At 43.5% G+C, this 143,470-nt stretch overlaps 5 protein-coding genes and 1 long non-coding RNA gene across 7 annotated transcripts in view; 4 read left to right on the top strand and 2 right to left on the bottom strand.

Annotated features, from left to right (window-relative positions):
• Window positions 1-17,660, top strand: part of TEX15 (testis expressed 15, meiosis and synapsis associated) — a 31,872-nt gene extending 14,212 nt beyond the window's left edge. The window contains exons 6-9 of one of the 2 annotated variants that reach the window (XM_083419170.1): window positions 2,934-3,096; window positions 4,610-10,233; window positions 12,063-12,127; window positions 16,131-17,660. In XM_083419170.1, coding sequence (XP_083275296.1) covers window positions 2,934-3,096; window positions 4,610-10,233; window positions 12,063-12,127; window positions 16,131-17,247 — 6,969 coding nt within the window. In that variant the 3' untranslated portion in view covers window positions 17,248-17,660. Of the gene's footprint in view, window positions 1-2,933; window positions 3,097-4,609; window positions 10,234-12,062; window positions 14,345-15,113 lie in introns of both variants that reach the window. The other variant, XM_083419171.1, reaches the window with a different exon arrangement.
• A 2,411-nt stretch (window positions 17,661-20,071) lies between these two features.
• On the top strand, window positions 20,072-30,483 carry PPP2CB (protein phosphatase 2 catalytic subunit beta). The gene is made up of 7 exons (XM_083420572.1): window positions 20,072-20,501; window positions 22,891-23,100; window positions 23,250-23,423; window positions 24,708-24,797; window positions 27,385-27,546; window positions 28,593-28,711; window positions 29,824-30,483. The coding sequence occupies exons 1-7, from the start codon at window positions 20,400-20,402 to the stop codon at window positions 29,894-29,896; spliced, it is 930 nt and encodes a 309-aa protein (XP_083276698.1). The 5' UTR covers window positions 20,072-20,399; the 3' UTR covers window positions 29,897-30,483.
• A 550-nt stretch (window positions 30,484-31,033) lies between these two features.
• GSR (glutathione-disulfide reductase) lies at window positions 31,034-51,175 on the bottom strand. Its single transcript, XM_083420227.1, has 13 exons — window positions 50,774-51,175; window positions 48,268-48,294; window positions 45,756-45,844; window positions 45,147-45,216; window positions 44,159-44,306; window positions 42,085-42,139; window positions 39,900-39,999; window positions 36,880-36,966; window positions 35,140-35,301; window positions 34,446-34,557; window positions 32,760-32,891; window positions 31,625-31,758; window positions 31,034-31,367 (listed from the first exon to the last, which is right to left on the bottom strand). Exons 1-13 carry the CDS (start codon window positions 51,005-51,007, stop codon window positions 31,218-31,220), a joined length of 1,500 nt encoding a protein of 499 aa, XP_083276353.1. The 5' UTR covers window positions 51,008-51,175; the 3' UTR covers window positions 31,034-31,217.
• A 2,015-nt stretch (window positions 51,176-53,190) lies between these two features.
• Window positions 53,191-60,323, bottom strand: LOC310667816 (cystatin-F-like). Its single transcript, XM_083420777.1, has 4 exons — window positions 59,701-60,323; window positions 55,412-55,584; window positions 54,538-54,660; window positions 53,191-53,355 (listed from the first exon to the last, which is right to left on the bottom strand). Exons 1-4 carry the CDS (start codon window positions 59,888-59,890, stop codon window positions 53,278-53,280), a joined length of 564 nt encoding a protein of 187 aa, XP_083276903.1. The 5' UTR covers window positions 59,891-60,323; the 3' UTR covers window positions 53,191-53,277.
• A 4,630-nt stretch (window positions 60,324-64,953) lies between these two features.
• On the top strand, window positions 64,954-65,585 carry LOC310667293. Its single transcript, XR_014506253.1, has 2 exons — window positions 64,954-65,162; window positions 65,378-65,585. It is a non-coding gene; the product is annotated as an uncharacterized lncRNA (long non-coding RNA).
• Window positions 65,586-77,024: 11,439 nt separating this feature from the next.
• B4GALT1 (beta-1,4-galactosyltransferase 1) lies at window positions 77,025-127,616 on the top strand. The gene is made up of 6 exons (XM_083420522.1): window positions 77,025-77,599; window positions 99,985-100,220; window positions 115,243-115,430; window positions 116,890-117,012; window positions 120,697-120,801; window positions 122,406-127,616. The coding sequence occupies exons 1-6, from the start codon at window positions 77,362-77,364 to the stop codon at window positions 122,539-122,541; spliced, it is 1,026 nt and encodes a 341-aa protein (XP_083276648.1). The 5' UTR covers window positions 77,025-77,361; the 3' UTR covers window positions 122,542-127,616.
• Window positions 127,617-143,470: the final 15,854 nt, after the last annotated feature.

The following is a 143,470-nucleotide window of genomic DNA, read 5'->3' as shown; positions in this document are numbered from 1 at the left end:
ACATAATTAAAAAGAACATTCTGGCCAGACTGGTATATGTGCTTAGGGGCCTCCCACTTACCCCCCCCCCCCCCGCACTGGAAATACTTCATTCCAACTGATGTATTTAAAAAATTGTGAGCTGCAAACAGACCTCATCTGGCATATACCAAACTACAGCTCCCAATGATAGACTTATAAGTATTATCTAATTGCACAAGTTCCATAATGGCAACAGGAAGCAGATTGTGAAATCCCACAGTAGGCAGATAGAACTAGATTTAGTCAGCTAAACAGCTGGGCAGCACTAGACTCTAAGCAACTGGGAAACTCTGCAACATAAACTCCCATCATAGCTGCTATCGCACAAGCCTGGCTGGCAATGGCAAACCAAATGCACTTTGGCCCATTTGCCCACCTTGCCATCAGACGCAGTCCACATATAACAGCCAAAAATCTTGACTTAAGAAAAGCATGGGCAGAGTGAGTATCTCTCACAGAACATACATAATTTTTTTTGTATGGCGTCTTTTCACAGTTCAAGTCCATGCTCCAGGCAATGGGGGACTCTAACTCAAAACCCTGAGATTTAGTGTCTCATACTCTACCAATTGAGCTAACATCAGAAAATGCACAAGTAAGTGGAACAACTTCCACATAAATCACAAGATCTAAAGTAAAGAGAATATAATAAAGATAATAAAATATATGAGCAAAATTTGGCCCAGATGTCCTGAGTGCAGCAGACACACCAGATCTCTTTCAAACACCACATACCATCACCTCAGGAAAACTCAGTAAGTCCCTATACACATTAGTATGTAATACACTAAGGCCAATTAGACATAACTGCACAGTGGGGAAAAGACCTGTGTTGTATCAAATCAGGTACCCATGACAATAGACTTAGAAAATATTCTCCAGGCTTACAGGACATCAACACATCTTGGATGCATGGACCTAACATCCACAGATCATTGCTGTTGATGTAAATCATGGGTAGGCAAACTAAGGCCCGGATCCGGCCCAATCACCTTCTAAATCTGGCCCACAGATGGTCCACATGAGTAGAATGTGTCCTTTTATTTCAAATGCATCTCTGCCCTGTAATCAGACCCTTTGGGGCAGAAGTACAGACTAGAATTAACTTGGTTCCGGACAAATCCCTGTTACACCAACATAATAATTGGCTACATACCTGCCAGGAAGGCAGGTTTCATTGAGCCATGCTCACAGCAAAATGAATAACCCCCCCAACATTGAAAGCCCAAGTCGCACCAGGCACAGAGAACTGGATACAAGACCTACACAAGAGAAAATTCTCTTCTAAGAGATTTGGAGGACCATTTGAGAACTTTTCACCAAGTAGTACCTATAGCCAGAAGAAGTGGGAGACATAACAAAGAAATGGAAACTTGTCCAGTTCAACAGTTCATAATCTGGGACTCAGAGCATTGACACCCGTTTATCGCCACCTTTATCTGAGCAAAAGAGCCTGAACAGTGAATAACTTACCAAACACCAGAAATTAAAAAGTCGTAAAAAGAATAACGAAGGGGTGTGTGTGTGTTTGTAACTGAAATCCAATGTGCAAATACCAGAATGGAAGGGGATGAGTTTGGGCCGGGCCATCATCTCTCACGGGATGTGGATGTCTGCATATGGCTAAAGAGTTTTGTGTGATGATTGTAACAGCTTGGGGGTTGATTTCATTCTAACCAGCTTGCTCTTACAATAGCTTTTCATGATTTTGGTAGCAATTGCTTTATATCAGGGATGTCCAACCAGCAGATTGCGGGATCCTTATCGTGTACAAAAAGTTACAAGGGGGGAAAGCTCAACAACTCTGGGCAATCCACCCACCCCACACACGCTCCTCCCTCCAATGACAGTGGGTAGATCACTGCCAGTTTTTTTTATATACTGGGAGTAGATTGCAGTCTCTTGGGAGTTGGACATGCCTGCTTTATAGTTTTGAATTTATACAGACAGGGATAACGCTTCTGTAATTGATTTAGTCAGACTCCTTTGTGGTGCTAGGTGCACACAGCCCTCTTGCTTCTGGCAGGACTGACAACTGGGATGGGGGCAGTTCAGGAAACTGCTGCGGGAAGCAGTATGACTTACTATTTTGATTACTATAATGCATTGTATGTGGGACTGCCTTTGAAGGTGGTTCAGAAGTTTCAGTTGCTGCAGAATATGTTCCTTTTAGTATTTGAGCATTACAAGCATTACAGTACTGTTCTCATCTTTACTGGCTACTAGTCTGTTTCATTTACCCATTCAAAGTGCTGGTTATGACCATTTAAGCCTGTCAAGGCTTGAGAACTTGGTATCTGAAGAATCAGCTCTTCACCTATGTGCTAACTAAAGGCTCTGGTGCTGAGTGCATTGCAAGCCCTACCTTTATAACCCCAGAGCGGACCTGACTGGGCCAAACCTTCACTCAGGTCAACTTGGGAGCCTGGGAGCCCAGTTTTATTGCTGATAGGCTCCCGAGTTCTTGCGGGAATTTTGGCACAGGAAGACAGAGTTATGTCTTCTGTGTAGAGGCTGGAAATGTTGGCTGTGCAGCTGAGCTGCAAAGACTGCTCTCAGTAAGATAGGGAACAGGTATATATAAATTTTAAAAAAAATTCTACCCTTTTCAGAGTTTAAGGCAGCTTATATTGAAATTGCAATAAAATAACTAGTAATTCAAGCTCTTCCATTAAATATTTGAATGTTTCCATAATAACTATAGTGTTCGATTTTAGATTTTTTTTCTTTTCTTTTAGTTTTGTATTATGTTATAAATGGAAGGAGAGAGATTTTTTTAAGTAGTGGATGTTTTACAAGTCAATTTTGCTGAAATATGACCAAAACCTAAAGTTATTTTAGCAGACTTTGTCTAGGATGCAATTTTACTAATCCTGCAAGTGATATTCTTGTGATATTTTTCATATTTGCAGATATATTTTTATGAATACAATGAACATTCAAAACCAGTGGACAAGCCTAGGCAGTGCCTTCCATATGCAGTAATAGAAGTAAAACGCATTAATCAGAAAAATGCAACTGTCTCTGCTTCAACACCTTTGCAGTGCAGACCTCAAAAATTGCCTAAGCATGTGGGTAAGCTGATTTTATAAATGTGTATTTCATATTCTTAAATTAATACACATGCCTGTTTCCGCCCCCTCCCATTTTGTATGACCCTAACGCTAACCATGCTTTGTTCAGCCACTCTAGATGCTTCCCTATGCTACAGTGGCACTGGGCTTTGCTCACCTGTCAAACATCTCTTGTTTGTTTGTTTGTTATTGCCCTAAGGTCCCTGGGCAGCTTACAGCATTAAAATACAATATTGAAAACAATTCAAAACAGCTTATAGCCATAAAAATAAGATGGGCCCTGAAAACATACATATTTCGAGTGTCAAAAGCAAGGGTCTTCCGAATTCTCCGAAACCAGATGCACCTCCGTGGGGAGGGAGTTCCACAGCTTAGGGCCCACTACAGATAATGCCCTCTACCGGCCTACCCCGACCCCGAGTCTTTGACAAACCATGGGTTAATGTGAATGCAGCTGTTTCCTCAAGTCTTTGTCTATTTAGATTGCCTTTTTTTTCTTGTGTCCTTCAGCTATTCTATTTCTCTACCAATTCCCCCTGCCTGCCTAGCACTGTACCCTTGTCTGTCGTCTCGCCTCTCTTTCTGGCAACAAGGTTTAGCTTTTTCTGTCCTTAGACAGAATAAAATTAAAAATCCCCTTTTATTGCTTTCACCTGTCTTCTCTTGCAATTCTTTCCTTTAGGCAGGAATCCTAAGTACACTTATTTGGGAGGAATCCCTATTGAAGCCATTGGAACTTACTTCTGAGTAAACACACACACACACACACACACCTTGTTTTTGCCTCCTGGTATTCCTCCCTGTTTATGAGCCTGCTGCCTATTCCAGCCGAGGGAAACTTCTGGCATAATTAGGCTTGTCAGGCCTCCCCAGTTGGCTTGCAACACGGCTTTGGACAGGCCACACCCACCCGTCGCTAAACTGATGTTGCCACGCATGGCACTGGTAAAGCCACGGCAGCAAGTGCTCCCTGTTGTGCCTTTGCAACCACAGCTTGGATTTGATGTTGTATAAATCTCTGGTGAAAGCAGCATGACTTGCATATGGTGCCAAATTAAAAAGGCAGAATGCAGGCCATGGCTGCAGATGAATCATTGTGAGTGCACTCTTAAGTCATTCACTCCAGTTGTTCCTTTCCCATGCCTGATCTCAGATGCTCTCTAGCTTTTCTCCCCTTCTTCTCTTCCCGTCTACTCTCCTTGTCCGTATAGCTGTTCCTTAAAGTCGATCTACGCAAAGTTATTTTCCATCCAGACTGACCTTTATCCTCACAGAATGTTGTGAATGTTCAGTTTGTTCTTTTTAAAAAGATGATTAATGGCTTGTTGAAGTGTTAGGCACATCAATTTGTCAAGTTTCAGTTGCTCAGTAGCCAATACTTCGCAACTGTTCTTTGATGTCATAGGAAGCATCACTCCCAGAACTGCCACATTTTAACCTGAAGATACTGCACATAGTTTGGTCAAAAATACCTTCACAACCCTATACTTTAATCTGTTTCCTTGTATTTACAGGAAGAGGAAGAAGACTACCACTGGAAAACTGTACACGAGTGACAAGGATAGGCAAAAGCCAACTCATCTATGAACATTTCAGAAAGCCCACGACAGGCTGTGCAGTAAACTCGGAAAATAATGCATCTCCTTCATTTTCTGGAGGCCTACAGCACTGGAACAGCTCTATAGCTGAAACCCAAATGAAGCCCAAATCTACTGGAAGGTGGGATTCCCCACATATAGAAACAAAGGAAATTAATCTTCATTGTTCCCCTGATCTGGATGTCAGCAGAAATGTTAGAAGTGCCCATATTAAAAACTCTTCTTTGAAAACTCATCCTGAAGTTTCTCCTGCCTGTGATACCGGCTCAAGTACTGTAATTACTTCAAAACTGATTAAGGATCCAAGGTTAAAAAAAAGGGAACAAGTCCTAGAGAAGCAAAATGGAGAAGCAATCTTGGAGAAGCAATCTTCACAATGTGAGAATGAGCTGGACTATAACTTGGAAATGAAAGTATCTGCTACTCCAAGCATGCCATATCCTGTAACAGAGAATTTTCTTAACTCCAAGAATGCAGTTGGTCAGAAGCAATATATGGAGAAAACACATTGGGAAGAAAATTTGGAAGGGACTATATTGCCATCTGTGTTAAACAGAAATAAAGATTCCCCAGTGAATGGTGAGCAAGGGTTAAGTAATGTCAACAAAAACATTTTGGGTTCTCAGAATACTGATACAGATCACTGTTTGAAAACCTATGTAGGTGATAGTTCTTTAAAATCAAAGGTCTTCGAAACTGATAATTCAGACAGAACCCTTATGGAAGATGTAAGAGGAGAAAAAGGAACAAGACATTCAAAATTGCCCTCTTTTCACCTAAATTCTTCTAAAAAATTGATTAATGAATGGAAATTTCCAGACCAAAATCCAGAAAGTGCAGCATTTGGCAATTATAAGATGGATAATAGAGGAGAAATGGAGAGCCAATTACAAGAAGATGATGCTTACATTTCTGAAATGCATTGCTCAACCAATTTGGATACAAAACGTGCTCAAAACAATTTTACTTCATCAGAGGAAGAACAGAATGATAGTGCTAACAGTTGTAGTCTCCAAGATTACACATTACAGTCTGAAGTTTGTAAAAAACTGCATATTTCTGAAAATGTTATGGGAGAAGTCTGGGATGAAGATCTCAGTGAGCAGTCTATAGAGAATCAAATGGATGCAGAGAATTTTGAACAAAATGGGTGCCATGCAGTGATAGAATTTGACAAATTCAATAAGATTGAAGCACCTGTAATCATTAATAAACCAATATATACAGCATGTGAAGTAGCAAACAGCTCAGTAGGTGAAAAAGACTACTGTACTATAGAGAAAGTAAAAGATAATTCTATCGGAGAGAGAATCGTGCAGCAATCCCCAGCTTCCTGTGGAAGTGACACAGTAATGAGAAATTTTAATGGAAATAGTGAGTCAGTTTCATTGGATAAAAATATTTTTAGAGATAGTAAAGAATGTCTTCTTTCCTCGGGAATATTTGTTGATGAACAAAGGAACTGTAAAACAAACACCACAGCAAATACCAGTGATTTTGATCAAATTTACACAAGCGAGTTGGAAGAAAAAGGTAAAAGAGATACCCCTACAATGCAGATCCCTTCCTCATCAGAAAGTTCAGCAGAGGAAACATCAGAAAAAGAAGATTCTGTCGAGGAGGACTGGATAAGTGATATGAAATGCTGCATGGAGACTTCAGTGACGCCTGAAATTTTGGATTCAGAAAGCTCAGGTTCTGACTTTAACTTCAGTGGTCAAGGTAGAGGCTCAACAACAGAAGCAAAGCTGATAAACAATAGCAAAGAAAAATGTGAAGACCTGCATAACCAAGCATTTCTAACTAAAGGTACGGACATGGTGACTTATCAAGAAAAACATTGCACTGCCTCTGTGATAAGTACCTCTGTTCCTGTACCTTTGGAGAATATAAAGGATATAGAATTTAAAAAACTTCAATCTCAGTCTGAGATTTCAGGTCTTTCAAGTGCAAATTTTGAAGAGTTGAGCAGTAATTCCTCTTGTGAAGATGATAGTCTAGAAGTATTTGAACAGGATTTAGAGGTAAAATGCAATGACCAGAACCCAAACATTGTTAGTGACTTTGAAAATACATTAGGAGAGTGTAAAAAATGTATCTCTACATCACAGAAGCCATGTAAAAATGGAAACTGTTGGGAGAAAAAGGATGTGTATCATTATTTACGAGAGCGTATGGATTGGGATAGTGTCTTAGAAAAACCTAGTCGGAGTACAAAGGTTTCTGGAAAGCCCTCTGTGGAAGAGAATAAAAATGATTCGGAAGAAAAACCTGAATTGTTTGTATGTCCTGACCTGCAGATTACAATCACCAACATAATTCAGCCAAAACTGAATTCCCCTCATAGCTCTTTCAGAATGAAGACAGATATGGGAAAATGTTCAGGACATAAAAAGGATATGAAATGGTTGCAGGAGAAAAATACCAAACATCAGAGAAGGAAAGAACAGAACAATTCAGAAGAGAAGTATATATTTTCTTCATCGTCCAAGGGACAAGTTGAAACATTTGTGCAGTCTGAAGAGTATATTAAGAGTGTTTTGAATACTCTTAACACTCAAGCATTGTTATGTAAAAACAAACATCTTTCTCAAAAAATAGATGGAGCAATGTTTCACTTGAGAAAAGCACATCGAAGGGTTCAGAAATCTTTAAAAATATTAGCAAAAGCTGGAAGGAAAAAATCAAGTGAATCATCAAAATCATGTGAAGTCCTACAATGTGGATCCTCATCTAGCTGCGTTTCAGATATGCCTTGTAGCTGTGGTAACATGAGAAATGCAAAACTAACTAAACTTCAAACAGCCTCCGAGAAATCTATCTTAGATACCATGGAATTGAAAAGTACAAAGCCAAGCAGTGACAAACACATTATTAGCAATGAGCAGAAGATTCATTTAAATGTCATCTCTGGATATAATATCCAAGAAAATGTAAGTGCCAGCATGGTAAGCACAGAGCACGACATCAGCTCTGAAGTTAATAGATGTACAAGCAAAGATAGTGCAAAACATTTGAATGCAGCTGTTGAGAAAAAGGAGTCATGTGTCAATCGAGAAGACAAAAGAAAAGATGAAAGGACTTGTGACTCTGATATCAAGGCAAGTGCAATTAAACCTGCCATGCCAGTTCAAGCGGCATTAGAATCTTCTGCAAAAGTGAACATTTTAAAACCAGATAATATTTCCGTAAGGCTGGAAAATGTTTTTTCTGATGAAAATGAAGCTCTGGAAATAGCCCCAGCACCGCAAATAAAGATAGGTTTGAGTTCCAAAGCTTCATCCAATGATTACGAACTGTCTCCTGTGTCCTTGGAAAACAACTGTTTTTCAAATGAACCTTTTAATAACTGCAGAGACCTCCGTCATGACATCAAACATCCAGAAGTAGGAGTTGAACAAAAATCCCTTAATTTTATCATTAAAATATCAGAGATCTTGAGAAAGGCAGATGAAACCACATCTTTGAATGTATTACTTGAACAACTTATATTTTGCAGAAGCGTTCTTCCCTCCTTTGTTAGAGCTTTTGAAAAAAAGCAGGAATGCTCTTCTGAACATGTCTTGGTTTCGAGGGAGATACTTGAGAGTACTGAAAGAAAGATGCAGGCTATTAATAAATTGAAACCTTCTGCTATAGAATCCCTGATTGAACTACAGATTATAATGGAAACCATTGAATTCATTGAAAATAAGAAGAGACTTATAGAAGGTGTACCAACCTTCCGAAGCTTGCTTTGGTATGATGATTCACTGTGTAGTGAGTTGTTTGGTGGGCAGTCAGGTTACCAACAACAATCAAATTTCTATCCTGCTTTTCAGAGAAGACTAGAATACAATGCTCTTAATGAGTTACAAACCCATCACAAACAATTAGTGGATGCCTTTAATAACACAAGACGGGAACATAATTCTTACTATTCCTTCTTGAAGTTGAGGCGAGAAGTAGAGGAATGTGAACAAGCAATGAAAAGCAATTACAATTTCTCTGATTTTTTCCTTTCTGTCCCATATGTTTGTGGAGCTAACTTTGGAGATACTCTTGATGACTTAGAACATGCAAGAAAAAGTACAGTAGATTTAATAAGCAAATCTAAAACTCCTGGCATTAATCTGAGGGCAGAAAAGGAAGAGCATCTTTGGGTCATAATGGATATTATTGCTACAAAGGTAGAATTCATAAAAACCTGTGAAGATGTGAATATAAAAGCATCACTGTTTGGACTTGAGCACATATTTTTTGATGCTGCTAAAAGGCTTGCTTGGACAGAAAAAGTGAAGTTTATAAATGGAGATTTTAAAGGTAAGGAAAGACAAGCAATCAAAATAAATGAAGCTGACCTATCTAAGCTCTATGAGACTTATCAGCTTATGATAGAGGAGTTTGGAAGAAGAAACCTCAACGGTGCTGTTGAAGAACAGACTTTCAAGAAATCTTCAGTGGACTCTAGTAATTGTGAAATGGCAAGCAAGCAACAAGAGGCAAATTATTGTATTACAAAGTCCCTCATTGTACGCCAGGATATTGGTTGTATTGGTGAAATATTAGGTGAAGTGCAGTCTTCAGATACTGAGAGATTACAACAACTCTTGTGCAGATGTACAGAGCATATGGAAATGTTGAAACAGTATTTTCAGATTTTACAGGAAGAGAGTGACAGTGTTTTGATCACAAAAGAAAATGTGCTGGGATTCTTGAAAAATGGTGGCATAAATCCTGTCATTTTGAAACCAGAAGCTGTTGAGGTGTATGCTGAAATGACAATGGTATATGAAACAGTTCTTTTTCTCCAAAACTCAATAGCAAGAAGAGTAGATAAACCAAGATTTCGAAGTTTATTATGGTTTGATACATCACTTACACCTGAACTTTTAAGATGTCAAGAAAAAATGGCTTCCTTCTCTTACCGGAAAGGCAACCTTATAGAAATTATAGACTCTTCCATCTCTGAACTTCAGAATGAGTGGAAAGCTATTCATGGCTTTTCAAAAAATTTGAATTGCTCGTATGCACTTCATCTTTTCTCAAGGGAGCTTAAAGAACTTTCAGAAACTAAAAAAATGCTACAAACATCGAAGTCCTTCAGTTCTATGTGCGTCAACTTGGTACCATATACTATAAGTTTAAACTATGGAAGTACTGTGTCTGAACTAGAATACAACTACAATCAGTTTTCTTCACTTCTTGACAAATTGATGGTGTGTGAAAGGAAGGATTTAGGAAAAATGGCCCACATTATGAAAATAATGAAGACTATTGAGCATATGAAGTTTATCTGTTCTAAAAAGGAAAAATCACCTTTGCCGCTGGTTATATATCAAATGGTTAAAAACTGGAGAAAATCTTGCGAGTTGAAAAGACAAGGTATGGATACCACTGAGGAACATAGCACCAAACACAGTATGTGCATCAGTGGCCCACCAGGTTCCCAGGCCTCAGATTCCCAGTCTCAACACAAAAGACCTGCCAGTATTGCTTCAGAAGATGGTTCCAGTTCATCTGATGAGATGAGTGATCCCTCGCGTACAAAAAAGATAAAGGTAAAACCACTTGGCCCAACGCTTTTGTTTTTAAAGAACGATATAGTGACAATGATACATACTTTTATTTTGTTCTAAATATATTTAATGCATTCTTTTTGTTCACAAATGTGGTGATAGAATTCTTCAAAAATACTGCAAGCATTACACATGGCTACTAGTCACAATGTATGTATATTGCCCAGCATTTGCAATATTGCTTAGAAACACTGCCTCTAATATTGGAAATTGTATTGTGGCGACTAGTGACCGCTTATGTCTTATTAAGTTTTTTATGGGAAGATGGGTAGTATTAGTGGCATTCCAGGAACGTTAAGGGCACATTAAATTACTGACTATTTCAAATAGGGATGTTGCAAATATTCAAACTGAGCTTGCCAAAAATGTAGGATTGATGGGAGCAGGTCTGCCCCAGCCTTCCCCACTGCCCAACACCAAAACTCCTTGTTGGGGCATGGAAAGGATGTAGAAAGTGGCAAACAATCCTCAGGTCCTGCAGGATTATCTTTTCCCACAAAGGACTGGGACTACTGCAGTCTCATTCCTCATGAGAAAAGATGTTATGCTAAGGTATCAAAAGTGCCCTCTGCTGCCTGCCTGCTTTCCATGTTCAGCCCAACCCAAGGTATATTATTAGACACCTGGAATGATGCAAATCATCCTTTGTATCTTTCTGAGTACATTCCAGGTCTTTGTGAGGATTTAAATAGAACAGTCAAAAAGAGGTCAAGCCTTTGGAAACATGTAGTCTGAATCTGTCTAAAAGTAATCCATAAACATCATCATCATCATCATAGGTCATGGCATCATTCAGAAAAATAACAAAAAGGAAAAACAGCAATAACCATAAAAAGAAAAAGTAATCACATAGTGAATGAGTTTTGGTCTAGGCTCACCTGGATAGTAGAAGTGTGCATGGACATGAAAGCTCATACCAGTAACAAACTTGGTCACTAAGGTGCTACATGAAGGATCTTTTTTATCTGGATAGTAGAGCATTGGATCAATGTTGTGTAAGGAACATTATTACGGTTTTGTAAAACCAAATAAGAAAATCTGGTGTTACAAACTAGCCCACATACTATTGCAGTTATGGAGGTTTGAAGAGGTTTCCCCCCAATAATAATCATCCTGCCTTTAATTGTATGATTAATATACAATTAAACGCTTGTATCTGAAGATTCTATTAAGAAGGGAAATGTTTTTCCTCCCCCTTTTATTAAAGATTTTCTTGGGTTATAAAAGTACATGCATCTCTATTTTCAGATCATAAAGTCCCTTTTCGGATCAGTTATATTCGATGTGAGAAATTGATGTTGTATATAGTATAAGGTGGGGGGAGGAGGGGGTTAGTAAACTTACTTCTTTTAGATAGTGTATGTGCAAGGCTAAGAAGGGAAATATATGCACAACTGGAATTAGCAAGGAAATTTACATCAGTGGTATCATTACTTCTAATTAAGAAGTTTTGTTTTGCAGAACTGAAATGGAGAATATAATAATTTCTTTGTTTGTTTCATAAAAATAATACACCACTTGTAGAAAGAAGAAAACAACCCTCAAAGTGATTTGTAAAATCAATAACTGTGTTTCCCAGACTTGGGTCTCCAGCTGTTTTTGGACTACAAATCCCATCATCCCTATCTAGCAGGGCCAGTGGTAAGGAATGATGGGAACAGAGTCTCATGATCCAATCTGAAGTCTTGTCTAACAGCACAAAACGCTTTCCCATTGTTTTTACAATTTTATAGAACTTACAGAAAAGTGTTAAAAGAATTAATGTGCATAATACACTTACATCGGTTTGTTTTCCTATTTTAATTTATTAGATTGCTGATTCACTGATGACAGCCACAGAAAAGATAAACGAAGATGAAAATAGCAGGAATTTAAGGTATAAATAGTAAAACAGTAACAAAATACCAGTGCCTAGTGGACCTATTTGAAACGTGTTACTTCCATAACTTTTCATACAAATTTTGTGGATCAGGCCCTTCTTAGTGTTAGAACTTTATTTAGAGGATTTCTGTCGCACTGTTCAACCAAAAAGGCTCCCAGGCCTTTCATGCTATCAGATGGAACTATATCGCGTATGTTTGTAATCACCACTTGCAACGACAGCTTTCTAAGCCATCAATCAATATATGGAACTCTGGAAATTATCCTTTATATTATATTGTTAGATTGTTTAATTCCATCTGTCTACCTTATTTCTATGAGTTATACTTTTTATGTTTAGATTATTTTATTTTTTTATTCTGTTTTGGTTTGTACTTGTATTTTGAAAACCCAATAAAAAATTACTTATTTATTGAATTTATAAACCGCCCTATATCCGAAGGTCTCAGGGCACTTCACAGAACAAAACCAGAATATAAAACCACAAAATATATAATCAAAATAAAAGCAACAACCCAATAAGCGCCCCCCAAACCTCACCTTTTAAAACGGCATAGGATTTTAAAATGATTTTAAAAAACAAAATGCCACCGGAAAGGCAACCAGAGTGGCTTTCATAGAAACAATTAAATTAAGACAGTTATTGTCCCCAGGCTTAAAATCTAAAAGACCAACCACAAAAGGAAAATGGGATAGGTAGGATGAGGGGGTGAAGGGAAGCAAACTCAGGTACTGCACCTTAAAGTTAAATAGTACTTTTTAAAAAATAAAAAGCAGCTGGGATGGAAACAGTTCAGGGACAGGTCTTTCAGAGGTGAGGGAAAATCCCTGTTTCTCATCTCCCCTGCTGTGTCAGGGTACTGTAATGGCTGATTCTAGAAGACAGTATTTGGCATATAATGTGCACATATCTAAAAAGACTTCTAATTAATGTTATTTGATACACATTTAGAACAGAATGTAAGCAGAGAGGTGGACATGAAATGCAGATTATAGACAGTGGTAATTAAATTATTAACAGTGGCAATTCACAAAAATAGTTGTGTTGCTGATATGACAGCCTGGCATTGGAAAGCCAATTAATGCATGCCTTACAGACAGTACATGTACGTACTGTCTCCCCACATGAACCCTGTGCCATCACAGATTTGTTTCAAAGGGTTGAGGGAAATGCCAGAACAGATTTAGGGGGTACACACTGAGAGAAAAGAAAGTTCCTTTGCACAGTAAAAAGTCTTGCATTGATAGAACAAATGGGTTGATTTCTCCCTGCATTTTTGATGTGCCATATTTTTTTTAACCAGCTGCCGAAGTAGCCTTTCACGTGAAATTCCTTGTGGACCTTGGTTAAAATAAACTCCATTATCCACCTTTATACAGCCAAGTTGTTCATTTGAATATCGTCAGATAGATCTGGTCAAGAAACAGCCTCCCTTGTTCTTTAAAAGTCATCTCTTCATAAAACGTAACCTGAGAAAACATTATTTATCTCTGAGGATTCATGTGTTTTTCTTGAAAGAAATTTCGCTCTTGAACAATCAGATAGATAACTTGAATTTTAAGCAAAATATTCACATTTTTGTTTCTGTTCTCCTATTACATGATTTGTGTGCTCTTGTATGGAAGAAACTTGTGTTGTCTGTGGGAAGGTCTGCTGAACAGTATTAGATCCTCACGAAATCTAAAGTTGATGAAACATACTTTTAAGAGGTCTTTAGCCTGTCTTGTTTTTGCTTTTTACTTCTATAAATTCCATCTATTAAATGCCTTTTAAAACGTTTCCCTTATTTGGAGGTAGACATTCCCTACACCCTTTGAGGGATTAAGATTGCTCATTTGGGCAGTGGACATAACATTTGAATATTCTGCGCACGTAGGCCAATAAGTTTCTCTCACGTACACCTTGAGTAAATTGTTCAGGGTCATTAAAAAGAGATTGTGAAGAGCTCCAAAAAGCCCCCTCCAAACTGAGTGAAAGATCAGTAAAATTGCAAGTGCAATTGAATGTAAACAATTGTAAAGCGATAGATGTTGGGGGGGGGGTGACCCTTTATTTCACATTTACACTGGCAGTGACAAATCAGGAACAAGAACTTGAGGTTGACACAGTATGTAGCAGCAGCAAAAAAGTTAAATTCTATGATAGGGATCATTAAGAAAGGAATTAAAACTGCAGATAATGTGATATGATATATGATGTGATGTGATTACCGTATTTTTCGCTCTATAGGACGCACTTTTTCCCCTCCAAAAATTAAGGGGAAATGTGTGTGCGTCCTATAGAGCGAATGCAGGCTGCGCCGCTAAGCCGAAAGGCAGAACAGGGAGACGGAGCCTGCGGAGGGCTCCGTCTCGCTGTTCTGGCTTGGGGACGGCTGCGCACAAACCTCTCCAGGACAGCGGGGTGCGTTCACCCCGCTCTCCTGCAGAGGCTAGCAAGGCTGTCCCCAAGCCAGAACAGCGAGACAGAGCCCTCCGTCTTGCTGCTCTGGCTTGGGACGGCTGCGCGCAAACCTCTCCAGGACAGCGGGGTGCGTTCACCCTGCTCTCCTGCAGAGGCTAGCAAGGCTGTTCCCAAGCCAGAACAGCGAGACGGAGGGCTCCTTCTCGCTGCTCTGGCTTGGGGACAGCTGCGCGCAAACCTCTCCAGGAAAGTGGGGTGCCTTCACCCCGCTCTCCTGCAGAGTCTAGAGAGGCTGTCCCCAAGCCAGAACAGCGAGACGGAGAGCACCGTCTCGCTCTTCTAGCTTGGGGACGGCTGCGTCCAAAGCCTCTGCAGGGCAGCAGGGCGCTGCGCTCCAAAGGCTTCAGGGATCTTTGAGGCTGGGGGTGGGGGGAAGCAGCGCTTCCCCCCACCGCCAGCTCCACACGCTCGGGTGAATGCACCTTGTTTTACAGGGGGAGAACAAGGAAAAAATATTTTTCCCCTGTTCTCCCCCTCCTATGGTCCGGTGCGTCCTATGGTCCGGTGCGTCCAATAGTGCGAAAAATACGGTATACAAATCCGGTGTGACCACTTTTGGAGTACTGTGTACTGTTCTGTTCTGGTCACCTCACCTCACCTCAAAAAGCATATTGTAGAGTTGGGGAAGGTTCAGAAAAGTGCAACCCAAATCACCAAAGGGATGGAGCAAGTCCCCTATGAAGAAAAGCCGCAGTATTTGGGGCTTTTTAGTTTGAGAAAAGGGGAGTAAGAGGTTATACGATGGAAATTTTTAAAATTATGGCATGGAGAAATTGGATAGAGAAAAGTTTTTCTGTCTTGTACACAACACGAGAATTCATGGATATCTAATGAAGCTCTGTGTTTGAAAATTCAGGACAGATCAAAGACATTTATTCTCTATGTAGTATGTTCACTCCCACAAGGGGCAGTGATGGCTACTAGATTGTTTGGTTTTAAAAGGGAATCAGACAAATTCATGGAGAAGAGGGCTATGAAAGGCTACTAGCCATGATAGCTTTGCCTCCACAGTTGGAGGCAGCAATCCTTCTGAATACCAGTTGCTGGGAACCACAGGAGGGGAGAGTGCTTTTATGCTCAAATCTTACTTGCTGGTTTCCCACAGACTTCTAATTGGCCACTGTGTGCGTAGGATGCTGGACTAGATTGGTCATTGGTTTGCGCCAGCTGGCTTTTCCATGTTTTTATCAAGCTAACACACGTTTTTATTTGATTATGATAACCCATGCCCAGATCATTTGATGACTCTAGTAACCCACGAGATTAGCTACCCACACCTTTTCTTTTCCATTATTCACACTTAAGACAACTGGAGAATAGTGATGCTGTGTTTCCACCTTGAAATGTTAGTTTTGAAACAAAATATCTTACAAGATTATACAAATAGGGACCAAGCAAATGTTTAGAAATAAATACATAAACAATATATGTTTTTGTGCATGGAATAAATTCAGATCAGGTCCGAATTCTAATAGAACATTGATATTCTTGTTTTTCAAAAATCACACAAAAAAGTTTGATTTTTGTTTTGCAGAGTGAGTGGAAAATATAATTTCCCCAAAGAGAAAGAACTACAGTTAAGCATTTCAACAGACAATATGTGGAATAAAAAACCTGGCAATTTGAGAGAGACAGCACCAATCTCACCTGCACAGTTAAAAGATTTGAAAGTTGCTTATCCCTGTGAAAGCATTCAATCTTCACCAAATGACTCAGAACCAAAGTTCATTTGTTCAAACACATTAGCTGGTCAGCAGAATCTAGCAGATCTAAAAGATTTCAACAAGAGCGGCTGGAATGCAAAAGACCATGACCAAGAATATATTGCATCCCACAATGAGGGAGGTGAAAGTCTTTCTTTACCTTCAGTGACAGTTGAGTTATTACAACCATCTCCTGAAAACTCTCCTACTAGAGATGATGCTAATTCTGTGTTGGGTACGCTAAATGAGCACCATAACTTAAAATCAGATGTCCTGAGAGATGCTTCACATTTAATGCCTGAATGTAGCACAGCTTTGAGTTCACCTCTAAAATCTGATCGAAACGAAGGGGAATGTGGACAGGAAAAAAATGTGACCCCCAACTGCACAACCCCATATAATTTAGATTCCACAGTGATGACAGAACTAAATAAAGCCATGGAATTGGAGCATTTGCAGATGGAACCATCGTACAGTGAAAATAACAAAAGTAAATTTTCACCTTTAAATCAAAATGAACATATTGAGGAAACCTCTCAGTTGCAGAGTTCTCCTGTGCATATTTATGGTGCAGTTTATCCTTACTACTCTTGGTACTTATATCAAAATCATTGCAATACTCACTCAGTAACTCAGACATATCAGGAATTAAATTCCTGTGAAATGAATCCCCTGACACATGGCATGTCCACAACTACAAGCATAGTGTATAACACAGAGTCTAGTATGTTTTGTTCACAGACTTTTAGTCATTTCAGTGTTGGAGAATCACAAAGGTTTAACTTAGCCCAAACCTATCCAATGTATGGTTATTTCAGTTCTGCCATGGCCTTTCCATATAGCAATTGGCAACAGCCATCATGGTATACAGAAAATCAGCCTTGGACCCAAGTTGCTTTTCCGTATCCTTCCAATAACGGCTCAGAAGATTATGTAGGAGCTACATAATAGGAACTACATACATACAGTAGGAACTAAAGCAATTTTTAAAATGAGCGTGTGTGTTTTTTTAAAGTGGTATTTAGTTGCCCATTAATATGTGTGTAGTAAAAATCTAGTAAGATCAACATGATACATTTGACATGAGTCAGATGCTTAAAATACCTTTTTGTGAATCAACAACCATGTCCAGCAAGTAATATGGAGCCAGTGCAATGCATGCATGGTTCTGGGGGGCATTTGCCATGTGAACCAGCCCTTGGAGGCATGTTGAACACCATAGCTGTTATTTTATAGTATTCTTTTAGCTTTCATTCCTTTAAAAGCAGTCCTGAACTAGACCTTGGGCTAATGTATCCTAGGAGAGTGGTTTAAGAATTTTTTTAAAGCCCTGAAGGAAATAAACTTTATTTGAAAGTTAACAGACTGGTCCTGTACTGGTTCATCATTTATAATTCAGGCAGAAACTTGTGCCATTATAGTAAGCATAGCATCCAGAAATGAAACACCCATAGATGCCCCACATGCTATTTCTTGCCAGTATTGTGAAGGCATAACTGCTGAATCTGCCCTTTGGATGTTATGCAAGTAATTATAGATGTCGCTGCACTTTACAGCAGAGCAAAAGATTGTGATGTTACATATGGAACAAAGGCCAATACAGTGGTACCTCAGGTTACATACGCTTCAGGTTACATACTCAGCTAACCCAGAAATAGTGCTTCAGGTTAAGAACTTTGCTTCAGGTTGAGAACAGAAATCATTCTCCAGTGGCGCAGCCACAGCAGGAGGCCCCATTAGCTAAAGTGGTGCTTCAGGTTAAGAACAGTTTCAGGTTAAGTATGGACCTCCAGAACGAATTACGTACTTAACCCGAGGTACCACTGTACATTCATTATAATGGTTAAAGGTATAAATCCAGTTTTTCTTTATTTTCAGCTGCCTGACAGTAGTCCTCTTTCTATTCTTGGTTGAATCATGAATCATTTGCATAGAAATTTTTTGTCCCTTCTTTTTTTACTTGATTAAAATACTTATTTAAATTTGATATTAATAACTTAAAGGCTGTTGCCTTGTCTTTTCAACCAAAATTTAAACTTAAGAAAAAGCCAAATCTGAATCTTTATAACTTAATACTGGGCAGTTTATTTGGAACACAATTCTGCACAGTTTTACACAATCTGAATCGGGGTACAGGTGAAATTAGTAAAGCATAATAAAAATACTTAGGCTCAAGTCACATTTTATTTCAGTGGGATATTTCATTTGTGATTCTGTTCCTGTGAAGCATCTCGCAAGTGATTTCACAATGCACTCTTATACACACACTGAACTTTGACGGTGACACAATCCTTGTGTGAAAACAGCAGGTAAAATGGGTGAGCAGAGGTGTAATTTCTCTAGAGTAGTTGCTTACTGTAGTAGGCATGTTTTTTGGTGAGCATGGACGTTGATGAACAGCTGTATCATATGTAGCTGTGTCATAACATTAACCCAGATAAGATTGGGACTGGTAGCTACACTGGACTTGCTGCAGTTCCTCTGCAGTACTACCACTTTTTGGAAGAGACATGGGTTCACCTCTGCATTCCTCAAGAAAAATGTTCAGCCATATCTGTGTGGAAAAGAGAGGTTAACTGCACTCAGCACTGTAACAGAAAGCCAGACTAAGGCTGTTAAAATCTCTTCCTGAGACTTGTGCTAATTCCACAGAAAGTATTTTTTAAAATCCAGAAGACTGCAGCCTATATTCATGATTTGGGGCATGACATTAGATAGCTGTTGACACTGGGGGACCTGATGTTTAATTCTGCGAACCGCCCTGAGATCTTTTGATGAAGGGTGGTATATAAATTAAACAACAAAACAAAACAAAACAGTCTTTTGCAGTGATTGCACCTTTTCTGGGATATGTACTGACTTGCATTTGCATGGGCCTAACTTTGGTGCAGACCCCACAGCCAGCACAATTGCTCCGAAGCTGTATACCTCATTCAGTGCTGAAGGGGCTCCTAAAACAATTAAAAGCAGTGCTTAAAAAAAAAAAAAGCACACATTAAAATCATAGAATGTTATTAGAAACCGTAGCACTACAACTTAAAATTTCAGGACATTTAAAAGGCCGGAGTAAGTAATAAATTCACTGAATGTTCCTGAGAGTTGGTTTCAGGGAAGTCTTGGGACACGGGAAGAAGGATTTCAAATATGAGGCACCACCATAAAAATAAAAAGTCCAACTTGTTAAAAATCAAGCTTAACATTGTTTGTCAGTTCCTTGGACGATGAAAGAAAAAGTGCTTGTAGTGGGCTCCTTCCCCAAACTGCACCCTTCAGGCTGTGGCGGACCAACAATTTTGGGGCCCCAAAGCCTGAATGGCCATGGGGGGGCATCTTCAATGGGGTTCTTCCATGTCAGATCACCACAGTTAAAAAATACATTTCAGATTTTGCTTCAAATTGCCGTACTGCCACACACCACCATCACAACATCTGTGCTCCTGGCTCAAACTTCAGGGTTGTTGAAATTCAACAACAAAACCCCATTTGAGTTGTGTGACTCAAATTGGGTCTACCAGACACCCCCCCCCCCAAAAAAAAAAAGTGCACTAAAGCCGCTTCTGGGGGCCCTCGGGGATTAGAGGCCGTGAAGCTTAAGCTTCCTTCGTTTCGTAGTAGATCCGCCCCTGCCTTCAGGTTTCGATCCCTTTTCCCCTCTCAACTCGCGAACGGAGCAGCGGCGAGGTAAGAGGGCACGTTCTGCCCTCCGGGCGATAGGTGGCGCTGCGGCCGGCCCGTTTCGCCGGAAGCGCCTCGACGTGAGGCGGAAATGCGCAGCGCCGCCGCCATTACACGGTGCCGGAGGGAGAGAGGGGGTGAGGGACTTGAGGGTGAGGCTTGGGCCTGTGTCGCGCGCGCGCTCTTCTAGGCGGGCCGTTGGGCTTGTGACCGTTGGTCCGGGCCTCCCCCTCCCCTCCCCCCTCTCTCTCTCTCTGCCCCCCCTCAGTACCGTTGGCTTGTCTTTTATTCCCCCTTTCCCCCCTTCCTTCCTTTTTTCTTCTTCTTTCCCTCCCTTTGGGCCGGTCCAGCCTGGACCACACCGCCCTGGCCACGCCGCCCGGCGCTGCTCCCTTCTCCCACAACTGAGCGGGCGGCTGGCCAGAATGGAGGACAAGAGCTTCACCAAGGAGCTGGACCAATGGATCGAGCAGCTCAACGAGTGCAAGCAGCTGAGCGAGAGCCAAGTGCGGAGCCTCTGCGAGAAGGTGCGTGGCCGGGGGGGGGGGGGCGGCCCGGATCCTACCGAAATAAAACCCGTATGTTGATCTGAGAGGATCACCAGAGAGAGGAAGGAGGGGGGGGAAAGCTGAAAATGACTCGGGCAAAAGGTTTGGACTTCTCCCTTTGCCAGTAAAACGGGTCCTGGGAAACCAAGGAGACAGTTTGAGAAGGCTAAAGGGGGAGAGAGTTCTCTGGAAAGGGCTGTCAAGGCTGTGTAAAAGTACCCCCCCACCACCACCACACACAAAAAGACATTTGCATATAGCAATTAGATTAAAAGCGAAGCTGACAGTAATGAAGCCAGTGGAGTATATCAATGTCATACTTTAAACCCAGGCTTTGCCTTTCTTGGACTGTGGCTGTCTCTGCTCCCTGCGAATTTTTCTCCATCCTCATCATTCTTAGCACTGTTAAGATCTTGGTGCCTGGGGCCTGGTTTGAAACCTTGCTGTGTTCCTGGCAAAGGGCACTGTGGAATTGCAGGGAAAGTTACAATTCGCTCTCCTCCTCTGTTGCAATTCACTCTTCCCCGCGAGCTCGTGGGGAGATGGAAGTGTTGCGAAGGGTGGGGGCCACAGACAGATGACAGCAACTGTATTGTTGTTTTTTCCCAACAACAACAAAACAAAAACCCACGATGCTCTCAGCACCGGATTTCCTGCAGTAAGAGGTTGCTTTTGCCACTCTTACGCATACTGACCCACAGAGTATGCGTCCACAGCAGCGGGTTCTGTTATAATCCAGGTATGAGCCACATTACTGTATCATCCCAAGTACTCAGTGGATGATGCAGTGCTTATGTGGCCACTACATTTTGAATGTATGTATCAGACATTTTTTAGAGCATTGTGCAAAATAGCACCGCTTTGTTAAAGTGCTTTGTCACTTTGAAGAGGAAAAAATGGCTTTATGACACAGTTCTGTATATTCCTTTACCTCCATAGCTGTCAACGTTTCCCTTTTTTTTTAAGGGAAATTCCCTTATTCCGAATAGGATTCCTCGCAAGAAAAGGGGAAAGTTGACAGCTATGCTTTACCTCCAATGATGGCGTTATCCTCACTGTTTTGCACACCCTGATCCAGAAAATTTTGGAACATTCTAGTTTCTTTATCCGAACTAGGTTACTTGCTTTTCCTTCCCCATACAAGGTTGAATACAAAGAAGCCTGATTGAATTTGACTTCTTTCAGAAGTTTTGGACAGCTTCCCTCGCAGAAGGCTTCTTTCATGGCTCTAGCTAGCCTATGAGAATATAGAGTTAACAGTGTGATCCTATACTTACCTGCTCAATGGGAATTACTCCCAGGTAGGTGTGTATAGGATTGCAGCCTAAACAGTACAAATAATGTTTACATTTTTCTTTTCGTTAGGAAAACAGCTATACGTGCTTTCCACATATTTCAATAATGTAAATTCTTGCAGTGCTTTGTATAATTGGATACAGAACTACCCCCACTTTTCAACTCCATTACACTTAGCATCTATGAACGTAGTTGCCCAGCCACCAGAAGTGTGACTTTGAAAGCTATGTAGTTACAGCCAAGAGGGAGCCAAAGGAATCCCATAGTTTTGTGCTTATTTCTTGAGTTTTATCATATCTTAGTTTATTGGTATGTCTTCTGAAATCAGAATTTTTAAAAATGCAGGGCTGAATATGTTTATGTAATCAGAAATATGCATAAATTAGTGCAAAAACATTGAAGCAATGGCTTCCAGAAGACCACATTTCTAGCACTTTTACCATTAAAATGTATACATAAATGAAGGATTTCCATGATTTATGGAACTGAAATGAGATTATTATTTAATCCACAGTAGATCATATATCTTAACTTCTTAATAATGTTTGCTGCTGGTAGTAATGATAAGTCTGGAAGTGGAGTGCACCTAGGATAATAGTTTTAAGAATACTGTATTGATTTTGCTTATCAATACAATTTTTCCTGGAGTTGATAAACACATCCTGAAGTGTCAAGCAAGTGCTTTTTGAACATTGTAGGGCCTTGCATTTGTTGAAATAGGGGTAGGGGTTTGGTTGGTGATACTTGTAAACGAGAGATAATAGGTAGTTCCTGAACACCTGGAAAATTCCGAAACGTTATGCCAGTTGTGACTGGTGCCCATTGGGACTCGCAGGGCAGACTTCAGGGAGGCAAACAATAGGGTGGCGCCATAGCCAGTTATAGGCAGAGCCAGTTGATTCTGATTTTGCCCCCATCCTCTTTCCTGTTGAGTTCAACAAGGAACTCAGTTCAAGACTGAGATTAAGGACAGTCACTAGATCTTCTGTTGCAGCAGTTTTTCTTTACATTTGCATAAAAAACTGAATAGATTTTGGTTTCAAATCTGATTGGTTGTTTTTTCTCATATTAGGCTAAAGAGATACTTACAAAAGAATCAAACGTTCAGGAAGTACGTTGTCCTGTTACAGTTTGTGGAGATGTCCATGGTCAATTTCATGACCTTATGGAGCTCTTTAGAATTGGCGGGAAATCACCAGACACAAACTATCTCTTCATGGGAGATTATGTTGACAGAGGCTACTACTCAGTGGAAACTGTGACTCTTCTTGTGGCATTAAAGGTAAGGTTTGTAGGTTCTTACTCCTGTGGTTTTAGATTAAAATATGCTTAGTAAACATTTTGCAATGAGATAAGCTCCAGGCCACCTGGAGTATAATGGTGATACCAGCTGATGAATCATTACAACATGTGTTTGTTCTTTATGGCTAGGTGCGCTACCCAGAACGCATTACAATTCTGAGAGGCAATCATGAAAGCAGGCAAATTACACAAGTATATGGCTTCTATGATGAATGTCTACGGAAATACGGAAATGCCAATGTTTGGAAGTATTTCACAGATCTGTTTGACTATCTTCCACTTACAGCTCTAGTTGATGGACAGGTATGATACTATTATTTTAGTGACACTCATAAAAAAGCTTGGCTTCAGTAAACCTGGAAACCATTACCAAGAATGATGCAGATTTGTGGAGGGGAAAGGGAACTCCTGACAGCCCAGCATTCCATCCCATATGTGGTTTTGCCTTCATATTTGGTGGTAATAGTACTGCCCTGTACTAATGACTTAAATTTCATGTCCTTAATTTGAATTGTTAGGTGTAAAATACATATTGTATTTTACAGATAACGCTGTGAAGTGTGAAACATACTTGTGTATGGAGTTCAGAAACTCTAGTTTAAGAAATGTTGGTGCTTTTTGTTGATGTAGCTGGAAAAAAAAGATTAGCCATTAAGTAAGCTACAGAACTTTTCACTGTGCAAAAAATTGATCGCTTTCTGGTGCTATTTGAATTGGAATTTAAAATGGGTTTGGCTTGAGTATAAAAGTGCTTATGTAACAAAAGTTTTATTGGTTGAAGTGACCCTTCACTCTAGAACAAAGAAACAATTTAAAAAAGCCCTAGGATTTTGATACCCTTTCTTTCCCTCCTCTAGATGATGCAGATAGAAGGGGATGGTTGAAATGCTATGATATCAACTATATTCACAGAGGAGGCGGAAATTGTTATTGTTACTCTTTGCGCTGTATTATGCGGGCTTAGATGTGAATGCATTTTGCCACATTTTTAGCATTGTGCTACTAAATTGATTGCTTTTGTGAAACTTGTTCGGGTTTACTGACAAACTATGGTTAATGGAGATCATGTGGCTGCTGATATATTATGATTATTATTAACCATAGTTAATTGAATCAAGGCAGCTTCATAAACTGGCTTTTTGTTGACTTGTTTCAACAAACCACTGTTAAGATTAATTATAGGTTGTCCAGATTTAATACAAGCTGCGTTTAGAGCAGAAGCAAAACTTCTAAACTCCTGGTAGCTGAAGAGGGTGGGGGAGGGGGAACCTTAAGTTTGAGGCTCACTGCAGCTTATTATTGTAACCCTAAACAATGGTTTTAGTGTTGCATCTAAAGTGGCCCAATGAAAAACCTGTTTCAGGTGATCACACAAGCTGGTGATTTTAATCTTCGGTAGAAATTTCTGTTCTCCCCTTGTGCAAAAACTGAGAAAGAAAGCAACACACAAGGCTCATTGTCAAGTGCATGTTGCGACAGTAGCATAAGAATTGGTTCTTGGTATCAACAAATACCTCAAGCGAATGAAGAATACAACCTCTTGGCAGTGCAAATAATACATTTATTCTGGTTCTTATTCGTCTTCAGATATTTTGTCTCCATGGAGGTCTTTCCCCATCTATAGATACACTGGATCATATTAGAGCTCTTGATCGTCTGCAGGAAGTTCCACATGAGGTAATATCAATGAAAATGCATTGTGACTCAGAGTATACATTGAATGGCAAATATATGCATTAAATATAGAATAGGGTTTGGTATCATATCTTTGAACTGAATCAGGCAACTATAATAGCTAGACAAAAGGGTTGCAATGTGCAGTTGATCAGTTAATTGATTAAAAAACGTGTTGGTTGCCTTAATTAGTTTGCAGATCTTTAACCTTTAAAATTATTTTTCATTCTAGTATTTATAAAAATGGGATGCAGTCCTAGTTATGCACCTGAGTAAGTTCTGTTGACCTTTGTGGGCCTTACTTCTGAGTAGACACGTATAAAATTGTACAGTATGAGGCATTCCCTGCTGCATGTGTGTGTGGAAATGCCTTTTAAAATTTTGCAAGCTCTGGTCAGTCTTAAAAACCAAGAGTTTTTTTTCTTCTACAGTACTATTTCTTATGTATGAATTTAATTGGATGGCTAAAAAATGAACAGACCAGAACTACTACTTTATAGTTTACCATAATAGGGTCTGTAAGAACAAAATGTCTGCACAGCTTGGGTGTCATATCAAGCCCTGAATTGGTGGTATAGATACTTTGTTCCAATACTATTTTTTCAGCTCTCCCTAAATTCAAAGATCTCAGGGTGGGTGACAATATTTAAAATGATAATAACACATCTAGTTACTTAAATGAAAGCAGGTAAAAATGGGGAATTACATTTCACAGTGTGAAATGTAGCAGTGGGCTAATATTCATAAATGCCCAGCCTAGTGTTAGAATGTCAAAAGCATTGGGGCTTGATTTATTTGCAGGAGGAAGGCATTTCATAGTCAGAGCCACCACAGAGAAGGCCATGGACCACATATCTGCAGTACTTCTTAACACAGATGTTTCTCAAATGGTTTATTATGTGCACTCATGGCAGTGATACATGACTCATTCATTTGCACTGGATTTTAGTCAACACAGAATGCGCTTGGATAACAACAGTTCTGTAGCAACTGGAGTTGCTCTCCTGTAACTTTACAAAGTGGCTAGTACATTGCTACAGCTGAAATATGTTTTAAAAGAGCAAGACTAGCTTTTTGCGGAGGTTGAGAATTTGTAAATCTTCTCTAGCAGTTTATGCAGTTGGCATCCCCTTTCCTAAAAGCACTTTGCATCAGGATTTAGCATCTGCATTCCAACATACGTAGGAAGCACAAGGATATGTGGACTGGTCCAGTCCCCAGCATCTCAGGCACACCTGGCTTTTCCAAGTTAAGCGGGGAAATCTCAATGAGAATTCTAAACGTGCTTGAATAAGTGAGGATAGAAGCTCATTCAGACCTTAGTGGGGGTGGGTGGAGTAGACAGAGTCATGCAGGGACCTTGGTAGACATGATGCCTGAATAGGGCTATTGTCTTGTATAAATAGAATTATTCTGAGCATTTGTAAATAATAATTGGGATGTCCATACATGAGTTGAAAATTGTGGTGTTAATTACTTTAGAAAGTTGAGTTATGCCTGTAACCTGGCTTTGAAAGTTTACCACCTGCCGGTGCACACACTTGGTTTAGAATGCTTTACTATAATCAGTGCATAAAATTTCTGTAGCTCTGTTTTGTTTGAGCTGCAAGGTAGATCATGGCTCCTTTCTTCTGTTTGCACCACAATGACTATGTAGTTTAAGAGAGACATAGACGTGCATCTACAGTGCTGTATAGTTAGAAGGTACATTTTAAACTGATGCTGATGTCATGCAAAGTTTGCTAGATGAGTCAGTTCTGAGATTATGCACAGCTTTCACATTGGAAGGGTGTAGACCCTTTAATTAAAACATTTTGTTTGTGTGCTTGAAGCTGGAATTATGCCTAGGTACTTTGCATGCAAGAGCTGATCTTGCAGGAACCTGGCATCCCTCAGCTGTTCTTTTGGATTTTCCTTCTTTGTTTAGCTGTCATCTGGTTTCCGTTCTTTCTTTTGGGAATTGCATTAGTTTTTCTCAGTGCCTTTACTGCCTCTGGTCCTTTCAACCTAGTTTTCATTTCAACTGAAATTACACTTTTTCTTTACCAATTTTCTCTCTAAACAGCACTGTGGCTTTTCTGTTCAACTTGATCTTTTGCCAGATACACACACAATAGTTCACATACTGGTGATGTTCATTTATATTTTCCTGTTTTTTCCTAGTATCCTTTTTTCTATTTATGATTTTTTCATCCTGCTTTTAGTTCTTCTGCTCCATCTTTGTTTGTTTCTGGTATTATTTTCTTTTTGGCTTGGAATGTATGTATTTTGTTTTGATGCTTTTACTTCATACACCTCTTTGTTTGCCAAATTCATCTGCTAAGTTTCTCATCACTTTTACAGGGGGGTTGGGTGATTTTTTTTCTATTGATGCTGTTCACTTCTCTGATTTTCACACTTGTTTTCTCTAGATAGGTTTCATTTTCAAATTCCTGAAGACCGTAGCAAACAACTTTTCCTATTTGTAAAATGTTTTTATTAAATAGAATATGCAATATACTTAAGAGATCCAGGAGCTTAACACTTTTTAGATTACCTTTTGCAATATTTTCCTCTTTATGTAACATATTGTACCATTTTCTTTGAACAGGGCCCAATGTGTGATCTGTTATGGTCAGATCCAGATGATCGTGGTGGCTGGGGGATTTCTCCACGTGGTGCTGGCTATACATTTGGTCAAGATATCTCTGAAACATTTAACCATGCCAATGGGCTTACATTGGTGTCCCGTGCTCACCAACTTGTAATGGAGGTATAATTACTCTGTTGCACCTAGCCACCTAAAGCTTAAAAATGAAAGTCTGACTTTTTTGGAAAGAAGGTTGTATAGTCTCAGCATCTTGAATTTTTATACCATGTAGTAGGCACCAAAAATGTTCAGTATCTTAGAGGTGTAAATTAGTATAGTATTCATCAAGAATTATTAGAACAATATTCAGAGTAAATAAAAAAGGTTAACATGTATCACAAATATATGGTTCAGTTAACTTTATTTGCCAATGTGCCAGTTAATCCTGTAATATTAATGTCTCTGTGACTGATTTTAGTTTATACTAAATTAATTTTAAGGGGACATTTCAAGTGAGCATCTTACATTTTCCAATTTGCTAGTGGCTAGGGTTTGATAATTCGCCACGAGTTAGAGAGAATGTTTAAAGATTTAAAATTGGTGTTTGCATTTGAACATAATTAGTATTCATTGAGATAGTGCAAAACATGTTTGCTCTGACTCTGAAATAGTTTGTTTTGTACCAGTGAAAATATATAAAGCAAGGTAGGGTGCATTCCTAAGGTGGTGCGGAGGGACGAGTCAAAGATGGTCCTGCTGGGCTTGTGCCAGCACTGTGAAAGGGAGGCCAAAGGAGCAGTCTTATGCTACTCCGTCCTTTTCTTTTTATTTAAACTATTTCCCTACCATTGGGACCAATGCAAGGGAGATAGAAAGGAAGAAAGTTTTCAGCTCCTGGGCTGTAGTTTAGTCCCTGGTGTGGGACTTGTCAGGGTACTGGGAAGGCATTAGATCAAAGTATTTTGCCCTATCCCCAGCATGTCTCTTTATCACCTCTGATCAGGGCAGAGTAAGAGTTGTGGAAGTTTCAGCTATGCAGAAGGGGAATTTAGTGTCAGAGCTTGCTTTCTGCTGCCAGAGAAGGGAATTAGATGCTGCCTATGACCCCTGCATCTCCCTCCTAAGGGTCATGGGATTACTGGCCTTACACCTTTTAATCTAGTTACACCTTTTCAAGAAGAAATTGGTTGATACTTTTAACTGAAAGCATTTTCTTCCCCCCACTGCAGGGTTACAACTGGTGTCATGATCGGAATGTGGTCACCATTTTCAGTGCACCCAATTACTGTTATCGTTGTGGGAACCAGGCTGCTATCATGGAACTAGATGACACTTTAAAATATTCCTTGTAAGAAACATGAGCTTGTTTTAACAATGGGGGTGAGGTTGCAGGGGGTAAAGTTCTCTGGCTTGTGTTAAGTGTTGATGAATTCTATAGAGTACACCACTTTTGCAGTATGAACTCTAAAGAATATCTCATGGGCCTAGTTTAGATCTCATGCTGGAAGCCTAGTTATGGTTTAGCACAAATGTGTGGACTCGTGGAGAGGAGTTTGCGGTCACTTTGCTCCTTTCCAGTTGTTTTGCTGCTGCACTGAGTGGGACAAAGCTTAGCCCATCATGTTGAAATCTGAGCTCGGGGATTAGCTCATCTGGACAAGCTACAAGCCATAACCCATAGGACAAACTTTGGTTACAGCTTGTGGTCAGGCTGCAGAGAGCTTAACCACAAGCCTGAGTTTGGGTGACGTGGAGTTATGGCTTAGTTCAGTAGCAGGCCATGGGGGAGAAAAACTGCTCACATTCCAAGGCTTAATGTGATGTGCAAACTAGGCCCTAATGTTCAGAAAATGATAGCTAAAACATAAGTAATATTTTTGAAACTGTATGTTAAAGAATACTGCATTTTGTTTTTAACATCACTCACGTTGAATTGCTACCTCGTCTAATCAAGGAACAGGACACATTAATTTGGGAATTACACCACAAAATAGTCACCTTCATTGTAGGGACAGAATTTTAAACAAATCATGATTAAAACTATGCTAAATGAGTCCATTTTTATTTCAGCGGAACTTCTCCCGCTCAAGCCCTAATAGAGGGTGAAAGTATGGGAAATGATGACTGAAATATTGATAACGTTTGTTGCAGTTAATAAAAATACAATTTCCCTTTTTTGATTCAGTGTTGCATACCTCTTGGTGAAATGTGGGTAATTGTCTACCGTAGTCAAGCAAGCACAAACATTGTCCTCTTGAAATCCTAAACCCTTGGCCGAAATATTATTTTCAGTTTTGGCAAACCTGAATGATCTTTGTTGGCTGGACATTCTGCAATAAAATAGCTTAAGAATGGAACTCGTGGAAATGAGAGTGGGGAGAGGACAGGTATGGGATTTAATTAATAAAAATGCAGCCGTTAATGCAACAAAGCACTTAATCAGCCTTCTCCTTTTAACAGCCTTCAATTTGATCCAGCGCCTCGCCGTGGAGAGCCTCATGTTACTCGGCGTACCCCAGACTACTTCCTATAAACATCTCTTCCTCAGCCTGACCTTGATCAGTAGTAGTACACCTGGCAATTTTTGAAAAGCAACAATTTGTGATAAGTTGAGGTCTGTCTCAGCGTAAAGCCTCTTCATGGACCAAACTGTGCCATAATGAGGATGACGAGCTTTTGAGCACAACTTCAGATGGACTTCAACGCACTAATCAATCCTTTATCAGCCAGTCCAACAGCCAGTTTGCCTGCTGTAACTATAGTAATTGTTTTCTTCTGGACTATTCAAAGAGGAAAGGTAACTAACAAACTCATCTCCCTGTCATGCTTACTTGTAAATTTTAGTTGTAGTGTTTAACTGGCATGTATTAACATTTTGAAGTTTAAGAAAAATGCACAAACTAACTTCCTTCTTACGTCTATCGCCCTCTATTTTATTGACATAAGTAATTTAACTGCAGAAGAAAGTTCCTCTTGGGAGTGTGTTGTCATAAGCTTTCCCTCCATTTAAGCTAGATTACTGTTCTGTGTTGATCCTACCTTTTTTTCTGTATATTTGTCAAAGTGCTTGCATCTTATTTGATGTATTTGAGCAAATAAACTTGCAGATCATTACTCCAATCAGATGGGTACACTGAAATGAAATAATTTCTCTCTCTCAATCATTATAGGGGATTTATCAGTTGTTGGAATACTGCTTCTTGGCATTAAATATCTGACAGCTAAACACGTAGGACCAGGGCCACAAACATAGCATGAGACTGTTTGCACTCACTCTTCCTTTCATAGTAGTGTAAAGGTAATAGCTAATAGTTTTCTAGTTTATATCATTACTTCATGCTAACTAGTATCTGCAACTAAATATTTAGAACTCACATTTTGATATGCTGCATAAGATGGTGGCTATATCCCTCATAATGAAGTAAAATGTTAACTTGTTCTGTTTATGTAAAATTATAATAGCTCAAATTCACATTCCGGATTTAACTTAACAAAATGTGGGTGAAGACACTGCCTATTTCTCCTTATAGATGGTACCTTTTATAAACTTAGTTCTTTTGCAAGTTGTAATTTCTCCTAACATTTACTCTCCCTCCACAACTTAGTTTACTGCCAAATGATCACTTTAAAAGCTTCTGTAAGAATTGAATGACAATTCCATCCCACAATGTTAAGATGATTTAAGGCAACTTTATTCCAGTGCTGCATTTTCCAGGGCTTGTCGATAGATGGGCAAAGATTTCATTTACAGTTCAGTTGCAGTAAGAAAAGACAAGTTAATCTTGTATTGGATTAAATTAGAGGGGATAACATGATTCTGTGAAGATTACATCTAGGCACCTTATTAAAAAAAATCAACGGAGTGTAACAAGTTCTTCAGAAGATGTTGGGTGGATGGCCACTGTCTGGTCAAAATCTGCTTTGGTCGCTCCCATTTTGACAGCCACAGCAAAGCCTTGAAGCATTTCATCACATCCTAAGCCTTGCATATGAAGGCCTACCACCTTAAAAACAAACAAACAATCATGTTAATTAAGGCTTTGGTTTTGCATTGGTGATTTAATACTATAATCAGACATCTCATTGACTCCCCAAACCAGCTTTCTTCATCAATAAAAATAGGCTTATATTTACAGTGTTCTCCTTCTCCAATACTGCTCCATTTGCCAGTTCTGCCCAAAGTAGAATCGTGTGTGGTGTCTAGATAAGTATAAACAGAATAGTTGCTCACAGAATCTTTATTCTTCCCCATTTTGCTCACCTTCTCCTGTTTAGTTGCACACACCAGTTTCATTACACACTTTGTTTTCCTTTTAGTTACAGCGTGATACATTGGGATAAAAGAAGTTGTATAGGTTTTCACATTCTCGCTTCCATATGTAGTTCTAGCTTCCGCTGAAACAGACAGTAAGACAAAAATAAGCATATAGTCTACATAGCTAAGGAAGAGGAACCACAAAGCACAGCAGTAATTGCCTTGCTATAAAAGCCAAAAGGCAGACTAGATGTGTCTGAATTGCTATAATAAAGTTTTCGAAAGTATTTGACGTGTCTAAATACAGATGTTATAAAGCAAGAATTGGGAAACTGCAGCCCTCCAGCTGTTGTAGGCTGGGGGGGGGGGTGTCAGGACATCCACCAATACTTCCTATAGCACCTACAATAGTTATGCATAAATACCACAATGTACAACACTTTTTCCTACTTGGTTGCCATTCACACTCGGCTGGCATTTCCTACATTGAAGCCACCTCTCAAGCGTGCCCACATTTCAGTGGAAGTCAAGATGGACACGCCTCCCCTTTTGAACAGATGAGATCTGCAAAGAGTGTCTCTGTCAGCAAATACGCAGTGGCTGGTGTAGGTTCCATCCCCTCCTCCGTGTGCAGGGCACGCCCACTGGCCCAAAAAAAGACTGGTGACCCCCTCCTGTAATCAAACAGCTCCCATAATCCCTAACCACTGGCTATGCAATATCTGGGGGGGCTCAGGTTTCCCATCCTGGTTTAGAGGGCCTGGGCTGCCAATTTTGCAACACACAACTCTTAAACCTTCCACGTTCAGAGTTTAACAGCCCAGTTTTACATACTAATATAGTTTTTTATGCTTTGAACAAATTAAGAAAATGTCCTCCACCATAGTCAAAGGGAAATGGGAGAGGGGATGAAGCATACAATTCTGCAGCCAGTCTCTAAATTCTAGTTAGCATCTGCAATGTGTTTACGTAGGCACAACCGTTTGTTCTTTATATAGCCTTGCCAAGCCACTGGCAGAAAATGTGCCTAGAGGAAAGGATAAAATGGTATCGCATGTCACAAACGCTTAAGGTTACAGTGCCATTTCTTTTGCCCACTGAGCCATAGGAACAAGCAAGACAACAAGGCCTAAGATCCTACCTTCTGTTAGTCCCACCGTTCCAATAGGTGGGTGACTGAAGACCACGGTAGGAATGTTGGTGTAGTCAAGTTTAGAATCTTCTTTCTTGTCAAAAATCCTGTGTGCCAGTTTCCTTCCGGCAGCTATTGCAACTGTTAAGGATGAAATTTAGGCATGTCACCGGGCATAGTAACAGGCAACTGTGTCCATTGCCACACTCCTCCAAGGGACGCATGCAGTACAGGCAGCCCCCCCCCCCCTTTACATGGCATAGGGTAGTAATGATAAAATGTATCTGCCCCAGTGCAGGCATGCTTACACATGAAGTGATCCAGTGGATGCAGCTGCATGGAGGAACTACAGTAAAGGTAAAGGGACCCCTGACCATTAGGACCAGTAGTGACAGACTCTGGGGTTGTGGTGCTGATCTCGCTTTACTGGCCAAAGGAGCCGTCATACAGCTTCCAGGTCATGTGGCCAGCAGGACTAAGCCGCTTCAGGCGAACCAGAGCAGCGCACGGAAACGCCGTTTACCTTCCCGCTGGAGCAGTACCTATTTATCTACTTGCACTTTGACGTGCTTTTGAACTGCTAGGTTGGCAGGAGCAGGGACCGAGCAACGGGAGCTCACCACATCGTGGGGATTCGAACTGCCAACCTTCTGATTGGCAAGTCCTAGGCTCTGTGGTTTAACCCACAGCACCACCTGCGTCCCAGGAACTACAGACAGCCGCCCATTTACGCAGGGGTTACGTCCCAAGGCACCGCGAATGTCGGTGAAATCGCATATAATTGAAACCCATTGAAATACCCCTTTCCATCCCCGCCCTATTAGTGATGTCTTTATGACGTTTCGAGGTCAGTTCTGGGTTCAGCGCAATGCACGTATTCACAGTCGCACATGTATTGAACACGCATAAATGGAGCTGCCTGTATTTACACCTCTCCATTGCACTGCCCATTTATTCCTACTTTTTGCTTCCTGATTTTTAACCAGTTACTGGCCCATAAGAGGGCATCTCGCCTTATCCCACAATTGCTACGTCTACTCAAGAGCCTTTGTTGAAGAACTTTAACGAAAGGTCTCCTTGATCACCCCTATTCCCCATGCTTGTTATGCCTGAAGAACTTGCTGAAATGCCTGAACAACCAGACCCAGTGATTTGTGAGTTTTTAATTTGCCAGGGATGGGGAACACTTGGTCCTCCAGACATTGTGGAACTACAAGTCCCATTGTCCATGCTGGCTAGGGCTGATGGGAGATGGAGTCCAACAACATCTGGAGGGCCAAAGGTTCCCTGGCCCTGGCCCAGAACTTCATCTCATCTCCAGAATTTGCATTAATTATTCTCCATATGACGGGGAACTATAAGGCTTACGTATTATTTACTTGGTGTGGCAGATCTAAAGGCAAACCTGATAGACTTCTAACAAGTTACATTGCCACACAATTCTTTAATTTTCTGCTAGTGTTTCAGAAATCAGTGATATGGGAGATGCTAAGAGGTCACATCCAGACCTTGTTGATGCAGTAGATTTACTATGATCAAAAGTTGATGAGCAGAAAAAGATCCCCAGGCAACCACTTGATTACTTCCCCGTCTTCCTCCCTGTTCTCCTCTCCCAAGCTATTTTTGGTGCAGCATGCACAGGTTCCCACATAACATTATAGAAGCCTTTTGAGCAAAATAGCATATTAATGTTACCTGGTGTAAGAAGAGCTTTCCCACATACATCTCCAACAGCATAGATCCCCTTTCTGCTGGTATTTTGGAACTCATCAACAATAATATGACCCATAGAATCTACCTTAATATTCTAAAAATGGAAAGGATAGTTTAAGTCAAACACGACATTCCGGGAAAAGAGTATCCAAGACAAACAGCACTGATTCATCTCTTATTTCTAAGCTGTGTAACTTTTCAGAAAAATTATGTGAACAAGGGAAGGCAGGCCTTTTTCTTCCCACGTAGCCTCAGCACACAAAACACACGGAATCATTTCAGAGGAGTCAGGCATGAGCGGTATGCTTAGTGACAGGAGCTATGTGGGATATTTTTTCCATAACATTTAAATGACATTTACTATGTTCAGAGCTTTGCATGTATTATCTCAATAATCCTATAAAAAAAATGTAGGATAGCATAAAATATTTGCTGGTGGGTGGAGGAATTGTTACCTAATATGGTGGTCTGCTTTTTTATAAGTATTTCTATTCATTTTTTTTAATAGGCTAATCAGAACAGCTTTCTAACTGAACAAAGTGAGTTTTTAACTGACTAGACACTGCAGCTCCACTCATAACCACAACACGATGCCAGCTATCATATAATCCAGATTCTATATGCAATGTATCAAAATCCCACATTGTCTCAAAGAAATAAAATAATTGCTGCTCACCTGCTGGTCAAGATTTAGCCCCTCTGTGTTTGGCTTTCTACCAATGGCCCATAACAGACAATCAACATCCTCAATAGTTTTAAAAGTGGGTTTCTGACTTGGAGGAGAGGATGTTACAGTTACCGACAGCAGTCCTGAAGGTGACTTTGTGACCGACTTGACCTGTTGAGAAACAGGAGACTTGAGGACAAAGAGCAAAACTGTGCGTACAATGACCATAAAGACTAGCTGCAAGGAAGGTGGATTTCAGGGATCAACCCGATTTCCTGCTTCAAATTTGTTCTACAATGGTACCTCTGGTTGCGGACGGAATCCATTCCGGAGCTCTAGTCGGATCCCAAGGTTTTCGCAACCGGAGGTGCCTGCTCTGTGCATGTGTGCGGTGCGGTAGAGTGCTTCTGCGCATGCGTGCATGGCAAAACCCAGAAAAATACTTCCGGGTTTGCTGCATGCATATGTCGAAGGATACGTAACCAGAGGTGCGCGTAAGTAGAGGTACCACTGTATTTATTTCAGAATTTGTTATAATATCATTTTTAAAAACCTCTTTATTAGAGTTGACATGTCAAGTTATAGGCATGATCTCTCAATTTCATTTGAAGAAAAACAACAAAGGCTGCTGGAATCTTGAGAAGCAATGGCCAATTATGTTTTCCAGTGATCGGAAGATGGGGTTGGAGTGTCTTGCATTGCTCCTGTGCTTCAAACATGCAGCATAAATTATGCAAAAAGAAGTACTATGGAAAAAAGTATGCAATTTTTTTTTTTAAGTGTTATGTGAAAAACCTGCCCTAATTGTTCTTGGCCTTTTCCAGTTTTATATCAAATTTAAAATGTAAGGCCACTGGACAGGGCCTGTCTGTGTTTTCTGAACAGTGTCTTGTTTGTTTTTAGGGGAGGGAGCCCAGTACTTCTGTGCCACAGACAGGTTACTTTGGTGCTGCTAATGCAGCAGAAACAATGCGAGAGGCAGCAGCTATGAGTTTCTGGTTTCTGCAGCCACAGCAGGCGCTGTGATTCTCCAGCAATTTGATTTCACCCCAGGAGGCGCTCTTCATTGTCTCCCGAGACAGACAGATGCCACCTTCAAATAATATAATTAATGCAAGTTGCAGAATTCAACCTTTCTTCATACAGAATGTGTGACTGATTGGTATTGGTACTCAGCCTTGATTTAAGGACAGCTGCAGTTTCCCAAAATGTACCAACCAAGGTGCAATAAATAGGAGCTCTGTTTTTCTGCTTATGGTCTGGCTACTAGCCTTATTAAAAGCAGCTATAAATACACCAATAAGAGAAGCAGCATGGGCAATAAGTTGAAGAAAAAGGAGGGTGGGGGAGTATTTTGTTACATGTTTGCTACTTTCTCTCATTAAGAATAATACCACTCATAGAAGGAATTAAAGCACTGGTGCTTAATAAACTGGTGCTTAATAAAAGGTATTAATCCGTTAAAACAAACAACATAGCAAGACAAGATGGGAACATCCCTGCATACTTTGCCCCGATAGGAGACAGAATCATTCAGCCCCACAAAAACAATAAAAATTGCACATTTTTTATATTTTTAAATTAGCTTTATACACCGCACTTCATCACAAGATGTCAGGGCGATATACAGGATAAAATACAAAGGAAAAACACAAGTAAATAGTCAAAACAAAAATAACAAAACACCCCCCCCCCAAAAAAAAATATAGGCACACAGATGATGAAAGTGATACAGTAAATAGATAATACCTGAGAATGTTTCCAGACTTCTACACCGCCATGCTCCAGCTCCTGAGTACAGTTTGAGCTGATCATTGAATCAAAGTTTCTCAGCACCTGTCCAGGAAGAACATTAAATAAGACTGTGAGGACACACAGCATATCCACATAACTCATTCAAGAGAGCTAGTGTAGCAGTTACAGCTGTTTCTGAATGCTTGTAATTTCCATATCACTGCATTTTTATAAGAAATTCCTGTAAACCGCTTTGAGGTCCACGTGAAAAACAATATATAAATACATTTAATAAATAGTAGTGGCTAACAGCAGGCTGTAAACCTAGCAAGGGCAACTCATTAAACCATAATTCTCTAAGCCTCTCCACCCCAAACCCTCAACATGTGGATAATAATACTGGCCTACTTTACAGAAGTGTTCTACAGATTATTGAAGACATAATGGGAATTGAACATTCAGCAACATTATACAGTGGTGCCTTGCAAGACGAAATTAACTCGTTCTGCGAGTTTTTTCGTTATGCGAGTTTTTTCGTCTTGCGAAGCACCGCTGTGTATTGATGGTTTCCCATAGGAATGCATTGGCGGTTTTTTAAAAAAGGCACAAGACGTTTCATCTTGCGAAGCAAGCCCATAGGGAAATCCGTCTTGCGAAGCAACTCAGAAAACAAAAAACTCTTTCGTCTTGCGAGGTACCACTGTACAAACACTTAAGCACTATTTTTTCCTCTTGTTTTATTGCACTCAGGCTTTTGCCCAGAAGGGACCTGGGCGAAGGTTTGCTGCTTTTCAGATTACAATGCAGGTCAATTTCAGAAGAAATGAGAAGGGGTGGTGCATTAATTGATTGATCGATCAATCAATCAATCAATCAATCCATATCAGTTAAAAGATCTCTTCCCCTACTTAAAACAAGCCTTTCCATAGTTCAAACCATGCTCAAGGTGGCTTCCAACATTCTAAAATTACATAATTATGAACAACAAAAGTAGTAATAAACAATAAATAAAACATCAAAAATATACAACCAAATTAAACAATTTCCACATAAATCATAGCAAGATCTAAAATAAAGATACAAAAATTAATACTGATAGCAACAAGCCCCCTCAACAAAACACACTAAATAAATAATGCCCCAGCCCAAGAGGCTGTTCAGCAGTCTTAGCTTTTGTCAGTCCGAGCCCCAGACCAGGTGGAAAAAGGCCTTCAAGGCCGGGAGAAAGTCTACCAGATCTCACAGCCAAGATGGTTTCTGGCCTGGATCTGGTTTATTGGGAATTCCTCTTCCTCATCCCCTAAGACAACTGTGAATTAAAAGCACTTGCAGCTCTCCACTTTACATAGCACTGACACCGGAAGAGCATGGCAACCTGACCGCAATGGGAAAGTGCATCCTAGCCAGTGAGTCGACTACAGAGGCTGCACCTGTGGCCTTGGACAGAGCAAAAGCTGGAAAACTCAAGTAACAGGGTCTGGATTAGCCAGTGCTAAGAGATATCACGTCTTGCAGCAGACAGGTCCTGGATGTCTCATAGCAATGGCAAGAGAAGGTTTGCATGCAGCCGGCTGCCGGGGATTTAAGGAAGGGTCCTGCTTGCGGTTTTGGAGAACCAAGGGAGCTGCTTGGGAGAGGAGAAAAGCTAGAGAGGTTCCACTCAGCTGGCAAATCAGAGTCTCTCTTCTTGCATAGCTTCTTGCAGAGGTTTTCAACCTTTTTGAGTCCACGGCTCCCTTGACCAACTGCATTCTTTCTGCGGCACCCCTGTGGGGCTCAGGAGCTCAGCTATGTCACCCCTTGCCTGCAGAGCTGGCAGCCTCTCGCCCTTCTTCAAATACCCTCCCTTGTGGAGTGTTCCCTCAACCTCCTCTCTCCTCTCCTTGGGAGTCCTCTGGGCAGCCGTAGCTGCCGCCCCTGGTCTGTGAGCTGCCCCCCCTGCCCCAAAGAGAGGTGCCTCCTCACACTGCCCCACAGGGGGCTGGGAAGCACCCCCCGGCCAGCCCCAGAAGCACCATTCACCTGCGAAGCTTGTAGCCAGGGCTGCTGCAATAAACAGCTGTGTGAGCCTTTGGGAGTCAGAGACACAAGAGGGTATCAGAGGAGGGAGGGAAGGAAAGAGGGACAGAGGCCAGTGTTGCCCACGGCACCCCTGAGTGCCACAGCACACCGGTTGAAAACCACTGGCTTATTGGAATGAAGGTATAAACAAAACCAGGTTATTTATGTATGCGACATCAGCAGCAAGGGTTATAGTGGCAAAACACTGGAAAGATAAAAATACACCCACTAAAGATGAATGGGTAGTCAAATTGTGCGAGTCCTTGGAGCTCGCGAAGCTGACAGATGCAATAAGAGATAAACCTAAAAAGATGGTGAAAAAAGAATGTTTAAATAATTATCTAGGGGATAAGGGTTCATCAATAAAGACCTGGTTATGTTTAGAATGATACCGCATAGGGAAATGTTCTCTGATACCAAGATGAGGGATTCTATGGAATACAGATAGAGAGAATTGATAAGAATCGTGATCTGTTGTGACCTTGACGGAAGCATCCAATAGACGAGCCTTCTTGTCTTCTGTCTCATTTTCCCCCTCCCCTTTTTTTTCTTCCTTCTCCTTTTTTCCTTTTCCTTTTTTCTTTCCCAGAATGGATTATGTTCTATGCCATGTATTTGATATTTTTGTAGGGTTTTTTTAGCCTTTTCCATTATTATTATTACTAAGGATTTTTCTTTTGTAATTTTGGTTGTTTATATTTATCTGTATATGCTTAAAGCAAAATAAATATTACTTTTTTAAAAAAAGAAGGTATAAAGAAATCACTCTCTGGCTCATTTTTAAATGGCTTTTTACTCAGAGTTCTGGGCACAGTCTTCCTGCGTGTCCATCTTGCCGGATGAGTGCTTCCTTGCCCAGTCAATCAGTGCAAGGAATTAAAAGTGTGCACAACAGAGCCCAAGCCTTGCTTTTTATTGCACTGGCCAATATACAGCAGAGCAGTCAGGACAATGAAATAGTGAGTGTGCCTTACCTCACCATAACGTATCAGTAAGGACGTCTTTGAACCCAGGGCTGAAAGAATGCCAGCTATCTCCACAGCTATGTATCCAGCACCGACGACAACACTGCGCCTGAAAGAATAATGAGTTTTGAGCCATATCTCACACACCCTACGAAGTTCCTGTTGGAAACATATTCTACCGCACCCTTAACTATGCTTTGCCTGAGTGTCTCGTACTCAGAGCCAGTGTGGTGTAGTGGTTAAGAGCGGTGGACTCGTAATCTGGTGGACCAGGTTTGGGTCTCGGCTCCTCCACCTGCAGCTGCTGGGTGACCTTGGGCCAGTCACACTTCTCTGAAGTCTCTCAGCCTCACTCACCTCACAGAGTGTTTGTTGTGGGGGAGGAAGGGAAATGAAATTGTTAGCCGCTTTGAAATTCCTTAGGGTAGTGATAAAGCGGGATATCAAATCCAAACTCTTCTTCTTCTACTGAGGCAGTCAGGATCTTCACTCAGCAGACAGTTAAAACTATGGAAGCTGCTGCTCAAAATGTCGTGATAGTCATCCTTAAGTAAAGGTAAAGGGACCCTGACCATTAGGTCCAGTCGCGGACGACTCTGGGGTTGCGGCGCTCATCTCGCTTTACTGGCCGAGGGAGCAGGCATACAGCTTCCGGGTCATGTGGCCAGCATGACTAAGACACTTCTGGTGAACCAGAGCAGCGCATGGAAATGCTGTTTACCTTCCCGCCGGAGCAGTACCCATTTATCTACTTGCACTTTGAACTGCTAGGTTGGCAGGAGCAGGGACCGAGCAACGGGAACTCATCCCGTCGCAGGGATTTGAACTGCCGACCTTCTGATCGGCAAGCCCTAGGCTCTGTGGTTTAACCCACAGCGCCACCCGCGTCCCTATGTCATCCACTTAGATGGTCCTAAAAGGGAATTGGACAAATACATGGAGGGAGGACTATGCTATCAATAGCTACTAGTCATGAAATCTATATGCTACTTCCAGGATCAGAGACATACCTCTAGGTACCTGTCGCTGGGGAATAACATCAGGAGAGGGCTATCGCTCTCATGTTCCACCTGTGGGTTTCCTATAGGCATCTGGGCAATTGCACGTGTTCAGATGCAAGTAAACCTCATCCCATCTTCCAGAATTCTGGCCAATGCGTGCGGAAGCACTGGCAAACGTTGGGCTACGTGCTGTGTGCATTTTATAAATGACTAAATAATTATATGAAAGTTTGGTTGGTTTTAATTAACTTAATGACTCAAATTGAGCATTTTGCTGCACTGATTTGCAAACCACACCACCACAAGCCTGCTAAACTTTTCTCAAAACACAAACAATGCCAATACAGAGCAAACGGTGTGTGTGTGTGAACGAACAAGTCATTAGAAAGGATGAGGAGGAATGTTTTGCACTGATATTCAACTGCTCCTAAACAAGAATTTTATAGGTTTCACGTACCTCCCCAAACCAATGTGTCAAACATCTATTTACAAGCTAGACATGAGACTTTGTGCTGATTCTTGCTATTCTGAGATGAAACCCAGAAAGTAGGATTGGGACAATCAAAAAGAACAGCTGTTGCATGAAGGAGCTTGAACTCTACAACCTCCAATTTTAGTACTACATAAAACCAGCCAGTAAGGTAAACATCCTTTAAGTGCAATTCAGCCAGTTAAGCACTTGTAAACCCCATTGCTTTCAATGGAAGACTGGGTGCAAACTTCTACCTACTTCCCTAATGGAAGCAAGCCTCATTTAATTCAATAGGACTTACTTCTGAAGAGACAAAGCATATAATGAACTGTTGGGTACATACATAAGCCCTCTTGCATTAAAATTAATTGTGTTTACAAGTGCTTTAATTTGTCTGGATTTTGCCCACAGATTTTTCTCAGGCAACAAAAGGATCAAAGGCTCTAATCTAGCTCTAGACTAATACCTGATATGCATCAGGACTGACCAGATGCTATATGGAGCATCTTTAGCAATTCTGCAACTTGCAACAGTAAATACAGCACTATGAGGGAACTTTTCCCTGCACTTAAGATATTTATAGACATTTGAGGGAGATACGTGAGCCCCACCTCACCCCGCCTATCGCACAGTAACCCACAGCCAGCATGCTCTATTTCTCAAATAATCTCCATTACGATGTGGAAACTGAGAACAGGTTCGCCCTAGATTGGCAACTTACTTGGGCAGCTCTTCAAGGTCAAAAAAACCATCACTAGTAATTCCCAAGCTGGCCCCTGTAAAGCAATGAGACACTACCCTGAATATCAAAGTCCACTTATGTATAAATAGATCTTAGCTATGCAAATATTCAACTTTTCTTACAGCTCATTCACTAATGCAGACCTGCTGCATACAATATAATTCAATACTGCAAGCAGGAAAAACAGGCTTCTCCTAAACTGGGGCGAAGATGGTAAACATCTAAAAAATGTGGCGAATGCACTCCCACAATTATGTCCGCAGCAATCCTGAAATTGTAAGTTCCTTGGGGCGGGGGTTGCAGGACTTTTCAAAAATTACTCCATGTACATTTATGACCCTTAATAATTGACAGGGAGAGGGGGAGAGGAGGAACATTCCTGAAAAATGCAAGAATTCCCCAAAGATCAGCAAAACACAGCGAGCAGCACAGGCGAGGACGGCAACTGTGTTTGCCAAGGATTAATATTACCGTATTTTCGCTCTATAGGACACACTTTTTCCCCTCCAAAAATGGAGGGGAAATGTGTGTGCGCCCTATGGGGCGAATGCAGGCTTCAGGAGAGCCCCACCGCCAGCCCCGCAAGCTCGGGGGACAGCGGGGAGGTGCAGCGCGCCCAGGCTTAGCTTCGCACAGCTCTCCGCAAGCCATGGGAGCCCGGCGCTGGGCTCCCACGCTTGTGGAGAGCTGCATACGCCTGGAGCAGGGAAAATAATTTTTTTCCCTTTATTCCCCCCCCCAAAAAAAAATTAGGTGCGTCCTATGGGCCGGTGCATCCTATAGGGCGAAAAATACGGTACAAAGTACAGAGAGTTATTGCTTAATCTTTTGAAGCAAGAAGCTCAACTGTCATATCAGCTTTTTTAGATCTTTCCTAATCACAGGACAGAGAGAGCTATTTCCATTTGCTTTACCTCACCCTCCATCTAAGGAGCCTTCATAAGGGAGCGGCTCCCAAGAAAAGTCTTGATGAGATTCTTGCCTTTTAGAATAAAATAGGGGGAGGTAACAAGAAGGGCTGGGTGATATCTGGTTTTCAACATCACGATGTTAAAATATTGCAATATAATGATGTATCACGATGTCGGAAGTAAGGATGGAACTATGCAGAGATGAACAGTAGGGCTGAGTGATATCTGTTTTTCAACCTTGTGATATATCACCTGCAAAATATCATAACATATCAATATACCGTATTTTTTGCTCTATAGAACGCACCTGACCATAGGACGCACCTTGTTTTAGAGGGGGAGAACAAGAAAAAAAATTCTCCCCCTCTCTGCTCAGCGCTCCTTCAGCGAAGCAGCAGGAGAAACGGAGCCCCTTCCATTTCTCCTCCCGCTTCGCTGAAGGGGCACTGCGCAGCTCTCCCTCTTTGCTGAAGCCAGGAGAGTCTTGCTCTCCAGGCTTCAGCGAAAGCAACGTGAAGCCTCCGGAGCGCGGAGGGAGCGCTCCCTCTGCGCTTTGGAGGCTTCGCGTTGCTATCGCTGAAGCCAAGGCGTCTGCATTCGCTCCATAGGACGCACACACATTTCCCCTCAATTTTTGGAGGGGAAAAAGTGTGCCCTATAGAGCAAAAAATACGGTATCACAATCTGTGAAATAAGGATGGAGCAATGTAGATGCATTGGCAGACTTCATGGTTTTCCCCACATTGTGATTTTTGCATAGCCCATGCACACACACCATGAGTCACAATATATTGCCAGGTCAAAAATTATGAAACAAATATCACAATATGGACTTTGTTTCGGACAATATATTGACACATTACCCAGCCCTAGTAACAGGGCAATAATGAGGATGATGTCATTAGCTCTGGGGCTATTTTTGGATGTGAGGTTACTGGATATTTCTATTTCTGAACTATATGCTCATTTAAACTTTGATGTATGTTAAATGAACTTTCAACCACTGAATTTCTAGTGTTGCATTGCAGTGATATCATAATTTTCATTATGTATCGTTATTATTGGGATACTGTGCTTTGACAGTTTAAGTGCTTTGAGAAACGGTTGTGTTTGCAAAAAAATGTGGCATGTAAATGACTTACCTGGCACCTCACTTTCACTGGGGACTGAAGGCTGCCCACCAGTTGCAATCAGGATATGGGGTGCTGTGTATTTTTTACCATCCACTTCAATCGTGCCTTTGCCATCAGGTGAGAACGAAGCATCACCACGAAGAGTTTCTACATTAGACTAATGAAATCAGGTTGAAAATGAGCTGTCAATCTATACGTCAATTCAAAGACCAGATAAAGAATTTCACAAGACATTTTAGCTATTCCCTATGGTGTCACAGTGCTACCTGGTTGGTGTGCCGATTTCTCTCATCCGTTGATTCTCTCATGAATTTAAATAATTGAACAAGTCTGGGTTATCCAAAGCTCTCCTATATATTTTGTCATAAATTCAGAGAAACTTCTATACTAGGCTTCCTCAACCTCAGACCTCCAGATGTTTTCGGCCTACAACTCCCATGATCCCTAGCTAGCAGGACCAGGGGTCAGGGATGATGGGAACTGTAGTCTCAAAACATCTGGAGGGCCAAGGTTGAGGAAGCCTGTTCTATACTGAGAGCAGGTAGAATTAAGGGCATGTTTACAATGCAGACTTAAATTAATTACTACCTCTATCCAAACTTCTCTAGGGGAATTAGGATCTCAAATAGATAATTCTTTGTACCCTCAGCATACAAACTATACTTCCCAGGGTTACTTAGAGAACCAATGACAGATAGAAAAAAAACACTGATATAAAATCAACATATATTAGCAATGTAGATAGGGCTAAGACATTCTCAGAGACGGGGCTGCAAATCCTAAAGCATTTCCGGATTGGTGAGAGAGATTTTACAAAAGTGCTGTGCTCTGAAACTAAGAGGAATATATTTCCAAGAGTGAGGGATGGTTGTCTCAAAGGAGTAAGCTGATGAACCAGTAAAGCCCTCTAGATTCTATACTGTGAAACTCATCGTTAGCAGCTGGAGGAAAGAGGCTTAACGATCGGTTGAGGTGCAAAACAGGAACATTTACAAACCTTGTTCAAATTATTTTGATAGATATCATTCAGTCGTTTCACATAAGCATCACGCTTTTCCTTAATTACTCTGTAATAAAATAAGTTTTGTGTGACAAAATTATCTCTCTCTTGCACTAGCAAAACTATGGCTCAAAAAAAAGCACAACAACCTAACCTTGTCCCTCCTTTCAAATCCCCATTCATTATTTGCTTTAGGAATTTACGTCCCATCAAAAAAATCAAGATGCAGATATATTGAGAAGGCAGAACTGTTTATAAAGCCAATAGCCAACTATTTATAAAGCCAAAATAATAAAACCAGAAGATGAGCCAGTTTTTAAAAGCTTCAAACTTTTTTCTCCATTGACTGAGCTGCTTTGCTGTCAAAAGACAGCCTTGTGCATTTCAATGGGACAAGAATATAAATACCTCCTAGTAGACTGGAGGAAATCTGATGAATGGGGTACATTCAGCTACTATTAATGATGCTCCAAATATTTCACACACCTTCCACTCAATTCAGTGGGGCAAGCATATCAGAACCTCCTAGCAGATTGTACCCCACTCATCGCATTAGTCTGATGGTGCACATTTATTTCCACAGAAAGGAATTTTAACCTGACTTACCGCCAGTTAAACTTCACATCGGATACTTCAAAACCATAATCTGTATGATCATGGATGAATTCAGAGTGGACAGCAGTGTTCCACATCACCTGTTTGGGGAGGGGAGGGTGCAGGGAGAACATCCAGGGTTTAATTTAAAAATAAATGAAAAACCAAACACTGCTATTTATTGTATAATGCAGGATAATGTTGTGGGGGAGGTATAATGCATAAAGGATTTTACATTGGGACAGCGGTTTAGACATATCAGGCCCACACAACTTGAAACCCACCATGATAAACGTAAGCCACTATGCATGTACTGTAGTCTTGAAATACTTCAAAAACTCAATTTTAAATTCACTCATTCTCTAAAGCAGTTCCTCTCCTGGTAACTACCAGCTTTTTTTAAATCAAGAATAGTCTGAAAGATTCCCACTCACCCCCAGAGGCAGTGGGACAGGAGACCTGTATCTTCAGTCAACAGCCCATAACCTGCCATTTACAACTCGACCTGCTTTGCCAAAAGGATGGCTTCTAGGCAAAGGGCACGATCCAATTTGCCAGCCTCCCTGCGGCTACTTGGAAGCATCCACTGTCTGCATTGGATGGAGACACCAGCCTTCAATTTTCTATTAAACGATTATGATCCCAAGATTTCCTTTTCATTTTATTTCCCCCAAATGAGCATCATTGCATCAGGCTATTTTGACTGTCTTCCCATCAAAACACGCCAATGCAATTTCTTAAGTTAGTATTTGAGCCTGTTCACAGAGAAGGCAAGAGAAAAACCACTAACTTTATCTTTCTAACAATAAAGGACGCTTGCTTCATACATTGCAATGTTGGCTTCTCAACCCCTCAGAACCGGATCAGCCAGAAGAGCCTTGGGAAATTAGGCACTTAGCAGGAGTAACAGCAATCCTAAATTAGACAGCGGAGAAGCGAAGCGATGGCTTCCCCGGGTGTATACGAAACCACACCAGCTCACAACGGCCAAGGGTATAAAGACAGTTGTCTTTTTCTTTCTTTCTTTCTTTTTCTGCAACAGCTCACGCCTGACATAGATGAGGAGTCCCTGGAGTGATCTATAAGGCTTAAGTCTAGCAAACCTCAAGCGTCTGGGACCCCCACCACTGGTAGGACAACCAGTGAAGTGGAAAGACACATGGTGTCTTTTACATGCCATCTAACATCCCCCCAGCCATCTGACAGCATTTATTTTATTATCTTGTCTTTATGTTGTTGTTTGCAATTGTAAAATTTTAATTTGAAAAACTAAATAAATAATACAGTCATACCTCGGGTTACAGATGCTTCAGTTTGTGTTTTTTCGGGTTATGGACCGCTGAAACCTGGAAGTACTGGAACGGGTTACTTCTGGGTTTCAGCAGTCACGCATGCGCAGAAGTGCTAAATCGCGCTTTGCGCGTGCACAGAAACACCGAGCCACAACCTGCGCATGTGCAGACGCACCGCTGCGAGTTGCGAACGTGCATCCCGCACGGATCAGGTTCACAACCCGAGCGTTGTGTTTATGTATATGTATCAGGAAAAGTTGAACTGTGCACTGAAATCTCTGCTTTGAAGAGTACGCTTTGCCCTCAATGCAATCAAACTGAAACTCAGTATGGAAAATAAGAATGCTAAGTCAAACCTCAGTTGTTGAATGTAATCTGTTCTGGAAGGCCATTTGGCTTCCGAAACATTTGACAAATGAAGTGCAGCTTCCGATTGGTTGCAAGAGCTTCCTGCACTCAAGCGGAAGCCGTGTCAGACGTTCAGCTTCCAAAAAATGTTTGAAAATCAGAGCATTTACTTCCAGGTTTTCGACGTTCGGGAGCCAAAACGTTCCAAAACGGACCCATTCAGGAACTGAGGTTTGACTGTATAGGAAATACATGTTGGATAGGAAGAAATCTACTTCAAAAAATCTAGGATGGAAATGCAGAAAGTCATGCTTGCTATTTTATCTTTCTACAGGGCAGACAAAAGGAAATATGTCTACTCCTCCAAGGTGGGACAAAGAAAAAGTATAAACACCCTGAGAGTATCAGTGTAGCAACTGAGGAAAGGTCAGCACAGATTCATTCAGAAAGACAAGTCTAGGAGGCTTGGCGGTTCTCCTGTCCACCTACTTTCTGGCCATGGAAACCCAGCAGCCTTAATGCAACTGAGCTGCATCCCAGCACTTTCAGCATCATCAACATCAGGGAGAGAGTTAGAATAGCACTCTGGTCACAGTTCCTTCTAGAAGAGAAGCAGAATGCCACACCACACTGTGCCAAGTGCCCCTCCCGTACAAAATCACACATAAGCAAAAAGGCAGGTGTTTTTTGAGTGATCCAGCCATTTTCTTGTGTTCATCTGCATTTAGAAGACAATAGTCTCCTCGGGTAGCAATCTGACACATGCAGAGAGCCTAAGAATATATTATAAAACCATTTCTAGCTGTTGCTGAGTTTTCACTTCACACAATTTAAAAATAAAACAAAACAAATTGATAGTGACACATTGAACGGTTTGTTTTTACCTTTTTAGGAACACAGCCAACATTCACCTGAAAACGAAAAATAAACAGTGTCAAGCGTCATACTAAGCAAGTATTTAGCAAACATGCACAAACAGGTTACAAGATAATTTGTTATGGATAGCTTTTTATTATTTCTTTATTACAGTAGTTCAGAGGCATACTGCCCTAATATACAGCCAACATGAGTGGTAGGCATTGCTATCTTTATTCTCCATAAATTTGTCAAATCCCCTCTTAAAACCATTTAAGCTGGTGGGCATCCTTACATTTTGAGGTAGCAAACCCCATAGTTCAACAATGGACTGTGTGACGGAAGTATTTTCCTTACCTGGATTCAATAAATATGGAGATTATAAGTGACCTACCTTACTTGTAAGGTACTTGACCTACCCTCTTGTAAGGGTGACTGAGATAATGTACGTGAAGTACTGGATTCCGGCATGAGATGGAATTGCATTGCTGACTAACAAAACTATTTTAGATTTGGATTTTATTGTTGTCTTGTATAACATGTTACATACGTATCTTTGTATGAGTTAATTGCTTCCAAAGCTTTGGTTACAATGTTGCCTATACATTTAAGAAACAAAGATTTGACTACAATAAATTTGAGGTATTGCAATTATAAATATAACAGTTGCCTCCTCCATTGTTGAAATTCTGTGGCAAGCTCCTTGGAAGCAGATGTGCAATGATGGATTCCTTATATTCAGTCGCGTGACCGAGAAACAGAACTCAGAATGGGTCAGAAAGAAACAAGACATGATTCTCAATTACTTGATTTTCAACAGAAGAAGACCTCAGAGGAAGAGAGCAAGTTTAGCACCACACTTTTTTGTGGTGTCACCCGACAGGCTCTGCTTCCATATAATTAAATGGTTACAGCCATTCGTTCCAACTGGGAAAAAGAAATGGTGACACTTGGGAATATCACAAGAAGGTTAAAATATACCCTTCATCACGGACAACTGTGTAACCTGGCCGTCACAAATCAAGAACCCAGAAAGGATGGCAACAAACACATGATTAAAAATTCCATTATATCATGTCTTTCCTAAAAGGAGATCAAACTGATCTGTAGAAAGGACTCTGTGAACTGAAAGCAGATACACTGTGTGTACTTTTGTAACCCAAGAAAATATTTAATAAAAACAAAGCTTTAAAAAGATACATGACTCTCTCCCCCCCCCCCCCATTTTATGTTCACAACAACCCTGTGAGGTAGATTAGGCTGAGAGACAGAGATTGGTCCACAGTCCACCCGTGAGAAGAGGGGGAGATTTAAATCCTGGTCTTCCCAGGACTTTTTAACCACTACCATAATAACTGACATGTCGCACAGGCGTAGCCAGGATTTTTGTTAGGCAGGGCAGGACTTGGGGGCAGGGGCAGAACCAACGTGATTGATCAGTTAGTTAAGTATTTCTATTGTTTTACCTGATGGGGGGCAGCTGCCCCCCCCCCCCGGCTAAGCCCATGGACATGTGGTCCTTTTGCAAGGATGATACACAACTTTGTGAAGTGTACCACATTTTGGGGGCATGGAAATAACCCTTGGCATGCAGAAAACAGTGAAAGCACTCTTTCAGTAATTCAAAGTTTCAGGGTTTTTGTTTCCTCTTCAATGAGCCATTTGAAACGTAAAGCTACTAGGGCTGGCACATGAGGGCGGCGTATGGAACGTCCTAAAATTTAAGCTGTAATTTCTGCATAAAGATCTAGACCCTTCTCTCTCTTATCAAATGCATGCACACATTTCCCCTGTTCCTCCTTCCAAGTTCAGTGTGTGTGTGTCTGCATGCATGTGTGTGTGTGTGCGCACAAGGAAATAAAAAACGTTAAACAGATTAATGTTCTTATTACAACTTTCCTGTGCTCCTGGTCATCCTTAAGTGTGGGGCACGGGGCAATTAACACCTGAGAGATGCTCGCAGCTCAGGGATTATAGCATCTGACTTGCACACAGGGAGGTCCAGGGTTCAAATCCCCAGGCAGGGGCTGGAAGACACCCTGTAGAGCCCGTTGTCAGTCTGTGTTGACAACACTGAGCTAGAGGGACCACTGTTCAGCTTCATATAATCATAGGCTTGTAGAGCTGGAAGGGGCTCCAAGGGTCATCTAGCCCAACCCGCTTCAATGCAAGAATCTCAGCTGGATTATACACGGCAGGCGGCCATCCAACCTCCCTTTGCAGTGCGTTTCACAGAATAATAAAATTGGAAGGGGCTCCAAGGGTCATCTAGCCCAACCCGCTTCAATGCAAAAATTTCAGCTGGATCATACACGACAGGCGGCCGCCCAACCTCCCTTTGCAGTGCGTTGCACGGAATCACAGAGTTGGAAGGGACCCCCCGGCCCCCGGGTCATCTAGTCCAACCCGCTGCAAGGCAGCACTTCCAACTCCACCATAAGCCACAGAGGGCCGCCCAACCTTCCCGGGCGCCGTGTTTCCTCCAGGCCAAGTTCCCTAAGCGCCCGCCAACCCGCTCCCCGCCCCGGGACTCACGCAGGTGCCGCCGAGCCGCCCTCTCTCCACCACGGCCACCCGAGCGCCGAGCTCCGCCGCCCGCCGAGCGCTGGCCAGGCCGCCCGAGCCGCCTCCCAGCACCAGGTAGTCGAAGGCCGTCGAAGAGGAGGCGCGGAGCTGGGCCATGGCGGCGGCGGCGGCTGCTGCAGCGCGACTAGCAGGAAGGAGGAAGGCCGCCACGGCCAGGGGAGACCGCGGGCGCGGCCACCGCATCCCGCCTCTTGTCCTGCCCCCGCAGCGGGCGAGGCGAGGCAGGCGGCGCCGGCGGGGAAGGCGGGCCAGGCAGGCCAGGCCGCGGCGCTGGAAGGCGCCAAGACGCGGCGCAGCGCCTCTGTTAGGCCGCCTCAGCGAGGGAAGGAACCCCGAGGGAGAAAGCGGGCCCTGGCGGATTTACGTATAAGCTAAACAAGCTATAGTTTAGGGCCTCACTCTCTTGCCCCCCCCCCCAAAAAAAATTAAAGGAAAAAAACCTGGATGTACATTTCCAAAATATAAGATATAAAACAAATAAAATAAAACCTACCTACAGCAGCAGTGTTTTGTTTTTTTGTAGGCTCCTGTGATGTAAGTCATGGGCCCCCCCCCCCCGATCCCTAAAATATCACTGGTTTGCTCATTTCTACATATCGGGTGCCTACATTCTGCATGGACTGGTTGCACGGCAACATGTGCAAATGGCTTGAGATACCTATTGGGTCCATAAATGACCACATAGCATATACAGTGGTGCCTCGCAAGGCGAAATTAATTTGTTCTGCGAGTTTTTTCGTTCTACGAGTTTTTTCATCTTGCGAAGCACCAATGTGTATTGACGGTTTCCCATAGGAATGCATTGGCGGTTTAAACAAAAAAGGCGCAAGACGTTTCGTCTTGCGAAGTAAGCCCATAGGGAAATCCGTCTTGCGAAGCAACTCAGAAAACGAAAAACTCTTTCGTCTTGCAAGTTTTCGTCTTGCGGGGCACCACTGTATTCTGTCATAGGAATTTTGAGGTCTTAGATATATGGTAATGTTCATAAGCGTACCAACCAAGCACGTACATAGATCAGCACAGGAAGACCGACCTGGAACCATTTTGATTCCTAAACTGAGCAAATGTTTTCTCTGCAAGGTCAAAGTGGGAAACCTTCTATTGTCTCTTTCCTCACAAATCCTGTCTTAAGGGCACATTTAATAATAATAATAATAATAATTTATTATTTATACCCCGCCCATCTGGCTGGGTTTCCCCAGCCACTCTGGGAGGCTTCCAAAAGAATATTAAAATACTGTGATACATCAAACATTAAAAGCTTCCCTAAACAGGGCTGCCTTCAGATGTTTTCTAAAAGTCTGGTAGTTGTTGTTCTCTTTGACATCTGGTGGGAGGGCGTTCCACAGGGAGGGCGCCATTTAAGATATGAATAGGGTGTGAGCCTGTGACCTGGCCCAGGAACTAAGTATTTATCATTACAAAAGACTAGCCAGGCTCCCCAGGGAATCCAATCAAGTAACCTGCCAGACAGGAGATAAACAAGGACAGGAGAAACAACACTCAAAGTTCTGTTTTAGACCACCTATTTTGTGATGTAGGTGTGATGTATCTGAGGGGTGGTCTTAGGTTACACCCCTTCTGTGATGTATGTATGATGTTTCTGGGGGTGGTCTTGATCTACAGGGTGGCAATTTCGAAAGTCTTTATAAGGCATTGCATGCCATTTTTCTGGGTCCTCCTACTCTCCTGCGTGTGAGGGGAGCACCCTGTTGCAACAGAGCAATAAAGATCAAGCTTACTAGCTGCTTTGCTTCTCAGTATTCTCTGGTTGGCCTCTGTTATTCTCTCCTACCAATAAGGAACCTATGTAAGGACTCTATATGGGCTCTTGGATACCCCATAAGGGGAAAGGGCAATTTTTGTTTACAACAATTCAACACAAAAAACAGTGTCCATTTGTTGTTGACAAAGGACATATAAAGGGCCCCATTACCTTCAGTAGCTTAGGGTCTCATAAAACCTCAATCTGGCCCTGCCTGCAACATTTCTTTTTCTTTTTTTATATAAATCTTTTTTATGGAGTTTTATTCATTTATGAGGCAGAACCACATTTAAAAACACAAATCTTCTCCCGTCACATGTATAATTTGTGTGTGATGTAACCTTCAGTCTTCTATTAGCCCTTGTAAAAGGAAGAGGCCGTGGCAAGATGGTTAACAGCACTTGCTTATATCTCCTTGGTGTGCTGCCTGTTTAGTCCTTTGCTTGACCCCCTGTTTGGTGTATTTGCTTTTAGCTGCACTGAACCTACTTCCTCCAGTTGTGCCACACGTTTTGCAGTTTCTCCCCCACCCCAACATTTGCCTGGCTTCACCTCTAGGGTGCAGAAGTAATCAGCGACAACCCAATAAAACCACATACAATTCTTTACAGACCAACATCTTTACTGACGATTTTGTCACAGAACAACATTTACAAAAACAGAGTCCATTGCCTGTATTAGGGGGAGGTTATTGACAGAAGGAGACTGGGACTTCGACTTGATGCAGCCACGGGGTGATCCAAACTTCAAAATAGCATCTGAATGTCTGAGAAGGGGGGGAAGGAGAAAGAAGAATATTAAAATCAGCCCAGTGTCGAAATCTAGAAAGCTGAGCTGTGTCATTATCCAATGGCTTGTTCAATATCCTGAGCAGGTATTTCAAAAAGGAGCTCACAGTTATTCCACCTTCCTCTTTGACAACCCCAAGGCAAGCAAATGTGGCCGCAGCTCCTGCAACATTCATGCGCAACTCGCTACTCTGGCCTCATGCCCAACGTGGTAAAGGACAGAGGCCTCTTGCAATGCTCTGGCTTAGGAAACGACAGCCTTTCTTGCAGTGCTTTCGCTATCTGATAAGCTCCATATATTACGTGGAGAAAGATTCTGCATCAGCAAGGGAAGAGTCTCTCTGCTCTCATGTTATGATGTCGCTACTACTGCACGACTTCTCATGTTGCGCAGGGCTAGAGGTCCCAGGCCACAGGGGAGCAACGAAGGCCACACTCCTTTGACAAAGTGCCTTCTGTGGCTTCGTTCCCCTACATCAGTAGAGCCTGCTCCTGATTGACCACCAGCAGCAACCATTTCAAATTTTCCACAGTGCCCTTGTACAACTTTCTCCTACACAGTCACCCCAGAGCATTGTGGGAAATTCATCATGGCCATTTGCAGCCGCTCACTGCTTGGTGGGTGGGGGTAGAGGCTCAGGGCAGGTGCCAGAAGGTGTCTAGTGCTGATATCAGGCCTGGGCGCAACATAACTAATGCAGAAACGGGATGGGGCAGGGCTTTTTAAAGCCAGAACTTGCTGGAACTCAGTTCTGGCACCTCTCAGGTAGGCACCATTTCCATTATAAAAAAACCAGAGAGTTCTGGCACCTCTTTTTTCTAGGAAAAATTATTGTGGCATCTTAAAAACCAGAAAATTTGGTTATGACATAAGCCAGCCTTCCCCAGCTTGCTGCCCTTCAGGGTTTTGGTTTTTTTCATTTTATATTGGTCACTATGCTTATTTTACATACATTTAAGTTCAGAAATTCAGGAAAATGTGTTGTAAACCTCCTAATGGGAAATCACATTGCTGAAAGACAGAATTCCACAGCGCCATCTGGTGTCACAGTGTTCTAACGCATTTAAAATGCTTTTTCTTTACTAATGTAGCTGAGTCCCCCCGTAACGTTCCACATTAGTCCATTAGGAAACCAATCAGAAACCTGAACACATCTTACTTGTCTCAGTGTCTTTTTCGTCTGGAAATCACATCTGTCCAAGTCGGGCTCTGGATGTATCCTTTTGCTGCATACTGTCCGGCAGATATCGACATCAATTTTGTATTTCACCCCTCTCACAACCTAGAGAGAACAATTTTCACTAAACCACACATAGTAAGGACAAATTGAAGAGATAGAGGGAACTTTTTATATACCGGGGGAGCAGGAAAGGAAGATAACAGTTTTTTCAAAGGCCTTATATTCCACCTCCAAGGGAGGCATGTTGCTAAGGCATGTTGGTGCCTGTCGTTTGTATATTCATTATCTCTGATTATTGGTTTTGAAGGACAAAAATCTGTTAAACCTGTTTGACCAGAGACAACATTGGGAGAAGGTGATGAAACAGCGAGGTTACTAACTGGGGTTCCATTTGGATCATATATAACCTCTTAAAACAACTGCATTTGTTGCAGCCAGTTCTTTGCTGCGCCTCATTCAATATATTCATGTTAGTGATTAAAGCCCTTAACAACTCAGGCCACAAATACCCGAAAGACCGTCTCCTTCCCTATCAACTTTCTCTGGTGTCAAGATCAACAGAAGGGGGCCCATAGAAGCTCAGGGTGGTGGCAGCCCAGAAGATGGCGTACTTTGTGGTTGCAGGAGAAATGTAGACCTTCCAGAAGGGCTTATTTAGCCATCAGCAGAGCAGCAGCTGAACCAAGATGCAAGTCATAATAGCTCACTTCAACAGTGTGACTTTCAGATGCACTACAGTGATATTTCCACCTGAGTGTGAGGTGACTTACGGGAATATTTCATCTTGCATTGGCACCAGAAAATGACAAATTCATTGCTGAATTTGTTGCCATAACAGCCGGAGTTTCCTTACCTGCCTCATGGCTTTGTTTATGCGAAATTCTCTGAAGAGAAATATGTCATTTGAACTGTTGTTGTATCTGTAAACACCAAACCTAGCAGCTCTCTGAACTCCTGGGTCGTTGGTCTTGACAGCGATAGGAGATCCCGGTTTTATGGTTGAATTAGGCAAATGCCTCTTGCTACCTGTGCAAGCAAAATTCACAAATGAAAAATTATTTAGAAATTTTGTCCAGCTGACACGTGGAAATAACCTTGATGCTTTATGAGGAACGGCTAAGGGAGCTGGGCATGTTTAGCCTGGAGAAGAGGAGGTTAAGGGGTGATATGATAGCCATGTTCAAATATATAAAAGGATGTCACATAGAGGAGGGAGAAAGGTTGTTTTCTGCTGCTCCAGAGAAGCGGACACGGAGCGATGGATCCAAACTACAAGAAAGAAGATTCCACCTAAACATTAGGAAGAACTTCCTGACAGTAAGAGCTGTTCGACAGTGGAATTTGCTGCCAAGGAGTGTGGTGGAGTCTCCTTCTTTGGAGGTCTTTAAGCAGAGGCTTGACAACCATATGTCAGGAGTGCTCTGATGGTGTTTCCTGCTTGGCAGGGGGTTGGACTCGATGGCCCTTGTGGTCTCTTCCAACTCTATGATTCTATGATTCTACATATCAGCTAAGTTCTCAAGCCCAACTGATGGCACGACAGAGGAACTGTTTTTCTGTCACGGTCCCATGTCAGACTGGTCATTTGTGCAGAGAGAAGACACACAAGTTGGGAGAATGGCCGATGGCTCCAAAAGCTAGAGAGGCTACCGGGAATGGACAGATCTGTCAGCTTCAGATTTCTCCATTTAATAATAATTAATAATAATTTTATTATTTATATCCTGCCAATCCGGCTGGTTTCTCATTTCCCCAATGTTAAATTCAGTTCTCTGCATTTGTGCAGAATTTGTAATTTAAAAAAGATATCCTCATAAAATATCATCACTTTTAGTGCAAATTTATAAAAAACAACAACACCTATTTGTATGCAGTTTTGTCCAATATACACATTGGACAAGCGGGTGGCCCCATTAGCTAAAGTGGTGCTTGAGGTTAAGAACAATTTCAGGTTAAGAACGGACCTCCAGAACAAATTAAGTTCTTAACCCGAGGTACCTCTTTACAGGCAATGGCTGGTTTGATGTGTGACCCTGCGCACGTGCATTGCAGCGACCCCAGAAGTGGACAGAAAAGGGGGCAGAGCAGGAGTAGAGTGCTCTCTGCTGAAGCTCGCAAGGGTCAGCAACGCAATTCTCTTGCAAAATGGCCACCACCTGTAGTCCCAACACCACCAAGATCTACCTGTTGGTGCCTCCAACTTTACTGAAGAAACTTGCTGTTTGGCGAACTCAGACTGAAAAACCGACAGCTTTCAAAGCTGATGTCGTATGAGGAGGGGAACCAGCAGCTTCTTCCTTTCTCTCACAGTTAAAACCCACTCTGTGGTTTATCGTTACTCTGCAATCAGCAGCTGACTCACAGGACACGACAAGAGAGTGTCAAAACTGCAAACTTTCTCCAAAGGAAAGCTTGATATGGCAGTGCATTTAAACAATAGGTCAAGTTTCTGGCAGGACTGTGTGTAGCTCAGGGACACACAGTGCAACCCACAAAGTCCTGGTTCTGCAAGTGTGTGATGAAAAAAAAGCAATTGTCTGGATTAATGCATGGTAAAAATTGTGCAGTTTCTCTCCCTTGAACAGTACAGGCCGGTTCATATGTTCATATTAACCACATGATCACTCCAAGTACAGATTTATCACAGCTAGAGAAATCTGGTGATACATTCATGTGTGAACTTAAAGGTAAAGGGACCCCTGACCGTTATGTCCAGTTGTGGCCGACTCTGGGGTTGCGGCGCTCATCTTGCTTTATTGGCCGAGGGAGCCGGGTTATGTGGCCAGCACGACTAAGCCACTTCTGGCGAACCAGAGCAGCGCATGGAAACGCCGTTTACCTTCCCGCTGGAGCAGTACCTATTTATCTACTTGCACTTTGACATGCTTTTGAACTGCTAGGTTGGCAGGAGCTGGGACTGAGCAATGGGAGCTCACCCTGTTGTGGGGATTCGAACCGCCGACCTTCTGATCGGCAAGCCCTAGGCTCTGTGAACTAGCTGCACACAAAAGCAGGGACACACTGAGTAGCCTCAAACATGACACCAACATGCTGAGCAGCCTCCCTTGGCATCTGTGTGCACAATGCAAACATCTGTAGGGAGGGGTTTTTCAAATGTACAGGTGTATGTGCAAAGCCCCTTCCTCCAGACATTTGCCATGTGTCCATGAATGCCAGGAGGGGGGTCACTTAGCATGCACAGTATGGGGGGGGGATACACACTCTTATGTTGCTCTATTCACTCACAAGTGTGTCTGAATGTTGCACGCTGTGAATACAGTGGTACCCCACAAGACGAATGCCTCGGAAGACGAAAAACTTGCAAGACGAAATGGTTTTTCATTTTCTGAGTTGCTTTGCAAGACGGATTTCCCTATGGGCTTGCTTCGCAAGACGAAATGTCTTGCACCTTTTTTTTTTAAACCGCCAATGCATTCCTATGGGAAACCGTCAATACACATTGGTGCTTCGCAAGACGAAAAACCTCGTAGAACGAAAAAACTCACAGAACGAATTAATTTCGTCTTGCGAGGCACCACTGTATGTGTTCAAATCACTCAAATGGAGATGTTTATCCCAATCTGTATGTGCATTGTACTTGAATTTTTAAAATTCTTGCTGCTTTTATTGTAGCGTTGATTTGAGATTTGCTTTTAGAAAGCATTTCATAAATGGAATGAAATAAATAATCTACCGCACTTCAGAATGTGCGTATAGCTCTGTTAGGGATAGACATAAATGCAATTGAGGAAGAGCCATAGAGGAAGTGGTTCCGAATTCCATGCACATTCCCAGCAGAATGTATGTGTGGCTCCACTGAGGCTATTTGCACATTGTAAAGAGCGAGAGAGGAAGTGGTTTGAAATTTCACATACATTCACAACATACTGAAGCCAACTGGATGCCTATGGGGAACTGAGAATGGCTCATGAATGATGTGTTCATTCACAGTGGTCACTGTGATAGCAGCAGTTAGTTAGTAGGTCCATCTTCTTCAATGCTCTTCTCTTTCTGTCCCCCTTTTCTTTTTCACTCTGAATGCCAAGCTGAGCAAATTCTCAAATATTCCCACCCTTTGGCTGGCATCCCAATGCTAGTATTAAAAATACAGCTCCATATACATCAGTGCCGCTCCTTCCAGAAATGTTGAAAACAGCTGCATATTCATTTTACAGTAAATAGCCTTGAGAAACACCTAAAACAACACCACACACACACACACACACACACCCCAGTGTTAATCAAATATCGGGAGGGGGAAAACACCCTTAGCTTCTTCGCTACTCAGAATGTAAACCACAATGGAAAAAGAGAGATTTCGGTTTATCTAACATCAGGCATTTTGTGAGACTCTGCTTTTTCTGTGCATTCATGTCTGAATAAAGAGAGAACCTCAACATTAATTATTATTATTATTAATAATATTAAAATTTGTATACTGCTCTTCATCCAAAGATCACAGGGCAATTCACAACATAAAAATGGAAAAAAAAGAGAACACAAAATGCATAATAAAAACCAATAGCCCCCCTCCCACTTAAAGTTTTCAGCTCAGATCTTGAACCTTTAAGCGCAGCCTGGCATCCAGCTATTTAGCAAGAGAAGTTTTCCAAGCATGGAGATGTCATGGGCTTGGGAAGGGAGTTCTGCGTGCTGAACCTCTGTCTCAGAGGATTAGCAAAGGAGCATCAGGTGGCGTCTGTAATCCCGTTTTCAAATAAAACACTGGAAAATCTAAAGTTGACCTACCAGTAACTGCTGCTAGGAAACCTTGCGACAGCCTCTCTTTCACAAGGGTGTTACAGTCCTTGATTCAATCACACACACTCTCCACCCAGTGCAACCCTGTTTCTTAGACTTAATTAAAAAGTAGTGGTCTCAACTGATCATGGCTGCGTACACAACATACATTTAAAGTGCATGGCTTCCCCTAAGGAATCATGGGAACTGTAGCTTATCCACCACAGAGATGCAATTCCCAGCACCCTTAAGAAACTACAGTTCCCGTGATTCTTGGGGGGAAACCCATGTACAGCATTTTAAATCTGCTTTAAGTGCATTGAGTGTAAACACCCAATATTGTACACTCACACACACATGCAAATGCCATGGGAGAATACTAAAGCTATTTCCTGATCTTACCAGCTGAAGTCCTGGCCACATCGCAGAGAAGAAGGCAGCAAAGAAGAGCCATTTTCCTCCGCCCAGTGGACACCATTTCTACCTTCCTAGAGTAATCAGCAAAGAGACGAGGGCTGCTTGACTCAAACACTTGCTTTTTTGCACCTAGCAGAGGAAGTGGGGTTTCCACTGCCTGTTCAGGAACTCTCATTGGTCAAGAAGAGCATACTGTATAAAAAAGCCTCGATCGCTATCTCCTGTCTCGTTCATTGGCCCTTGCAAAATCTATTAGCAAGTTTCTTTTTGAAGAACTCTGGCTGATGTTAGCACTTAGTGCAGAATAGGGTTTGTTTGTTTGTTTGTTTGTATTTAAAAGGGAAGCCGGATCCAAAATGGGCAGGTAGAAGGAGTAAGAGGCAGTTCAGAAAGAACCTCGGGGGGAGTTCAATCATTCAAGTCATGCAAAAAGTTGTGCTATGTTAGGTAATAGAAAACGGTGTAGCCCAGACCCTGATCAAGTATACCCATTTCTCTTTCGCCCTGCCAACAACCCTCCCTGCAGACTCCACTGCTCTGGGTATTCACCAATGCTTCTAGAACGAGGTAGATAGTTCTAGAACATGGTTCTAGCCATGTGGTGTTGTGATAAGGGTGGGAGGCCAGAAATATCCAAGATGGCACTCATAACACGGACCTTACTGGAGCCAACATGGATGTGAAATATTTGTGTCCCAAATGCACAAAATTATTAAAGCAGTTTGGAAACAGAGCAGTCTTCTGTCTAGGTTCCTCACTGTAATGAGAGGCAGCCACAAGAGATACGAAGGAATTATGAGTTCTCAATGTTAAGTTGTGGGTGAACATATCAGACAACACAGCGATTCTTCAAACAGCTCTTGTTTATTCACAGAACAGAACTGACTGAAAGGTTCAGCCAACCTGCTTATATAGAGCTCCACTACAATGCAACAGTAACAACTTTCTGTAACTATCCAATCACTGAACGTCACTTTCCTTATTTGCATATGCGGACCTGAGTGAAAACTATCTACAGTATCCCCCTGCTGGCCCAGGGTGAGAACTTCAGTACATAACACTCAACACTCCCAAGATCCCTCTTTCCTCAAAATCCCAGTCCTGAGGAGCTCCTCCCACTCTGCGTCGATTTCTAAAGGCCGTGGGATTTGACACTCACCAAGAAAGGATTATGCACACATGCAGAAAAGGCATAGGTGCATTGTAGCCGCGCATGCTTTGAGCATGAATTATAATCACATACCACTCGGCAATTGTAAATTTTCCTATAAGACCACCACGAGCGGGGGCAAATCTGTCAATTTCTGTTTCTCTCACTCTCTCATTTTCCTATTCTTAAGTTCTCCACATTTCCACATCAGTTTGCAAATTGTTTTTTCTCTCTCCAAAAAAGTCATCTTGAAAAAATGATCAGTATTTTTGTGTGAATTTCTTTTACTGTGCACATTTCCCCCCAAATTCTCCAGCCAAGTAATGTGTACAAAAAAATGCAAATATTATGGTGAGTTGTGCATGAATATGCATATATTTGCATAATGCATAATATTTGCATTTTTGCATTATGCATAATATGCATAATATTTGCATATATTACTAGAGGCTCTCCTGCTGATCTTGAAAGAGTGGAGTGACTCCCATGATCTATCTTATAATTACACTTATCTCTCTCCTCTACAAAGAATACAGGCAATTTTTCTGACGCTATACTGGCTCTCCTACAGGACAAGTGAACCAAAACATTATATGCTCAGTTGAGGCAATCACAATTCACCAGGGGGCACTATTACCCTTTCTAAGAAACTTGGTTCAGGACCATCCTTGACTCAAAGTTCTTGCTCTGGGCTCTTCTGCACCGCTCCCCAAAAGCCACATTTTCCAAATCTGTTTTCTGCATTGTGGCCCTCTGTGGTTCATACCTATGGGAGTTGTTTGCTGTTCTTGCATTCCATTGTATTTCAGATCGATGGTCGTGTTGCTCATTGAAAAAAACTCGCCCATGGACCCTTCATAAAACCCACTCCCTGTTTCCAGAAGAAATAAGGAAAGCACCTGGGCTCTGCTTGCTTCCCTCTTCCCTATATTTTGGGGGTGTTGTAAGTCTGCTGCTATTTGGACTGGACTTCATTTCCGTGTCTAGCTAACAATACGGTTCAGCGATCATCAATCCTGCCTCAGCTCTATAACCCATGCAGGTGGTACGCTCTTAGTCATAGAATCATAGAATCATAGAGTTGGAAGAGACCACAAGGGCCATCGAGTCCAACCCCCTGCCAAGCAGGAAACACCATCAGAGCACTCCTGACATATGGTTGTCAAGCCTCTGCTTAAAGACCTCCAAAGAAGGAGACTCCACCACACTCCTTGGCAGCAAATTCCACTGTCAAACAGCTCTTACTGTCAGGAAGTTCTTCCTAATGTTTAGGTGGAATCTTCTTTCTTGTACTTTGGATCCATTGCTCCGTGTCCGCTTCTCTGGAGCAGCAGAAAACAACCTTTCTCCCTCCTCTATGTGACATCCTTTTATATATTTGAACATGGCTATCATATCACCCCTTAACCTCCTCTTCTCCAGGCTAAACATGCCCAGTCCATTTCTGCTCTAAAGGAGGAGCGAGATGCACTTCTGGGGAAGCAGTGGATCTGTGTCATTTGCTTTCTAGTGGTGAAGCTTTTGCCAGATTGTGACAACCGGTCTCAGAAGGGACAATAGCACATTATGCGACTTTTCTGGTGGGTCTGTCTTTCTCTTACAACATTCCTCCCCTCTCAGGTGAGTAAAGGAAAATCTGCCCTGTGGTCCTGACTGACTAACACAGCCAACAACTCAGCCTACTCAGAAGCAGGTCAAAGGGACTTCCTCTCAGGTAAGTGTGTTCCTTCCTGCCTGCACCACTTGCTGCTACCTTGCATATGTAGTAAGGTTAAAGATTACTGGGAAATGATATATAATGAATTGAAAAGGATGTTTAAAATAACTTGGGGGGGGGGACCCAGAAGCTTTTATTTTAGGAATTATAGGTACAGAACTACCTAAATGGTATAGAAATTTATTTATGTATGCGACTACAGCAGCAAGAATGCTACTTGCCCCAAAGTGGAAAGAAGCAGAAGTCCCAGCAAAGGAAGAATGGATACAAAAACTGATGGAATATGCAGGAATGGCAAAACTTACCAGAAGAATAAGAAATCAAGATAACAAATTTCATATAAAAGAATGGAAATGGTTTATTGAATATTTACAGATAAATTGCAAACAGATAAAAACATTGGCAGGATTATTGTAATAACCTGCAGTTTCATAAGAGTATATATTTAAGACGCAGGTGGCGCTGTGGTCTAAACCACTGAGCTTCTTGGGCTTGCTGATCAGAAGGTTGTCAGTTCAAATCCCCACAACGAGGTGAGCTCCTGCTGCTTTGTCCCAGCTCCTGCCAACCTAGCAGTTCAAAAGCATGCTAGTGCCAGTAGATAAATAGGTACTGCTGTGATGGGATGGTAAACACTGTTTCTGTGCGCTCTGGTTTCCATCACAGTGTTCCGTTGCCCCAGAAGTGGTTCAGTCATGCTGGCCACATGATGCGGAAAGCTGTCTGTGGACAAACGCCGGCTCCCTCAGCCTGAAAGCGAGATGTTCGGCGCAACCCCATAGTCACTTTTGACTGGATTTAACCGTCCAGGGGTCCTTTACCTTTACCTAGATTTAAAGCAGATAATTAATTGAGCAAATTAAGTGAATTTGGATATGCAGAATATATTTAAAAAAACCAATTTAAGGAACTGCAGAAAGAGGGGGAAGAAAGTCAAACTCTGAAATGTTAAAATGTCTGTAAAACTAATGAAATGTATAAATTTGAAAAGTATATATATAAAAACTTTCTACCTTGCATCTAGCATGCAGGGGCCTGGTAGAGGATGGAAGTGACACAGAGGAGGAGTTAAGAGACAGGGGGGAATGGGATAACCCCAAAACCTTGAAATTACAAATGCACGTTACACAGAACAGGGGCATGTAATTGATTTAGAAATGCTTTTTGCTTTATTGCTGAAAAGTGGGTTTTAGCGCCGGGGGGGGGGGAACAGTGGGGATAACCCCTAAGCTAAATAACAGCACAGGGAGTGAACTAAGTGCATGAGTAGTTGTGGCTAATCCTCGGCTAACAGAAGATCATCTTCTCTGAAATCCTTTGCAGCCCCACCTTTCTAACTAAATAGGTGGTTGCCACTTCCTAAGCAAACAGTTTCTCACAGCCACATGCCTAAACCACATCCTAATGCCAATGCAGACTGCCCTTTGTTAATGATGAGCATGTTGACACTAAGCAGGCACCTGATTCTGCTACCTCTCAGTCTCGGGGTTTTTCCAGGTGGGGGCTGAATATTGCAAAGTGATCATTGGCAGGTGACACATTTTTCGGTAACCTTTCGGATTTCCCACCCAAAAGGTAAATCTGGATTATATGGCTGGGGGTGGGGGAAGGATAGGGGCTTGCATTTTGATTCCACCAATGCTGCGTGGATGCTGTGAAAAGCCTGCATGCACAAGAAGCATAGATACATGTCTGGATCATTATTTGGGCAGTGTGGGAGAGAGAGGGAGAGAGAGACAGAGAGAGATAGAGAGACAGAGAGACATAGAGAGATAGGGGTAGAGAGTGTTAGCAGTTGCATTGGAAGTAAGCATGGACACGGCAGGGATTTGAACCTTGTCCTGGGAACCAGGAGTGCCGACCACCAGTGAATGTTCCTGTGAATGTTCTCTCAGGAAAAAGAAAACCTTAAGATGTTAAGAAGAGCTCTTTGGGGAGACCTGTGGAGAGACCAGCGGAAAAGAAAAGGAGGAAAAGGAGAGACCAATACAAAAGACATTGTTTTGAAAACAGACGACTGAGTGGTAGAATGTGAACTTACCTAAAGCAGCACTGTCCTAAAGCTGGTGACTCTCACTTCAAGAACAGTGAACTCTGGGAAGCCTGAAGAAAAGAGGAGCTGGAATAAAAGAAGAAGTCTTCTCCTACCTGCAGGTGAGCCTCATTGTGGTGACACAGAATAGGGCCTCTTCTGATGACTCAGTCACCCCAACCTGAAAGAACCTTAGCACAATGAGTCACAGATGGAACAGAAAATGAGATTTAAAAAAAACAAAAACCCAACAGCTTTTCTTACCACCATGACTTCAGGGACTCAGCTGGAAGAGCTGTCTTCATTTGAGTGTTGCAGGATCTTTGGAGCGACCTGTGAAGAGACCAGCAGAAAAGAAAATGGGAAAAAGGAGGGACCAATACAAAAAAAAAAAAAAATGTATTGAAAAAAACACTGAGTGGTGCAATGTGAACTTACCTAAAGCAGCACAGTCCAAGAGTAGGCGACTCTCAATTCAGGTACACTGAACTCTGCAAAGCCTGAAGGAAAGAAGAGCTGGAAAAAAAGAAGTCTTCTCCTACCTGCAGGTGAGCCTCATCGTGATGACACGGAACAGGGCCTCTTCTGACGACTCCGTCACCCCAACCTGAAAGAGTCTTAGCACAATGAGTTGCAGATGGAACACAATAGAGATTTCCCCCTAGCCATGCAAGGGATACTCTGAGAAACCTGAAGGAAAGACGAGCTGGAACAAAAGGAGAGAAGGGCTAGAACAAAAGAAGAAGTGGTCTCCTACCTGCAGGTGAGCCTCATTGTGGTGACACAGAATAGGCCCTCTTCTGACAACTCAGTCACCGCAACCTGAAAGAGTCTTAGCACAATGAGTTGCAGACGGAACACAACAGAGATTTTCTCCCTGGCCAACCAATGGATACTCACCTAAATGTCTTTCAGTCATGGAATACCATTTTGACCGCTATTTTAATTGAAGCTGGATGAGCCATTAATCTAGTAGAGCAGAACAGAGACATCTAGAATCACCAGTTTGTCCCCAGTCACCTTCCACCAATCTTACAGAAAATGAGATTTAAAACAAACAAAACAGCTGAGGGTGTACCACCTTATGCTGAAGTACTGCACTTGCGGACCACTGTTTGTTAACAGCAAGAATGGTAGAGGATATTAACCTCAAATTAGAAAAGGTAGTGTCCCTCCTGGCTGAGCTGGCGCTGTTGGCCACCCGGAACAGTCCTATTGCCACCCAAGAGTCTAGCCACAGCGCTCTTAACAAGATCTTCAAACTCAGGGGTGTAGCTGTTCTTGTGCCAGAACCCGTAAAACCTCTTACAGAAAGAATAACAAACATGGAAACAGCAAACTAATCCTGCAAAGCTCTCAAGTAGTTCTCAATGTTTACCCTTTTAATGGTCTGCTCCCTTTCTGGAATTCAGTCGCAAGTGCAAAGCGAAATTTCAAACTGTTGCTAAACATCCAGCGCGACAATCTTACCGCGGTAAACCTGCTTTCATCGGACTCTCAGCATTCTAGACTTTTATTATCATTCTCTGATTCAGTTTTATTATTGATTTTTGATTGATTTAAAGGTCTTCCTGTTTGTGAGACAATAGTCTACTGTGCTGGCTCCATTAATATTTATAAATGTAAACTCTCCTTCGCTGCCCAAAGGAAACACCCCATTTACAATCGTAAGGTAAAGACTTAAAAAGGTAAAGGTACCCCTGCCCGTACGGGCCAGTCTTGACAGACTCTAGGGTTGTGCGCCCATCTCACTCAAAGAGGCCGGGGGCCAGCGCTGTCCGGAGACACTTCCGGGTCACGTGGCCAGCGTGACATCGCTGCTCTGGCGAGCCAGAGCCGCACACGGAAACGCCGTTTACCTTCCCGCTAGTAAGCGGTCCCTATTTATCTACTTGCACCCAGGGGTGCTTTCGAACTGCTAGGTTGGCAGGCGCTGGGACCGAGGAACGGGAGCGCACCCCGCCGCGGGGATTCGAACTGCCGACCTTTCGATCGGCAAGCCCTAGGCGCTGAGGCTTTTACCCACAGCGCCACCCGCGTCCCTAAGGTAAAGACTTACCGTGTCTGTAAAGAGGCCAGGCAAAAGCCGGCGTAGTTGGTTATGCAGTCTTTGGAGGACCTGTGAGGGGGGGGGGCGTAAGGAGGAAGGACTATTTTCCTTGAGTTCCGTTAGCATACGGAATTTAGCTTCCAGGCAGTCGTCGTTTGGGCCTATTCTGCAGTTCAGGTCTCCCATTATATCGAGTGGTGCATCAGGGCACTAATTTGGAGTATAATTTTTTTTGGAAATTGCCCCATGTACTCTCAATCTGTACTTGCACTTTGTATGGCGGGATATAAGCTGAAACAAGAATGATACTTTGGGACCCAGAGTGCAAGATGAGCCCCAGCACCAAGTGCTTCGAATCTTTAAACTAACCTGTGTTGTCAAGGAAGTGGATAGCCTTGCCTAGAGTGCAAAATAGCCTGCCATTGGCACTGCTTAGAAGTTGCTCTGTAATGCAGAATAAGGGCGAGCTAAAATTTTGCTGCCTTAAGGCAGCCTTAGCTAGTGCTGCCAGCTTTTTTTTTCTGTCGGGACTTTTGTTCCATAAACAGTGGCTTGACAGGCAGAAGTTCAGCTGTTGTACCTTCCAGCTACCTGGAGATAAATACTGGAGAACTCAATGCCTGTCATGCAGCTGTTAAAAGCAAAGTCGCATCCCCAGGAAACAAGGTGACAACTTCAGGAATGATGAGAAAACAGCAGTGATCCCTGAGTTGCAGTTCCACTAGGAGCAGGTGGACCTAATTGCTTTTGTAACCAATTAAGGTACACTTGCAAAGGTCTCCTTCAGCTCCGGAGGTTATTTATGGCTAGTAAACTCTAGAGAGATAGATGAATTACTTTGGGTATTTTTTTTTCCAGCCAGAAACAGGTAAGCTGTGCAAAGGGACCAGTGACCAACTAGCTAAAAAATTTTGTTTGTCCTTATAATTGGAAGCTGCGGAGTAGAATCTTTCTGTGACTGTTTGCTTGTCTGAGGCTTCATATTATACCCTTAACACACATTTGAAGCATATTGTTTCCTTCAGATAACTCTGGGTCCTGTAGTTAGTTAAGGGTTTGTGGGAATTGTAACTCATTGAGGGTGAACTACGGTTCCCACGGTTTTTGAGGGGGTGGGGAGAATATGCTTTAAAGTATATTGTGTATATCAGTTATACAAGAAAGCTCAGATGGATGAATTGTGGTCAGTTTGTGAGTCAGGAAACTGAGAAAGCTCCCATACATCAGGTACATCATAGTGCTGAAGCAACCGAAAAATAAATCTATAAATCCCAAGATACTTCCCTCCCCTCTTTCTATTAAACTCTTAAAACCACAGGTCTGAAGCTAGCAATCCATTATCTTTCAAAATAAATGAAGGCAGTTTATGTGGCTTTGTAATTCTGAAAACATATTCTATAAGTGCCATGGAAACATTAGCTTGTATAAGTGATTTTACATTATGCTGTGGTACCATAAGCTTTACAGAAGCAAGAATCACTAAGCTCAATGTGATTTTCTCTCAGTCAAGTAAGTGCAGAATTGCAGACCAAGACCTTTCTCTTATAGGCTCAGGGGGCATCAACATTTGATAAGTCTGTGGGTGTTTCTTGGGCTGTTCATGTGTGTGTGTGTTTAATAAGCATTTTCAGACTTGTATACTTTAGTGCAGGCATAGGCAAACTCGGCCCTCCAGATGTTTTGAGACTACAATTCCCATCATCCTTGACCACCAGTCCTGTTAGCTAGGGATAATGGGAGTTGCAGTCCCAAAACATCTGGAGGGCCGAGTTTGCCGATGCCAGCTTTAGTGTCACTAGGGAGACCCTGAGTATTCAGAAATCTCTCTGCTGTTTTTTGGTGGTCCCATTTCGCTTCCAAGCTCTGGGTGGGGAACTTTTGGCACTCCAGGCTTTGCTGAACTACAACTCCCATGACCCCTGGCCATCAGCTATGCTTGCTGGGAAGAGTTGATGTTCAGCAACACCTGGAGAGCCACAGGTTCCCCACACCTGTACAGTGCAATTAACCATGCAATTGGGCCGTTAGCGGAAAGTAGTGGGGCCTGTAATAAAATGTTGCAGTGTGGGGTGCTGCTGTCAAGGTCCAGGAGTCTGTATTTTTCCATCCCTGACAGTGAGTCATTATCACAGTCCACTGGGCTCCCCTGGCATGCATATACCTCCCTGGGCAGTTTGGAGAGTGATGTACCCTTAGGGTTTTCCTCCTGAATAATTGTTGTACTCCTGCAAATCCTGGAGTTCACTCCAAGCCTGCTGATATTGTCCTCTTCTAGCTACATAAGGGCTGGAACTCAGAGATCACTTACAGTAAACATTTGTGTTGTTGTTTTTTAAATGATATTTATTAAGTTTTTAATAGTTACAAAAAGAAAAAGGAAAAAGAGAAAAAGAAACATTAAAAATTTAACAAACAATACATCAAAAAGAAAAAGAAAAAACAATACCACAAAACAAGAAAAAAACTAAAACATTTAAAAACACATCCAAATTTCATTACATTATCTTTCATATGCTTGTTTCCTCGACTTCCTCGCACCTCCCTTTTTTGTATTCTAGTTCAAATCACTTACAGTAAACATTTGTTTATTTCATAACGTTTATTACCACTTGATTGTAAAAACAAAAAAACACCAAACACCCTCAAAGCAAATTATATATGATGGCAATTCTTTTGTAAGAATAAAATGTGTCTGCCTCAGACTTGAAGCACAGGGCGAAGGAAGAAGTGGCCTCAAAATTTATTTGCATTTTATTATATAGCATCCCTTCCTTATACTAACCTGCTGTTGCCTGGGAGTTGAAATTTCCTTCCGGATTATTGTTGCTCTCAGAGTTCACACTCCACTTGCAATTCCCTTGCAGATCACTTTGCATCTGGGGCCACTTTCGACATGGCCCCAAGTTCTCCCCCCACTAGCTGCCCCAGGAAGATTTAAAAACAAAAACATGCTCCCATGATGCTTTGTCCATCTCCTGACATTTTACAGATGAGAGTAGGGGTGTTCTTATGGATTTGTAAAATCTTATTCTCACACCACCTGTCAGAAACCCCTCGTGGGACTGCGGTATGGGTTTGTTTGTTCTTGTTCTTCTTATATATTTTGTGTTCTTATTTTGTATTTTTATGCTGTGAACCTCTCCAAGATCTTCAAATGAAGGGCAGTATACAAATGTAATAACAACAACAGTAACAACAGCAGCAACAATAATAATTACACTCACACATTCATGATACGTTCCTGAATGGTCTCTTGCCTACTGCACTCATTTGTTGTGAAATAGGTAAAGGGAAGGGACACGGGTGGCACTGTGGGTTAAACCACAGAGCCTAAGTCTTGGCAATCAGAAGGTCGGCGGTTTGAATCCCCGCGATGGGGTGAGCTCCCGTTGCTCGGTCCCTGCTCCTGCTAACCTAGCAGTTCGAAAGCACGTCAAAGTGCAAGTAGATAAATAGGTACCACTCTGGCGGGAAGGTAAACAGCATTTCCGTGCGCTGCTCTGGTTCGCCAGAAGCGGCTTAGTCATGCTGGCCACATGACCCGGAAGCTGTATGCCGGCTCCCTCGGCCAATAAAGTGAGATGAGCGCCGCAACCCCAGAGTCGTCTGCGACTGGACCTAACGGTCAGGGGTCCCTTTACCTAACCTTTACCCTAACCCCTGACCGTAGCCAGCATGACCAAGCCACTTCTGGTGAACCAGAGCAGCACACAGAAACGCTGTTTACCTCCCCCCGGAGCGGTACCTATTTATCTACTTGCACTTGACGTGCTTTCAAACTGCTAGGTTGGCAGGAACAGGGACCAAGCAACGGGAGCTCACCCCGTCACGGGGATTTGAACCGCCGACCTTCTGATCGGCAAGCCCTAGGCTCTGTGCTTTAACCCACAGCGCCACCCGCATCCCTCTTGTGAAATAGGCACCATCTTTTAGCAAACACTCCAATAGCCCCCACTCACAGACTCAATTTCTAGAGGCCACGGGAGGAGACCACAATCTGGAGAACTTTGTTGTGTGAGAGTGTGCGTGCACACACTAACGACAATTTTATAAAAATATATTCCCCAAAGGCAAAACAGAGACTGTGATTCATTAGAATCAAGATAATACAGACTCTCCTTAAGAGACAATACTTTAGTGATTGAATCTGTCAGATTGTGTACAAAGATGATTGTACCGTGTCATTGCAATGGACACATATATAATCAGTTCGGGAAGCGCTGCTAGCCTTTGTTTGCAGAGTCTTTGGAATTAGGTACACAGTCATACTTCATGGATGACTTCTGCCAGCCATCTGCTAACCTGGTGGCCAGCCCAGCTGTGCTTGCTGGGACAGATGAGAGCTGTGGCCCAGAACATTTGCAGGCCAGCTGGCTGGGCAAAGGCCGCCTTATATTCTGCTGGGTTGCATGGGTGGGATGTGAGCTTAAAGTTGTATTTCATGCTGCTGAAATATGATGTCTTTTTTATCTGGTTTGGAAATGACTATGGTATCATTCTTTATTGGTATAAGAAGGTACGAGACAATACAGACCCATATACATCACAGTGGTACCTCAGGTTACAGACGCTTCAAGTTACAGATGCTTCAGGTTACAGACGCTTCAGGTTACAGACTCCGCTAACCCAGAAATAGTACCTTGGGTTAAGAAATTTGCTTCAGAATGAGAACAGAAATCGTGCGGCGGCAGTGCAGCAGCAGCAGCTAAAGTGGTACCTCAGGTTAAGAACAGTTTTAGGTTAAAAACAGACCTCCAGAACGAATTAAGTTCTTAACCCGAGGTACCACTGTACTTGGGAACTTCACAAGATTTGTATTGCTTGTTGGATTACGTAGCAGTAGTTTAGTGTTTGCTTTTATACCTGCTTGTTTTTATTATCTATATGCATAAGTGAGGTATATGGAGTGTTAGGGGACATGTTGAGCTCTTTATGGGGTAGTTTGTCCACCGTTGGTCCCCATCCTGCACCCAGCTCTCATCCATGGCTCCTAGAAACTGTCAGCATATGAGAGTCCACACCCTAGGAAATTGTTTTGACTGGCCAGCTAAACTAGGTGAGGGAAGCCAATGGATCTCAAACCCTCCATGAGTTAGGGACTTGGCCTGCATTCGAAGACAGGCACTGATGGATTGAGCGGACAAGACCAATAGTGGGTCCAATGGTCAAGAAGGCAGTTTCTGCACGTGCCATAGAGGGAAGTGAGAGGCAGATGGGGATTGTCAACCTGGGAAGGTAGCCCACCTAGGAGAAGGAAAACTCTGATCCTAAACGTCCATTGCCTTTGGAGATATCTTCGGGAGAAGAAAAGGCTAAGGAGTAAACCCTACACAGATCCCGAGTGGAGTCCCTAAGATGTTGGAAGGCACCTTGTACTCCTTCCTGCAACTCCAACTGCCAAGATGGTGCCAAACATATTGCTCTGCTTTCCTTTGGGCCACATCAGCGAAGCCCAGGACCTCCATACACACTGCTCAGGCTTGAGCCCCAGAGAGGTCACTTTGGTGCTGCTAACACAACAGTTTGACTTCACCCCCGGAGGCGTACTCCATTGTCTCCAGAGACAAACCAGCAACAGATGTGCCTAAAATCCTGGTGGCTGAGCCCACGAGCCTGCCCCTTTATATACTCCTAGAGTAGACTGGAGGTAGGCAGCTTTCTGTGCAGGCTGCTTCAACAAGCCGTGTCCCTATGTGGTCCTTGGCCACCAAATGCTTCATTCTTCCTCTGGCCTGGCCTGCACAATATTGTTGTTGTTTAGTCATTTAGTCGTGTCCGACTCTTCGTGACCCCATGGACCAGAGCACGCCAGGCACTCCTGTCTTCCACTGCCTCCCGCAGTTTGGTCAAACTCATGTTTGTAGCGTCGAGAACACTATCCAACCATCTCGTCCTCTGTCGTCCCCTTCTCCTTGTGCCCTCCATCTTTCCCAGCATCAGGGTCTTTTCCAGGGAGTCTTCTCTTCTCATGAAGTGGCCAAAGTATTGGAGTCTCCACAATATAATCCCTGCTTAAAATGATTTTTTAAATTATTCAGGAAACTCACCTGTGTGTAGTGTTCCTGCGCCATATGTCAGTTTAAATCGTTAATTTGGGGCACTTCCAGTTTGCTGCTATTCAGGAGGATTCAATTTAGATTGTGCCACAAACGTACTTTGCCCCCCCCCCCAAAAGCTCCAGACTTCTTTTTTGCAAGAAGGAAAGTGACTAGAAAGGATGGGGGGAGGATTGTTTTGATGCAACATTATCTAACTTCTTTTAAAACAAATTAGGATGAACTCTCAATAAATAGGTCATCTGGAAATGCCATTAGTTCATTAGGGTGTGAACTGAGCTTTCTCCTTTCATTCAAAGGTGCAATACCCCACCCATCTCACATTCTCTGCAGGAAATGAAGAACCCGGGAGAATCTGGGCAGGCTGGTCAGTCAACTCCTGTGCATTAATTACACCTAATTTCAGGAGGCTAAGCTACCCCAGAAAATAAGGTGTGACTGATTAAAATACCTGAGGTTAGACCACAGTCTTTGTTTGTTGGAACACTTTGCCATGCATAATCTTATTTTTCAAAGTTCAGCTGCAACCCAGATCCTGCTGCTTTAAAAGCAGATGTATTTGGAACGGAACTCACAATCTTCATAGCCGTCTTCTAAGAAAAATGAGTTGCAGCTGAATTTATCCTCTGCGTCACTCACCGCTGCAAATACTTGGGCTTGAACCGACATTTTCAGTAAAGGAGTCTGCAGAACTTAGGAAAATAGTATTGACAAGAGATGAAGCTCCAGGACTTCTTGACAAGTTAAAAATTAACAAATCTCTGGCTCTGGATTATATTCACACAAGAGGTCTTTAAAAGCTCAAACCTGAACTTGCTGATCCAACAAATATAGGGGCTACTCTTTGCAATAAACCCAAATGCTTTGCTCCCGTTACCCTGGACACATAACTTCCTCCTCCTAGAATGGGGTGTGTGTGTGTGTGTGTGTGTGTGTGTGTGTGTGTGTGTCAGTGTCAGCTGCTTGCCAATTTATTTTAGGAGGAGGTCAAACAGACTGCGTAAGAGCTTCGGCACTGTGCCTCCTGTACAATGGCCTCGCTGCATGAGTGTCACCGTGATCCGCTGGCACAGGGAGATTTTGGTTCTGATCAGGGGTGGACTTTGTTCATCTTTCGTAATATGGCACCCTGTGCAAGGCCAAAATTTGGCGTCCCCAAATGCACCTTCTCGATTATGGCTTTTCTCAATTTTGAGCCCCCTCAGCTCAGTGCCCTGTGCAGGGGAGCTCCCCACGCCACCCTAAATCCGACACTGTTCTGATCCTATGCTGCTACGAGACAGTTCACCCAGAGGATAGGATTGCACCATGAGTCATCCTAAATCTCTCTAACGATGGACAAGGGTGACTGGAACTGGAAGCAAAAGAGGGTTATATTTAAAAAAACAAAATTCTGAAGGTACCCAGACATATATGGTTGTAAATAAAACTAAAATCAAGAAATGGACTGACAAGGGTCTTTGAGCTTCCAGGATGCTCAGAATGTCAAATAATAGAATTGTAGAGTTGGAAGGGACCTGAGGGTCATCTAGTCCAACCCCCTGCAATCCAGTGGAGGAAGAAGAGAGAGAAGAAAGAAATGACCTACTCAACTTCTAAACAGCCTGTGTTAGTTTTTTTTGGAAGGTGACTGTTCACTCCTTGCGCTAGAATCTCAGGGTTCCGCAAACTTTTTCAGCAGGGGGCCAGTCCACTGTCCCACAGACCTTGTGGGGGGCCGGACTATATTTTGAAAAGGGGAAAAAAGAATGAATTCCTATGGCCCACAAATAACCCAAAGGTGCATTTTAAATAAAAGGACACATTCTACTCATGTAAAAACACGCCGATTCCCGGACCACCCGTGAGCTGGATTTAGAAGGCGATTGGGCCGGAGGCCTTAGTTTGCCTACCCAGGCACTAGATGAAGAGGGATTCAGGAAGGGTGGAGATACACTGCAACTTCCCCTTTAAAGTCTTAGAATTCATAGAATCAAAGAGTTGGAAGGGACCCCAAAGATCACTTAAGTCTCTGCAATGAAGGAATGTGCAGTTGTCCCATAAGGGGATGGAACCTGCAACCTTCTTGTTATCAGCTCCATGCTCCAGTGGTGTAGCGTGGGGGGTGCAGGGGGGGCCGGCCGCACCGGGCGCAACATCTGGGGGGGGGGGCGCTCGCTCGCACTCGCAGCTCTCTGCCCCTACCTGGCTCACTCACTCTCTCTCACTGCAGTGCTGGCTGTGCGAATCCGATCCGAGCCGCCGGGTCGCCGCCCACTGTGGAGGGGAGGGTGCCAGGCGTGCGGTGCGGTGCGGACAGAGAGCGAGGGACTATCTGGGGGAGGGACAGTGCAGCGGGGGGCGCAAATTACTTGCCTTGCCCCGGGTGCTGACAACCCACGCTACGCCACTGCCATGTTCTAACCAACTGAGCTTTTGTCTCTCCTGTACTTCTGAATTCCAGCCAGAGCCTAGAATGCTGGACTAGATAAGCCTTTGGCCTGAACTCACAGGAGGGTGGGCAGGCAGACAGGGGGGAGAACAGCAACAACATGGGACCTTGAATTGAGATAATAAAGAGGCCACTTTGGAGTTTTTGTTACAAGAAATTAGGAAATAAAACTAACAAGGTATCTATGTAAGTGAATGCAAAGATACTAAGAAGCACAAGTTTAGAAAAGAAAAAGGCCTGTTCAATAATGACATGCAGAAATATTGTTCAGTTTCCAGGAATTGAGAGATTACAGGAGGCTTCCTTTCCACTGAAAAGCACTAGTTTGTCATAGGATAGCTATGAAATTATTAAAACTGCAATGACTGGAGGTGCAGGAAAAATGGCAGATTTGAGGTGTTGCCACTCATTTTCTGACACCTGGGTGCCAGCCATCTCTCTGAGGGCCTTGCCCTTAAAAAACCAAAGTCCTTCCTGGTAGAAAACAAAGGCACCAACGAGAAAGGTTTAGCACAATCCCCTCCCTGATATTCTGGCTTACTGCGTGCATGGAGCTGGAATGCTCATTACATAACCGGGGACAACATTCAAAAAGATGCCCTCCGTCCTACAGTTCACAGTACTAAAACCGAGAACAAGACTGCCTCAGTCTACCCACCTCGTTCATTTGCACCTGCTTGTCGCAAACCCACAACAAGCAGGCAGCAACCAGTACGCGAGTGAGGATTTAGCACCAGACCTGCCTGCCAGCGCACATGCAAAGTCACCGCCAGGGAGCACGCTAGATAAGCCGGGTGAGCGCGTGTACACGAAGAGCGCGTGAATAGGTTGTGTGAACGCGGCCAAATCCTCCAAAGTCTGCCCAAGAAAGATGTTAAATTATTTTTGTATGCCACAACTGCTGCTCGTATTTTGTTAGCTAAAAAGTGGAAAACCCAAGAATTACCAATGATAGAAGAATGGCAGATGAAGATGATGGATTTTTCGGAGCTAGTTGACCTAACCGTAAGAGTCTGCGACCAGAAGGAGGGGGAGTATCAGGAAGAGTGGATTAAATTTAATGATTACTTAGTTAAATATGTTAAGTTAAACTAACTGAAAACAGCTTGCAGATACTTAATTGGCTTAGGATTTTATTTAAGTTAAGTGATGAATTAATTTGTTTAATTTAATAATGTGAAGATCTAAGGATGTTAATGCTTAAGTTAAATTTTATAAGAACTGTGATTTGGAAAACCGTTAGAAGGACATGCAATGAAATCCAACCAAGGGGAAGCGAGGAAGTCACTTAACAATGTTAATAAGTGTAATTTTTAATAAGGCTATGATTTATGTTCTGGACCATAAAGAAGGCTGATCGCCGAAGAATGGATGCTTTTGAATTCTGGTGCTGGAGGAGACTCTTGAGAGTCCCATGGACTGCAAGAAGATCAAACCTCTCCATTCTGAAGGAAATCAGCCCTGAGTGCTCACTGGAAGGACAGATCCTGAAGCTGAGGCTCCAATACTTTGGCCACCTCATGAGAAGAGAAGACTCCCTGGAAAAGACCCTGATGTTGGGAAAGATGGAGGGCACAAGGAGAAGGGGACGACGGAGGACGAGATGGTGGGACAGTGTTCTCGAAGCTACAAACATGAATCTGACCAAACTGCGGGAGGCAGTGGAAGACAGGAGTGCCTGGCGTGCTCTGGTCCAGGGGGTCACGAAGAGTCGGACACGACTAAATGACTAAACAACAACAACAAATGATTTATGTTTGTTTGTTTATAATGTTGTGAAAACTAATAAAAAATACTTTTTTGGGGGGGGGGGAATCCACCAAAGTCATCCGGCCGGCTTAGGGAGGTTCAATGCGGGTTTGCTTTCAGGGTGAGCGTGGCGCAGGGGTCTCCTCGCAACCTCCGGGAGACTTGGCAAAGCAAGGGCTCCAAGTGCGGGGTTACCCGCCGCCACATTACCTCCAGGAGGAGGAGGAGCTCCCCAACCGGAGCCACCGCCCCTCCGCCGCGGGGAAAGGCGGAGTCCCAGCCTGACATCACAATTCCCCTCCCCTCCGCGCCGGGCAGGACAGCAGGCAGGCAGGCAAGCAGGCGGCTGCGGAGCGCCTGGGCGCCTTTGTAGCGGTGCCGTCGCTTCCCCGGCCTGCCGAGCGCGCCGCGATGCTGCGCCCTCGGATGCCGCGCTCGGAGCAGCACTGACGGCGCGCACCATGAAGGAGCTGCCCGGCGCCTCGCTGCAGAAGGCTTGCCGCCTGCTGGTCATCTTCTGCGTCCTCCACCTCCTGGCCGTCGTCCTCTACTGCTTGGCCGGCAGCACGCTCAGCTTCCAGTGGAGCCTGGAAGCGGCGGCGCCCCGCGGCCCGGCGCCCTCCCGGAGGGACCCCGCAGCCCCGGCGCCCAATGCCTCCAAGCCGGACGCCTCTTGCCCCGAGCCTTCTCCGCATCTGGGTAAGTCCCGGGCTCGGCCGGCCTCTCGCTCTCCAACTGGCGTCCTCGTGTTCCCCCCACCCACCCTCTCCTTCGCCAGCCCCGACGGCACTTTGCCCACCACGCTGCCGTCGCGGGTCCCCCCCTCCATCTCCTTAGCCTCTCTCCTCCTGAACCCCACGCGCTTCCCTGGCTCTTCCTCCCAGCCCCCCACTTTCTCTCCCCCCCCCTTTCCTGTTCCTGCCTCCTCGACGGCCCGTCCTTCTTTCGGAAGCCTCTTATCAACCCGCGGATTCGCGTGCGCCTCTCCTTTCCCTTTTATACCGTCCCTTTCTTCTTTCCTTTGGATTAAACGTAGCGGAACTTTCCCCAGGATAATAAACAGCTAGCGCGCTGGGTTGGCAAGTTTCTTCCCTAGTATGGCTTGTTACACAAAGTGGGCAATGGCTCGGCCTCAACCGTCTAAAAACAGCGAGCAAGCTTTTGAGTTCTTCAGAGTTCTTCGTCGGGCTAAATAGGACGTGAAACGCGCTGGGTGGGTGTGGCGAGGAACACAATGCCCCATAGCTTTTGTATCCCTTGTAAAACGGGCGAAGAGGGACATCTTTTACCCCATAAAGTCTGTCTGCGCTCTTATTTGGAAGGGGCCCCCAGCGGAGCTAAGCGGGAGCTCTGCGTAAATACGCACAGGATCGGACTGCGTGGCTGCTTAGCGCCATTGCTCACTTGCGCGCAGGGAACTCCCTTTGAGTTCAGTGGGACTTGGGCTGAAGTAAGCGTGCTTCGAAATGGGCTGTTGCTCATAACTTCCTCTTCTGCTACAGCCTCCCCTTTCCTCCCTCAAAGCTCCCCCCACCTTTCCGGACTCGCTCTTTGATAGCTCTGAAGTGCAACTTTACAGCTCCACAGTGCTACTTCTGACAATGTTTGTGAAAGGAATATAAGTGGAATATAAATGGATGAATCACATGTGCCACGTTGCTGAAGAGGCGCTTCTTCCTCGTCCCTAGACAAACATGTTCTCTCCCCTTATTGAAGGAGAGGTGTCGCTGGTTTAACTTTTTAATTTTATGCATGGACAGCTTTCTGGACCTGCCACAGAACCCTGTGAGCAATCTCCATTTCTGTATTGTTCTGGAGCTTTCCCACTGGAAAGAGAACGAACCTCTTTAGCAAGTGTGCCAAAAGTGGTCCAGTGTATGGCATATTGCCACGCTAGTGTGCACTGCTATAATATCCCCCTGCCTCTCATCCGCTGAACCAGGAACCAGCAGAAATGCAGGCCTCAGTCTGCTCCATAGCTGGGCCAGTGGGCATGCAAATCTACCTACACATGCCGTGATACCTCCATGTTAATACAGTTTGCTTTGTTTATTATTAATTTTGCAGATTTATAAACTGCCTCCCTGAAGTTTTGTACAGTAATTTTATAACCTAGTCATATTTTCTTTCTACCATTGTAGCCTCCTCCTCCTCAGAATAGTTTGTTAGACATAATTTAGGAGCCAAACAGCTCAGGGGATGTGCTAGCCCAGTGGATATGTTTCCTTTGAATCCCTACGCAGCAGCAGCAACAGGAGCTATGTTTCTGTAATGTTCTTGCTCTCACCTGCCCACATTTCTGCATTCAGTTTCAATCTTAAGGGTGATTGCCACACCCTAGCATCACTATGCATGCCGTGGGTTAGCATGCTGGTGCCTCAGGAAAACAAGCTTCTCGGAATTGCCAGAGCTAGGTTTGCAGTTTTGGGGCTACGTGTCCAAATGGTATTCGTTCCAGTTCTAATATCCAGGGCTGTCTTAAGCATATGTGGCACCGGGGTGCAAAGATCTGCCCTGACCCCTCCCAGGTTGCCCAGTCCCAGGCGCGCAGGAGGGCGGTGCCAGCCAGCTGCCTCAGTGTCTGACTGGCTCAGTTGCCCCAAACTCATGACACAGAGCCGCCCGCTGTGCCGCTCTGACTGACAGGCAGGCTCTTCCCCGGACTCAACTCTTGGGCCCCGGACTCTCAGCCTGGCACCACTGAGAGCCCGGTGCCCGGGTGCCCTGCACCCCTAGTGCCTATGGGTAAGACAGCCCTGCTAATATCTTTAACATCCACATTGCTGTTTCTATTTATTTTCGCTTCTGTGGAATATTTCCCTGGTCATCATGCATGTGCCCTGGGTGCTCCTTTAGCTCAAGGGTGGCAAACCAGTTTTGGTTTGGGTGCTGCGTTCACCCTCCTCAGCTGAGCTGTACAGATCAGCTTAAAAGGAGCTATTACTGGTCCCGGCTCATCAAATGAATGATCTGAATGCTAGAGGGCGGAACATTTGCTTTCTTATCAGGTCACTGAGCTAGGCCATGGGCATAGGTAAAGGGACCCCTGACCATTAGGTCGAGTCGTGGCCGACTTGGGGTTGCGGCGCTCATCTCGCTTTATTGGCCGAGGGAGCCGGCGTACAGCTTCCGGGTCATGTGCCCAGCATGACTAAGCCGCTTCTGGCGAACCAGAGCAGCACACGGAAAAGCCGTTTACCTTCCTACCAGAGTGGTACCTATTTATCTACTTGCACTTTGACGTGCTTTCGAACTGCTAGTTGGCAGGAGCAGGGACCAAGCAACGGGAGCTCACCCCGTTGCGGGAATTCAAACCGCCGACCTTCTGATCGGCAAGTCCTAGGCTCCGTGATTTAACCCACAGCGCCACCCACGCCCCAGCCATGGGCATAGCCAGGATTTATTGGGGGGCAGGCTTTATGTTGGGGGGGGGCAGAACTGAGTTATATATGATGCAATTGGTCAGTTAAGTATTTTTATTGATTTGCTTGATTTGGGGGGGGGGCAGCTTCCCCCTGGCTTCACCCATGACCTAGGCTAATATGTTTGAACTTTTCTGCTCAAACCACTTAATTCCCCCCCCCCCCCTTTTTGCTGCTACAAAAACCAGTGGAGTCCTAGAGCAGGCTTCCTCAACCTCGGCCCTCCAGATGTTTTGAGACTACAGTTCCCATCATCCCTGACCACTGGTCCTGCTAGCTAGGGATCATGGGAGTTGTAGGCCAGAAACATCTGGTGGGCCAAGGTTGAGGAAGCCTGTCCTAGAGGGTCTGGGGGGGAAATGGGTTGCTCTCTCTCTGTGGGGCTCATTGGGCCCCCTGGCTATTCTTTGAGCAGTCATTTTGTAAGTTTTTCAGATATCGTCCATGCTGAATATTTGTCCCCGTACCCTGACCCCAGAAACTGTGTTTTTCCTTAGCAAGTGCTTGAATTTGTTGCCTCGCATTGCTTAGAGTTCCTTTTTTTTGTGTTTTAATGTCCCTTGCATAGTTACAATGTGAATAGGATAGATACTGTGTGAGGAAATGTATACAATACAAATAGGATAGAAACACTGTTTTAAAAAGAGAGAGAGAGGAGGAAATGTATACAGTGGTACCTCAGGTTACATATACTTCAGGTTACAGACTCTGCTAACCCAGAAATATTACCTCGGGTTAAGAACTTTGCTTCAGGATGAGAACAGAAATCGTGCTCCAGCGGCACAGCGGCAGCGGGAGGCCCCATTAGCTAAAGTGGTACCTCAGGTTAAGAACAGTTTCAGGTTAAGAACGGACCTCCGGAACGAATTAAGTTCTTAACCCGAGGTACCACTGTACATTAAAAGAAACAAGAGCCCCATGCCAGATTCTAGATTTTCTCGACCCATTTCAAATAGGGTTTAGGCCTGGTTTTGGCACAGAAACTGCTTTCGCCGCCTGTATAATGATCTCTGTCAGGAGAGGAACTGGGGAAATGTATCTCTGTTAATTCTCCTTGACCTCTTGGCAGCTTCCGATACCATCGACCATGGCATTCCTCTGGAGCAGCTGTCTGAGTTAGAGGCGGGTGACACCCAGAGGGTGTCGCCTGGGGAGTGTTCTTCAGTGAGGTTCCTCAGGGTTCAGTTTTATCCCCTCTGCCTTTTAACATCTATACGAAACTGCTGAGTGGGGTTATCTGGAGGTTTGGAGTACATTGTCAGCAATATGCCAAAGACACACAGCTCTGCTTCTCCTTTAGTGAGCCAGTGTGGTGTAGTGGTTAAGAGCGGTGGACTCGTAATCTGGTGAACCGGGTTCGATTCCCTGCTCCTCCACATGCAGCTGCTGGGTGACCTTGGGCTAGTCACACTTCTCTGAAGTCTCTCAGCCTCACTCACTCACAGAGTGTTTGTTGTGGGGGAGGAAGGGAAAGGAGAATGTTAGCCGCTTTGAGACTCCTTACGGTAGTGATAAAGCGGGGTATCAAATCCAAACTCTTCTTCTTCTTCTTTACGTCTGCAGGTGAGGCAGTGCTGGACCAGTTTCTTGCCTCAATAATGGATTGGATGAGAGCCAACAAACTGAAGCTCAGTCCGGATAAAACTGAGGCACTGTTAGTGGGTGGATTGCTAGACCAGATGGCCTGGAGGTGGCCTGCTCCTGATGGGGTTACACTTCCTCTGAAGGAGCAGGTACATCACTTGGGGGATACACCTTTGCTGTCACTTGAGGCTCAGGTGGCCTCAGTGGCACTGAGCACCTTCCAGTTTGGGTTTGGCTGGTGGCCCAGCCATGCCCCTATCTGGACAGAGATAGCCTAACTACTGTTGTCTATGCTCTGGTAACCTCTAGGTTAGATTGCTGCAGTGTGTCCTACCTGGGGCTGCCTCTGAAGATGGTTCAGAAACTTCAGCCAGCGGCCAAGTTGCTCGCTGGAGCAAAAGGTTTTGAACATAGTTTTGTTCTGACACCTTTGAAGGTCTTTTCGTGGCTCAAGATGCAGCAGCTGTGACTTTGTAAGCCTTGGCTGAATCTGATTCCAACCCTCCATGTTGTTGTGGGATATGGTGCTGTTTTATTGGTTGAAATCTGATTTATTGTTTCAATTGTATGTTTGCTTCGTTAGCCACCCCAGGAGCAGCAGCTGGGAAGGGTGGGGTATGAATTTTCCTAAATTAAGAAAAGAAATATCTGGCTTAAGTTATTTTCCACTTCTCCAGCTTCTAGAGATTTTATATATTTGGTACATCCTTGTGTCCTTTATGCTGTTTCTGTTAATTGTACTTTAGTCCCATTCCCACCCAGCCATTATATATATGTCTAGTATCGAGGACTATATATATTAAAGTGATGCTTCATGGGCTTCTTCTTAGCAACTTAGACAATCAGGCTCCTGCTGATCTTCCTTGCAGGCACTGTTTTGTTCCATACCCACTTCAGTAGTTGTTGTTCCCAGAACAGGGTGTTCTCAGACATTTGCTACAATTTAGGAAGCCCCTTTTCTTCTCTTGTCACAGTTCCTGAAACAATAATTTATTATTAATCTTTGCTTTGTTCCAAGTTACAAATTTGTTCCAGTATACAAACTTTAACAACAATAGTTTTTGGAATTTGATGGTTTGTTAAATACTAAAGTTACTGGTTTCATTTAAAACTTCTGGGCAGGCTGGTACCAATTGAGAATGTTACTAAGGAACTTGATTCAGCTGGCACTCTGCATGTGCCCCAGAACAACGTGATTTATTTACCTTTAGATAGCTGTGCAATCGGCATTCTGAGAGGAAGCAGACCTTGGCATAGGCTGGTTGCCCTTGTTGATAAAGCGAGGACTTGTGTGCCTGGGACTGAACTGTGAGAACTTCGGATGTAAGAGCGTACTTGGCAGAGTTTAATGCCCAAATAATGTCTTCCTTGTACATGGAAGGTGTTTACTTTCGCCACGCATAACAAAACTTACATAAGCAAAGTGCTGAAGGGTGATCACTTTGGCGGGATTTGGTAGTTTCCATTATGCAGTCACGTTAGGTTAGTTCTGAGGGATTCTTCCGGAAGAACTTCTGGGGTCAGTGTGGAGGACAACGGTGGAAACTTTGGAACACAAAGTGTTGTGGTGTCGTCTGTTTAATTGCTGTGGACATAAATTTATAGCAAAGTCTTTGGAGAACAAAAGGGATTGGGTAGGTGACTGCTTGTATGCTTGGCACTGTGAAATGTGAGAACTCTGGATGTAGGCAATATTAAACTCTGCAACTTATCATTTGTAGCAACTGCCCACACAGGCACACACCTCTGCTTCGGAGTTAGACAACGTGGTGCCATACAAGAGTGCCAACTTGAATAAAAATGGGGGGGGGGACAGGTAAGTCCCACCCCTTATAATTGATCACATGATGTGGCACGCACACACTATTTGAATAGTGTGGGAAGGGTGTCCAAAGTTTTATGGGGACAGGGCTGAAGGGGCCTTGGTCCCTAGGAGTTGCCTCTGATTTTCCTGGGAAAGGTACCAGCAAGGGTAATATCAGTTCAGCCCTGGCTTGCTCATATTTCGCACAGTGCAGCAAAATATGTTCAAAATATAATCAATGTCTTGAGTGTGCACACGCGCGCGTGCACACACACACACACACTACCGCTCCCAACACCTCTGACTATTGGCCATACTTCCAGTTCCCACATGGGTTGTTTTTGTCACGCAGGACCAAATCCAGTCACAAATTGAGAGACTGTGTTCCGATTGGCTCTTGCCTCTCAACTCCGCCCCTTAGGGCGGCCTAACCTGTCTGCCCGGGTTGTGACTCAGCATATATTTAGCAGTGCCTCTTCCATTTAGCGTCACCCTCAGTCTAAACGCATTCTGTGCTGAGGTGTTCCTTCCCCTCAGTAATCTGTGCCTTTAACAATGTGTCTCGAAGTCTCCAGGCTCATCCTCATTTCCTTTTGAGCTGGGATTTCTAGGTCCATGTCCTGTTGCTTTTTTGTTGTCCCATTGCTTTTGCTGGCAAAGCCGCAGCTGCTTATGGATGGCTTCCAGCACGCATAAAACATAATAAAACGTCAATCATTTAAAAAATCTGCATAAAACGGAAATGTGAATGAGCCCCCCATTTGGCTTAGCTTTTTGTGTGTGGAATCTCATCTCTTTGATCCAAGCTGGTTTCTTCTGAGCGCATGTGCCCTAGCTAGTCTCCTCTGCCTCTTCTACTTCATTCTCTTGCCTATTTTCTATGTTTCTTACTCTCCTCAGGTTAGTCAGGAAACTTCAGGGCACGACGCAAGCCTCATGTTCTCCCTAAAGGAATATTTTTTTCTCTCTCCCTCTTTTGAAAATGTATTGGGAGGATTCCAAAGAACCCGAGTTGTTTGTTTAGACACTGCATGGAGCTCAAGTGCAATCTGTGAAGTTTGGCATACCTTCCTTCTTCCCATCGCAGCCAACGTCCTGAATTATCAACAGTCCGCTTTTGAATATTGGCAGAATGCCTATATAAGCTTGGTGCCCCGTTGCTCAGAGAGGTCTGCTCTGCAGCTACAGTGAAGCATGGCGAAATCCCCTGCTTTCTTTCTCCTTACCTTGGAATAGATAATTTTTAGCATGTGGTCCTTTTCTTCCTCCCTCCTCTGTTGCTCAAGTCATGCAGTTCTTCTGCCTTTGTGGAATACAGACATGGTTTGGGGCTGGGTTACTTAAAGGACTGCTGTCATTGAGCCTGCCCAGACTCTGAAGATCAACACTGGAGGGCCTGCTTAAGTGTCTCTTGGTGAAGGAGCTCCAGGCAGTTGCGGTAGGGACTTCTTGGTAATGGTCCCGTACCTGTGAAGGTAAGCAGGCCCCACAAATCACGGTCTTGAAGAGGGTCTTAAAGACCTAACTCTTCCCTAAATCCTTTGCTGCTTGATATAAGGAGGGGCTATAAACTAGAGTTAGGGACGCGGGTGGCGCTGTGGGTAAAAGCCTCAGTGCCTAGGGCTTGCCGATCGAAAGGTCGGCGGTTCGAATCCCCGCGGCGGGGTGCGCTCCCGTTGTTCGGTCCCAGCGCCTGCCAACCTAGCAGTTCGAAAGCATGCCAGTTCAAGTAGATAAATAGGGACCGCTTAGTAGCGGGAAGGTAAACGGTGTTTCTGTGTGCGGCTCTGGCTCGCCAGAGCAGCTTCGTCACGCTGGCCACGTGACCCGGAAGTGTCTCCGGACAGTGCTGGCCCCCGGCCTCTTGAGTGAGATGGGCGCACAACCCTAGAGTCTGTCAAGACTGGCCCGTACGGGCAGGGGTACCTTTACCTTTATAAACTAGAGTTATTGTGCCAGAGTCTGACTTTTTAATATATTCTCATAGTTATAGAATTGGACGGGACCCTGAGGCTCATCTAGTCTGGAATGCAGGAATATGTTGCTGTCTCATATTGGAATTGAACCTGCAACACTGGCGATACCAGTGCTACGCTCTAACCAACTGAGCTTTTGTTTTGGTTTACTTCTGTTAGGCTTCTGATAGTGCTATGAAATGGCTATTTAAATGGTTCTGCACAGTATCTGTACTTGGTTTCTCTCATATCTATTTTGAGCTTCTTTGTGGAGCAGGTTTCTAAAAAAAAAAAAAAAGCAGATTATAAATCCTTTAAATAAATACAATTCATCTGGAAGCTCTAAATGAATGTTGTGGAGTTTATTGACAAGATTGGCAATATTCTCTTTTATTTTTCTCTCTTACATAGTGTGTTAATAGGACCCCTGACCATTAGGTCCAGTCGTGGCCGACTCTGGGGTTGCGGTGCTTATCTCGCTTTACTGGCCGAGGGAGCCGGCGTACAGCTTCTGGGTCATGTGACCAGCATGACTAAGCCGCTTCTGGCGAACCAGAGCAGCACATGGAAACGCCGTTTACCTTCCCGCCGGAGCGGTACCTATTTATCTACTTGCACTTTGACGTACTTTCGAACTGCTAGGTTGGCAGGAAGTGTGTTAATAGTTGATAGGTTTTATCACTCTCCCGCTTAGTTAGAAGTACAGTTGTTTATTGTAGCTCATGGCTATTAGCATTTCTTTTATATAAATTAAGTCCAACCAAGCTCTAGTTCTCTCTAACTTAGCTTATATCTAAATTCGTTTTATATGTGAACTCAAATATTTTATTCATTTTGGTCAGTTTTTTTAAAAAATCTTTATCTCCCCCGCCCCCCATAATTGGGAGAATAGCTATATAATTAAACCACAAATATACATGGTCTAACGTGTCCAAAATTGTTCCCCAGTCAAATTCACCTATGAAATTGATTGCAGATCTTTTTTATTGTTTTACTTTCCTTGTTTTATGTTAGTATTTTAGAATATAAAAGTGTTCCGTTTACATTGGAAGAGACCAGTTTTTATTGTATTTGCATATTCTGCTATTACTTTGAGCCTTATCTCTATGTTGTGCATCATAGCAACAGTAAATGAAACCACTCAGACCTTATCTACTGTAGTCACCCTGAGGGAATATGAAGTAAAAGTGCAACTCTTTACCTTAAGATTGTAAAAACGCAACTTGTTTGAGAAACGTAAGTAGCAGTTCCCATTTATTGAAACAGATCAATGTTAATCCATTCATGGAAAGTTCAAGGGAACAAGACTTTCTTAACACAGTGTAATGGTTCTAGGGGTTGCTCGTGCGTAAGTTGCCGCCACTCCTGGCTAGGTTACCTGGTTGAACCCTTTCTGTCTGGACAGCCTCAAGTTTCGTGGCTGCCTCAGTCGCTGGCAGAATCCGTCAGTGGGCGCTTCTTGAACCTCTTCCAGCATAAAAGCTGTTTGACGCCCAGTCTCCTCCTAGTCTCCCTGCGCGGAAGTCTTCTGCGCAGGGAGGGTGTGGGCAGTGGAGTACTCGTACTTTCTCCGCTGGTCTCCGGCGAGGAGTCCTGGAGCCACCTCTCCGATTCCCCCATCTGCCCCCCTTCTCCACTGGTGTTACGCTGATTTCCTTCCCCAGCGGATGGGCTGCCTCTCTTCCTACTGGGACCCTCTCCGGCATCCCTCTGGAGCCTTCTCTCCGCCTCCAGCTCCGATGGCAGTTCCCTGATACACAGTGACTAAACATGCAACACTATTGGCATCAGACATAGGGCCCTAGCTCAGTGGTTGAACCTCTGGTTGGGATGCAGAACCTCTCGGGTCCAGTCGCCAGCATCCCCCGGTAAGGAGTGTGAGAAAACACCTCCTGAAACTCTGGAAAGCTGCTGCCAGTCAGTGTAAACAATATTGAAGCAGACCTAATTTTCAAAGATTAGAAACGCTGTCATTAATTTGGCATTTATTGATGTGGAGAGTGGGGTGTTAGAAACTCGAATATATAATCTAGGCAAGGTTGCAGCCACCAAAATGGAATGTATACCTCGGGTTACATACGCTTCAGGTTACAGACTCTGCTAACCTAGAAATATTACCTCGGGTTAAGAACTTTGCTTCAGGATGAGAACAGAAATCGTGCTCCGGTGGTGCAGCAGCAGGGGGAGGCCCCACTAGCTAAGGTGGTGCTTCAGGTTAAGAACAGTTTCAGGTTAAGAACGGACCTCTGGAACGAATTAAGTACGTAACCAGAGGTACCACTGTACTTGCCATTTTGGGGCAAGACGGCTCTAAAGTCTAATTTTTCAAATGATGGACTGACTGTGATTGATTATCAGTTAAACATCTGGCTAGTTCAAGTGAGAACCTTGAGCTAGGTTAAGAACTTGGGAGAACTTTGAGAAGAAAAGTCACTTGATCCAGGGACGGTCCACATATATATTGGCCTCTTATGCCTACCTCTTTTTCTTAATGGTGACACGGACCATTCATGATGTAAGAATATTCTGCACAATTTGTGAGCTGGGCAGTGGGATGGGGTGTGTGAAGACAAGATACAATAATTAGGTATAACGTTGTTCACTGTTTCTGCTCAGGCCACGTGAAAAAGCATTTTGTTTCCAGAAATTCAGCCTGCACACTGTCTCACAGGATGGTACATGCATTGTAGAGCGTTCAAATTTATTGGTAGTTAATGCCACATACTTCATCTACATGGGCTTGTCCTAGTTTTTCTTCATGCTAAGAATGCAACAGAATGCGGAAAATAACTACAAACTAGAAGAACAAATTACAGTCGTAGCTTGGAAGTTGAACGGAATCTGTTCCAGATGTCCGTTCGACTTCCAAAACATTCAAAAACCAAAGCGCAGCTTCCGATTGGCTACAGGAAGCTCCTGCAGCCAATCGGAAGCCCCCTCGGATGTTTGGCTTCCAAAAATAGTTTGCAAATCGAAACAGTCACTCCCAGGTTTGCGACGTGCGGGAGCCAAAACGTTCGGGAACTAAGCTGTTTGCCTTCCAAGGTACGACTGTACTGCAATGCATCCCTCTCACTCAGGCAGACTTGCTGCTGTTCAGGGTGCCAGCCAGACTGACATGCTGTCCTCCAGAAAACTAAAGTGGAGTGGAGGGTTAAACAAAGCAAGTTGCTTTTTCCCTCCCCAAGATTTCCCAGTTCCCATACCTAGTGGACGCTCCCAACATTCTGCAGTTTCTGGGGACTATGGAGCACACTTAATCCCTGCTGGTGGTGTAAACAAAATCTGCTCCTTTTTTCTTATGGGGCATCCAAGAGCCCATACAGAGTCCTTAAGTGGGTTCCCTATCAATAAGAGAAAATAACCAGAAATTAGGGACGCGGGTGGCGCTGTGGGTTAAACCACAGAGCCTAGGACTTGCCAATCAGAAGGCCGGCGGTTCGAATCCCTGCGACGGGGTGAGCTCCCGTTGCTTGGTCCCTGTTCCTGCCAACCTAGGAGTTCAAAGGCACATCAAAGTGCAAGTAGATAAATAGGTACTGCTCCGGCAGGAAGGTAAACAGTGTTTCTGTGTGCTGCTCTGGTTCGCCAGAAGCAGCTTAGTCATGCTGGCCGCATGACCCAGAAGCTGTACACTGGCTCCCTCGGCCAGTAAAGCGAGATGAGCGCTTACTTGGGCAGCCTGGCCATTCTTTCGTGATGGTAAATACTTTAATTCCTGAATTCAGGTCACAGGCTCACCCTATTCATACACAAACATGCCTTAAAGACAGGTAAGCAAAAGACAATGGAGAGGCTTTTCCATTTCCTTCCTCCTTGCAGAGAAACATTTGAGGGCAATTTTGGAGAGTCAAAATGGTTGTAAATTTATGAACATTTAATTTATATATTTGAGACCATAATTTCTTATAACACTGGGCTCTCAGGTTCCCCTCTCTCCATTAAACCATTTTTTATTTTAAAAACACAAGCATACCTTTGGAGTCCCTGGAGTATGTAGAAGCAGCTTGTCTTATTTGTAAGCGCTTTGTTGCCTCCAAACGGTAAGCACTTGACTGTCTGAGCTTGCTGTTAGTATGCACTCCCCGTTCCTACCTGCCGTTATCCTCCCTGTTATTATAAGCTTTGTGTGTTTGCCTGTGTGTCTGTATTTGTGTGTGCTTGTTTATACTTGCATTAAACATGCATGATGATAGATGGATGCCCAATGTGTACATCTTTTCCACTACTTTAAATTGCACGCAGTGAGAGCCATTGCTTAGCCCATTTTTTAATGTAATAGTGGTCTGGTTTTGCTAAATGTCTTGCTGGAAGCGCTTAATATGGGTGAAATTACTAGGTCCAGAGCTAAAGATGCACCCATAATGATCTTGGCTCTGCCTTTTGTGTGTTCATGTGGAGATTAGTGCCTTTGCTGTTGGCTGTCTTCTTGGAAGGAGGCCAGCGAGAAGGTCTTAGTTTTCTTTAACATCACATTTATGTAGATTGTGTTTCTGTTCCTGTTGTACATTTACTTTGAGCTTGATGATGCTGGTATTCTACTGTTTTTGTGTGTCCCCAACGGTAGTTTATTCATAATCCATTTATACAATAACATAGGTAATCATTAGCAACTCCCCTTGTCCTTTCCAGTCTTGCTTCCTTCCAGTGTAGAAATGCAAAAAAATAATAATACTGAAATGTATTCCTGAAATGGCACCTCCATCCAAAGATAGGAGTGCCTTCTAAACCCGGCTCACGGACGGTCCAGGAATTAGCGTGTTTTTACATGAGTAGAATGTGTCCTTTTATTTAAAATGCACCTCTGGGTTATTTGTGGGGCATAGGAATTCGTTCATTCCACCCCCCTAAAAATATAGTCTGGGCCCCCAAAAGGTCTGAGGGACAGTAGACCGGTCCCCTGCTGAAAAAGTTTGCTGACCCCTGTACTAAATGATAGTCATAAAGTTCCTTGTTTCAGTGTTGCAGGTTTGGGACTCACAACATTGTGCTATATCCGTGTATATATAGCAAACAACATGTGTGTGTGTGTGTGTGTGTGTGTGTATATATATATATATATATATATATATATATATATATATATATATATATTCTAAAGGAATCTAATGCAGTTATTGAGATAATTGCTTTTCCAATGCAATGTGGCTTTCCTTGACTCTTAGCTTTCCATGAATTGCTTTGCTGAGCTGCTGCTGACTGAACTCTGATACTATCGTAACTGAAATGCAGCACTGGAGCTTGTTGTTTTGACCTTGTGTTGTTGAGGAGACTAAATATATCCGCTGCCCGATAAGGACACGCAGTATGGAAATTTCAGATGGGAGGCAGGCTCAGGCCTGCACAACTTGTGAACCACTAAGCCAAACACAACCCACAAGTCACATATGTAGACACCCCCTCCCGTGCTGTTGCTCCTACCCACTCCCCAGCAGTGAGTATTCAGAGATTCTGTGCTTCTGCACATGGAGGTTCCATCTAGCTATCATGAATATTAGCCATGAATTTGCCTTGTTTAAAACCAATGTGGTTGCAGCAAATTCAATATGTTAATGATGCATTGTGTGAAGTACTATTTTTCACTTGTTCATCCTAAATCTTCTGCCAATTTTTCCTTTAGTGCTCCCAAGTTCCAGTACAGTGGTACCTCAGGTTACAGACACTTCAGGTGACAGACTCCGCTAACCCAGAAATAGTACCTCGGGTTAAGAACTTTGCTTCAGGATGAGAACAGAAATTGTGCGGCGGCAGTGCAGCGGGAGGCCCCATTAGCTAAAGTGGTGCTTCAGGTTAAGAACAGTTTCAGGTAAAGAATGGACCTTCCACTGTACAGTGGAACCTTGGTTCTCGAACTTAATCCATTTTGGAAGTCCATTCGACTCCCGAAAGGTTGGAAAACCAAGTCATGGCTTCAGAAACAATAGCCGGCAGTTGCATCGGATGTTCGGCTTCTGAAAAACGTTCAAAAACCGGAATACTTACTTGCAGGTTTTTGGCGTTCGGGAGCTCATTTGTTCATCAACTAAGCCGTTCAGGAACCAAGGTTCCACTGTATCATATAAGAGAGAGAGAAAATTCACTTTTGCTGCTACTGCTCTTTATGTGAAAACCATCTGTCATGTTTCCTAGTTGTCTTCTCTACCCCAAATGAAAAGCCCCCAATATTTTAGCTTTTCTTTATGCAGGAATGGCCCAGGCTCTTAGTTGTCTTTTTATTGGTTTAGGCATACTTTTGTTTTAAGAATTTTAATATTGATTATATTGCCTAAAATAATTTTGTGCTCTTCTTTGACCATCTACATAGCACAGTCCTATTCAGAAGCAAGTCCTGTTGAGTTTAGTGGCACTTATGGCTAGTTGAGTGTGATTAGGATTGTGGTCAAAGATGTTATTAGTCAGTTTAGTGGAAAGCTGGAACAAATAAATCAGGTACATGGCGCATAACAGCCTTTCTTTGACAAGGTGGTAGAGCGCTCAACCAATTTAAGAACAGAAATTACTCTGTGCTGGTCCCAGCATTGAAAATGCTTTTGAAGGACAAGAAGGGAGTGCTTTTCACTTTCCTAGATATTTTAAAGTTTTTGTTTATTAGAACTTGAATGGAAGATGGGAAATGGCAGAAATATATTAAAATCAAACTTCTAAAAGTGTTGTGAAATAGAATGGGAGTCAATAGGAAAAATGTGTCTGATCATGGAATACAGTGGTACCTCACAAGACGAATGCCTCAGAAGACGAAAAACTTGCAAGACGAAAGAGTTTTTTGTTTTTTGAGTTGCTTCGCAAGACGAATTTCCCTATGGGCTTGCTTCGCAAGACGAAAACGTCTTGTGCCTTTTTCTTAAAACCGTCAATGCATTCCTATGGGAAACAGTCAATGCATTTCCTATGGGAAACCGTGCTTCGCAAGACTAAAAATTCACAAGACGAAAAAACTCGCAGAACGAATTAATTTCATCTTGTGAGGCACCACTGTATACTGGTCGCGATTGGGGATAAACCTCCTGTTTGGTTTGCTCTCTATGACATCAGGTGTTGGGTTTTTTTGGGTAAAGTTTTTTTTTTTTTAAAAAAAGTTAATTTCATAACATCTAAAAAGCAGAGAGTGCAGTTAAAAGATGAGAAACAAAAACAATAAGATAGGCACCTAGAATAAGGTGCATATGACATCAAATGTTGACATTCACATAAAGGACTAGCTGTAATGAAAAGTCTAAGAATTTTCTGTGGCTCCGTCTTAACCTTCTTTGTAGTCAGTAAAAGAACAGTATATTAGACAGTACAGTGGTACCTCAGTTCCCGAACACCTCTGTTGTCATATGTTTCTGTTCTCGAACGCCGAAAACCTGGAAATTAATCCTTCCGTTTTCGAACGTTTTTCAGAACCTGAACGTGCAACGTAGTTTCCACTGAGTGCGAGAAGCTCTTGCAACCCATGGGAAGCCATGCCTCGGTTTTCAAACGTTTCGAAAGCCGAATGAGCTTCCAGAATGGATACAGTTCGAGAACCAAGGTACCACTGTATCAGAAAGTGTACCTGTAACTACTCTGATTCTTTAGTCACTTTTAAGGGAGAGGACTGAGGCTCTGTACACTCTCCATTTGTTCTGCAACCAATGCTCTCCCACTGCTGGATTGGGAAGTGGCGTAGGCACAGTTAGCCACAATTAATATCTACCCTGTATGAAATACTCCATTTTGGTGGACGCAGGTGGCGCTGTGGTCTAAACCACGAAGCTTCTTGGGCTTGCCAGTCGTAAGGTCAGAGGTTTGAATCTGCACGACGGGGTTCACTCTTATTGCTCTGCCCCAGCTCCTCCCAACCTAGCAGTTTGAAAGCATACCAGTGTGAGTAGATAAATAGGTACCGCTGTGGCGGGAAGGTAAATGGCGTTTTTGTGCGCTCTGGCTTCTATCATGGTGTCCTGTTGCACCAGAAGTGGTTTAGTCATGCTGGCCACATGGCCCAGAAAGCTGCCTGTGGACAAATCCTGGTTCCCTTGGCCTGAAAGCAGAGATGAGCGCCGCAACCCCATACAGTGGTACCTCAGGTTAAGTACTTAATTCGTTCCAGAGGTCCGTTCTTAACCAGAAACTGTTCTTGACCTGAAGCACCACTTTAGCTAATGGGGCCGTCGCACCGCCGGAGCACGATTTCTGTTCTCATCCTGAAGCAAAGTTCTTAACCAGAGGTACTATTTCTGGGTTAGTGGAGTATGTAACCTGAAACGTATGTAACCCGAGGTACCACTGTAGTCAAATTTGACTGGACTTAACTGTCCAGGGGTCCTTTTCCTCTACCTACTCCATTTTGGTGCATTTCCCCCCAAAATGAGTTTTTAACCAAATTGAGAAATCTGTACTGCAATTATATTTAGTGTGGCTTCAGACATGCGCTAGTTATGTTGGAAGGCGTAGGGTGGTTTTTTTCTGCACTGCTGCCAGGCACATGAACACAGATGTACCCATGAAGAGAGTAAATACTGGAAACATGCTCAGATGCACTCCGGTATTTAGCAACATTGTGTGTGCAGAGCCGAGTCTGACCTTTAACATAGACAGTGAATGCTCCAATCTGCTCTAATTGAAGAGTGCGCCTCTCAAAAGACTCTCATCCATGTCTGTCGTCATTCACTAGTTTTTCCAGAATCGTGGCCAAGGGCGTTTGGTTGCAGACGGGACTGTATAATGTGGATAAAAGTCCTCTTGTGAAATAGTTGAGGCTGTTGGAAATCTGCTCCGTTGCAAGAACTGGGGAAAACTCCCAAATTAAGCAAGCCCGCTATCTTGGCTTTTCCTGTTCCCGGACTTCTCAGCGCTTTATATCTTGGCACATTCGAAGATTACCTTGATTTGTAGATGATTAATTATATTGCATAAGAGCAACTGTTCAGGAGTGTCTTGTTCCATATTACGTACTGTATGCTGTGTCAGAGTGTCCCAGGAAGGCAAACTTTGAAAGAACTATCGCACAAAGAGGAGATGCCCCTTGTTCGTCAGCAGTTTGATGTGGTCTTCACTATTAATCAGATCTGTCGCAGATTGGAGTGTGTACAAATGTAACATTCTCTGAGTGATTTTCCTCTGTGCTCTTTTCCTGTCCCGGTGGTTCTAGCCCAAATCTGGCTTTGAAAGCTGGAAGCCAGACATACCGTATTTTTCGCTCTATGAGACGCACCAGATCACAAGACGCACCTAGTTTTTGGAGGAGGAAAACAAGAAATAAAATATTTTGAATCTCAGAAGCCAGAACAGCAAGAGGGATCGCTGCGCAGTGAAAGCAGCAATCCCTCTTGCTGTTCTGGCTTCTGTGATAGCTGTGCAGACTTGCATTCACTCCATAAGACGCACACACATTTCCCCTTACTTTTTAGGAGGGAAAAAGTGAGTCTTATAGAGCAAAAAATACGGTAATAAAGGAGGCTAGGGGTGTTTCCAGGCTATCACTATGTTCACATACCAGCAAATTCAGGTGGCGCAAATATTGAGGATTGGAAGGTCTTGTGCCATAAACCAGTGTACGAAATTGTCCAGGTGCCAGACGCATTTTGCGACCAAGTGAAAGTGCCGGGGCACCAGGATGATGCCTGACACCTCCAACATCAAGTGACTATTCTTCTTTAAGCTCTTTACCTAGCTCACGGTAGTCGTCTGAACTGGCCAGATGTTGAACTTGAGAATCAATCACAGCCAGTCCATCATTTGAAAAAAAACAACAAAAACTTTAGAGCTGTCTTGCACCAAAATGGCAACGAGACATTCCATTTTGGCAACCCTAACCTTGGTTTAAGAAGCCATTTGGTGCTTAGCTTATATATCTGAGTTTCTAACACTGCTGGCTCAGTATAGGGGATCTTTCTGGTTTCCCCCACCTCTTCTGCCCTGCTGCCCCTCCCAGGCCAAACGCAATAAGTATCTGTTTATTATACACAGTAAAAGATTGGGCAACTTTCACCCCACCCTGTGTATCAAGTCACTTTTTTTATTATTATCAATGACCAACACAGCCTATGTATATTTATCTAGAGACTTGGAAATGATTGAAGAAGGAACCGGGAAGTAAGATATAGAGGGAAATCTCAGCACAATGAAAGTTGGTTTCAGTGTCGTGTATGCCAAGCTCACATATGGGTTTTCCACGCCTCCATGTTCAAAATTTCCTGCTCCTTGCCCTTATCTGTACTTGTTTTCTTTTATCTGCCCAGCTAGAATGATTCTGTGACAGCTGGTTTTATTCAACTGGCAGGCTGAACATGTTAGTGCATTGCCCTTCTTAGTTCCTTAAGATATGAAAGGAAATGATCGAGCTCACCCTGCCAAGAAGCAGATTTATTTTATTTTTTTAAGGTGGGCAGACTGTCTTTACTCACATCCAAGCAGAATCAAAAGCAGTCATTTGCTTTCTACCAGTCCTACCCTACGGGAATGTGTGCCCCCTCTTTTGTGAATGACACATTACCTCCGTCCTAAGCGCACGCATGTTGATCATCTCTGCTTTGCAGAAGGTCCAAGGCTAAAATCCTGGCAACTTTGGGTAGGGCTGGGAATTCCTCTGGTCTGAAACCCTTGAGAAGTGCTGCTGAACATAAGGCAGCTTCTTAAGTTCCCATTTGATACTAGTAGGATTTTCCATTAGTAGACACACTTAAGAGTGCTCTTAGAGCTTCCTAGTGTGTCTCAGAAGTGTGAACATGCTGGATTTCACAACTGCTTCTCTCTGTTTATCTTTTTCTCTCCTGTTCTCTCTTTCTGCTTCTTACAGTGAGTATGTCAGGCAGCCCTTTTTCAGTAATGATGCCATAATGATGGGATGTTCTTGCTGGAGGGGACCCATTCATGGTCATATTTAGGGACGTTTTTAATGTTTGAAGTTTAATTCTGTTTTTAGTCCTCTGTTGGGAGCCTCCCAGAGTGGCTGGGGAAACCCAGCCAGATGGGCGGGGTATAAAACAACAACAACAAATTATTATTACCAAGGATTTTGAAGATATGTGTGGGGATATGAAGGTTTAATGCAGTTGGTGGGTTTCAAACAAACAAACACAACAACAACAGAGAATATTGTAGTGTTACTGAATTGGCTCATTTCGGCCGGTTGTCAATTGGTAGTTTTGTGCATACATCTGTAAATCTATTTGATTATTAGTTGCATCTCCAGCAGTAGGGTTGTGTAAGTCAAGGTAGAAGTCCTTAATTTAGCCCACTGTTTCCCAAACTTCTGATTACAGAGGGACATTTATTTTGCTGTTAAAATTGAAAGCATACCTCACTTCTACATCTGAAAGGCTTGCTTCTAGAATGTCTTGGAGTAAGAACTACACACCCACAGGCGAATCTACCTTTTATGTAGTGGCTGACTTTGGGCGTTAAAAATTCAGTGGCGCTCTGTGCAATGCCAAAATTTGGTGGCCCCCCCCCCACCTTTCATTTTTTGTCATTGTTGTGGCACCCCTCTTGGCTCGATGCCCAGTGCTGGCAAATCAGTCGTATTCCCCTAAATATTCCTGTTTTATGTCTGTATGCATCTCTATTTTGAGTGTGCCTCTCTAAAGAGGCAAGTTCAGACCAGTCATTCATACAGAGATGCAACATACTCTCCTCTGAGGGTGGTTAATTCTAGTGTGTGTCTGAATCAGAGGGCTTGACGATAAAAATCTCACCCAAATCTGTGAGGTAACAGAATTTCCTGCTTCTGCCAAGGCTGAATGGAAGGAGCAAAGTCCAGAGCAATGGATCATGCAGATGGAGGTAGGCTCCTCTGTGTGGGTGGGTGTGTTTTTGCTCATGGAAAACTTCAGATATTTCATTATTATGGCCCTCAGTTTGGGAATTAACAAGTCTACCACTGTTGTTGTTGTTGTTGTTGTTTAGTCGTTCAGTCGTGTCCGACTCTTCGTGACCCCATGGACCAGAGCACGCCAGGCACTCCTGTCTTCCACTGCCACCCGCAGTTTGGTCAAACTCATGCTGGTAGCTGCAACACTGTCCAACCATCTCGTCCTCTGTCGTCCCCTTCTCCTTGTGCCCTCCATCTTTCCCAACATCAGGGTCTTTTCCAGGGAGTCTTCTCTTCTCATGAGGTGGCCAAAGTATTGGAGCCTCAGCTTCAGGATCTGTCCTTCCAGTGAGCACTCGGGGCTGATTTCCTTAAGAATGGATAGGTCGGATCTTCTTGCAGTCCATGGGAATCTCAAGAGTCTCCTCCAGCACCATAATTCAAAAGCACTGATTCTTCGGCTTTCTTTATGGTCCAGCTCTCACTTCCATACATCACTAAGTCTACCACTAGTGCATCTAATTTCCCTTAAGAAGGTTGAATACGCCTGGTGTCTCCTTCTGCATGAGTCTATTCCAGTATCCTGAGCTGGTCATGTAATTTGAAAGGCTGCTGGATTCCCTCTGTTTGTGTTAAAAGTGTGCATTGGGGCCAGGCAAGTCCGTTGGCAGCTTACAATACCAGAAACCCATTTTGCTTTAGAATTCTGGTGAAGGCGTTTTAGGAGTTGTAGTTTCGGTGGCTGAGCTAAACCCCAAAGAGGTTCCGTTTTGCATGTGGTTAGTACCTAAAGTTTTAAAAAAACAACACACACACATACCCCAGAAGTGAAAATGTTCAAGACGGTTTAAGAATGACTGTATACATTGCTGCCTTGTATCTTCAGCACCTGTGTATTGGTTCTAGACAGAAGTGGGTGGATGACGGTTAGGCAAAGTGATCATGCCAAGTTGACTTCTATTTTAAGAACTCTTTTAATCGGGCCAGCATGCCTTCTGGTCCGGCACTCTGTTTTCACAGTAGCCAACCAGATGACCATGGGAAGCCTGAAAGCAGGATTATGTCATGCCACACCCCACATTTCATCCATACTTGGTCTCCTACCTGACCCTGACCAGTCCCAGACTCAGCAAGGTTGTTGCCTTGTGCGCTTTCAGACCATGATCAATAAGTCATTTGCAGTTCATCAACTCATTTCCATTTGACACTCCTCTTCTTGAGCTGTTTCTGTTGTAGCTGTGAACTGCTCTGTAATATTAAGAATTCCTGGTTGTGTTTGCTTGTTTTCCTCTCCCCTCCTCCTTCATTTTTCCTTTTGTGCCATGTCTTTCAAACTGTAACCCTCTGCGCAGGAACCGTCTGTAGATATAAACTATTAGCTGCTTATAAAACCGTGCTACAGAAATGTAGTACCCTATGAGGCTTTATACACAGCAGATGTCAAATGTTCGTATTTTTGACGTACAATGAGTCAACTTACAATGCACGATCAGTTTGGAGATAAGCAGGCATTCAATATAAGAGGCACGCCAAAGAAAGCAAAGCTCAGTCAGGCTGGAACTGCCAAGTTCCACATAGAAATCTGTTTAAAACAGATTCCTCCTCCCTGCGTACCTGTAGTTCACAGTGTTAACTACACTGTAGTCTTGCTGTCTTAGCATTAATCATCAGGGCTTGAGATGGCATCAAGGCCTCAGAAGTATTTGACTGTGCCTGCATATAAAGAAGTGGTACAATATTACCAGGGCTGCAATTATAACAAAAACAAAAGGGTGGGGGAGAATAAAAACTGTAAGTAAAATGTTTCATTCTGGAAAAAAAGAAAGAAAATAAATTACTACAGTTGTACCCTGGTTTTTGAACAGCTTAGTTCTCGAATGTTTTGGTTCCCGAATGCCGCAAACCCAGACGTGAGTGTTCCAGTTTGTGAATGTTCATCGGAACCAGAACATCCGATGCGGCTTCCGCAGCTTCTGATTGGCTGCAGGAGCTTCCTGCAGCCAATCAGAAGCTGCACTTTGGTTTTTGAACGTTTTGGAAGTCGAACAGACTTCCGGAATGGATTCCATTTGACTTCCATGGCACAACTGTATCCAGTTTAAGCTGTGTGGTAACATCTACAAAGGGGACTGGTCACTTGTATCCACCCATAGCTTGGATGAGAGACCTTTGTGACCCAAGTACAGATGGCGACTATTTCTCATGGGGATTCTATTCCTGCCTCCTGTGTGTTATACGGGGCGCGTATAAGTGCCCCGCCCCCAATTTTGCCCTGTTCTGCCCCCGTTATGCCTTCTTCCGGATCCAGAAAGACCTGTGTGTAGGCGATTGCACGTCAATTGAAGGCGCCTAAAATGGTTGCCATTTCTGAATCATGAGGCTAACACATTGTCCTCCATAAATGTATCCAGAATGAAATTCTGGACTCCCACCCTTGTTCTTTAGTAGACTTTTTGCAAACCTATCGCTTCTTTAACAAGGCACCAACGATCTCGCACCATTGTCTTGTCTGACTTGTCTTGTGGTTTTTCCCTCCCTCCCAGTTGGCCCTTTGCGTGTGGAGTTTTCGCTGACTGTGGATTTGAAGAAAGTGGCAGGCGACAATCCAGAAGTCAGGGAAGGTGGACGCTACACCCCAAAGGAATGCAGAGCGCTTCAGAAAGTGGCGCTTATCATCCCGTTCAGAAATCGAGATGAACACTTGAAATACTGGCTGTATTATCTTCATCCAATCCTTCAAAGGCAGCAGCTTGATTATGGTATATATGTAATTAACCAGGTAAGAGATCGCCAGATTCCAAATAGCCTATTGCGTTTGCGAAAGGAGCACGTGCATGCTGTCACTTTCAGACATGTTGTGGACTTTCTGCTGAGTGAATTGCTAAAAACGGTTTTGCGGTGTGTAATGCCTCATGGTTGGTTTAACTCTGCTAGCAACAGGAGTGTTGTGGAATTGTGCAAAACTGTGTAAAAACAAAGAAAGTTTAGGAAAGGTTTTCCTCACCCTTGTTGCGGTATTATAATATGCTCAGCTAAAGATTCTGATGGTTAAGGGTTCTTTCGTATAATGCATTTTACAACATTTAGATTTGGTCATGGCATATGAGCTCCTGGAGAGCATTTCCTTCCTTCATATAGAAAATAAAATCTATACAAATCTAATTTAGCTTCCCCTCAACTTCCCTCCCCTCCTTTCTGTGGTTATTTATTTTATATCTTTTTACTACTGCATATCCGATTCAAATATATTTACAAATTTTCCCTTCCCCTCTAAACAAGAAATTTAACAAAAAGGAAAGGGGTGGATTAAGAGAAGTGGGGGAAACCCTCACCTCATATTAAAATACATGAAAAATAACCATAAATATATCTATATTAATTTAAACAGATAGATCTATGCAGTCCAGATAGGTATCCACACAAAGTTGACATTTATAAGAAATGTGTTCAAATTATAATTATAATTTATATAACCAACCTTTTTCAAAAGATCTCAATGTTGTATCTCAGGTACAACATTAAGAACACATTTTGTAGAGCCTAATAATAAAAACATAACACAAAGCATAACAATAGACAACATAATAATAAAATAATGTAGCAAGGTGAGTGTATATCCTTCTGATTTTTATATTTCTGTTTGCTAGATCTGAGCTGTTTAGTGTCGTTGGGCTGACAGAACCTCTTTGTACCTTGATGCTAAAACAGTGGCAATAGTTTGTTGGTACAGCAAGAGAAGCCTATAGCCTCCCTTGGCTACAAGTTGCCCAGACTGAGGGGATGGCTGTGGATCTGTGAACTGTCTGTGTCCAGGGCAGCTGTCTACCAGCTCCATCTGGTATGCTGGCTGAGACTGCAGACTGTCTCCCCAGAGTGGTGCATGATCTGGTTATCTCTCGTTTGGACAACTGCAGTGTGCTCAATGTGGGGCTACCTTTGAAGGCGACTCAGAAACTACAACTAATCCAGAATGTGGCAGCTAGACTGGTGACCGGGAGTGGCCACTGGGACCATATAACACGGGTCCTAAAGGATCTTCACTGGTTCCCAGTACATTTCCGAGCACAATTCAAAGTGTTGGTGCTGACCTTTAAAGCCCTAAATGGCTTTAGGGCATCTCCACCCCCATCATTCAGCCTGGACACCGAGGTCCTTCTCCAAGGGTCTTTTGCTGGTTTCCTCACTGCAAGAAGTGAGGTCATAGGGAACCAGCCAGAAGGCCTTCTCTGTAGTGGTGCCCATCCTGTGGAATGTCCTCCCATCAGATGTCAAGGAGATGAAGAACTACATTACTTTTAGACGACATCTGAAGGCAGCCCTCTTTCGAGAAGTTTTTAATGCTTGATGTTTTGCTATGTTTTATATATGCTGTAAGTCGCCCAGAGTAGCTGGGGAAACCCAGCCAGATGGGTGGTGTATAAATCATCATCATCATCAACATTATTATTTATAGGACTTGTAGCACTGGATTGGTCATTTTTGTGTCACCTGAGGTCCCAAGCCAAAGGATTTGGGAGTTGTACAACGATTGCAATTGGGACTTCCTGCAGTTCCCTTCTCTAGCCAGCAGTCTTGGTTGATCTGTGAGGTAGTGCAGAACTTTTAACTGATAGGCTTGTATTATAATGGACTATACTTAGTTCTGTTGTATTGACTGAATAGCTATGACATTTAGTTGCATTTTGTTGTACGGTACTTGGAATGAGTTTACACAATATATTGAAAATTTTAGTTGCCTCCTCTAGTTATTATCACACAGGGTTTTTGCTTGTCTGCTCAGAGTTATCTCTTAATGTCTTCTTAGTCTTTGTGCTGAGCTTTGGGGAAGCAGAATGCACCTGGGTTTTTTGCTGTGTTTTTTTTTTAGCTTTCTTAATCTTCATGAGCCAAATTGATGCTTTTTTCATGTGCCAGTTTCATAGGGTATGTACATCTGCATAACACAACCGTCTCATACTTTTTCACGGAATAACAAATAGTTCCAGATTCGGGGCACCTTTTTTTAGCAGTTTAGGCAGGTTTCGTTTGAGTGAGATTTCAATAAAGCAGTTATGAAATTACACTGATGACCTGGGGGCAGGTTGTTTGTTAGCTTAAGAGACAAACTTCATTGTTGCCATCAAACGTATAACGTGTGTTTCCCCGTTTGGCTCCCAAAACAACAAGCAGGAATGTTCCTTTGCAAAGTAGAATAGCCTGTTTTTAATATTGGTTTATGGCATCTCATCTTCCCTCTTGCTTTATTGCTCAGGGATGGGACCTGATTTCTCAGCAATGGTTATGTTCTGGGATTGCCTATCAGTTTCAGCGCTGGCTATGTTGGGGAAATCCAGGACACCCTTGGTTATTTTCTTGGGATGTTGGCAGGACAGATGATGGTTAGTGGTACATGGAACTTCTCTGCTCATTGGGTCATTGACTAGTGGAGGGGTCCAAAATGGTGGCTTAATTTTTCAAGACATGCTTCTGGAGGTCATGCGGTTTGAGTATCGCTGGGATATACATCTGATGGGGTCTTACTCTTTGCCATCTGATACCTACTACAAATGTCTTAAGAAGGAAAATGCTTATCACGATTTGTTCAGTTAAACATCTGTCTTGTCCTTTGAAATTTTTGTTTGCTTCAATCAGCATAGGATGGGATGTGAGGCCATTTAATTGTGTTTCTCTGTGGCTGAACGAAGGTTTCTAGTTCTTTTGCAAAGGAGTAATTTGTGCAGACATAGAAATAAGTTTCTGTGGGGTAAGTTGATGGCACCCTGATCCAAAATATGCTTAACTTGGAAAGAAATTCCGTTGATTTTCACAGAGCTTACTTACAAAGGTTATTAGCGTTCAGGGCTCTGATGAAATTCTGCAAAAAAAAAGGGCTCTGTAGTTTGGAAAGAAAAACAGGGGATGGTGGATAACAGTAAGCATACACAGGCTAGGTGTGTACAGAGTATAATTGTGTCGCTGCTTTTCCCCATTATGATGCAGAAATCATACAAAAGTTACCGAGCATCATGACCTAATTTGTCAATGAAGCATTCAGTTTAGTTAACTTCCTTAAAGGAGTGTTAGTTTTGTGTGCATCAAGCAACACTGGCAAATAGCCTAAATTATCCAGATGGTATTTTTCTTGGGTTATGAGGAGCTTTTAAAACCTGCTAAGAAAACGTTCTTATTTCTTTGCTCTCTTGACAATTGCTTTCTCTCTCTTTCTTTTTCCCCCTCCCTTGTCTGTCCTTCCTTTGCATCCATTCTTCCTTCTCTTCTCCCTTCCTTCTAGGGGGGGAAATCTTACCTTTCTCTTGTTAAACCTGTCCTATAGCAAAGCAATCGCTGAAGCAAGGAGAGTTTGTATGTGAGCAATTGATTCTTACTCCATCTGCGTCCTTCTGTACTCTGCATCTGGTAGGAAAAAGGAAGGAAGGATTGAGCGATTGATTGAACGCTGACCACTCTACTGCTTCAATGGTAACGTCCCACCTCTTAACTTTCGGTGCAGTGCAAATTCAAACTTGAATCTACTGCAGGTTTTGAACCTCTGAAATGCATTAAATTGGGCTGAATACTGAAATGGAGATGGGTGGAGGTGGGGGGGGGGATGTGATGTGAGAATATATAAAATGGAAGTTGGGCCGCTGGAGCCAGTGGAAAAAACTGGATGCTAAATGACCCCTCTCTAGTATGCAGTTTGCCTCACTCTTTTAAAACCATGGTCATGCTGGCCACATGACCCGGAAAAGCTGTCTGCGGACAAACGTCGGCTCCCTCGGCTAGTAAAGCGAGATGAGCGCCGCAACCCCAGAGTTGTTTGCGACTGGATTTAACTGTCAGGGGTCCTTTACCTTTAAGTTACTTGCTATGCAGTCACATCTCAATGGTGCACCTGCTCTCTGTTTGTTGCACAGTATTCTTGCTGAGATGATTGCTCAGTGGACACTCAACAGCCTGGTTTGCACAACATACTAAACTATGGTTTATAAACCATGGTTTAGTTAACCATAGTTAAAATCATCCAAACAGGGCCCTGCAACTTAACTATAGGTTACAAATTATGGTTAGCAGGCACTTGTTAACCAAGATTTGCAGTCAGTTTATAAAAGTTGGTTTACATTAACTTTAGCTTATAATTAAGCTGTAAAACAGGCCTGTTCTACAGCACAGAGATTTGCTTTTGGGCTCCATCTAGCTTTGAAATTGCATTGACTTGTCTGACAAGGAACTCTTGTGGGCCTGCCAAGAAACTCCTCTGCAATAAATTCAGCGGAGAATTATAGGGTTTACATAGCACTTACACCACCGGCCAAGACCTCTGCATGCATTTGAGTGTGTTGTCGAGCAGACTGAACAACCACCTGAGGCAAATAGTTGCAAACAGCAACCTGTTTTTCAGGGACGCTCCCCCATAATAGATAGTCTTCTCACTGGACAAGCCTTGGTGAACTTCTGCGAACATCGGAGAGCCCTGGAACCCAGAGCGAAAAGCATTAAGCTACATTTATAGAAAGAACAGAGCAGCTATTTACTTGTTAACTTAAGAAATCTGCGTCTGCTGTTGCAACTTCCTAATGCGATAATAAATGAGAGATTTAATTAGCAAGGACATGAACTCTCTCCTGCAAAACAGATGCAGGATGCGAAGCCTCTAACTTCTGAGCTCTGCCAGCCTCAAGGAAGTAGCAACGTCCAAGTCTGAACTGAACTCGCCAAGCTTGCAACGCCAATCTTACGCTCTTCATTCTTTCTTAGATAATATTTGTGCAGGATAATTAATGCGCGCCAGCTGTTGCACATGTTGCAATTTTGGAGCAAAGAGCTCTGTGTGGGATTGGCTGACTTAGGAGAGCCAACGGGATTTTTGTCTGCCCAGACTTGACAGAAACCTACAGCTGCTGCTCCAGGCAGACGTCCAGCTGGCTCTCTGAACCAACTGGTAATTAGTTTGAGCTTTCTTATTTGAGGAGCGCAGTGGAGGTGTGTTGGGTATTGTAATGGTTCTAGGGGTTGCTCATGCGTAAATCGGCGCCACACCTGGGTGAGTGAACCCTTTCTGTCTGGACAGCCACTTGCCCATGGCTGTCTCAGTCGCTGGCAGAATCCGTCAGTGGGCGTTTCTTGAACTTCTTCCAGCATAAAAGTTCTTTGACGCCTAGTTGCCACCTACTTTCCCTACGCGGAAGCCTTCTGCGCAGGGAGGGTGTGGGCATCGGAGGACCCGTGCTCTCCCCGCTGGTCCCCGGCGAGGAGTCTTGGAGCCACCTCGCCGATTCCCCCATCTGCCCCCCTCCTCCACTGGTGCTACGCTGATTTCCTTCCCCAGAAGATGTGCTGCTTCTCTCCCTCCCGGGACGCTCTCCGGAATCCCTCTGGAGCCCTCCCTCTCCTTCTGGCTCCGATGGCAGTTCCCTGACAGGTATCCTCAAAATGGTGTCTGTACAGTAACTCTTGCAGTCAGCTTTGCTGATTTCTAGTGGTATATAATATATAGTGACATAAAACGCTGAGGGCTTGTCCACACTCTCACTTGTCCTGTGCCTTAGAAAGGTCCAAGCGGTTTTCCACACCACCCCCACTGGAAAAACCCACTATTTGGCGTGAAATTGCAGCAAGTGTCAATCGGGAGAAAATCTGATTGACGTTTGTTCTGTTTCAGCTGTTGTTGGCATCCTTTTGTTTCAAGTGACAGAGGAGTCTGCCCTGTGGGGCAAAGTCAAGCCGCAGGAGAATAACAGCACCGGCTGAGGCTGGCAACGTTTAGCTGCTACCTCCCACGTTTTTTTTTGCTGGTTTAGCAGCACTGAAGCGATCTCTCTGGGGCACAAACCTGGGCAGCATGTATGGTGTTCCTGGGCTGCCCAGATGACAAGACCCTGTTCTCGGACCCACTGACATGGTCCAAAGGAAAGCAGGGCAATACGTTTGGCACCAGCTTGGCTGCAGGAGTTGCTAGAAGGAGGCGTACAAGGTGCCATCCAACCATCTTAGGGACTTCCTCGCCTGGTTTAGCCGGCCAGTCGAATCCGTTTCCCAGGGTGTGTCTGCTGTCACATGCTGACAGCTTTTAGGAGCCACAGGTGAGAGCTCAGTGCAGGTTGGGGACCAAAGGTGGACAAACTTCCCCTGAAGGAGCACAATGTGTCCCCCACCAGAGGTACCACCCCTCCCCTAAAACCCCATACAAGTTTTCCTGTGCGAAAGCAGCGGGGCAAGCAAAGTTGTGGATGAGACTTTAAACAATTAAGAACTGGGAGACCCTTCTTCAGAGGCAGTGTAGAGATTGTGAATTTTGTGAAATCTTTGAAGGCAGGATGCTTAGCTAAATCTTCTTTTTGCTAGTTGATTGTTTTAATCATTCAAATTATTATTTATACCCAGCTTTTTAGCCCTGAAAAGTGTCTTCCTAGTTAGCAAACGAAGAGGGAGCGCTGATAATACGAATTCTCTTAACTTGAGCCAAGCAAAAAAAAGAAAAAAAGAGATGTTTATTTGGGGCTGGAATTTGTTGACTTCAGTATTGTAATATATAAATAGGAAATGCGCTGGGAAGATGTAATAACAGAAATAAATGCCATCCTAGTTCATTAAGGAGCTCAAATTAGGTCTGCTTTCTGTCTTCTCTGGAGAGAACTCGGGGGTGATGTCAAAATGTTTAGTTGTGTTCATGTTGGGGGTAGCTAAATTAATGATAGCCCAATACTGGAAGGAAGCTGTGGGTTTCAGTAAAACTAAATGGTGTAATTAAGTGTGGCATTTGTTATTAATGGAAAAGTTAAAGAGTCCCCTCTCAATCTCTGTGTGCATATTTTGTTATTAAGACTCAGGAAAAAGCAAGAGAGGGAAAAACACCCACATTTTTTCTGACTTTCCCTTCCTCCTGTGGGTTTGGTCCTTCCATCTCTCTAGGGGTTAAGGGGCTGTGGGCTGGTTACCTAGCACATACCACTGGGCTTGACAGTTTTCCAAAACTCTGGAACAAGTTCTTCCCTTGTGTCCCCGTGGATGGAAGATAGAAATGTGATTTCTTTGTTGCTACCCCTATTTCCCACCCCCACCTCCCCAGGTCTACCAGTCTTTCTTCAACCAGGGCTTTAATCTTTTTCTCCCTCTGCCTTTTCCTTGCCCTGTTAAATTTGCAAAATAAGAAGAATGGCTAGAGCCTCTGCAAGCCGTACATTGGTTCCAGATGAACTGTTTTTTCCCTCTAAGCAGGCATGTTTCACCATACTCTGCTGCTGGCCAAACTAGATATTCTGTGGCTTGGGGAAGCTGGATCTCTGCCAAACCTCTAAAAAGCAGTGGGGGGCGGTGTGCAATTTTGGAGGGAAGAAAATAGGTGGGGGCAGCATCCACCCAGTCTCTCTCGGAGGTCCAGAGAGGCCTAGGCCACTTCCAGCTTTTGAGGCCGTAGCCACAATATATATATATTTAAAAAACAGAAACACACAGGAACAAAATAAGGCACCAAAAAAAGAGTGGGAGGTTTGGACACATTCAGCACGGTCTACGTCTGTGCCATCAGAACTGATCTGTTTCTGTTTATTTCCCTACGTAAGGGAGCTTTTAAGTGTTCAATGCTTTATTATGTTTTTATATATGTTGGAAGCTGCCCAGAGTGGCTGGGGCAACCAGTGGGGTACAAATAAATTATTATTATTACTTATTATTGACATTTACAAACCGTCTCAGTTCTTTAACAAAACTATATCTGTTAACAAACAAAAAATCATATATTTTACCAAATATATGGAGGAGAGTTAAGTGGCTGGCACAGCTGCAACTGTCCCAGATATGTTGTCAGAGGGTAGCAGATGATGAAACTGGAAAAATAAATAAATCTTTCCTATGTAAATGTTCTCTTGCCCAGCTGAATGCCAGCTTTGACCGGCTTTTAATATTTACATCTTCTTGAACTGTTTCCAAGTGTTCAGTTTGTCTATGTTACTTACATGGCAGATGGATCAGCTGACCCAAAAACCACCTGACCAAACTTGGATGGACTGCAAATGTATTTTGATTCTGCAGCCCACAGCAGAAGTTGTGTGTGTTGTGCAAACAGACAATGGCTCGGTTGCTTCTGTATGGAGTAGATGAAATTAATGCGCAGCTAAATTTGGGCAACACAGTTTTGGACTGTTCTCCCCCCCCCAAAAAAAAACCAAAAACAAAAACAAAAACAAAAAAAACAGGAGGTCAGTGCAAGACCCAGGAGGAACCTTACTGCTGTCTTGTCTTGAAAATAGTTTTAAGACAGAGTTTTATTTTCTCGGTTCAAATCTCTCTCCTTATGTTCTGTTTCACTTCGTCAGGTTTCAGCACTGTGTCCAACCCCACTTCTCCATTTCTTGTTACACGTGAACTAGCAGATATTCTGTTTCCTAATTTGTTTTCTGTGTTGATTTTGCCTCAGGAAAGAGCCTGTCACAAAACAGCAAGCAAGTTACCCCAGAACATTTATAAGCATTTTACCCCAAAACATTTTAAGTATTTTGCCCTTTTTAAAAAAGGAAACAGTTCAGATTCTGACCCAAGAAACTGAACCCAGCAACCTGTATACATTATGCAGATTTAGTAGATTTTCATATTTACAGGTTTCCCCTCACCTTATCCCCCAAGCTCAGAGCCTTTGGTTTAAAAAAACACCCTGTACTTCGTGGAAGTGCTGAGGGGGCCCGCAAAAAATGGCAGCAAAAAAGAGGTGACAGCAGTGGCGTAGCATGGGTTGTCAGCACCCGAGGCAAGGCAAGTAATTTGCGCCCCCAACCCGTGGATTTGCGCCCCCTAACCCTAACCCCCAGATGTTGCGCCCAGTGCGGCTGCCCCCCCTGCACCCCCCATGCTACGCCACTGGGTGACAGTGCTCTCTATTGGTGAGTGCCATGACCAACCCCCCTGCCCTGCTTATCTGTATAATGCAGATTTAGGAAAAAAGGAAAATTGGAAGTGCAAGCATACATTTACATACACATGTATGTAATTACACACACAAAATTACAACATGGTAAAAAACAACATATTGAAGAGTATTTCACCTTACATTTCAGTGAATGTATTTGTGGTTCAGAATAGCTTTTGTTTTTTTACAGTAAAATCCTCCGTATGAGTTCCGTTGAGCTTACTTTCTCAACAATTTGTGTTTAGGGCTGCAGCTTAGAATTTTGGTAGCATTTCATCCAGCCATTTAGTTGACATTCTACAGGAGCTTAATGGTTCTCTAAATATCTTTAGGACCTTGAACCCACCCAAACCTGCCTTTGGCAAGAATTTAACCTTGTTGCATTATAACCTTGTTGCATTTAAATAAATTATAAAGGTGTCAGTTCATTAAAGCATAATCAAGATATGGAAGTGTAGAGAAGTGAAAGTTGCTTGTCTCTGGTTAGATGGCTTCTTCTTAAGTGCATGTGAAAAGAAAGAGGATGTACATGAAAGGCTTTTATATCCGAATCCTTTGCTCAAGGCACTTGGCTTGTGATTTCCTTCCTGCAATTTTTTCCCTGTGGTTATTTATTGCACTGGGGAAAAAGGTGGGGGGGAGTTGGAAGTAACACAATTCATTCAAAGAGGGGATTAACCGCTAGAAAACAATGCCAGGGAATCTGTTAGACAATCTTGGTTTGTTATGTTTAAATTTCCCTAAAAGGAAGCGCAGTCAGCATTAATAAACGTTTTTAATAGTGCATTTCCAAAAATATACAGAGAGCTTCATATACACTAAGGCAGGTGCTTATGAGCAGCCAAAGCTGCAATAGGGGCTTCATTAAATCCACCTAATGAGCTCACGGTTTGTTAGGGGTTTTTTTTGTTGATTTTCAAGATGATTATATAAAACCAAACCTATCTGCTGTTACATTGGTGTAGGTGAGCACTTCATACAGTATCGTTATATATTATATAACTAAAGGGATGTGAGACAATTGCCAAATTGTCTGTGTGCATGGTCTATGATATCCATATAGATTTGGCTATTTCTGGCAAAGAGATGTACATATTTTGATCCATGGTAAATTTAATAAAGTCCCACCATACTGCGCTAAAATACATATTGTGGTTTTGCTTTACCCTGTATCAATCGTAGATTGGACGTTATCTTCTCTGAGATTGCAACAGACCAAATGTTCTTATGCCAAGGTTGTACAGACAGGTTGTCTAACTCCTTCCTGGGCTGCACTCTTGAATTCATGGATGAGATGAGATTTTACCTGAGGTCTTCTCAACTCCCCCTCTTAGCTGCCCACCTTAGTGGGGAAAGAGGAGAGGGCCATACAGGGGGGGTACTACTTTGGGCAGCAACCAAGTCATCTTTGTGTTTCGTTCTTCCACAATCTACATCATTTTGCTAACCCTTTTTATTTTTGTGGCCATTCAGCAAGGGGGCTGGGGACACGGAGACCCCCAAGCAGCAGGCAGGGCAGGAATCCATGTGTGGGGGTGCCTGGCTCGCACCCCCTCAAAATCATGCACCTGGGGCTACAACCCCCCCCCCCCGGTTCTCCCCACACTCCAACCCTGTAGTAATCTACTAAATGGACCAATGATAAGGCACATACTTCCTGTGTCCTATGCAGTTATCTTAAATGTTTTGGTAGGATCTGCTGTCTCCCACTGTACACATTTTAACATAATAATGCTCACCCATCATATCTTAACTGTTGTATTTTATCCTCTAAGTCACTTCTTTTGGGGGGTGGGGGGCGGGACGCCGACACAACTAACAAATGTAGTATAGTGGTAACTCGGGTTAAGTACTTAATTCGTTCCGGAGGTCTGTTCTTAACCTCAAACTGTTCTTAACCTGAAGCACCACTTTAGCTAATGGGCCTCCTGCTGCCGCCACATGATTTCTGTTCTCATCCTGAGGTAAAGTTCTTAACCTGAGGTACTATTTCTGGGTTAGCGGAGTCTGTAACCTGAAGTGTATGTAACCTGAAGCGTATGTAACCCAAGGTACCACTGTATATATATTCCAAGAAAGAGTCATTTGTGGTTACTGAATTACTTCATTTTTTCTTCTTCTCTGGAGGTGGGGCAGGGGTGCTGGTACAGTGGTACCTCAGGTTACATACGCTTCGGGTTACAGACTCCACTAACCCAGAAATAGTGCTGCCGTCTCTTCAGTAAGGCTTCTCCTCTCCTGCAGCATTTTCTAATGCTAACCTTGAATGCTGGCATGAATTGTGGTTTCAGTGTTATCTGCATTGTTATCAGTGTTTTTCTGCATGGAACGCCTGTTTGCTTGATATGAGGTAAACATAAATTATTAGCTGGGCAAACACACACCCAGAAGGTGTTTATTTGGAAGCTGTGAGAAGTCATGGAAACTGTGGTGCTACGTTTGTCCTGCTGTTAGGATCTTGGATGGGTGAATGCTTGAGGGGTCATTATTACAAAGCTTTTCTGTCCGTAAAGGTTCAGTGCCATTTCACACAACCCAACTGGGATTGTTCCTTTCATGTGTCTGGACTTGAGCCATGCCGATAGCAAACGGGTTGTGAGATTACGCCACGATGGTGAACAAGTGCAAACTTGCTGATAACAGTTTGTTTTGTTAAATTCATCTCCTGCCCTTTTCCTTTCTGAAGACTTGAGAAGTAACAATTTCACAGGGGAAACTATAATACGGAATACTAAATTAATTTAGCAGTTACATAGAAATGAGAGAGGCAGTGTCAGGCTGGACAGACTTTAAGCTTGCAAGTTCTGTGTTGCTTTTACTTCAAACCATGAAGTCCACCCACTAGAGCCAAACACTGGCTTAAAGAAACAGCCAGCATGGACTTTGAATTAAGGAGCAAGGCACCTTGGGGTCATTTCAGCCCAGGATTTTCTTTTCATTACCAGAACTGAGCTCACAGGCCTTTACTCAAATATCCATTCTCAGTCACGCCCCCCCCCCCAGCTTTCTCCATTTCAGTAGCCTAATTTGGTGATGGAGTTGCTTTTGTTAACCAACGGGGAGCCAGAAATCCTTTGTGATCTACTGCAAATTACCCAGAGATCTACCAGTAGATCCTGTTTTACCTTTACTGTTAAGTTGTGGGTGAACAGACGACACAGCATTTCTTCAAACAGCTCTTGTTTATTCCCAGGCCAGAACTGAACTGAACAGTTCAGCCAGCCTGCTTATATAGAGCTCCAGTAGAACACAACAGTAACCATTTTCTGTAACTATCCAATCACTGAACGTCACTTTCAATCCCTTATTTGCATATGTGGACCTGAGTGAAAACTATCTACAGTATCCCCCTGCTGGCCCAGGGTGAGAACTTCAGTACATAACATTTACCACTCTAGAGTGTGCTGAGCTAGATGGACCAAATGCTCTGACTTAGTAGGCCACTTCCTATGTGAGTAGTGGATAGAACATCAAATCCCACTTGGCCATTAGGTTTGCTCTCTCTTTGCCTTACCTACATCCACTATACAGTTGTTGGGGCTAAAATGTGAGGCCCCTCTAAAATGTTGTCAATTAATCTCTGTTTAACCCTAGTAAGCTGAGCACCAAGTCAGTCTCATAGCATTTATGAAAGCTATTCTGGCTTGGAATTTGCTAGACATACATATTTTTTAGAACAGTTTTCTCTAGTACTTTTGGAAACGAACCAATCCCCTAATATACTTCTGAAATACTTGCTCATGAGAAACTTTTCTTGAATGAGCATCACATTTTAATTCTCTTTTCTTACAATTTGGCTTTTATAGTAATCAAGAGCTGCTTTTTCATATGTGCAGTCAGCCCTGGCTGGTTTTCCTGAAGGGTTAATTAAAATAAGAGAAACGTGTGGTTTCAGCCATGTCCTAAATCCTCCTTAAATTGGCAAGGACACTTTTTAGTTTCGTTGATTTAAGGATTTAAGAATCCTGAAATTCTTGCCAAGTTTGTGAACAACTTCATTATATTTGAAAGTCAGAGCAGAGCAGATTACAATTTAGAAACTCTGAAAACAAACTGACAATACATTATTGCAGAAACCATTTACTTATTAAAATAGCTATAAGAATAAGGCAGATTTGAGAGCACCTTCAGGTATCTTTTACTCCCTTGTATTGCATTAAAAAACCAGTATGAATTATATGAAAATTAGGGAACTCCCAAAATACAGCAGCATCCTCCAGTCCCAATCTTTTAAAAACAAAAAACAGGCTTTTCCTTGTATTTCCTCTTATCAGTCTCCACAGGCCTTCTTGCTTATTACTTTGGTTCCAAGAATAATATCCCAGAATGAAACTGAGAACTCGGCGTCCTTTCTCTTCCGCTTCACTTCCTACAGAGAGAAGGTTTACTAGCTACCTTCTAATCTAGAAGATGCCATGTTTTATTTTGAATATGGGATCTCGTCAAGTACACAACTAATCCTAAATCTAGGACCTCAGGGAGGTACCACTCCACATAACATGTGCTCCTCAGGAGGAGTAACTCTTTTACACACATACATAAATATAGTAATAAGAAGCACAGCTGCATCAGATGTTCAGTATTTGTATTGAGTGAGATCCAAATTGCCTCCAATATCTTCCTCCACTTCTATAGGACTAAACCCTTTTTATAGAGGTTAGGTACCACTTCTAACCTATCACTTACAGCGAGGAAATGAGTCCTTATCAATATCCTATACAGTGGTACCTTGGTTGAAGAACACTCCTGTTTACGAACGATTAGGTTTACAAACTCAGCAAAACCGGAAGTAGTGTCCTGGTTTGCAAACTTTACCTTGGTCTAAGAACGGAATCTGAACGGTGGAAGGGCACTGGCAGCGGGAGGCCTCATTAGGGAAAGTGCAAACCACAGCTGGAGACAAAAATGGGGTCACCTGTGAACTTCAGGGAGAAGTCAAGGTCTTTAATAAGGAAAATAAGCTTCTTATTGATATTTTAAAAAATCATAAATCTTTTCTGAAGCTGATCTCTCTCACACACACTCCATATCCCATAAATGAGATTGGGATCTGGTGGAATCATCTGCCTGATACATTTTTGGCATCGCTGGGGCATACCAAAATTTAAGTGGTTTATAAGAGAGTGGTTGCAGACCAGACAAGGTTTAGGCTTGGTTTGGGCACAGAAACTGCTTTGTCACCCTGTATGATGACCTCCATCAAGAGAGAGACACGGGGAACATGTCCCTGTTAATTCTTCTTGACCTCTCAGTGGCTTTCGATATCCTTCTGGAGCGACTGTCCAGCTCATGCAGAATTCAGCGGCCAGGTCACAGAAGCAAGATGGTTTGAGCATATTACACCGATCCTGGTCCAACTGCACTGGCTACCAATCAGTTTCCGGGCCCAATTAAATGTACTGGTTTTGACCTATAAAGCCTTAAGTGGGTCAGGACCGCAATCCCTCAAGGACTGCCTTTTTTCATACGAACCTACCTGGACACTGAGATCATCTTCTGAGGCCCTTTGTGTGTCTCCTCCTCAAGAGGTCCAGATGGTGGCAACACAAGAATAGGCCTTCTCTGTGGAAGAGAATATTTTAGGACGTTGGAAAGCCGTGAGATTCCTTACAATGATTGAGATTCCTTACAATGATAGGGACTTGGTGCATATGCTCTCAGGCTCCCCAAGGTTTCAAGAGAGGTCTGTGTGGAATGCAAAACAAGCAAGACCCTGGAAAAAAGCATGCTTCTTTTGGGTTGAACCAGCTGATCATAATTTTAAGCTAAACAGAAAAACATGGTGAATGAAACGTTTGAGAGACCTTTGCCACCCGCATGTCTACATTACTGCTTGTGAAGGGCCAGACCTATAATAAATAGTAAATGTTAACCAGCTTTTATTGACTGTGCTTAATAGCCCTTCTTTTTCTTACATTAGGGTGGAGAAGCAACATTTAACCGTGCGAAGCTTCTGAACATAGGCTTCACAGAAGCTTTGAAAGAATACGATTATGACTGCTTTGTATTCAGCGATGTTGACCTAATCCCTATGGATGACAGAAATATATATAAGTGTTACAGTCAACCCAGGCACCTCTCTGTGTCGATGGATAAATTTGGATTCCGGTAAGAGATCAATTGCTAACATTTATTCGACGCTAGCAAAAAATCACATAATAATAGCACGGCTGTTAATATCAAGAGTGGATTAATGTTAGGAACCTGTATCCATGTCGGCTTGCCCACTCTGCACTTGAATTACTTACCGTATTTTCCGTCCTATAGGACGCACTTCCCCCCTCCAAAAATGAAGGGGAAATGTGTTGTGCGTCCTATGGGGCGAATGCAGGCTTTCGCTGAAGCCTGGAGAGCGAGAGGGGTAAGTGCGCACCGACCCCTCTCGCTCTCCATACTTCAGGAAGCTATCCGCAAGCCTTGCAAGCCCAGCGGGAGTTCCCACCAGGCTCGCAAGGCTTGTGGATAGCAGCTTGTTCTGGGGGCTGGGATGGGAAATTATTCCCCCCCAAAAAACCTAGTTGCGGCCTATGGGCCAGTGCGCCCTATAGGGCGAAAAATACGGTATGTTCCAAAGGAGCCTACTTCGCTCTTCTCTGGAATTGCTCTACTCTCAAATCTGTGATCTGTTTGCCTAAAGTTTATTTTTATTTGTTTCTTTAGATACTTTACTTACTGTTCTTCAGCCAAGAGGCTCTCAGAACAGTTTATATAAAAAATAATGATGCTTTTTTTAAAAAAAACCAACAACAGTAAAACCATTTGCCTTGTGGGAATCAAGGTCTGAGGTCCATTTTAGACGTAATGGGGAAGCCTTGTTTGCCATAATATGAATGAGCTGCTGTTTTCCTGCACTCACTTCTCCTGTGGCACTTGACAGAGAAGAGGGAAAGGGGGTAGAGGCAAGATCATCACAGCTTGAACATGTAACAGGAAATTATGGTTTATTGCCGTGGCTGAATTAGGCCTGAAAATGCTTGCAGGTTATGTGTGCAACCTCATTAGGAACAAGTTTTGGAGATATCAAATGGGCTGTTGCTATATTGGTGGGAAGATGATTGCCTGAAAAGTGAAGTCTTGAGGTGTGTAATGTGCTAAGGACAAAAAAAAAAGAATGCTGATAATTATGCAGTTATTACGTTCTGCTGTATTTCTGATAGGACATAAAAATGAAAACCAGTTGCCTTCATTTAGTGCAATAATAGTCCAACTTACCTGGGGTGGGGAAAGGGTTTGAGTGAATTCTGAGCTTACTACATCCTGATCTTTAGAAACATAGATTATTCTCTTTAAGGCATTCATGATTTTGTGTGTGTGTTGAAGCACATATTTCTATGGCATTTATTGCTGTTACATTTTAGAATTGCTTTAATGGAAACCATCCAGAGTGGCTGGGACAACCCATTAAGATGGGCAGCGTACAAATAATAAAATTGTTGTTGTTGCTACTGTTCTTATTAATGCAATTATTAATATGTTAACTTGCAATCACAACTAGACGAACAATCCTAACATCTTGGTGATAGCAAAAACTTTTTTTTTTTTTATGAGATGCCTTTCTCTCTTTCAGCTTGCCTTACAATCAGTATTTTGGAGGAGTGTCTGCTTTGAGCAAGGATCAATTCCAAAAAATCAATGGCTTTCCCAATAATTATTGGGGCTGGGGTGGTGAAGATGATGACATTTATAACAGGTAAGGCTCCTGTGGTGTAGTGGTTAAGAGCGGTAGTCTCGTAATCTGGGGAACCGGGTTCGCGTCTCCGCTCCTCCACATGCAGCTGCTGGGTGACCTTGGGCCAGTCACACTTCTCTGAAGTCTCTCAGCCCCACTCACCTCACAGAGTGTTTGTTGTGGGGGAGGAAGGGAAAGGAGAATGTTAGCTGCTTTGAGACTCCTTAAAAAGGGAGTGAAAGGCGGGATATCAAATCCAAACTCCTCTTCTTCTTCTTCTTCTTCTTCTTCTTCTTCTTCTGTGTCTCCCAATTAATATAGATTTCTTTCACTGTTTAGAGGAGGAGGAGGAGAGAGGGATTGCTCTTCTGGCAAACTGAAATGTTTGAATAAGCAGGACGTTCGTCATAGTGTGACAGTGAATCCCATTCCTTGTGTGCACTTACTATAGGAGGCGCTTCTTAACATCCCATAGTTGGCCAAGAAAGTGGCTGCTTACAAGCATGTGCCAGGAAGTGGCGAAAGAAATCCCGCTGGCTATGTAACCTGTCCCCAACGGCCACACCTGCCTTCCTGGCTGTGACATTAGCAAATAGCTTAACTTGTATGTATTTCAGCTTGAACTCCAGACATTAGCCTGCAGTGGCTTGTATCCAAAGAGGGCCAGGGAATGGAGCTCCTCCATTGTTTCCCTGTTCTTCCTGGCTCTCTGTCAATCGGAGCTGGCAGAAAGCAGGAGATCCTGAGACAGTCTGGTGCTCTACACTGCGCTGGGGTCACTGTTCTCCTTGTCTCTTTAGCGCCGCTCACTAAGCTGCAGAGCAAACAAGAGTCTGTCTTCCCACTGTCAGGGTCAAGCCTTTGGCAGCCAAGTGTTTCCATTCAAGCTCTTTGAAAGCTTGCTTCCTCTTCACTAGTACTGTGGGGAAGGTTGCTGCTAGTAAGTTCCAGGAAGTCTTTACATAGGAATCCCAGGATGTCCATGTCTTCGGAGGAGTAGAAAAAGTAGGGAGTATGGATTGCAGGCACAACAGTATGGGAATTTATTTACTTATTTTAATATAATTTTTTATTAGGTTTTTTTTAAACATATCATTTTCAACAGTAATTAAACATACTTTTACATCTTATTCAAATTTTTTTTACTTCCATCAATCCTGTCTGAAAATTTTCCAATCTAATCTCTCAGTATGCATTTCTTATCTTCCCTATTACATTTCAAACTCATAACCAATATCTCTGTCTTTTTCTACTTTGTGACACTTCGTATATTTCTCCTTACAAAACTTCTTGTAGCCCTACTAGCGTAATTTGCTGATTACAGTTGCTCTTCAAATAATTCATCTACTTCTTCCAATCTTCTGTAAATCTCTGGTCCTGCAGGTTTCGAATCCTTCCTGTCATTTTGTCCAATTCTGCATAGTCCATTAATTTCGTCTGCCATTCTTCTTTCATCAGAATTTCTTCTTGTTTCCATTTCTGGGCTAACAATACTCTTGTCGCAACAGTATGGGAATTTAAGATGCCTAAGTCTTAAATCCTTTTTTAAAAAATGTAGATGGTGTTTTAAGAATACTGTCAAAGGAAATGAATTCACTGTTTCATTTTCTCAAAATAAAGGCACTCGGGTTCTGGGAACCCTGGCCAGACTTCCTACTCTTTTAATTCTAAGTGTGCTGAGCACAGAATGTTGGAACTGTCAGAAGCCAAAGGAACTCTGAGCATGATCAGAAGTATCCTTATTGTATATTTTCATTTCATTTAAAGAATGGACATTCCAGTAATGGCAGAGGGCCGTGATGCTAAACGTTAAGCCAAATGTTAACTCTGTTAAAAGTTAAAAGCAGAGTTAGAAGACCAAGAGTACCTCCTTTCCCCTTTCCACAGTTGCTCAGAAACCTGCTTTTCAGCTCTCAAGCCCTTTATTGCTAGGCTGAAGACATGTTTTCAGCTACTTCTTATTTCAGTGCTCCTTAAGGTGAGCTGTTCTTGACATGAGAAGGTAAACAGCTCTTGACAATTATTTATTTAGTTAGTGCCACTTCTACCCCCTCACGCCCATAGCTGAAAAACACAATGGAAGCACAAAAGTTGGGGAGTTGGGAAAAGTCGTCCAACAAAACTAAAAGTCAAATGAAATGGGTTGTACAGACTAAAAGCCGGGCTGAATTGTAAGAGTTGGGGGGCAGGCATGGAGGCTTGTTGGCAACCCAGAGCAAAAGCATCCTGACTCTTGCTTAAAGGAAGAGAGCCCCCAATTCCTTTTGGAAACGGTTCCATAGTTGAACTGTTCTTACCACTTCTTAAACTGCAGTGCACAAACTAAACACAGTGCCCCGGACGGTGACAGTGTACACACATCCGAAGCACACTTTGCCTCTCAAAGAATTCTGGGCACTGTGTTTTGTGAAGGGTTGCTGGGAACTGTGACTCTGTGAGGACTAAACTACAGTACCCAGAATTCTTTGAGGGGGTGAAAGTACAGTGGTACCTCTGGATGCGAACAGGATCTGTTCCGGAGCCCTGTTCACATCCAGAAGCGAACGCAACCCGCGTCTGTACGGGTTGCGATTCGCCGCTTCTGCACATGCATGTGACGTCCTTTTGACCGTCTACGCAAGTGCGAGCGGTGAAACCCAGAAGTAACGCGCTCCGTTACTTCCAGGTCGCCGCAGCGTGCAACCTGAAGATACTTACCCCCAAGCTACTTCAACCCAAGGTATGACTGTACTTCAAATGTGTTTTAAAGATACAGTGTCTACACAGGCAGTGTCTGACTAATGTGGAATAAACAGGAACTAATACTGCTTGTGACTTGGAAACCACAGTTTTGTTAACGTGGCAGGAGCCTTTAGTGTGTGTGCGGCAACATAACTCTATGCCTACCAGAAGGAGATGATAGCCACAACATTTCTGCAACAGAGATCAAGGCCCTACTTCCTAGGCACAACAATTCTCAACCTCATACAGAGTAGGAATATAAAGCAAGGCCTGGCTAGGGAGAGGCAGTTTCTGAAATCCATGGGGCCTGGTCTGGGAAGAGCTTTGAGAACATAAAGGACATAACATTATGGAGCAGGGGACAGGCAGAGAACAGTTTGCTGAAGAAAAATTGTTGTGGAAGCCTTCCAAGAGTCTTGGCACTTAATCTATATTTCCTGATGCTGCAGCTGCCAAATATCTCTTGGATTACTAATTATGACTGGGAAAAGTTACATTAGAATTTGCATTTGTAAGAAGATACGGACTTCTTTCTGGGTCAGCCTTCAGCCCAATACAGTGAGGTAGTGCCATCAGAATCCACAGGGATTGAACCAGCGTGTAGACAGAGGAAACACTGATCTATATATCTTCTTTATATATACTTGTGAAAGTGACTTGTAGGTGTATTGCATTAATGAGATAAGTGTACTATAAACTTATAGCGAAATAAGTGATAACATTATTTAACTTTCATTTCATAAACTACTTTCAGCTGGACTGCTATGTTTTGTTCTATGGGCATATTTAAAGCAGGGATGAGGAAACTGTGGCCTTCCATATGATGTTGGACTTTATAGTACTCTTGACCATTAGCCATACTGGCTATAACCAGGGGTGTTCAACAATACCTGGAGGACCACAGGCTTCCCATCCCATCCCTGGTTTAAAGCATGGCTATGCTTTTCTATAACAACAGCCTCTTTATTTGTGTGCCTTTTGCAGGATTGTTTTCAAAGGCATGAGAATCTCCCGCCCAGATGCTGCAATTGGGAAATGTCGGATGATTCGCCATTCGAGAGACAACAAAAATGAGCCCAACCCACAGAGGTAGGTCCTTCTTCATTGTGCTCTGTACAAACATCTTCAAATGGTGGTACTGGGTGGCAGCCGGTGGTCTCTCTCATGCTGCTAGCAGGCTATATGATCTAGCAAGGCTTCCTTCAGTGGGAGGTGATTTCCTCCAATTTCCCTCCTTGCAAGCTCCCATACTGTTCAGGAAGTTCCTTCAGAGCAGACCTTGGAGGCTCACAGGGGGCAGGAATTCGCAAAAAAATAAAAATTGCCTACCTTGCTTTCTGAAAATGGTAGCCGTGACTGGGTGAAAGGAGCTTTCCGTCAGCATGAAGGACACCATTGGATACAACATGTCCACATTTTGCTGGCTCTCCTTTTCTTTAATTTAAATATCTAACAGTGAAGAGACTTGTATGGCCTGCTCATATTTAGAATTGGTTGCTGGGGAGAGCAAGGTGGGGGGCTGTCTTTTTACGACAGAAAGGGTGTACAGGTGAGGGGTACATAGCCCTGCCATTCTCCATCTCCCTCTCCCTCTGCTCAGCAGTTCAAATATTTTCCTCTCTAGCCCAGCTCCACCTCAGCATCAGAGCTGAGCTTGGAAGAGAAAGATGCTTGAAGTGATAGTTCACAAGGAAGTACCGTATTTTTCGCTCTATAGGGAGCACCGGACCAAAGGACGCACCTAGATTTTAGGGGGGGGGAATAAAGAAAAAAAAATTATTTCCCCCTCCCCCCAGCCCCAAAGAGTAAAGAAGCCAAGACAGCGAGCAGGATCCACCCCCTGGCTGTCTTGGCTTCCTCTTTAGCCGCGCTCAACCTCTCCAGCCGGGAGAGGCTGCACGCGGCTTTTGGCAGAAGCGGGGCTGGGGCGGGGGAAGCCCGAGCTTCCCTGACCCCAGCCCCCAGAACGGGTCCGGGAGCGGCGGCGAGATTGTGCGCAACCTCGCCGTCGCTCCCAGAGCTTGCTGCTATCCGCAAGCCTTCGGAGCCCGGCGGGAACTCCCGCCATGCTCTGAAGGCTTGCGGATAGCTGCCTGAAGCCTGGAGAGCGAGAGGGGTCGGTGTGCACCGACCCCTCTCCCTCTCCAGGCTTCAGCAAAAGCCTTCATTCGCTCCATAGGACGCACACACATTTCCCCTTCATTTTTGGAGGGGGAAAAGTGCGTCCTATAGAGCAAAAAATATGGTAATTTGGGGTGAGGGTTCTGTTGTCCACCTGCAGAATTTTTTTATGTAAGAAAGCAAAACTACTCCTCCTCTTTTAGATGTGAATGAAGCAGGCACACGGGTGGAAAAGTCTGCTTCCCTACCATCGTGTTTACTCTGGCTTCTAGGCTCTAAGCCGAATGGAAAAGCAAGAGATTGTTTTATGCCTCTTTTCAGCCCACAGTCCTAACTCTTCCTTGTCAAACTTGAAAGCTTGCACTGCATCTTGAAACTATTAGCTGGTTCAATAGCTGGTCTCCTAGAATTCTGTGTGATATCAGCACAAATGTTTATGTTAGGTTTGAGCATTTGGGACATAAAATATTTTGTTCTCTTCGTGTTAGCCCGAATACCCTTTCAAGGAGGCAAATGAAGGTTCTATTTGCAAATCAAGATTTCCCAACAGTGAATCTCTCTTGTTCTTGCAGGTTCAACAAAATTGCTCACACAAAGGAGACAATGAACTCTGATGGCTTAAACTCTCTGAAATACACAGTAGAAAGAACTGAGAAATTCCCATTGTATACAAAGATCACAGTGGATATAGGATCACCAAAGAGCTAGCATGGCAGAGGTGCAACAGAAGACTTGGAGAACCCTAAACAGGGGCTGCTCATCCTATCAGAATTTTATCCCTGCTGTTTTATTACAATCAACATGAAAAAAAGGATGCCTTATTTTGCCATTCTGAGGCCTTTCAGTTGGATGGACAATTAAGAATTTTAATCTCAAAACTCTTGCTATGTGTGTCTCTCTTTTAAAGTTTAGAACTGTTTGTAGGAGTTCGTAAATATGTCAATTTTTCAGGGAATAGTAGTGACATATGGGCAAAATCCACTGGGAAGTTTTTCTGTGCTAGCCCCATAAGAAGGTCTGAAAGCTGCCTGAAGGCACCATCCATCCATTCATGCGGCTCCACTGTGCCTCGGTGGGGCTTGCGCAAGAGAGTTGCATCGTGGACGGTGCCCATTGCAATGTTCTCCACTATAAATAGCAGTAGCACAAACTTGGGAAATACTTCTGCTTTAAAATGGATGGTGTATTATGCAATTATGGGCCATTTCCCCCCATTCAATTTTAAAATTGGGCAATGTTTATGAAAATTCAGTGCTGTGGTTACCGTATGAAGGACTGGAAAATGCTGCTAAAATTGTTTTTGCGTTTACCTCTTTTGATACAGCTCCCCATTCTTGCAGACAGGACTGTTCTTGTCTTCTTAGCTATTGAAACACCTAAAAAGAAAAAAGAGGGAAGAGAAATAGGATTATCAAAGGGGGGGGGGCTTCTATTCTGTTCTGCTGGCAGAGGGAATTTTAATATCTTGGGTCTCTTTTTCCTGAAAAGTGTCTTTGCGTGACAAAAATATTTAGGCTCTGACTCTGAGGGCAAAGTTCTCAACCCAGTTATCTGTTTGACGTGGGTTTCTGTCCACCACAGGGAAAAAGCGCAGTGAACTGGACTGCACAGTATTTGTTTCAATCCGAATGGATCTTTCTAGCCCCCTTGAAGTTGATCTTGAAGTCCTCCTTCTGTCTTGGGGCAAACTGAATGGTTAGAGAGATCCCAATAATCATGCTATAGTCCGGAGATCATGCAGTGCTTTCTCCTTGCAGTGAAGGAAAGAGGTAAAGGGGCAGATTGCAAGCCTGAGACTCGGGGCCAAACATATGAGTTGTGGCCCATGGACACACAAAAAGCATTCCACGCGCATTTTGCCCTGTTAAAAATTCACTTGCTTACCTGAGTCAGTCCATCTGTGTGTAGTGTTAGCATTCCTCTTGTGAGCACACTCAGCCTCTTGATCACTGGGAAACTACTGCCACAATTGAATGAATGGGCCAGGTATTGCTCAAGGTAAGTGCTTCTCAAAGCCTGAGGAGCACTGCCTTGTGTATTGGAAGGTCAGGCAACATTCACTGTGCTTCCCAGTTTGCGATATGGGCTTGCCTCTAGAAGCACACAAAGTAGCAGTGTGTGCAGCGCAACCAAAGATTTCGCAAGCCAACGAAGCCCATTTCCATTTGCAAGGCAGCGGCACCTATGCAAATCGGTAGGATTTCAGGGAAGGCGCAGCAATAGATAGACTAAGGACCTGGGGTTCACTAAATAAACAGAAACTCTCTATGAAAGCACCTTATTAAGCAGTGAGTAGGAATTTGCCACTCTTCGGGGGGGGGGCTGCCTCTGTAGTCTGTAGCAGTGGATGAACCATTTGACTTGTGATGTAACTCCCTTGCTTGAGGTCAGTGGGCCTACAAAGCATCAATGTCAATGATGCCTGTAAGTCCTTGACATTGGGGGGTTTGGAATGACTTGCATAAGTACCATTTCTTGATTGCCTTATGCGTGTATGCTGAATTTCATATTCCTTTTTTACTGTTACAATGCAATCTGTTTCTCACTGAGGAATGGCAAAAGGTCTGTAATTCTGGGTTCATAAGGTAGTCTCTTTTTTAAAAAAAAAATATTTTGTCAGATACGTTTACTATTCCAAGGACTAAATACTGTATAAATGTCAAACAAAACAATTATTTTTTTTTCTTGCAGTGTTGTGTGTTAAAACGTGAAATTCGCTGTTTTTATTTTTGCAACATGTTATTGAAAAGTTTGCAGGGGGTTGTATATCAAACCTAATAGCATGTTAACACCATCAGTACAAGCTGCAGGCAAAGTCACATTTAAACCAGACTAAAAAAAGGGGGGTTTGTGCACTTTGATTTGTATAAACCATCCTTGTGATGTTGGTGTGCTCCTTGAAAAGGTGGCCTTTTTAGTATATTGCTTGAGGAGATAAAGACATCTCCTAAAATATTTTTGTGAGTTCTCAAAATATCCGTCTGGATGCCATTGAAATTCAGGTCCTGTTTGGATGTTGTGTTTACTCCCTGCCCTCTCTGTACTGTCTGTGTGGAGACGTGACATGATTGCAGTGCTGTTAGGTTACAAAATTTAGAATCATAGGCTCATAGAGTTGGGAGGGAACTAAATACTTCTGCCAGAATGTCAGAATCTGTGTTTATAGCATCAGGCTTGCTCAAAACCATTCACAGGACCTTCTTAGGACTCCATAAATGAATGAGGATGGGCTTTAACTTTAGCTTTCTGCTGCACAGCCTCCTATTTCATTGGAGGCACATAAGTCAATTCACTTCATTTTGTGCCTTGTATATAGGAGCATAAATGAGGCAGAGACAGAGAAGTGAATATCTAAACCAGGCAACCTTGCCTTTACTCAAGAGCAGGATCCCCCTGATCATTTGAGAGACTATTTTTTAAAGATTAAATATCTCTGTGGGGATCTCATGCATAGTCATTAATTTCTCTTCACAGTGAGAAGAGTTGAGGACAGGAGGGTACAACCCTGTTCTGTGGAGAATGTCGTTCAAACAGGTCCTGAGTTTCCTAACTTTTAAGAGGTTTTGACTTATTCTAATTGGATAATTAAGGGGGAGGGAGGAATACAAAGAATTGAGCCCTTTTTTATTCAGCTGGTAATGTGTGTGTGTGTCTTTCATTCATGCATGTTGGGTTTAACTTCTTTATTTATTTCAACATACTGAGCCAAATGCTTAGCCTTTTACTATTGGGTGTGTGGGAAGGGGGCAAAACAACTGTATATCTGTAATTGGAAGTGTATGTCTTCCTCTCATTTTAAATACGCTCATTTGTGTTTGGAGTTGACTGCAAACACTCTGGAATGTGCCTTAATTGAGAAGTAACCCGGGATATTTTTTTTAAGTCAATCAAATGTTAGGTGCATTTTGAACCAATGTTCAGGTATTTCTTATAGTGGGTATACATCTTGCTATAGTAATTGACTTGGGTTGTTCTACAGCCCTTTCACCTAAGTATTTGGGGAGGAATCCATACTGTGCTGTATATTTGCATGGAGAATTTCCCTGAACCCTGATAGCATGCAGCCCCAGAAGAAATGAGTGGTCTGGGGTCAGTTAGGGAAGCAAGAGTATTGAAATGCACACACTAGCACCACAGTCTAGCTCAGACATACTTTTTCCTTGCAGTGGTGGGTCAGTGCACCCATATATACCCAAGACATTTGCCTCCGCACCATACATTCAAAGCACCGTTCTACTACTTGAACAGACGGGGAGAACCCCAAGAACTGTATCACAGAATCAGAGAATTGTAGAGTTGGAAGGGATTCCGAGGATAATCTTGTCCAACCCCCTGCCATGCAAGACTGTAGCTCTCCCGTATGGGGATCGAACCTGCAATCTTGGCGTCATCAGAACTACGCTGAACTATCCAGGCTGACTGTAGTTCAAGGGTTTGGGGAAACTAGCCCTGTGAGGCCAGCACCCTTCACAAAACTACAGTTCGCAGTCCATGTCTATTAAAGAGGTATGATATTATTTTAAATGTATGGCGTGAATGTGGTATCGTTTATGAGGAAGAAATACCAGTACCGTATTTTTCGCTCTATAACACGCACCTGATCATAACACGCACGTAGTTTTTAGAGGAGGAAAATCCGTAGGCATGCCACCTGTAGGCATTTCCTCCATAACACGCACAGACATTTCCCCTTACTTTCTAGGAGGAAAAAAGTGAGTGTTATGGTGCAAAAAATACGGTAATTCACTTTCCAAGTAATATGTGAACAGGCCTTGGAACCCAGCTGTATGCTTCAGTATGGTGGGTTTTTTAAAAGTTATGGAGATTAGTGCCTCCCTATTATTTTTATGTATCCAGTAGTTAAGGAAACTAAATAAAACCAACCAACCCGTGCCTGTTGTTGAAATAACCAGTCTTTTAGCTCTGCGAGAGCTACTGGGATGCCCACCCTCCAGAAATAAAATTGCTCTTTCTGGAAATTTCTAGTCTTTCTTCCTCAGAAAGCAGGTATGTAGGTTACATTTTGCAAGCTAGAGACACAATAGTTTTTAAGAGACTTAAATAAAATATTAAGCACATAAGAAGGATTGTGCTGGATCAGGCCGGTGGTTCATCTAGTGCAGTATCCTGTTCTCACAGGATACGTGTGGGGGGAAACTAAAGCATGTTTGCAAAACACTTCGCTTCCCACAGCGTATGCACATATTCTTTTTGTCCCACTGTTCTACCTGCTCAGGTCAGTTTTTTGGTGTTTGGGGAGTGATAAGAGGCACACCCCCCCAAAAAAAATTTAAACCATGGTAAAATTGGGCAGAGCATGCACACACCTCTTTCACACTGCCTTTAACTCTCAGAATAAATTGCCATCTCTCTATGGCTTCACTGGACTTTGGAACGCATTAAAAAACCCTCTCCAAATCTGGTCCAGGATGTCGTCAGGGGGAGTGGGCACATTTGTACTATGCAAGCAACTTTTAAGTTGCACATCATAAATAGCTTTGCTGTGTGTTTTTGTCTCTTTGTGTGAAGATCGGGGGGGGGGTGTCATAGAAACCACATTGAATTACCTGAGAATACGTTTTAGCGCTCTCAGCTTCAAAGGTTTTGACGAAAGTGCCTTTAAAATATGTTCATAGCAAGGGGGGGGGGCGTGGCAGGGGGAGGAATTGCTCCACAGAGCAGCATTTGATAAATTCGCATTGCTGTGGCTTGGTGACCTATTTTTTTGCAAGAAACTACATTAAAGACATTGTAAACAATAAAAGTTGGTGTTTTTAATTTGACGGAATGTTTCTGCTCTTATATTTTCAATCCTTTGGTTGTGCTTCTCCCTTGGCTCCCAATCCACATATGTTAAAACATAAACTTGTTTTTAAAATTATGGAGCTTCAGAGAACATGGGGCCATGGTCAGGCACTGTTATTCAGAAGTGAATCTCCGTTGGGAAACCAGTGCTTGCCGTTCCAGGATTAGCATAGAATCATAGAATCATAGAGTTGGAAGAGACCACAAGGGCCATCGAGTCCAACCCCCTGCCAAGCAGGAAACACCATCAGAGCACTCCTGACATATGGTTGTCAAGCCTCTGCTTAAAGACCTCCAAAGAAGGAGACTCCACCACACTCCTTGGCAGCAAATTCCACTGTCGAACAGCTCTTACTGTCAGGAAGTTCTTCCTAATGTTTAGGTGGAATCTTCTTTCTTGTAGTTTGGATCCATTGCTCCGTGGCCGCTTCTCTGGAGCAGCAGAAAACAACCTTTCTCCCTCCTCTATGTGACATCCTTTTATATATTTGAACATGGCTATCATATCCCCCCTTAACCTCCTCTTCTCCAGGCTAAACATGCCCAGCTCCCTTAGCCGTTCCTCATAAGGCATCGTTTCCAGGCCTTTGACCATTTTGGTTGCCGTCCTCTGGACACATTCCAGTTTGTCAGTGTCCTTCTTGAACTGTGGTGCCCAGAACTGGACACAGTTCCCATTTAAATTAAGCCCTCTACTGAAATTAAGGGAAACTATTGTAATAATATTTTTTTTATTAGTTTTCAGTTGCAATCCAATAATAGCCTCATTATAACAACATCAGTTTATTATACAATTATTAATGCCAATAGTTCAAATACTGAATTACATTAGATAAAGTGCCCCCCCCCGGCGTGCTAGATTTAATGAATTGAAATTAAGGAAAACTCTTGTTGCCATTGCAGTATGACTTTCTGTCACCACCTGCAGAGATCCATGGTCATGTGTTGAGGGGTCCATGTTGCAGCTCCTTTCCCTCCCCAGCGTTGGAGCACCATTTTGGATTGTTTTTTTTAGAGGTAAGAGAAGATTTAACGTGTTCAAAGGCCAACTCTTTAATTTTTTGAGATGAAAATGGCCAAAAATTAGTGTGCAGTGAAACCGTTGCTTGTTGATTCTTTCTGTCTGGTAAAAGGTAAAAAGTAAAGGACTCCTGGACAGTTAAGTCCAGTCAAAGGCGACTATGGAGTATTGGTAAAACCTATTGGTGTTTCTCAACTTTCTGACTAGTTGCAGGAACTTAGCCAGACCTAGCAGAGTACACGCAGAATCCACGGAAGCAATTGGTGACTTGGCTGCAGACAGGATAGACGAAGCAGGAACCAGGAACTTGTAGTTAGGTGTTTATTATATAAGGTAAAGGTAAAGGTACCCCTGCCCGTACGGGCCAGTCTTGACAGACTCTAGGGTTGTGCGCCCATCTCACTCAAAGAGGCCGAGGGCCAGCGCTGTCCGAAGACACTTCCGGGTCACGTGGCCAGTTTGACATCGCTGCTCTGGCGAGCCAAAGCCGCACACGGAAACGCCGTTTACCTTCCCGCTAGTAAGTGGTCCCTATTTATCTACTTGCACCCGAGAGTGCTTTCGAACTGGTAGGTTGGTAGGCGCTGGGACCGAACAACGGGAGCGCACCCCGCCGCAGGGATTCAAACCGCCGACCTCTTGATCGGCAAGCCCTAGGCACTGAGGCTTTAACCCACAGCGCCACCCGCGTCCCGTTTATTATATACAGTGGACTATTTACAGGAACAGAACACGAATCTTATGCTAGCTCTCTCTGACACAACTCCTACACTGACACAGAACTCCTGAACCTCTGAACACTAAACTCATTCCAGTTAGTAGACCGTTAATTATCACTCCCTTGAGAGAGCTTGACCAATCAGGGAGTGGTCTCCATGCCTCTGTTATCACCAGGCAGAATTACTTCTTCAGATTGCCTTCTGGCTGTCTGCCAAAGCTTAATAGACTCTCTGTGAGTAGCTGCACGTACACAGTTTCCCAACATGGAGTTGCAGCGCTCATCTCATTTTCAGGCCAAGGGAGCCGGCGTTTGTCCCCAGACAGCTTTCAGGGTCATGTGGCCAGCATGACTTAACCGCTTCTGGCACACGGAACACCGTGACGGAAACCAGAGCGCATGGAAGCGCCGTTTACCTTCCCGCCACAGCAATACTTAATTATCTACATGCACTGGTGTGCTTTCAAACTGCTAGGTTGGCAGGAGCCAGGACAGAGCAACGGGAGCTCACTCTGTCTTGGGGATTCGAACCGCCGACCTGATCAGCAAGCCCAAGAGGCTCAGTGGTTTAGACCACAGCGCCAACCATGTCTATCCAGTATAGTAAGATGCTCCACAAAGGATGGTCAACTCTCTCCCTTCCACTCTCTAACCTCTCTCCTATCATGGAGTCATAGACTTGGGTCATTTAGTCCAACTCCCTGCAGTGCATGAATTTCAACCAGATCGTTCATGACAGCTGGCAATGCAACCTCTGCTAAAAACCTCCAAGGAAGGAGACTCCCCAACCTCCTGAGGGAGTCTATTCCACTGCCTTAATAGCGGGACGCGGGTGGCGATGTGGGACGCAGGTGGCGCTGTGGGTTAAAGCCTCAGTGCCTAGGGCTTGCCGATCGAAAGGTCGGCGGTTCGAATCCCCGCGGCGGGGTGCGCTCCCGCTGTTCGGTCCCAGCGCCTGCCAACCTAGCAGTTCGAAAGCACTCCTGGGTGCAAGTAGATAAATAGGGACCGCTTACTGGCGGGAAGGTAAACGGCGTTTCCGTGTGCCGCGCTGGCTCGCCAGATGCAGCTTGTCACACTGGCCACGTGACCTGGAGGTGTCTGCGGACAGTGCTGGCTCCCGGCCTCTAGAATGAGATGGGCGCACAACCCTAGAGTCTGTCAAGACTGGCCCGTACGGGCAGGGGTACCTTTACCTTTACCTTTAATAGCTCTTACTGTCAGAACTTCCTAATGTTTAGCCGAAGTCATGGGCCACATTCCCTTGAGAAAAATCTGTTCAGGTGCTCCTGAGTCTGAGAAGGTTGGTGGCTCCTCTCCTCTGTGGGTGTTCTAAAGCTTTCGCTTTGCCTTCTGTGTGTATCACCCAGCTGTGATAACTGTTCAGCTCCAGGTTCCTAACATTAATTAACTAGGCCTACTTTGTTGTGTACTTGATTGGAGCTCCTGGCCTCCGGAAATCTTGACTTCATACGCAATACATATTTAAAGCACCGTACTTCCTCCCCACAAGGTTTCGTGAGAACTAGAGTTTGTTAAGGGTGCTGGCAATTGTAGCTCTGTGAAGTGTAGACTACAGTTCCTGTAGCAGGACCCCCCCCCCCCCATCATTCAGTTTGTACAGACTTCACACACACTCACACTCACACACTACATACGCTACACTTCTGTTATAAATTCATAGAAAATCAACCATACATCAGATTTGCACTGTTCCACTTTTATTTTACTCCATGAAGGAAGGACTACAAAATGGGGAAGGTTTGATGCAGGCCACCATAATCCCTTGAGCATAGCAGCACATCCACAGGAACCCTGCCCAGTTGCTATGCCAACCCTGATGGTCCCAGACAGAAGACAATCAAAAATCACAAAGAACTTGCATATGGGAGTGGATTCAGCATGATCAGATTTCCCTCAGGGGGCAGGAAACTGCGACTACCTTTTGTCTTCAGGAAATGACTCATGCGGAAGGGGAGAAGGGAACCAGCCAGGTGACAGGACACTCAGGTTACCACCACAACTCCTCCCTCAACCCCTCCTTTCTGTAATGTATGCATGACGTTTCTGGGGGTGGGCTTGACCTAGAGGAGGGGAATTTCAAAAGTTTTTATAAAGTCTTGCACACCATTTTCTGGGTCTTTCCTCTCTCCTGCGAGTGAGGGGAACACCCTGCTGCAACAGTACAATAAAGGCCAAGCCTACAGGCTGCTGATTTGCTCCAATTTACTCTGGTTGGTGTCTTTACTTTTTGTCCAGGGGAGCCCTCAGATTTTTCCGGTAACAGTTCCCAGAATTATTCATTTTAGGAGGGAAGCAATGAGATTTAAAGTGCTTTAAATATGTGGTGCCTATGCAGTGGCGGAGAGCAGACGGGGGTGGGGCTGGTACGCGTCCTGGGGGAGTGGTGTGCTGCCTGGGGGCGTGGCATGCTGCCTGCAGGGGCATGGTGCCCAGCACGGGCGAGGGGGCAGCCACGATGGCACCCCACTGGGATTGCGCTTCCAGGGGCGGTGCGCCCCCCCCTGCACTCCTCTTCCTCTGCCACTGTGCCCATGCAGTCCTCACTATTGCAACCTCCACCTTCAGAAGATTTCATTGCACATTGCCTACATGCTTTGCAACCCCTAGGACTAGAAACCTGCATTAACTTTTAAAATGTGTTATTCTTTGCAAGTGAAATCAAATACAGTGGTACCTCGGGTTAAGTACTTAATTCGTTCCGGAGGTCTGTTCTTAACCTGAAACTGTTCTTATCCTGAAGCACCACTTTAGCTAATGTGGCCTCCTGCTGCTGCCCCGCAGCCGAGCACGATTTCTGTTCTCATCCTGAAGCACTATTTCTGGGCTAGCAGAGTCTGTAACCTGAAGCATATGTAACCCGAGGTACCACTGTATCAACTTTTTCAGAACTTGTACAGAATTGTGGACATATGTGCAGCTCTGGCTATAATCCACAGCATGGGAGAGCACTGGTGGATCAGAAAAGGATGAGTTATATGGAAACATCTTTCATACGGTTAATGGTAATGCTAGAATTCTAAATCAAACATGCATCAGAAGATCTATTTATTCAGGCCCTAGCACTAAGGGTATGGGATCTCCTGTTTGTAAGGACCATGTTTTCCAGATTATACTAAAGCACAGGCCCAGGCAGCAGAAGCCAGGACTTCCTTCTCCAGAAGTGCTGGTTGACGAGCAAAGAATAAATTTTGAAAACGGGCTGCAGGCCTGTGGCTTGTGCCACTACCGCATTGCTGAAGAAGAACAGAACTTTCCCACAATATCCAGCAATTTTGTCCTGAGAGGGGGAATTCCTTCCATCCTAACTACCAATATAGCAAGTACTTAAGATTTTGAGGATAAAACCAAGTGCCAGAAGATTGCTATAGGGTCCTCAGCTGTGTATTACCTACTGTAACAAAGCGAGACATACATATTTACCAGCATTAGTAAGCAAAGCTGAGCACATTTTCCCCTCTTCAAAGGTTTCCATGACACTGAATGGGCTCTTGGGAGCCTGCCTGAACATGGGAACTTTCATCCTCAGTCAGACCACAGGTCCCTCTATAACTCAGCATTCTTTCCAGCTGTGGCCAGCCAGAGGTTTCTGGGCATCTTTCAAACCCGAACATGGAGCCAGCAATCCTTGCCCCGTTAGATAGAGACTTTGAAGAGGAAGGCTTCATTTTGCTATCATGTTTAGTAGCAAGCCTAAGGCTTTAAAAGTAAGAATCAGCATACAGATTTGGATCTAAAATTCCAGGTACCAACTCCTGCACTACTCACTACACCCACGAAGAGGCAAGCAGTAGCATTCTGCCTGAAATACAGCTTTGGTACAGTCTTTGAGGGCAGATCCACGTGCAGCAAAAAGCGACAATCACATTCTCATTGGTTTTACTGCATGCAAATTCAGTGGGAAGCTGTGGTCACATACAGATTCCCAGCCTGCGGCCTTCAGTATGTTGCTGTATCTAACGGACAAGATATGCCAGATGGCTTCTGGAATGCATAGCACTGTTAGCCAGTTAAAGAATTGTTGGTTCATTAACCTATGAACTATTAATCGGCCGTAGGAGCCAACTGCTAGCAGTTGAGGGCCTTCGGGTCCGCCAATAAAATGTTTGAGGGGCATTGCAGCGGGCATTGTGTGATTGATTATGCACGCGCATGCACGCACAAACATATACACACACGTTATTTTATTCCTCCCTGTAACTGGCTTGCCAACAAAGGTCCGTATAGTAAAAGCTATGGTTTTCCCAGTAGTGATGTATGGAAGTGAGAGCTGGACCATAAAGAAGGCTGATCGCCGAAGAATTGACGCTTTTGAATTATGGTGCTGGAGGAGACTCTTGAGAGTCCCATGGACTGCAAGAAGATCAAACCTCTCCATTCTTAAGGAAATCAGCCCTGAGTGCTCACTGGAAGGACAGATCCTGAAGCTGAGGCTCCAATACTTTGGCCACCTCATGAGAAGAGAAGACTCCCTGGAAAAGACCCTGATGCTGGGAAAGATGGAGGGCACAAAGAGAAGGGGACGACAGAGGACGAGATGGTTAGATAGTGTTCTTGAAGCTACAAACATGAGTCTGACCAAACTGCGGGTGGCAGTGGAAGACAGGAGTGCCTGGCGTGCTCTGGTCCATGGGGTCACGAAGAGTCAGACACGACTGAACGACTAAGCAACAACAACAACTGGCTGATGACATTCAAATAAAATGTACTGAAAGCTCAGTTCGTGGCTGTTCTAGGAACAGGAGGAATGTGATGAATATGCCAAAAGTTACTTTATTAAAAAATATTTCTATAATGTTATTCATTTTTTAAAACCCCACCGAACTTTAATAAAGAAGGTAAACAAAAAGGTACTTATTAGTAAGAAAAGCCAACTTTAATATTTCCCTGTTCTCTCCCTGTTAAAATAGGGCACTTAGAAACATATAGCCAAAGGCAGTTTAAAATGGGTCCATTAAGTCTCAGCCCAGTCAAATAAGATTTGCCATTGTTTGATTAAAGCATCCAGTAAATTTATCAGTGAAGCCAATTATAGCTTGCGGCTCTAGGAATAAGTATGAGACTCTTACACAGAGCAGGAGATAAAGCGGTTTAGAGGAGCATGGTCAATGACGCAAGAGCCGGGGAGCAGTCTGCACAAACAAGAAGAACTTTGTTTGCCTAGTTGCACATAATGTTTGCAAATGTCAGGAACTGTCACCTGTGGACCTCCAAATGAGAACATATGGAGCAAAGTCTTGGCTGTAAAGAAGAAGTTTTTCTACTGTGCAACTGAGCAGAAAATTATTAGGATTATTGCCATCCACTTAAATATCTCACTTAATGACTTGAAATCTATTAGGTTTGGCAGAGACATGGAGATCTGGATCCAAGAAGTAAACCAGAGCATATTAGTGGCAGATAAAAGAACGTTTTTGGTTATTTGTGGCATAATCAGACAATGATCCTTGTCAGAAGTTATGCATGCTATTCTGTCCATGGAAGCCTGCATACAGTACCTCTTCTATAAGATCAGTAGGAACTTTTGCAAGCAGAAGTATAGTAGTAGTAGTAGTAGTAGTAGTGGTAGACCACCCAATACCCCAAGATCTCAGGGTGGTTCATATTTTTCTGTGACAGTAACCAGATTTCAATAATGTGATTGAAAATTTGAGGCCATTGGTTTGAGTCCAGTACGATACGATAATCTTTATTGTCATTGTCCCCTTCAGAACAATGAAATTGAAAAAACCTACATCAGGCGTCCAGAAACCAACAAGCCTACTGTCCCAGCTATCCCAGCCTGGTTAGCCCCCTAAAACTCTGATACCCCGTAATTAGATACAACATACTCACATAGAGACTACCTTACACTGCGTTTAGAACCAAAATCGCATTTGAATAGAAACTGTTTCTCAGGCGGCCAGTCCTAGTCTTTATAACCCTGTACCTTCTTCCAGAAGGCAGAAGCTGAAAGAGATCATTTCCAGGGTGTGCACTGTCCTGCACTATCTCTGCAGCTTTCTTATGGCACCTGGAAGCATAGATTTGATCCAAGGTGGGAAGAGCGCACCCAAGTATTCTCTCCGCAGTCTTTACAACCCTGGTGATGCTAAATTATCTTGTTGAGATGCAGCTAGATGGCTGAGATGCAGAAACGCAGAGGGGAGGCTGCTCTGGGCCCCCAGAGAAGAGCCATTGAAACAATGGGCCCTAGTTAGTCAGGTCCATTGGGTCTACACTATGACTAATCAAATGTCTATCCCCTGCCCCGTCAAAGTCCAACAGCATCTGCTATTGTCAGACTGGTTCAGTGGTTCACATATGTAAGATGGAGATTGCTGCTGCTTCTACACCAGTGAACAAAGAAATACAGTTGTACCTTGGTTCTCGAACGCCTTGGTACATGTATGTTTTGGTTCCCGAACGCCAAAAACCTGGAAGTAAGTGTTCCGGTTTTTGAATGTTCTTTAGAAGCTGAACTTCTGACGTGGCTTCCGATTAAGTGCAGGAAGCTCCTGCAGCCAATTGGAAACCGCGCCTTGGTTTTCGAACACTTCTGGGAGTCGAACGGACTCCCAGAACGGATTACGTTCGACAACCAAGGTACCACTGTACTCACAATCATGTACCATCCGAACAAAGAGTCTCAGCAATTTTCTGAATTCTAGTAAAGAGCTTATCAAATACCAGGACTGGGGGCAAACTTTGAACCATAGAAGAGAGGGTGCTTTGAAGCAGAGGGATATTTATGTAACTTTTGCAAGTATAACAGAATGTGCTTGGTTCAGCTGGCATGACATGCCTGGCCCTTGCTCTTGACTGCTGAACCTGCAGGCAGAGGCAAAACACCCCCAAGGCTTACCTGGGTGAGAACCAGATTAAGCCAGGCATTTGACAGGTCTGTAATTAAAGTGAGATTAAAAGTCGGCTGTGCAATACCAGCCAAATCAAAGTTTTCCTATGAAGCAGGGCTGGGAAACCCCATCCCACAGGGCTGCAGCTGGATTTTAGCCAGGCTTCAAGGTCCCCACCTGACCAACTGAGGGGATGAAGGGCTTTGATATTGTACTATGTGTGCAACTTCTTCTACTGCAGCAAGATGTGTTGCGCGGAGATCAAAGCGGAGGAGAAAATGTCCTTGTGGAGGAGAAGACTCTTCTTGCTAACATTTAATCTCAGCCAGCCACTTTAATGTTTATTGGTACTGTTTTTACAAATCGTTACACGCTGCTCCCCCGCCCCCCTGCCATGATATGGCAGTCCAGAAATACGTTTATAAATAATTAAGGTGCAAAAGGGTTATCCGTTCATTTTGCAATTGCATAATTGCTAATTTGCGGGGGCGCAATTGCATTTTGAAGTTTGTTGCTCCGAATAGCTATAAGACTCAGTGTGTAATTAAAGATGAGCGTTAGTTCTGCTGAACTTTTTTTTTTTGCGTTCTGCACAGTCAGGACAGATAAAGGGTGTTGGAGAGTTTTCCACAAACATTGGGGTAAAATCTATGGAGAAAGTAGAAGATGAAATGAGTAGACTTACTGGTAAAGTATATGACTCTGTTTCCATGGAAAATCACTTGTGTGTTAAAGATGTGTGATTAACTATAGGAGTTTTCAACTTCTCTAACTTGCCAGTTAAGGTGTATAAACGAAGCCTATTTTGCACGAGTTGACTTTTCATACTTTATTCTGCTTCCATAATTTTAGTTCCCACCATTCTTACTTTGCCCATTTTAGGGACTCAGCATCTTGACGCCCTCTGGAGCTAGCCAGCTCTGACTGCCAAATAATTCCTCCAAGTCTGTGAAAACTCAGACATCATAAGCAGAACAAAATCTGTAAACAAAACGAAGATATTTTAATTAGCATAACTTAATTGGAAAGCCACAGAACTTGCTTGGAACTACGGTAAATGTTGTTATCATTCAGTCACTGAATTGACTCATGTCCAAATAATATAGTTGCCAATTTGTGATTCTAAAATTTTCAGTTCAGTGAGGTAAAGGAGCCTGAGGGAGGAGGTGGAAAAATCAGTGGGTAGAGACAGCAACAGTTTGAACTGGTCATGGGGTGGATCCTTGTGAATTTTCCATCATGAGCCACAGCCTAATGGATTATTGGGTGGAGAGGCAGAGCCTTCCATCAGGTCAGCAATAAATCACATGACATCAGTGCATGTGGCCCTGTGGTGTAAACCACTAAGACTCTTGGGCTTGCCGATCGGAAGGTTGGCAGTTCAAATCCGTGCGCCAGGGTGAGCTCCCATTGCTCTGTCCCAACTCCTGCCAACCTAGCAGTTCAAAAGCACGCCAGTGCAAGTAGATAAATAGGTACCGTTGCGGTGGGAAGGTAAACGGCATTTCCGTATGCTCTGGTTTCCGTCACGGTGTCTGTTGTGCCAGAAGCGGTTTAGTCATGCTGGCCACATGACCCAGAAAGCTGTCTGTGGACAAACACTGGCTCCCTCAGCCTGAAAGCGAGATGAGCACCACAACCCCATATTTGCCTTTGACTGGACTTAACTGTCCAGGAGTCCTTTACCTTTTTTTTAATAAAAAAACCTTTTAGCTCTTTATTCAAGGAAACAAGACCTGCTCAGGAGGCCAGGCCTAGTGAACACAGCAAATTTCCCCGGTTGATCTTGCCTCTATGAAGCCGTTGTGGCGACTGAAGCCTCTTGTGGGGGACAGAACCTCAGTTAGCTATGTATTTTTATTTATTTTCATTTATTTTGGGGGGGCAGCTGCCCCTCCCTGCCTCCCCTGGCTATGCCCATGCTTCTGCTTCTGATTCTGGACTGCTCTCTGTCCCAGCATCTTCTTGCTCACTAAACCCTGTTACCTCTTCACTTTCTGACACCTCCTGCCCCCAGTCTTCTCCCTCTGACCAGTCATCTTCATCCCACCACCAATCCCTGGGCTCTGAGCCTTCTTCCCCTGGGGGTTCCACAGCTGGCGCCTCCCTCCACTCTACTACATTCAGCCAGTCTTTCACACCTGTGGGGTTTGGTTGGTTTGAGGGCAATCTAGGCAAATCAAGGGCTGGAATGCAAGGATCTGCCAGTTTCAGTTCTTTCAGTTTCTCTTTCTTCTAGTCCATGCTCCACATTTCATCGGCATTTTACTGCAAATTTCCCCTATCAAGACCATTTTTGTATGCAGGTTTAACACGTGTACACAGTTTTGCAAGCTATTTCCCCGTATCAAATGAGGAGATTTCACCCCTCCCATATCCAAGAATCTCCTGAGGAGTCTGCTGATTCTGCAGAGAGGAGGAGGCGTGTTCTGCTCTCTACTTATTCTGCTCCAGCACCACATCAAAGAGTCGGTCAGTGAGTCGGTCAGTCAGTCAGTGTGTCTGAGAGAGAGACTGAGTGTTAGAGATCGTGTGTATAGATAAGGTTGCTGCTAAGAGCAGCTGCAGACACTCAGTGCGGTTTAGCATTCATTTATGCTTAGGCTCATTTAGCTCTGTATATAGTTGTATAATAGTTGTAGATAGAATAAAGAAGATATTCTACACAGCTGCTCTCCGAGTTGTTTATATACTCTGCTATACTCTGCTGTACTCTGCTGTGCGGACGACTGTCTACTTGTGGAAGTGAATCCGGTGCTCACAACTCTAAGCTGTGAGTCCACAGCACTTTGACCTGTTCCTCTGGAAGTGCTACCCAGCTCGCCTAGCCCAGTCGGGGCTGAGGTGGATGAGTCCAGTTAGTGGCATTGGCTCAAGGGCGATGCTGACATCAAATGCATCTATGTATGTTAATTTCAGGAACATCTTCTCTTTAATGCACCCTTTCCTCTAACAGATGTATATTTTGTAAATGTTGTTTAATTGGAAAACCGCATTATCAAAGGGTAACGGCATCTTGGTTCATGGATTGTTTCAGAAAGTGTGAAGTTGATGCATTCACCTTTAAATGGAAACCAAAATGCATTTATCCCATGCCCCTAGCTGGGATTATGCGGGAAGGAGAATCCTCTGGTGCAAAAATATGTGTGTTGTGGCACAAAGCACTTCATACTGAATCGGAAACAGCAATGCCTGATGGTTGGCAACTCTTCAAAACAAAAGTATTCGGGGAACAACATTGCACATCATTGGGCAAGCCACACATGCCATCAAACCTACCTTTCTGGGCATACACCTACCCTGCCTTTTGTCCCCAAGTAATAATAATAATAATAATAATAATAATAATAATAATAATAAATTATTTATACCCCATCCATCTGGCTGGGCTTCCCCATCCACTCTGGGCAGCTTCCAAAAAATATTAAAATACTGTAATACATCAAACATTAAAAGCTTCCCTGAACAGGGCTGCCTTCAGATGTCTTCTAAAAGTCTGGTAGTTGTTTTTCTCTTTGACATCTGGTGGGAGGGCGTTCCACAGGGAGGGCGCCACTACCGAGAAGGCCCTCTGCCTGGTTCCCTGTAACTTGGCTTCTCCCAGTGAGGGAACTCCCCGAAGGCCCTCGGCGCTGGACCTCAGTGTCCGGGTAGAACGATGGGGGTGGAGACGCTCCTTCAGATATACTGGACCGAGGCCGTTTAAAAGTCTTCCTTTTGAGATTGTGTTTCAGGGAACACACGTCACCAAGCTAAGGCAGCCCTGTTGCGGCCTGGCTTAGGATCGAAACCATACAAAATCACTGAGTTTCCTGTATGGGAAAGCCATTTGTACTAGAAGCACCCCTCCCTCTCCCCTGAGATTACTGTTCTGATCACTGTGAGCTCTCCAAAACACACCTGCCTTTCTGGTTTCTCAAAGACCTGCAACAGGGACTTGCACTGGGGTTTAGTTCAGTTCTCATATTTAACCCTCTGGTCAGCAGCTACTGTATTTTTCCACCCCCATGTATAAGACAACCCCTATTTTTTTTTAACCCATAATTAATAAATCAATCTATTAAACATCAAGCAGCACAACTTTGGTAGCACAAAGTTGATAGCCGTGGGAAGAGAAGTAGTGGCATTCACCATCCATGTGTAAGACGACCCCCAATTTTTTAGTAAATGTTTTTAGCAAAAAAAACCATCATCTTATACGTGAAGAAATAAGGCAATTTTTAACAAGAGGACCATCCATGTTTACTCTGCTGCTGCTCCCACTGTAAGGCACAGGGCACACTGATAAACTGTGAAAGAACTGCAAGTGTCTCACAAAAACGGATCAAATAAAAGTTCCAAGGTTCGCACACCCCACAGAGGAGGCTGCCTGCTGCATCTCAGTATGAGTCACTGCTCTTCCCTTTACTCCTTTGACTTGGCCTCTGTTAGCTGTGGAGACATTTCTGCTACATCTCTCTGTGAGCAGAGAATTCAATCGCTCTGGCCTCGATACAGATAGAATTCCCTGAACTCAGAATACCGCCTGTTACGTCTCTGCATGAGTCCCTGCTGTGGCCTCGTCTTCTTTTAAAGAGCCTCTGTTAGCAGCAGGGGCGATTCCGTTGCATTTGAGCACCGGATGTGAGTCATTCAGTCGTTCTTGATGCAGATAAGTTACTTGAGTAGGGCCAGAGGAGGCACAAGCAGTACAAAAAGTCTCTGGTGTAACACAGGTGACTCATACAGCAGGTTGCAATGTAGATGTCAAGAGGTTTCTACATCTACACCCACCTCTCTCTGTCCACGTAAGCCAGTGCTCACAGCTTGAGGGCATATTCCACCCAGCAAACACAATCATGGAGGTCACTAAACTGGGGCAGTGAGGGGGTGTGACCTAGGGCAGAGTTCTGAATAAGTCCCAGCAATAGAGCCCTGGAGGGACACACTCAGCCTCCAAGTCCCCACTAATAATAATAATAATAATAATAATAATAATAATAATAATAATTTATTATTTATACCCCTCCCATCTGGCTGGGTTTCCCCAGACACTCTGGGAGACACACACCCACATATCTTATTCATCCACCTTAGGGGCAGAGGAAGAAAATGAAAATGGCAACCCTAGCGATGACTGTTCATCATGATGATGATGATGATGATAATGATGATTTATTAGTAATACCCCACCACTCTGGGTGGTTCCCAACAGAATAAAAAAGTGATAAATTATCAAACATTAAATACTTCCCTAAACAGGGCTGCCTCCAGATGTCTTCTAAAAGTCAGATAGTTGTTTATTTCCTTGACATCTGATGGGAGGGCGTTTCACAGGGTGGGCGCCACTACCGAGAAGGCCCTCTGCCTGGTTCCCGGCAACCTCACTTCTTGCAAAGAGGGAACCACCAGAAGGCCCTCAGAGTTGGACCTCAGTGTCCAGCTGAACGATAGGGTGGAGACGCTCCTTCAGGCATACTGGGCCCAGGCCGTTTAAGGCTTTAAAGGACAGCACCAACACTTTGAATTATGCTCGGAAACGTACTGATATTCTGTATCTGAGGCAGTCCTTAATGCTCCTAGATGCCCAATCACTTTCTAAAATACTCAAAATGCTAGACACAATTTCAAAAGTAGTAGTGATATAATGCTCTCTCTTTTAGTCAGCCTCTTACCACTCCTTACCAAGTGGGAGAATGGGAACTCTCAAGTGAGATGGCTCAATTAAACCTCCATGTTCAGAGCAGTTTGCCATTGAAGACGAAAGGTTGGGAACAGCGACACACCCTGTTTGTGAGTTCCCCAAAGGCACTTCTCTGGCCACAGGCAGGGCAGAACGAATGCTTGGCTAAAGGAGCTTTTGATCTGACCAGAAGGGCCTTTCTCGTATTCCTAAGGACAATATCAGGTTATGTCTATCATTATCATTTTGATATTTGGTATCTGATTCAACCTGTCTTCTGCTCTTGTGCTTTCATCTGCTGAGCAAAGGTTTCCCTGATGTGAAGGAGGGATGAGGAATTCCTTGTGGCTGAAGCATCTGATCTGTTGTGCAGCTGTTAAAATGGTGAGGGTCCCTGGTAGGATGGAGGGGGGAGGGGGAGGTGGCAATTTGCCTGATTTGCCTCTGATTTGCCTAATTGGAGCCCTGGATATTGTTGTAAACCAAAATTGCCCTTTTCCCTTATGGGGTATCCAAGAGCCCATATAGGTTCCCTATTGGTAGGAGAGAATAACAGAGGCCAACCAGAGAATATTGAGAAGCAAAGCAGCTAGTAAGCTTGATCTTTATTGATCTGTTGCAACAGGGTGCTCCCCTCACCCGCAGGAGAGGAGGAGGACCCAGAAAAATGGCATGCAAGTCCTTCTAAAGCCTTATGAAATTCCCATCCTGTAGATCAAGACCACCCCCAGAAACATAATACATACATCACAGAAGGGGTGTAACCTAAGACCACCCCCCAGATACATCACAACTACATCACAGAAAAGGCGGTCTAAAACAGAAATTTGAATATTGGTTTTCTCCTGTTGTTGTTTATCTCCTGTCTGGCAGGTTACTTGATTGGATTGCCTGGGTAGCCTGGCCAGTCTTTTGTAGCGATAAATACTTAGTTCCTGGGCCGGGTCACAGGCTCACACCCTATTCAAACACAGACATACCCTTAAGACAGGATTTGTGAAGGAAAAGACAATGGGGAGGCTTTTCCAGTTTGACCTTGCAGAGAAAACATTTGCTCAGTTTAGGAATCAAAATGGCTTCAGGTCAGTCTTCCTGTGCTGTTCTATGTACGTGCGGTTATGAACATTACCATCTATCTAAGACCTCAAAATTCCTATCACAATATCATGCGGGTAAGGAACTTTGTTCTTTTTCTTTTTTTTGTATTTGACATCAAAGCAAAACAATCTAGAGGGGGGGAAACACAGTGCTTAATGTCCAAGAACATCCTGAGCCACAGGGTATGCTAATATACCAGGAATGTAGGCGGTCCCTGGTATCAGAGCTCCCATCTGGACCACTCAAGCTTCCTGTAACGGTCAAAATGTACCCTTTGATCCTACTCACCAATGTCCCATTGCATAATGAATCAGGTGATCGGACGCTAATCCCATTTGCCCCTTGATGCTGTGACAGAGGGAATATTTTAGGGGAGATTCAGCAGACAGGAGCTGGTTTCTCAGTGCTTACTCTGCCCCAAATTCTTCCCTTCAATCCAGTCTCCCCAGTCATTTTAGTTCATTGGGGATCTGGGA

This window comes from Podarcis tiliguerta (genome assembly GCF_965153285.1).
Source record: "Podarcis tiliguerta genome assembly, chromosome: 17".
Classification (NCBI taxonomy): domain Eukaryota; kingdom Metazoa; phylum Chordata; class Lepidosauria; order Squamata; family Lacertidae; genus Podarcis; species Podarcis tiliguerta.
Note: the sequence above shows the minus strand (reverse complement) of the source record. Positions and strands in the feature narration are given on the sequence as shown.

Excerpts from the sequence above, each read along its gene's own strand:
- PPP2CB (XM_083420572.1), top strand. The coding sequence starts at position 20,400 with ATGGAGGACAAGAGCTTCACCAAGGAGCTGGACCAATGGATCGAGCAG. Across the intron at positions 23,424-24,707 it reads CAGCTCTAGTTGATGGACAG|ATATTTTGTCTCCATGGAGG; the intron begins GTATGATACTAT and ends ATTCGTCTTCAG. Across the intron at positions 27,547-28,592 it reads CTCACCAACTTGTAATGGAG|GGTTACAACTGGTGTCATGA; the intron begins GTATAATTACTC and ends CCCCCACTGCAG.
- GSR (XM_083420227.1), bottom strand. The coding sequence starts at position 51,007 with ATGCGGTGGCCGCGCCCGCGGTCTCCCCTGGCCGTGGCGGCCTTCCTC. Across the intron at positions 40,000-42,084 it reads GACCTTGAAGAGCTGCCCAA|GCGCAGTGTTGTCGTCGGTG; the intron begins GTAAGTTGCCAA and ends TTATTCTTTCAG. Across the intron at positions 31,759-32,759 it reads AACGGTGGGACTAACAGAAG|CGGAAGCTAGAACTACATAT; the intron begins GTAGGATCTTAG and ends TGTCTGTTTCAG.
- LOC310667816 (XM_083420777.1), bottom strand. The coding sequence starts at position 59,890 with ATGAGAGTTCCTGAACAGGCAGTGGAAACCCCACTTCCTCTGCTAGGT. Across the intron at positions 55,585-59,700 it reads TGTGGCCAGGACTTCAGCTG|GTAGCAAGAGGCATTTGCCT; the intron begins GTAAGATCAGGA and ends TTGCTTGCACAG. Across the intron at positions 53,356-54,537 it reads CGAAAAAGACACTGAGACAA|ACATTCAGATGCTATTTTGA; the intron begins GTAAGATGTGTT and ends CCCCCTTCTCAG.
- B4GALT1 (XM_083420522.1), top strand. The coding sequence starts at position 77,362 with ATGAAGGAGCTGCCCGGCGCCTCGCTGCAGAAGGCTTGCCGCCTGCTG. Across the intron at positions 100,221-115,242 it reads GTATATATGTAATTAACCAG|GGTGGAGAAGCAACATTTAA; the intron begins GTAAGAGATCGC and ends TTCTTACATTAG. Across the intron at positions 115,431-116,889 it reads ATGGATAAATTTGGATTCCG|CTTGCCTTACAATCAGTATT; the intron begins GTAAGAGATCAA and ends TCTCTCTTTCAG.